The sequence below is a fragment of the Primulina huaijiensis genome, chromosome 2 (assembly GCF_012295235.1).
Source record: "Primulina huaijiensis isolate GDHJ02 chromosome 2, ASM1229523v2, whole genome shotgun sequence".
NCBI classification, from domain to species: Eukaryota; Viridiplantae; Streptophyta; class Magnoliopsida; order Lamiales; family Gesneriaceae; genus Primulina; species Primulina huaijiensis.
This window is the reverse complement of record NC_133307.1, coordinates 23,437,818-23,576,861: the sequence shown is the minus strand read 5'-3', so window position 1 is coordinate 23,576,861 and position 139,044 is coordinate 23,437,818. Positions and strand designations below refer to the sequence as shown.

At 34.7% G+C, this 139,044-nt stretch overlaps 20 protein-coding genes, 2 long non-coding RNA genes and 2 pseudogenes across 45 annotated transcripts in view; 11 read left to right on the top strand and 13 right to left on the bottom strand.

The window, feature by feature from the left end:
* LOC140970699 (homeobox-leucine zipper protein ANTHOCYANINLESS 2-like) overlaps positions 1-1,745 on the bottom strand; it is a 6,310-nt gene extending 4,565 nt beyond the window's left edge. Inside the window, exons 1-4 of the mRNA XM_073432561.1 lie at positions 874-1,745; positions 546-766; positions 298-415; positions 1-208 (exon numbers count right to left, since the gene is read on the bottom strand). The exon at positions 1-208 is cut by the window's left edge and continues 482 nt beyond it. Coding sequence (XP_073288662.1) covers positions 1-208; positions 298-415; positions 546-766; positions 874-1,086 — 760 coding nt within the window. The 5' untranslated portion in view covers positions 1,087-1,745. The remainder of the gene's footprint in view (positions 209-297; positions 416-545; positions 767-873) is intronic.
* A 14,715-nt stretch (positions 1,746-16,460) lies between these two features.
* LOC140970698 (peroxisomal membrane protein 11C-like) lies at positions 16,461-20,073 on the bottom strand. 4 transcript variants are annotated; one of them, XM_073432560.1, is made up of 8 exons: positions 19,848-19,998; positions 18,902-19,109; positions 18,689-18,763; positions 18,535-18,609; positions 18,375-18,455; positions 18,200-18,274; positions 17,923-18,096; positions 16,461-16,598 (listed from the first exon to the last, which is right to left on the bottom strand). In XM_073432560.1, the coding sequence occupies exons 2-8, from the start codon at positions 19,091-19,093 to the stop codon at positions 16,563-16,565; spliced, it is 708 nt and encodes a 235-aa protein (XP_073288661.1). In that variant the 5' UTR covers positions 19,094-19,109; positions 19,848-19,998; the 3' UTR covers positions 16,461-16,562. The 4 variants fall into 4 exon arrangements, with proteins under 4 accessions (XP_073288661.1, XP_073288659.1, XP_073288658.1 ...); XM_073432558.1 differs by lacking the exon at positions 16,461-16,598 and adding an exon at positions 17,039-17,238 and having other exon boundaries at positions 19,945-20,073; XM_073432557.1 differs by lacking the exon at positions 16,461-16,598 and adding an exon at positions 17,039-17,238 and having other exon boundaries at positions 19,848-19,997.
* A 3,131-nt stretch (positions 20,074-23,204) lies between these two features.
* LOC140970696 (uncharacterized) lies at positions 23,205-26,200 on the bottom strand. 6 transcript variants are annotated; one of them, XM_073432550.1, is made up of 2 exons: positions 26,110-26,200; positions 23,205-25,092 (listed from the first exon to the last, which is right to left on the bottom strand). In XM_073432550.1, the coding sequence occupies exon 2, from the start codon at positions 25,044-25,046 to the stop codon at positions 23,361-23,363; it is 1,686 nt and encodes a 561-aa protein (XP_073288651.1). In that variant the 5' UTR covers positions 25,047-25,092; positions 26,110-26,200; the 3' UTR covers positions 23,205-23,360. The 6 variants fall into 6 exon arrangements, with proteins under 6 accessions (XP_073288651.1, XP_073288652.1, XP_073288653.1 ...); XM_073432551.1 differs by lacking the exon at positions 26,110-26,200 and adding an exon at positions 25,738-26,043; XM_073432552.1 differs by lacking the exon at positions 26,110-26,200 and adding an exon at positions 25,826-26,043.
* A 7,220-nt stretch (positions 26,201-33,420) lies between these two features.
* LOC140970697 (uncharacterized) lies at positions 33,421-37,793 on the bottom strand. Of its 2 annotated transcripts, none has more exons than XR_012174172.1 (6): positions 37,312-37,793; positions 36,048-36,503; positions 35,624-35,718; positions 35,143-35,194; positions 34,119-34,228; positions 33,421-33,934 (listed from the first exon to the last, which is right to left on the bottom strand). It is a non-coding gene; the product is annotated as an uncharacterized lncRNA (long non-coding RNA). The 2 variants fall into 2 exon arrangements; XR_012174173.1 differs by having other exon boundaries at positions 33,421-33,826.
* A 1,907-nt stretch (positions 37,794-39,700) lies between these two features.
* LOC140960281 (uncharacterized) lies at positions 39,701-41,464 on the top strand. The gene is made up of 3 exons (XM_073418495.1): positions 39,701-40,329; positions 40,601-40,727; positions 40,831-41,464. The coding sequence occupies exons 1-3, from the start codon at positions 39,754-39,756 to the stop codon at positions 41,271-41,273; spliced, it is 1,146 nt and encodes a 381-aa protein (XP_073274596.1). The 5' UTR covers positions 39,701-39,753; the 3' UTR covers positions 41,274-41,464.
* A 463-nt stretch (positions 41,465-41,927) lies between these two features.
* LOC140970695 (uncharacterized) lies at positions 41,928-43,041 on the top strand. The gene is made up of 2 exons (XM_073432549.1): positions 41,928-42,282; positions 42,385-43,041. Exons 1-2 carry the CDS (start codon positions 42,096-42,098, stop codon positions 42,822-42,824), a joined length of 627 nt encoding a protein of 208 aa, XP_073288650.1. The 5' UTR covers positions 41,928-42,095; the 3' UTR covers positions 42,825-43,041.
* A 117-nt stretch (positions 43,042-43,158) lies between these two features.
* Positions 43,159-50,047, bottom strand: LOC140970693 (ribosomal lysine N-methyltransferase set10-like). Of its 5 annotated transcripts, none has more exons than XM_073432547.1 (16): positions 49,919-50,047; positions 49,714-49,804; positions 48,799-48,973; positions 48,572-48,677; positions 48,266-48,348; positions 47,571-47,606; positions 47,296-47,485; positions 47,093-47,195; positions 46,708-46,788; positions 46,288-46,352; positions 45,485-45,541; positions 45,289-45,360; positions 44,822-45,067; positions 44,234-44,349; positions 43,561-43,656; positions 43,159-43,431 (listed from the first exon to the last, which is right to left on the bottom strand). In XM_073432547.1, the coding sequence occupies exons 1-16, from the start codon at positions 49,982-49,984 to the stop codon at positions 43,293-43,295; spliced, it is 1,722 nt and encodes a 573-aa protein (XP_073288648.1). In that variant the 5' UTR covers positions 49,985-50,047; the 3' UTR covers positions 43,159-43,292. The 5 variants fall into 5 exon arrangements, 3 of the variants coding, with proteins under 3 accessions (XP_073288648.1, XP_073288647.1, XP_073288649.1); XM_073432546.1 differs by having other exon boundaries at positions 47,093-47,203; positions 47,301-47,485; XR_012174170.1 differs by having other exon boundaries at positions 43,288-43,431; positions 44,234-44,342; positions 47,093-47,203; positions 47,301-47,485.
* Positions 50,048-52,957: 2,910 nt separating this feature from the next.
* LOC140970692 (peroxisome biogenesis protein 16-like) lies at positions 52,958-57,016 on the top strand. 2 transcript variants are annotated; one of them, XM_073432544.1, is made up of 9 exons: positions 52,958-52,976; positions 53,059-53,323; positions 54,095-54,152; positions 54,921-55,137; positions 55,232-55,533; positions 55,624-55,883; positions 56,439-56,506; positions 56,604-56,665; positions 56,747-57,016. In XM_073432544.1, exons 2-9 carry the CDS (start codon positions 53,255-53,257, stop codon positions 56,806-56,808), a joined length of 1,098 nt encoding a protein of 365 aa, XP_073288645.1. In that variant the 5' UTR covers positions 52,958-52,976; positions 53,059-53,254; the 3' UTR covers positions 56,809-57,016. The 2 variants fall into 2 exon arrangements, with proteins under 2 accessions (XP_073288645.1, XP_073288646.1); XM_073432545.1 differs by lacking the exon at positions 52,958-52,976 and having other exon boundaries at positions 53,006-53,323; positions 54,095-54,168.
* Positions 57,017-59,051: 2,035 nt separating this feature from the next.
* Positions 59,052-62,612, bottom strand: LOC140970690 (UTP:RNA uridylyltransferase 1-like). 2 transcript variants are annotated; one of them, XM_073432539.1, is made up of 6 exons: positions 61,439-62,612; positions 60,702-61,070; positions 60,358-60,581; positions 60,204-60,267; positions 59,595-59,791; positions 59,052-59,352 (listed from the first exon to the last, which is right to left on the bottom strand). In XM_073432539.1, the coding sequence occupies exons 1-6, from the start codon at positions 62,567-62,569 to the stop codon at positions 59,142-59,144; spliced, it is 2,196 nt and encodes a 731-aa protein (XP_073288640.1). In that variant the 5' UTR covers positions 62,570-62,612; the 3' UTR covers positions 59,052-59,141. The 2 variants fall into 2 exon arrangements, with proteins under 2 accessions (XP_073288640.1, XP_073288642.1); XM_073432541.1 differs by having other exon boundaries at positions 59,159-59,352; positions 59,547-59,791.
* Positions 62,613-63,538: 926 nt separating this feature from the next.
* Positions 63,539-64,136, bottom strand: LOC140960273 (probable carboxylesterase 9; annotated as a pseudogene).
* Positions 64,137-64,997: 861 nt separating this feature from the next.
* LOC140970689 (receptor-like serine/threonine-protein kinase At2g45590) lies at positions 64,998-67,309 on the bottom strand. Its single transcript, XM_073432538.1, has one exon. The coding sequence runs from the start codon at positions 67,135-67,137 to the stop codon at positions 65,167-65,169; it is 1,971 nt and encodes a 656-aa protein (XP_073288639.1). The 5' UTR covers positions 67,138-67,309; the 3' UTR covers positions 64,998-65,166.
* Positions 67,310-67,949: 640 nt separating this feature from the next.
* Positions 67,950-71,441, top strand: LOC140970687 (uncharacterized). 3 transcript variants are annotated; one of them, XM_073432536.1, is made up of 8 exons: positions 67,950-68,088; positions 68,974-69,227; positions 69,549-69,643; positions 69,723-69,803; positions 70,026-70,101; positions 70,186-70,278; positions 70,533-70,610; positions 71,101-71,441. In XM_073432536.1, exons 2-8 carry the CDS (start codon positions 68,975-68,977, stop codon positions 71,247-71,249), a joined length of 825 nt encoding a protein of 274 aa, XP_073288637.1. In that variant the 5' UTR covers positions 67,950-68,088; position 68,974; the 3' UTR covers positions 71,250-71,441. The 3 variants fall into 3 exon arrangements, with proteins under 3 accessions (XP_073288637.1, XP_073288638.1, XP_073288636.1); XM_073432537.1 differs by lacking the exon at positions 67,950-68,088 and adding an exon at positions 68,115-68,260 and having other exon boundaries at positions 71,110-71,441; XM_073432535.1 differs by lacking the exon at positions 67,950-68,088 and adding an exon at positions 68,115-68,260.
* Positions 71,442-71,618: 177 nt separating this feature from the next.
* On the top strand, positions 71,619-72,166 carry LOC140960268 (uncharacterized). Its single transcript, XR_012172137.1, has 2 exons — positions 71,619-71,816; positions 71,895-72,166. It is a non-coding gene; the product is annotated as an uncharacterized lncRNA (long non-coding RNA).
* A 233-nt stretch (positions 72,167-72,399) lies between these two features.
* On the top strand, positions 72,400-75,731 carry LOC140970686 (uncharacterized). 2 transcript variants are annotated; one of them, XM_073432534.1, is made up of 7 exons: positions 72,400-72,792; positions 72,891-73,013; positions 73,480-73,649; positions 74,045-74,188; positions 74,473-74,690; positions 75,068-75,326; positions 75,452-75,731. In XM_073432534.1, exons 1-7 carry the CDS (start codon positions 72,708-72,710, stop codon positions 75,578-75,580), a joined length of 1,128 nt encoding a protein of 375 aa, XP_073288635.1. In that variant the 5' UTR covers positions 72,400-72,707; the 3' UTR covers positions 75,581-75,731. The 2 variants fall into 2 exon arrangements, with proteins under 2 accessions (XP_073288635.1, XP_073288634.1); XM_073432533.1 differs by having other exon boundaries at positions 72,408-72,792; positions 73,480-73,697.
* A 756-nt stretch (positions 75,732-76,487) lies between these two features.
* Positions 76,488-83,096, bottom strand: LOC140970685 (probable tRNA N6-adenosine threonylcarbamoyltransferase, mitochondrial). Its single transcript, XM_073432532.1, has 13 exons — positions 82,799-83,096; positions 82,554-82,598; positions 80,633-80,707; positions 80,321-80,417; positions 79,955-80,045; positions 79,160-79,209; positions 78,744-78,934; positions 78,566-78,651; positions 77,763-77,838; positions 77,575-77,658; positions 77,324-77,438; positions 77,085-77,173; positions 76,488-76,738 (listed from the first exon to the last, which is right to left on the bottom strand). Exons 1-13 carry the CDS (start codon positions 83,042-83,044, stop codon positions 76,607-76,609), a joined length of 1,377 nt encoding a protein of 458 aa, XP_073288633.1. The 5' UTR covers positions 83,045-83,096; the 3' UTR covers positions 76,488-76,606.
* Positions 83,097-84,173: 1,077 nt separating this feature from the next.
* On the top strand, positions 84,174-84,752 carry LOC140957671 (protein NRT1/ PTR FAMILY 7.3-like). Its single transcript, XM_073415011.1, has one exon. The coding sequence runs from the start codon at positions 84,174-84,176 to the stop codon at positions 84,750-84,752; it is 579 nt and encodes a 192-aa protein (XP_073271112.1).
* A 693-nt stretch (positions 84,753-85,445) lies between these two features.
* Positions 85,446-93,122, top strand: LOC140970684 (uncharacterized). Its single transcript, XM_073432531.1, has 3 exons — positions 85,446-87,135; positions 88,366-88,555; positions 92,736-93,122. Exons 1-3 carry the CDS (start codon positions 85,561-85,563, stop codon positions 92,861-92,863), a joined length of 1,893 nt encoding a protein of 630 aa, XP_073288632.1. The 5' UTR covers positions 85,446-85,560; the 3' UTR covers positions 92,864-93,122.
* A 1,746-nt stretch (positions 93,123-94,868) lies between these two features.
* LOC140970683 (plasmodesmata-located protein 8) lies at positions 94,869-96,829 on the bottom strand. 2 transcript variants are annotated; one of them, XM_073432530.1, is made up of 3 exons: positions 95,961-96,829; positions 95,199-95,306; positions 94,869-94,999 (listed from the first exon to the last, which is right to left on the bottom strand). In XM_073432530.1, the coding sequence occupies exons 1-3, from the start codon at positions 96,727-96,729 to the stop codon at positions 94,995-94,997; spliced, it is 882 nt and encodes a 293-aa protein (XP_073288631.1). In that variant the 5' UTR covers positions 96,730-96,829; the 3' UTR covers positions 94,869-94,994. The 2 variants fall into 2 exon arrangements, with proteins under 2 accessions (XP_073288631.1, XP_073288630.1); XM_073432529.1 differs by lacking the exon at positions 94,869-94,999 and having other exon boundaries at positions 95,016-95,306.
* Positions 96,830-101,875: 5,046 nt separating this feature from the next.
* Positions 101,876-102,340, bottom strand: LOC140957662 (auxin-responsive protein SAUR36-like). Its single transcript, XM_073414999.1, has one exon. It carries the CDS (start codon positions 102,338-102,340, stop codon positions 101,876-101,878), a length of 465 nt encoding a protein of 154 aa, XP_073271100.1.
* A 6,701-nt stretch (positions 102,341-109,041) lies between these two features.
* LOC140970682 (Golgi SNAP receptor complex member 1-2-like) lies at positions 109,042-111,970 on the top strand (annotated as a pseudogene).
* Positions 111,971-118,941: 6,971 nt separating this feature from the next.
* Positions 118,942-122,704, top strand: LOC140970681 (axial regulator YABBY 1-like). The gene is made up of 7 exons (XM_073432527.1): positions 118,942-119,205; positions 119,614-119,766; positions 120,003-120,117; positions 120,953-121,001; positions 121,843-121,918; positions 122,289-122,363; positions 122,465-122,704. The coding sequence occupies exons 1-6, from the start codon at positions 119,104-119,106 to the stop codon at positions 122,343-122,345; spliced, it is 552 nt and encodes a 183-aa protein (XP_073288628.1). The 5' UTR covers positions 118,942-119,103; the 3' UTR covers positions 122,346-122,363; positions 122,465-122,704.
* Positions 122,350-128,501, top strand: LOC140957654 (protein RGF1 INDUCIBLE TRANSCRIPTION FACTOR 1-like). The gene is made up of 6 exons (XM_073414989.1): positions 122,350-122,409; positions 122,465-122,512; positions 127,016-127,192; positions 127,478-127,552; positions 127,736-127,876; positions 128,046-128,501. The coding sequence occupies exons 1-6, from the start codon at positions 122,350-122,352 to the stop codon at positions 128,388-128,390; spliced, it is 846 nt and encodes a 281-aa protein (XP_073271090.1). The 3' UTR covers positions 128,391-128,501.
* Positions 128,502-130,614: 2,113 nt separating this feature from the next.
* On the bottom strand, positions 130,615-134,755 carry LOC140970680 (vesicle-associated protein 1-2-like). The gene is made up of 8 exons (XM_073432526.1): positions 134,548-134,755; positions 134,268-134,338; positions 134,042-134,123; positions 133,736-133,851; positions 133,489-133,656; positions 133,355-133,396; positions 132,065-132,142; positions 130,615-130,906 (listed from the first exon to the last, which is right to left on the bottom strand). The coding sequence occupies exons 1-8, from the start codon at positions 134,597-134,599 to the stop codon at positions 130,796-130,798; spliced, it is 720 nt and encodes a 239-aa protein (XP_073288627.1). The 5' UTR covers positions 134,600-134,755; the 3' UTR covers positions 130,615-130,795.
* A 2,357-nt stretch (positions 134,756-137,112) lies between these two features.
* The window catches only part of LOC140970678 (uncharacterized), a 4,668-nt gene continuing 2,736 nt past the window's right edge, over positions 137,113-139,044 (bottom strand). For 3 of the 5 annotated variants that reach the window (XM_073432523.1, XM_073432525.1, XM_073432524.1), the window contains one exon: positions 137,113-139,044. This exon is cut by the window's right edge. In XM_073432523.1, the coding sequence (XP_073288624.1) occupies positions 137,337-138,749 (1,413 nt within the window). In that variant the 5' untranslated portion in view covers positions 138,750-139,044 and the 3' untranslated portion in view covers positions 137,113-137,336. The other 2 variants (XM_073432522.1, XM_073432521.1) reach the window with 2 other exon arrangements.

Genomic DNA, 139,044 nt, shown 5'->3' with positions numbered 1-139,044 from the left:
GGGTGCAAACTCGGTCTAATTCGTCTTTCAATCGAGCATTCTCTATTCGTAGATGTTGCTCTTCAAGGGATATTTCCCCGATAATGGCCGGGCCGCCACAGTTGGTGCAGATGGGGTTCCTCATCATCTCCCTCATCGACATGTTTTCAGCTCGGAGCTTGTCATTTTCTTGCCTGAGTAACGAATTCTCATGGCGTTCGAGTTGCGTCTGGGGCAATATTCACATAATTTCCCCATCAAACACCGAAATAAATAAATAAACGCAGAAAGTTCAAAATTTCTCCGCTTTTCGTGTACCTTCATCTGAGTTCTTCGATTCTGAAACCAAAACTTGACTTGTCTAGTCTCCAAGCAAAGCCTTCTGCTAAGCTCCAATCTTTGCTTTTCATCAGGATGTGGACACTCCTTAAAAAGACTGAAAAAAGCATCCAGAGCAACAAAATTCGTCAAAAACCAACCAGAAAAGGGTAGAAATTGTTAAATTAATTTAACATAATTTAACAGAAATCGGAAAAGAATGGAAAAGTGTCTTGGAAAAAGCAAACGTTTCAAGTTCTTGGATTTGCTGGGGAGTGTGTCGGTGGTATCTTTTCTTCCTCGGTGGCTTGTCGGCAGCATCAAGATCATCTCCGGAGACACCATCCAGATTATCACTGCCAGATCTGCTCTCATGTTCTTCATCTCTACTCCTCCTTCCACCGACGATGGAAGACTCAAAATTCTCCCCTATTCTCCCCACCTCACCTTGACCCTCCATACTCGTTTGCTGCTCAAATGTAAGTGAAAATCCATCAATAAAATCATCCCACGCATACATACATACAAAGAAAGATATACATATACAGAAATATAGAAAGAGAGAATCGGCGTTACGAGGGCAAGAGAGAGGCCGGGGGAGTTGAACATGGCTTTGGCCGCGAGTGACTGAGAAACAAGTAGGGGCTGCGCCATTGCACCAGTGGGCATGCTGCTGTTACTCTTGCTTCTTAGAGTAGTTGTATTACTATTAAACTGTATATCAGAAACAATTCTTACACCTACACCGCCACCGCCGCCACTGCTATCAAGAAAATCCTCAAAATTCATGAAATATCGCCCAATGTTGAAATTGCAGAATCTCCAAGATCTTAACTTTTTACTAACATTCGAATCAACAGAATCACTCCATGCATATTTCAGCTGTAAATGAAACGCTTTGCACAGAAAAATATCCCAAACTTTCACACCAACCAAAAATTAAAAAAAAATTCCAAACTTATATAAAATGGAAGGAGATAGAAATGAGAGAGAAAGGAGAGAGAGGTAGCGGAGACACGAGGCCTGAATCCAAATGTCTCCAGCTTCCTCTCCAAAAGGCTAATGTTTATACAATAGAACAAAAGGAAGAAAAAGAAGGCAACCAAAAGAAAGACCCTAAGTTTCTATCCTTCTTCCTTTTCTAAACAGGCATTAAACTCCACAAAAGAAAGGCACAAAAAAGCTAAACTCAGAAAATGCTCCAAGTAAAAACCCTAGTTTAAAGGACTTTCCTTGCTATCTGGTATCTCGATATCTGCATGATTGACTTGCAAAAAGTTAGCTTTTTCATGTCCTACAAGACTAGGAGAAGGAAAGTAAAATAAATGGCTTGTTTTTTCCCTCGGAAGAGTCCGTAATTGTTGCAGAAAGAGAGAGAGAAGAGTTGATTGACAAGCGAAAGAAGAGAGGAGGTGAAGATAATACCCGCAATAATATGTGGAGTCATCGATGCCCACATATATATATATATATCGCCAAAAAACATGACAGGAAAAGATTGGTTGACTATTTAACACACAAAAAACACACTCAAAAGGTTGCTTTGCTTTTGAAATATTGCTTCTGTGACAACAGTAAAATATTGCAAGGTATAAATAAATAAATCGAATCCAATATTACCAAAATTTAAACACTCATATTCGGATCGAATTAGTTTTATTCGAGTTCGAGTTCGATTCGAAGTTTAAAATTTTTTTAAAAACTTTTCGAATAAAAATTTAAGTTTGGCTCGAAAGATTCGAATATGCTCGTAAACTATTCGAAATATTGCTCGAATATAAGTATCTGAAATATTCGAAATTTATTTATTTAATATATATTTATATCTAATTAATAAAATATTAAGACTCTCCAGCGGCTCGCAAACAAAATAATTTAGGCTCAAGTTTGACTCGAAAAAAGTTCGAACATTTCGAGTTCGACTCGAACTCAATAAAATCGAATACAAATCAAATATTTTTCTAGTCGGTACGAAAAGTTCGCGAATCGGTTCAATTTGTTTACATCATTAATATGAAGACTTGTTTTCTGGAAAATTATATTCACGTTTTGGATATGTTCAACTGGAGGATTGTATGGTCAGGCTGTGTATCTCATAATCTACATTTATTTAAATAAATAGCTCTCTTGTGAGACGGTCTCACGAACAAAAGACGAGTCAACCCTACCTATATTTACAATAAAAAATAATTAATATAATGTATGATGCCTCACAAAATTGACTTGTGAGACTGTTTTTTGAAGAATTTTTGTGTATTTAATATGGAGAGTCTATGATATGAATCAAGCCATTGATGCTTCAATTATATTCTAGGATAATGTCTTGACACTAACATCACATTAACTTCATTATAAATAAATTATAATGAATGAAAATGGGAATTTAATAAGTTACTTTTTAAATATTGTTAGTTTACTGATGAGACACTTAACTATGATGATGTCTTTCTCCTTATTTTTTTTTTTAAAAAATGAATAGGTTTACATGGAAAATAATATTAGTATATAATTGACTTCACAGTTTCAATTCAATTAACTAAATAGAGTTATAAAGGACATTAGTTTCCTGAAGTAGTCGCTAATTAGCCTGTTGAAAAATTGGATTTTATTTAATTAATGAGATTCAATAGTTTAAACATTCTAATTATAAAAATTCATGCAGGAAATCAAGTACAACTTTATGTCATTAATGTTAACATGCCGTGATTAATCTGTTTTAATTTTTTATGCTATTATTTTATTTCTTTATAATTATAATAATTAGGTTATGTTTGTTAAATATGTGTCTTTTTTTTTAAAAATAAACATAAAGTAATATGGACTCAATGGAGATAGGCAAAAACTTGTGTGAGACGGTCTCACGAGTCGTATTTTGTGAGACATATCTCTTATTTGAATCATCTATGAAAATTATTACTTTTTATACTAAAAGTATTACTTTTTATTATGAATATCGGTAGGGTTGACATATATCACAGATAAAGATCCGTGAGACGGTCTCACAAGAGACCTACTCATGGAGACGAGGAGAAATAATCAATTTCCGCGGATATGAAAAAATAAAAAAAATTATGTATATTTTTTTTAAAATATTCAAGTTTGTTCTATTATTTTTCGTAGTACAGTGATATAAATCTCTTTCGATAGAAAATATATATGAGTTTGAACATTGGTTAAATCATTTGAATTTGTTCATTACTTCTGATGGTGTAGAAATGTATATATAAGTTCGAACCGACGTTCGGATATTTCAAATATTGTCATTGGGAAATAATAGAAATTTGAAAATTGTTTGTCTTTAGAGAATGGGAGACTTTCTTCCTTTTACCTTTTGCCATTTACAAACAATTACAACAAGGGAAGATGAGAAGTGTGGGCAAAAGTGAACAATTGAATTGTTCGGTTGGATTTTTGGACAAAATTTTTAAGTAGTGTAATCCAATAAAAATATATCTAAATAGGAACTATCCAATTCAAATTTAATAGCACACCTATTAGTATTTTTCAATTTTTTTTTTCAATTTTCAAATCGTATTCCCTCTTTGTCTGGTGATGCATTTCATTTTCGTGGATGGCTTTGATAATATAGTTTTTGCAATTTCGAATTTTATATAGATGATATTTGATTTTATAGTTTTTTTTTAAAATCTTGAATGTGGTTAAATCGTTTCGTTTGAAGGAGGTTTTATTTTGGTGTGAACATTTATTATGAGATGAATGATTGAAAAATGCACGATAAAATATATACATTAACTTTTTTGTTAACTCTCGCAATTTGGAGGTCTCTGTATATTTTAAAGTTTTCACGTTGCTAAAATAGAACAATATAAATTTAGTGACATATGTGAACCCGCAGGAGTTGATTATTATATTTTTTTTCTCACTATTTCTCATTTTTATAGCAATCATAAAACCATTTTTTAAAGAACATACATTGTGAAGACAAAATTTGTCCACTACGCCCCTGATCACAACCTTATTATTTGGCCCACAGGCCACAACCTGTTTACACACAATTAACTCCTTCGGACATGCGTGAACCCACAGGAGTTGTTCATAAATACAAATTTTTTTTAAAAAATTTTTTGTAAGAGGATCTCATGGATCTATATTTATAGATTGTCGATATAGTCCACGCATACGATAAAAATTAATATCTTGACATAGAGAATTAATACTTTTCTTATGTTGAGTCTAGTCGAGGAACCGTCTCACAAAATTAACCAGTGAGATTATCTCACAAGCTAGATCCATGAAATTGGTCGATCTCGTCCATACATGCAATGATAAATAATATTCATAGAAATCAATATTTTTCATAAGTTGGATCGGGTCGCAGACTCGTCTCACCAGGGGCGTAGCCAGAAGTTTTTTTTATCATGTGGGAAAATTTTGTCTCGAGGAAACGTCTTGCAGAGTTATATCCTTAAAAAGACTTGTTTTGTGGTTGCTGTAAAGTGAGAATGGTAGGAAAAAATATCATAATCAAGATACAAATAAAACTAAGCACATGTAAAAAAATATAAAGAATTTTGTGAAATTAAAAAGAAAACTTATATTCAATCTACTATCAATGGTTATTTTACTTTTGGTTTATTAATCATGTACAAACTAAAACATATTTTTTAATCAAACTTATAAAAAAAGTATAAACTTTTTTCTTTATCAAAAAACTTGGAAACATATAATAGATTCACAAAATAAAATCTCAAACTTAGAAATATTATTTTTTGATTACTCCAATCATCAGCTCATGTGATCATTGTTACAAATTCGTAAAATTATATTATTTTATTTTATCAACATGAAAAATTTAAGTTGAATAAAAACGTCCAAATTACAATAGCTTAGAACAAAAATCCATGTAAACATTTTTATGGTGTACTTTCAATCATTGATCACACAACAAATGTTAATAAAACTCACTTTAAAACAACTGATTTAATCACATTCAAGATAAAGAAAAGTTATAAAATCAAATATCGTTTATGAAGATCAAATTTAAAATTTCAAAAAATATATTATTAAAAGCATCCGTGAAAATGAAATGCATCACCAAACAAAGGAGTAAAACAGCTTTGAAAATTGAAAAATAATTTAAAAAACTAACATGTTTGCTATTAAATTAGGATTTGATAGTTCCTACTTTGATATATTTTTGTTGGACTAGACTACCTAAACATTTTGACAAAAAAATCATATCGGGCAATTGCCCACCTTTGCCCTTACTTCTCCTCCATCTCGACTCACAAAATTAAAACGTAAGTCAATTTCACATGAGTTTTTATTTTTGAAAATAAAATAAAATTAAAATGAATGGTTAATTGACTAGTGTTATATGTTGAAAATGATGTTTTTGATACGTTAATAATTTTACTTATTTGAAATATTTTTATAATATAAATATAAATATAAATATAACTGTTGAATTAAATACAACATCGTGTATTTGTATTCAAGCAATATCGATCAAGATTATACAAATTTAATTATGAAATTTTAGAAGTAGAAATAATGAATTCTAAAATTAATAATAATACTAGGACTAAGCACACATATTATTTTGTGTGCAAAGAAATAAATATTATTTTAAATATTTTTAGAAAAACTATTTTAGAAAAAAAAAATCCAAAAATCGATTCTACCAATAAAGTTATACAATAGAAGATAAGTCTAATTTTGAATGAGGTTTCACCGAATATATTAAAAGTTAGATACTTTTATATTTTAATAATATATTATAATATAAACTATATCAATAAAGACTGACCTTTTTAAATTTTGTGATGCTAAACTTTTCAATTAATTAAGTAATTAAAAACGTAATATATATTGAGCACTCGAGATTAGTAGACCAGGGACGAAACTAATTAAGAGCTGAGAAATTAAATCAGATACTTTTAATTAATTCCTACATTAATTCAGTCAAATTAAATTGGATTATGCTTTACTAAATTAAGACATCAGTAAAAAAAAAAAAAAAAAAANCGTAGCTTAATTAAGCTACGGTTTTCCGTAAAAAAAATTAAAAGTCATCAAAATACTACGTAAAATTTCATAAATACGATACACCACAAATATTAAATTTTCGATAAAAAAAACTTTAAAAATCTTACTTGCGCGAAGATATGCAGATCCACGTAACGCTGAAAGATTACACCGACGATCAAATCTACGAAATTAATACAAAAAATGTTAGTACAAGTAAAAAAAACAGAAAATACGAAAAAATTGATAGAGTCCAGTTAAAAAGAAAAAATTAAATGACAAATATACTGTAAGGTCAAAATGCGGTAACGTAATCCAACTACATGCAAATCTAAGAATAATGAAAAATATCTAATTAAATTATTTTAATTGTATTTATTGAAGGTGGTAGGCATGTTTACATGTTTAAAATAGTGTTTTATATTAGAATGCATAAAATTGTGTTTTAAAAGTTATTCGAGACGCGATCGAAGGACGAAGGCCAAGGACCGTAATGGAAAATATTTTTATTAAATGATTATTTTTAATTATTTAATATATTGTATAATTGATATGAGATTTTCGAAAATGTTGTATTTTGAGGTGTTTTTACATGTCGAGTCGTATTTTAAACCGGTAATCGATTTTTGACGAAAATAAGGACTTTTTGGAAATTCGGCTAATATTTTCGAAAACTTTCCTCAACGCAATATTTTAATTTTATACTATAATGGGCCTGTTCCCATTATACCTATGTTATAATTGGGCCTAAACCCTTACCCAACTATTTATATCAAAAGATTGAATTCTAAAACCCTAAATTTCGATCAAATCACACTCCTAACACTAGGATTCCTAGGGCAGCCGAGTGCACACACACACACATACACACACGTTTTTTTAGGCAAATTCACGTGAACTTTGAGGAAAAATGCAGTAAGGTTTCTTCCCCATCTCTCCGCCAACGTTCCTCGCATATCAAATTGTTTTTCGTACGTGAAACACGCACAAGGACGCCTTAATCTTCCTTCACTCATCGTTCATATCATATTCTGTGTATTTAACATGATTTCATGAAAAATATGATACACTTTCTTATATTTTCGTTTTTATGACAACATATAATCAAAACTTGAGTTTTCATACTTTTGAATCCATGTTTATGTTGTACAAAGGGGCTGCCATGGTAGGGCTATGGAAAAGGACGTTTTTCAGCATAATTAAGGGTTCATAGAGGCTTGGCTAAGGGCTGGACAAGCAAGAAAATAAGCAGAACGAAAATTTGGGTTTTAACAAGCTAGGGTTTCGGTTTTGAGGGCTAGGAAGGAGCGGACTGCCTACTGCTATTTGGGCACGTCCAGGGGTCCAAAGGGGGTCTATTCATGGTCCTAGATGGCTTGAGGGAAGGCCGCAAGGAGGAAGGCCGTAAGTTGAAGCTAGGGTCGCGCGGGTCTTGTGGAGTGATGGGTTGAGGGCTGTGCAAGCTAGGTTCGTTAGATCTGGTCCAATAGCTTGTCAAGGGCTCGAGTATGGTCCTAGGATGGTTGGTTAGGGTCTGGACATGGTGGTTAGGGTTTAGGCTAGAAGGAACTCATGGTTTGTCAAGTTAGGATTTTCGAAACTAGGGAAAAAAATTCAGCTGGCTTTCTAGGCTTGTTAAAGGGTTTTAATGGCTTGATTTGGGTTGCGTAGGGTATGACTAGGTGTTAATAAGCTATGGTTCAAGTTTGGTAAGTTTTGGTTAAGTTTTGAGTTGATTCGGGTTAAAACCGAGACGTAGGTTCAAGTTTTAAAACGAATTGAAAAATTAGTCGAGAAGTTTAAGTTTACGCCTAAAAAATATTTATGGGTGTATTTTAAGGTGTTATGTTAAGTTTGGATGTATATTGGTCGTCGTTTTAAGGTCCAAGTGTAAATTAAGAAAGTTGGGGTTACAGGGTTAAAACGGTCATTATACACCTGAAAATTGTTAGACGTCCTCGAAATACCTTAAATGCTAGCTGTAATGAATGTTAAAATGTCTATTTTGAAAGATTATGAAATTTTATGATGGAAAACTATAAATGCTAAAAGATGTGTTGCATGCTTGATTTAAAAAAATTGATATTATTGCATGTATTTTTATAAAGTGATGAAAACGAAGAAAAATGTTTTGAAAAAAGCGATTTAATTGTGACGGTAAGGAAATGGGGATTCGTGAGGTACGAAGCCCCAGTGAAACCCGTTTATGGGACAAAGCCCCGTGGGAACCCAATGACCGAATTTCCATCGAAAGGATATGATGATATGTAAGACCAAGACTCAGTTGACGGGTGAGAGTGTCATTGATGTCCCCGTTGACTATAAGCCAAGGCACAGAACGGAAAAGTGGTTAATGTTGCCTCGCCGCCTGGTACCATAGTTACAGTTGAGATTGATCTATCGACTGGAAGATGAAAGGATGATCACAATTAATGAACGAAATTCACCTTAAAGAGCATGTATATGTATATATTTATGGTGAAAGGAAAAAGATATGATGAAAAGGAAAATGTTTAAAGTATGTATATTCATGAAAATCTATTATTATTAAAAATATTTATACTGTTGCATGTGAATGTATATGCATTATTTGTTATAACGGTTAAGGTTTGCTGAGTCATTAGACTCACTAGATCTGATCGATGCAGGTGAGCAGGACTTTGATGATATTGGGGACTTGATAGTTGAACTTGCTAGGCTGATGTGCACATAACCCAAAGACCTTTGCAAGTTTTTCCGCTTTAGTATGATTTTAAAGATTTTGATGACCTTGATAACTTTTATGCTTTTGAGTATTTTTGAGAGGATTTAAGATACTTATACTTTATTTTGAAAAATACTAGTTTTAAGTATGGTTGACATCCTACGATTTTATGTTTTCCACTGCGTTTTAAATCTTCAAATAATTAGTCGGTGATTTTATTTTAAATAATTAGTCGGTGATTTTATTTTAAATGATGTAAATTATANGGATAGTGACATGCTTTAGGAATTAGGCCAAAATATTAAGATTATTTAAGAACTGACTAAGTTTATATCTCTACCCGATTAGTCGGTGTAAAAAAACGATTTATATATAATTTTGTAAAAAAAAAAAAGAATGAATTTCATTCCTCGTGCAACAATAATTTTGTAAATATTTAGTGCATTCTATTTTCAATTCTCGGAAAATTTGATCATCTCTTTGTTCAGTGCGCTTTTGTGCAGGAAATATGGAGTAAAATGCTTCCAGTGTTGCAAATTTCTCTACATCAACCCGTTAGTTTCGGACAGCTTTGCGTGGAAGCGATGTTAGACTTGAGTCCCCAGCTTAAGTCTCTTTGGTGGGCAGCTTTCGTGAAGACTATTTAGTTGACTTGGAACTCCCGAATTCTCTCATTTTTGACAATAAAACTCCATCTGTTAGTCACATAACAGCCACCTTATGGAAAATATTGAAAGAAAGAAACTAACTCCCTCTGTATTGGCACAATGCACAACAGTCAACATGACTTACTTCGTCTTTAAGCATTACAGGTAACCGGTTGTCCAGGCAAGGCTCCCAAAATTATCAAATTAAGTTAGATGGCACCCACCGCCCCTTCTGTTGGCTCAACTGTAATTACATGGATGACAGCTCCCTTTGTATCTTTGGTGAATGAGTTCGTTTAAGATGTTTTTGGGCATCCCTTGGGAAAGCGTTTGCTTTTGAAGCCGAACTCATTCCTATCAGGATTGTCATTGAGTCTGCGGTTAAGAGGAACTTGAATAGGCTTTGGGAATGTGACTCCAACTATGTTGTTGGGTTATTTAGAGAAAGATCAACCAAAGTTCCTCGTACTCGTAGAAATCGTTTGCTCAATGTCCTTAACCTCTCCAAAAACATGGACTTAGTGATCTCTCACATATTTCGGGAAGGCAACTATGTAGCAGACTCCCTTTCCAAATCGCAAATAAGCAACACTCGGTGGACTCACGCTCCGGATTTTATTCGTTTTCCTATTCGTAAGTTCTTACCTTAGGGTTTTTCTATGAAGAGGTTTTAACAAGACTCTTCAGAAATCTCATGATATTTCAGATTGTGGATTGCATTAATTATTTATCTTGTTGACTTTATATACTTTTTCAGTTTTTCTCTCTATTTTTATTACATTTATTCGTTAAAAAAAGTGTTAATAACTACCATGAAGATTTTAAAATGTCAAAATAAAATCAACATCAATAGCTTTTTTAAAAAACAAAAAATATTTATTTTTCAAGTAAAATAAATAGCTTTTTAAAATAATTTATTTTATTAAAATTTTATTTAACAATTTATTAAAAACCATGTGACAAAATAAAATTAATTTATTTTAAGGTAATGTAACTAATTTTTGTTTGTAAATCAATATTATGATTGTAATTTTTTTCATCAACATTGTTTTTTTTTAATTATTTCTGCATCAGTTAATTGTAAGCACCATCTGACAGACTGACACGTCGTGAGCCCACATATATATTAATGCGACTGCTCAATGAATTCATGTAGTAACTATTTCATATTCATCTTTATTTTATGAACTATAAGATACTCATTTAAATATTAAAAAACCCCTAGAGATGCCTTAGATTGATGGAAATGCTAAGAACTCGCGCAAGAAATTTGTAATTTGATCCCTCGAACACAAATCGTGTTGTTCGGTTGATCTGCATGCCAAGAACACAGAATCTCACTGTGGAATTGCATGAAGAGCCAGTTTCTTCACCTCCAAATTGTCTTACTTGGCAGAGTGTTTTTGGGGAATTCCTCAGACAATCTTACACACTCTTGGACGTTTTCTGGTGAGACTAAGCCATGGGCAACATTTATGCACGACTTTAAGTTCCTGCCTTGATATGGGCAGCCAGCGGGTATGAGAACTGCATCGCCTAATTTCTGAACAATTCTCTTCTGGTCTTTCCATCAGCGTGTTTCCCATTGCAAGATTAGAAACCTCCCAATTCATTAGCTTTATTCCTCAAATGAGAATCCTATAAAACCTGGGACCTGCAACTCGGATGATCTACCGTAACCGGTTTGTTGATTTTCGACCATTGTGTTCAATATCCAACTATCTGCATACAATTCATTTTTATATTCGGCAACATGCTTTTCTTGCAAATTTTTTATCTTCTTAAGCATGTAAGGTTATGTCGAATGAAGACTCAACATGTCAACTTGACTTGGTGAATTAGTCAAGCGCTTGGTTATCTTCTAGATGAGTGGTGGGTCATGGTAGTTTGGATTTTCTAATTGATGTAAAGATTTGCAACACAAAATATATAAGTGTGTGCAAGACGCGTGAAAGAAAGAGAATAATTTTCTTGTATACACCCTTTGTACGAAGCAATAGAAAGTGAAAGAAATTCAAGAGGAAAACTTCTGTGAGGAAAGAACATAGTGGCTCTTAAATCTCAATATTGTGTACCTTGTGTTTTGATTCTAGTGAAATTTTCTTGGTTGTGCTTCAAGTGGATGTAGGATTCAATTTGAATCTGAACCATTATAAATCCTTGTGTATTTGTTCTTATATTTGAGGTATCATCTCTGCGTGTAATCTTGTTATCTCGATGAATTCGTTATCATTTTCACCTTTCCAGTATATTCATCGGCTGAGCAACACAACAAACTGGTATCAGAGCCTGAATTCTTGGCAAGGATGGGAGTATCGAAAGTTGAGATTGAAAGATTCGATGGCAAAACTGACTTCTCGATCTGGAGAAAGAGGATGAAAGCTGTCTTGGTCTAGATGAAGTTGGATAAAGCCCTAGGAGGAGAAAGTAAATTGCCTACGACGATGAGCAACGATGAAAAAGCGGATATTCTTGAACAAGCCTACAACACGATAATCTTGTATCTCAGTGACAGAGTCATGCGAGAGCTTGACAAAGAATCAACGGCAGCAGGAGTTTGGCCAAAATTAGAGCATATGTACATGACCAACAATCTGTACAATCGTATTCACTTCAAGGGCAAGCTCTTTGGGTTTAAAATGTTGGAGGAAATGAGTTTAGAGGATAATCTTGATGACTTTAATCGTATTGTCATCAATCTTGAGAATCTTGGTATCAAAGTTGAAGATGAGGAGGCAATATTAATTCTGAATTCATTGCCTAGAACACACTCAAATTTTGTTGAAACGATGAAATACGCCAAGGCAACTCTGACATTGGAAGAAGTACTAACAACCCTTAAATCCAAAGAGGTCGAAGGAATGAATACCAAAGAAAATTACGATGGCATAGGACTGTCCGCTAGAGGCAGATCGGATAAGAAAGATACAAAAGTGCCAAGAAGAAGAAGTTGATCAAAGTCTAAAGGAAAATTAAAATGTTTCCACTGCCATAAAGAGGGCCACTTCAAGCGTGATTGCCCTGACAGAAAAAAGGCGGAAATGAGAGACACAAAGGCTATAACACTGAATCTGATGATGCGGCAATGATATCAGAAGGATATGAAACCTCAGACGTCTTAATTGTCACAATAAACCAAGAGGAAGATAAGTGGAAACTTGATTCTGGCTGCACCTTCCACATGACTCCAAACAGGGGTTGGTTCGAGGCTTATAATAGCTGCGATGGTGGAAATGTGATAATGGGGAATTATGCTCAATGTTTAGTGATAGGTGTTGAAACAATTAAAATCAAGATGCAAACAACACAATCAAAACCATTACCGATGTGAGACATGTTCTCGGGCTCAAGAAAAATTTAATCTCACTTGGTAGCTTAGACAGTAAAGGATGCACATTTAGAGCAATAGGCGGAGTCCTAAAAATCTTCTCAGGATCCTTACTTCTAATGAAGGGTATTAAAACACATGGACCATATGAGATTCAAGGAAAAACTTATGCGCCTGATGTTAACATTGCCATAAAAGAAAAAGTTGATATGACCAAGCTATGACATTTACGGCTAGGACACATTAGTCAAAGAGGTTTAAATGAGCTGAATAAACAAGGAGTATTTGGCGAAGATCTAGTTGGGAAATTAGAGTTTTGTGAAAATTATATATTTGGGAAACAAACTAGAGTGAAATTTTCAAGTGGATTGCACACGACAAAAAGGACAATTGACTATGTCCACAGTGATGTTTGGGGACCAAGCACAACAAAAACTCTAGGTGGAGCCAGATATTTCATTACCTTCATCGACGATTTCTCAAGGAAAGTTTGGATATATACACTGAAGCACAAGAACGAAGCCTTCATGACATTTAAACAATGGAAGACTTTAATCGAAAATCAAACAGGCAAGAGAATCAAAAGGCTGCGTACTGATAATGGTCTTGAGTATGTTGATGGGGAATTCACTGAGTTTTGCAAAGAACATGGCATAGCAAGACATAAAACTGTAATGAAGACTCCACAACAAAATGGAATCGCAGAAAGAATGAATAGGACCATCCTTGAGAAAGTGCTATGTATACTGACATTTGCAAACCTTGGTAAACAATTAAGGGGAGAGGCTGCAAACTTAGCAGTGTATTTGATAAATAGATGCCCATCAACAGCCTTAGATTTTAAAGCCCCAGAAGAATATGGACATGAAGGTCAGTAAGTTAAAGCAACTTGAGGATCTTTGGTTGCCCGATATATGTCCATGTAAATGAAGGCAAACTGGAACCAAGGTCCAAGAAATGTAAATTTCTTGGATATTCAGATGGTGTAAAGGGTTATAGATGTTGGATGACTGATGACAAAGGGTCCAAGGTAATTTCTAGCAGAGATGTGATCTTTCATGAGAAGGAAATGCTTGAACAAAGATCAGAAATCACAACTGAAATCACTCAAGAACCTGAGAATACATGTGATAAAACAACTCTTGAGGTGGAGTTAGAAGGTGAAGATCATCCAGATGTTTCTCAGATACAAACTAATAATGAAAACGATGAACTTAGAGGATACCAACTAGCTCGAGACAAAATAAAAAGAGACATAAGACCTCCTGACAGACTTGGATATGCTGAACTCACAGCATATGCACTTGCAGCAGCAGATGAAGTGGTTGGTGATGAACCAAGGACTTACCGAGCTGCCATGATCAGTAAAGAGAAAGCTGAATGGAAGAAAACTATGGATGATGAGATTAATTCCCTTTATCAAATACCAAACATGACAGCTAGTTGATGCATCTGAAAAACATAAGATAATAGGTTGTAAATGGGTATATAAACTCAAAGAAGGGATTCCAAGTGTTGAAAAACCAAAGTACAAGGCTAGGCTTGTAGCAAAGGGATTTGCACAAAAAGAAGGAATAGACTTCAACGAGATTTTTTTCACCTGTTGTGAAACATACCTCGATTAGGATACTTTTATCCTTGGTGGCCTACTATGATCTTGAATTTGAGTAAATGGATGTTAAAATTGCGTTTCTCCATGGTGACCTTGAAGAAACGATATACATGGTTCAACCGGAAAGGTATGTAAAAGCTGGAAGTGAGCAAAAGGTTTGTCTACGAAAGAAGTCAATTTATGGATTGAAACAAGCGTCGAGACAATTGTATCTAAAGTTTGATCAATATATGTCTAGTATGGAATTTATTATAAGCTCTTATGACAACTGCGTATACTTCAAGAAACCACTGAATGGTCATCTAGTTTTTGTTGCTATACGTAGATGATATGCTAATTGCAAGTAAGAGTAAAATGGAAATTGATAACTTGAAGAAGTTATTGAGATCGAACTTTGAAATTAAAGACTTGGGAAAAGCCTAAAAAATCTTGGGTATTCAAATTGTGAGGAATAGGCATAAGGGACAACTAATTCTGTTCCAAGAAGCCTATGTCAGAAAGGTTTTAAACAGATTCTCTATGGAAGAATCGAAACCAGTAATTATGCCATTAGGAGCTCATTTCAAACTGCTCAGATCAATCACCACAAAGTTAAGAAGAGATAAAACATATGGTGAAAATTCCTTATTCCATTGCAACATGTAGCTTGATGCATGCAATGGTCTGTACAAGACCAGATATTGCATAAGCAACAAGTATGATAAGCAGGTTCATGTCCAATCCAGGCCTTGAACGTTGGAGAAAAGTCAAGTGGGTATTGAGGTACTTGAAAAGGTCGCAAAGTTCTGGACTCAAGTACAACGATACATGGAAACTTGATGATGATATTACTGGCTATGTAGATTCGGATTTCGCCGGAGACAAAGATAAGAGAATATCACAAACCACTATCATTTTACTCTCTATGGCAACTTGATTAGTTGGAAAGCTACCTGACAACCAATTGTAGCCTTATCAACAACAGAAGCAGAGTATGTAGCGGCAACAGAAGCATTTAAAGAAGCTCTTTGGATCAAGGGACTTGTTGATGAACTATAATGGAAGGAAATGAAAGCAGCAGTGTGGTGCGACAGTCAAGGAGTTGTTCAACTTGTGAAGAACCCCGTTTATCACAAGAGAACAAAGCACATTAATGTTAGGCTACATTACATCTGAGATATTGAGGCTCAAGGAACAGTTAAAGTAATGAAAATTCGTACATAAGACAACCCAGCAGATATGCTTACCAAAGTTGTGCCGAGTCATAAATTCTTGCATTGCCTGAAACTGATCAAAGTCATCAAGACACCTTAGCTGGAGGTGGAGGAACAAGACGGCCAAAAAAAAATTGACATGATGAATCAGGTGGATAATTGTTGAATGAAGACTCAACATGTCAACTTGACTTTGTCAATTAGTCAAGCACTTGGTTATCTTCTAAAAGAGTGGTGGGTCATGGAAGTTCAAGAGAAAAACTTCTGTGATGAAGGAACAGAGTGACTCTTAAATCTCAATATTGTGTATCTTGTGTTTTGATTATAGTGAAATTTTCTTGGCCGTGCTTCAAGTGGATGTAGGATTCAATTTGAATCTGAACCAATATAAATCCTTGTGTATATGTTCTTATATTTGAGGCATCATCTCTGCGTGTAATCTTCTTATCTCGGTGAATTCGTTATCATTCTTGCCTTTCCAGTATATTCATCGGCTGCGCAACACAACAGGTTCAAGGATGACTGACTGGGTATGGCTCAGTACGTTCACAGTGTCAGAAAAACCACAATGCAGTTTGGTGAAAGAATCCCCACGTCCCAACTCCAGAGAAATCCATAAGCAATACATGTCTTTGGCCCCATATCTAGCTTCCGACAATCAAAGCAGGTGCCATCCCTTGCCCAATTACTTGGGAATACGCGCTGCAATTGAATCCCTTCCCCGTGGCCATCCTTCTCCTTGGGTGGGCAAGGGATGGCACCTGCTTCCATAGGTTTCCATTCATATTTGAACTCACCAACCCCCCTCCCTCGTATAAATAGTCAATTCCTGTAAATCTAAGGACAAAATCCCTCCCCATTCTACTTTTTGCGTACGCATTTGACATAGTAATATGTGTTGACACTTCTTTGCTACATAATAAGATTATTGAAAAGAAATCAACAATGTACTTGAATCTTTCAAGACAATTTAGAAAATGAATCGACTGCGGCATCTGGTTAATATCAAGAATATGCGAGTATGAATCCCATCACACAACTTATAGATATCAAGCATGGTTTTAAACTTCCTTTGAATAATCAAAATTGTCTTCTCCTGCCTCACGAAACAAAATTCAACTAGTTCTTTTCCTATTTTTTTTAAATCGAATTTTCGAACATTTTCCTAAATTTTCCTAGCACACAATAATTCATGTGCTAATGTGGAATGGCCCCTCCACAATATGTAGATAAGGTAGGTTTTCTTCAAAGAAGACCATATCTAAAAGATACACAAACAAGGCAAATGCATTATTATTATTGTTACAATCATATATTGCAACAATTCGTATAATGACTAACAGTTGGATTAAGGGGATACACCACGACCCACCAATCGACATATTGCTCAAGTTCATACCATGAAGATCTCTAACCAGCTAAATTACCCTTTTTCAGGTCGTCTTAGCTTTTTGTGACGGCGGAAGTAACTGCACAATACAATAAATGTGTTGCGTCGACAAAATTAATTCAGCATTAAATAAAAGAAACATATCACACGAGTCATGACGAAATGTTATACAGTTTTATAAACTTTCATAATGTGATATTTACCTATGCATGCAGTTGAATCTATTATTAATGATGGACAAAAATTCAAAAATTGCCGTTTGAGATCGTGGAAAGGGATGCAACTTAGAGTGGAAATGTACCTTCTTAGTTCTCTTCATATCATCCAACAAGGATCATTCAAATGGGAGCTACAACATGTAGTTTTTAAGATTCTCTCAATTGTTTTTGTGCGGCCAACAATGTTCTCATATATATTCGGAGAAGGTAAAGCAACGCCGATGTTTCGGCTAACTGGGAATGAGATTCCTCCCTCAGAGATTGGTGAGTGATCTACTCAAATTTGACAGGACTGGACTTCGGTTTCTTAAGATTTGTTAATTAGAGGTTGTGATTTGGTCAGTCGATGTCAGTAACTGTTATTTTTTGAGATGTTTAATCCGAAGTTGTGATCCACTCACATCATGTACTTTTTTGACTTTCGCTTTAATTTACTAGTACACGTTCGTGCCTAACCTCCACCTATATGCATATGGCATTCTCTCAGAAGCAAAACCATATGAAGCAGAAAATGCCTGCAAAAATGTCACTAAAAATAAATTCACCTGGTAGCAAGAGATGAGAGAGCTTGCAAATCCTAAAGCACCAGTTACGCGTGGAGAAATTTTCTTGGGTGCCAGTTGTAGCAAGCCAACCGCAACAACCAAGTCCATGACCGCTTTAACAAGGGCTAGTGACCTCTCATTAGTTTTTTTAATCTTACGTCGATATTCTTCATTCTGCAATTAAACAATCCAAGAAGATGCGCTAAAGAAGGTATTATCAACAAGAATTCAAGGTTCAAACATTCAAGTTATACTAACAGGTGTCCTAACAGCAAACCTTATATTTATTCGTATTCTTCAGTTCCTTCTCTAATTTCTTCATTAAAGAAGAAAGCCTCCTGATTTCAGCTATCTGAGTAAAAAAGAAAAAAATTATCAAATTTATTCATAGCTTCAAAAACCGAGTAACAGTAATAACAAATTACAAAACTACAGCAGAGTGAGCAACGAACCTCAACCAGGGACGTGCAGAAAGAAGCACCCAACCAAGAGAAAAGAGATATTCTTCCAATGAGTTCTACACGTTCTTTGTCCTACGTAACAAAACCTCTTGTTTACTCCTACTCAAAGTCCCCCATATATGAGAAAAACTAGAGAATTTTTAAGGCATACCTTGTATATTCCTGTCCTACCCAACCATACAATTTGATCCAGAAACAGGAAAGTGGACAAAAGCGCATTTTTGGACTGAAATAAACAGGAGAATGCAGTAAAACACCAACAAGGATTAAGTAAAAAAATCATAAAGTAGGGGTTACAACATTACCTTCCCTAGTAAAATTAGAGGAAGTGGAGTTCCTGGAGCACTTGGACTAATGAGAGCATGTAGATCATTAATAAACTACAAAAAAACAAAAACCAAAAAAAAAAAAAAAAGTCCTTAAGCCATGCATGCAATTAAGACATAAGATCAAAATAATATCTGCAATGGGAACGTTATATCCTACCCACATCCAAAGAAGGGAATGTTTATGCGGACCTTAAAAATACGAAATACTTTTCGAGCCAAGCTAGTTGATTTGTCAACATTTTGCGCAGGCCCAGGCTCCCCATTACTCAAGAATTTCGAACCATATTGTATTGCCCGGCATATCTTATCCCTAGCTTCGGCCTTGTTCAGATATAGTATAGCAAAAGCGAGCTCTGTTCTGGCAACATCTAAAGAACTCATGTTTTGTCTTGAGTAGCTGAGAAGGCAAAATCATAACCGACTCAATCACATTAAAGAAATAGCAGGCCAAGGGGTGGATCCAGCAGCGTCTGATGCATTACTCGCCACCACCAACCGACTAAATGGGTGGATCCAGCAGGTATAAGCATCAACCGTAAATAACATCTTGTCGAATTCAACAAATAGCATGATTAATCTTTCCCCCTTCTTTTAAGTAATGGATGACGCAACTTCAACCATTGGTCAATTCTTCACTTATCCATGTTTTAGAAGCTTGTTTCATATCCAATTATGTGTTTTAGAAGTATATAAAAAGTTTCCAAGAGCAAGAGCAAAAAGATGTCGATAGACCATACTTCACACGCACAAAAATTCAAATTTTATAAATACTTCTCTACAAAAATAAATTCCCCATTCTCCCCACTTTTGGTTGAAAGCGACAGATACTCCGTGATCGTGTACATGAAAATGAAACAAATCACAGCTGAATCAACAGAAAACCCGTTGACGCAACACAAATAATCGAACAGCAGCAATAACTAACGCAGCAACGATCCACTATTTGCCAAAGATCCAGCAAGAATCAGTAGCTCACTCGTAAATATTTAAGCCCACAAATTACTTTCGCATAGAATCAAACAAAAAACCTAACCAAACGCATACGCAGTACAAACATCCCATCCAACAAATTTCATATTTACAGGAACCAAACTGACCAAAACCCGTTAACGCAAAAGGGATTCAACAATCGTACCTGGAGTAAAGATTTGGTAATTATAACGCGGGAAAAATTCCTACGAATTTATCGTGCATACGGGTTATAAATATAGAAAGGGGATGGTGATCATTACCGGGGTTTGTGCCGAACCCTTTTCTTGAAATTCACAGTATAAAATAATTTATATTTTCAGTCTTGTTGTAAGAGCGGTGACGATTCTCGCGGCTACTGCATCATTTATCGTAAATCAACATTAAAATTGTTTCTAAAAAATTAAAATAAAATTCATACGTATGCACACACAATTTGATTTATATAATTTATATTTTACGATGATATAAACTGTATTTAACAACATTTTTTATTTTAAAAACTAAATATTTATGACAATTTGAAAAATAAATATAATTAATTTCAGGAAAGTTGTTTTTTAAATCATCACCAACGCAAGTAAATGTGTGTTCAGGTTCTCTCATAAAACTCTCTGTTCATCCTGATCCACACAAAATATTTATGCACTCTTAGGTCCACAATTATTTTTTTTGATGAAATTCGGTACAAAATATTGAAAATCTTGACATATATATTATATTGCAGAACTTTATTTGTCTGTAAAAATGTATAAGATTACTGCTCAGTATAGAGGTGTAAACTAATCGACTCGGTTCGAAAGTATTTGATTCGTTTTCGAAATTATCGAATTCGAACAAAAAAAGTTTTAATTTTCCAGCTTTGAATCAAACTCAAGCTCGAATATAAATATCTATTTCAAACCGAATTCAAGTCTTAAAATTTTTCTTATTAAGTTCTGTTAGACCCAAATTGTGACAACCCAAATAATTTGAAGGCCCATGAGATTAAAGTCCATCAAGTCAAAATAATTGAACGGTTGAGGGCTTGGTCCACGAATGATCGAGTAAGTTGAGGAAGATGAGCCACGACCCATGTCCAGTGATAATGGAAGATGGCAAAACTTCTCTGGAAAATTAAACAAAAAGAAGACAGAAACATCAGGAAACGACAACAAACACATCCAACAAAGCAACAACAAAGCTTTTTAAAAATTCCTCTCAATATTTCATCTGTAATTTTTCCAATTTCCAGTATTTTAGTTTCTTCATATTTGCATATTCCTCCAACTTTCCTGTAAAAATGTCGTTCAAATTCATAGCAGCATAATGAATGTTGATGTTGTTTATGAATTCCTCATTTAATTTCAGTATATTCTTCATTTCATGTTCTTATTTTTGGAGTCATTTCGAGAGAATTAGAACGAACGATCGAATCGAGATTCGCAACGTTTGATAAAGGTGTCAGATTATTCTACAATTTTGGCACGATCACGTGCCTGGCACGCCCCGCAATTTTCGTGATAAACAAGTTCATTTCGTTTAGGCCCTTATTAGAAACGATGATTTATATCATATTCTCATGTTAGAGCATGCAATTGTTTTGTTTGTTTTTAGGAAATTTGGTGGCATGTCCTTTTCAAGCTATATTCATCATTCGCTAACACATGCAAAACAAAATGAATTATATTTCTCTTTATAGTGAAATACAATATTAAGAAACTTCCCAAGTGGCCCATAATGCAGCTTAACAAACCTTGTCTTATTTGATGTTTTCCACTTTTCCTCCAAAACTTGCGTTGGTTAAAATTTAGTAATTGTCTTGGAAAACACAAGTGAACAAAATGGTTATGGAAAAAATAGTTAGGTAAGAGTTTGATTTTTTTCTTTAAACGGTTGTTGACAATTCGTTTATAAGACACAATAATTACCGACTTTAAAATAGTAACACTACAAATTTTTAAGTCACATTAATTTTGAAATGTTTAGAACGCTATCAAGATATTATACAAATTTTACAGTTTTGAATTCTAAACGTTAAACTTAAAAATCCAAATTTAAGAGTTTATATCTTGCAAACTTGGAAATAAGTTTAGAAAAACCAAACTCAAAATTTTATATCTTGTAAATTTAGATTTTAAGTTAAGCGCTGAGGCTTAAAATTGCATGTTAAACTAAATTATGGAAAAAGAAGAAGAAGAAGAATTGGTGTTTAGAACGCAAATAATGTGATCTATTTATAATTTTTGAAATGCCAAAATCGAAAGGATACAACTCTTCAATGAAATGGCGCAACAGTTGCACATTTACACACCCATTCGGCCGTGTCTTGGTTCAACGAAGCGCCATTTTACACGGCCACTTTGCCTCGTAAAATGTTTATGCATATACTAGTGATTTTTTATATGCGTTGTGTGCATGTATAGTGTTTTTTCTGTAATTGAATTGGTTTATATTGAAATGAGGGTTATATCGTAATTATAAAAAAAATAGTAAGAGATTAAAATGAAATTTGAAATAATGATTTTTTTAAAAAAAGAAAAAAGATGGCACCATTTGCACATTTACACAGCCATGCGGCCGTGACTTGGAAAAGATGTGGTGCCTCATTCATGCCTCGTGTATCAGAAGTGAGAATGCTGACGTGAGTAACGAGAAATTTTGGGAAAAAAACCATCGCATGCTCCACTTGGCTCGAAGGGATATAGCTCAGTTGGTAGATCTCTGTTCTTGCAATCATACGTATGATAGATTTTCACACACATGATGTATTTGTACGATATTTTCTTTGTAAATAAATTGATTTAGATGGAAATGGGGATCATATAATAATTATGAAAAACAATGAGTGACTAAATTGCAATTTAAAATAATGAATTTAAAAGAAAAGATATAAAATAAAATTAAAGGGGTGGTTATAATGAATAGAACCTATTATTGTTGTGAAAAAAAGTCATATTCACCGAACTACGGTCGCTTTGAATTAAAAACTTGACACTTTATTAATATATAGTAAAATAAAAACAGATCATGACACCAAATCTTTTGACTGTATTAAGAGCAAAGTTGATGTATACTAAGAGATATATATTTATATATATATTATAATATAATAGTAATATATATAAACATTTCGATTCAGTTTTTCCACTCGATAAAATTCGAAATAATATTTATGAAAACTCAATTAATTTCTCATTCATCTTAGTTATTAATCGAGAAATAATTTCGTTTCTTACACAACTTGTTCGAATTATTTTATTGATTCTAAATAGTTACGAATTCATTTTTTAACATATTGGCAGCACAAACACAACTTAAAACACGAGAACTAATTAGAGGGGGAAACTTTTCTGGTACTTGGTTGATATTGTGCATCTGTGCCATTCTTCTTCCAATATTGACCCCAACTGATCACTCATTTTGAGCTCATGGTCATATTTTTATGCGTAAGTTCGATGCTACAGCCCCAACGATAATTTCAAATTTACATGTCGAGTCTATAATAATTTCGAGGCAAAAAAAATAGATAACACACAAGAAGTAGAGTTAATTTAGCAGTAGAATATAACATCGATGAGAATATATGCTTCTCTGCTGATATTCAATTAACACTGATTCATTTCATTCAGAGAATGGAACATTAGCCAAAGACCAAAAAAATACATTTTTCATTTTACAACAAGAACTTCCCCTCCTACTACTTCCTGTTGAACAAGCTTTTCAGTTTACCTCGTTCTAAACGTTCGAGTAGCTTCTTTGCACCTGGGACTTCCATTTCCGTAAGTTTCTTGAGATAACCAATCGCTCCATACGAAACCATCAGTTTCTTACATTTCTTGCTTGAGGAGAGCAATGAAAGGCAAGATACGGCATATTTCTTGGCTGTGTTGTGAGGACTTGGATCAAGTAGTGCCACTAGATTTGGCACGCTTTTGTTGTTTTTCTTAACTTCTCGACAATTTTGTGAAATGGTCACCAAGCTCGAGATAGCTTGCGCTGCAACTTCCCTGGAATTATTCGCTTTAGCCTCCAGCATTTTCACGAGAAAAGGGATGCATCCAGCTTCACCTATCGATCTTTTCGTTTCGGTTGAACTGCAAATTCGACAAATTGCAGATGCTGCTGCTTGTTGAGCGCCCAGAGAACCAGATTTCAGCACGTGGACCAACCTCGGGAGAAGGCCTAAAGAAACCAAAACTTCCATGGAAACTGATCCGACCAAGTTTCTTAGAGCCCCAACTGCAGATTCTTGAGGCAGTGGGCCATCTAAATAAGCTAAAAGGCTCCTAAGCCCACCTTCTGAGACGACAGATCTTCTAAGATCATCATTGCCCGAAGTCATGTTTTGCAAGCATTCTGCTGCGTACTCCTTGGATCCAAGCAGAATCCCATGATCGAGAACATTGATCATCGCCTTTACGATCCCTTCTTCAGCGAGTACTTCCAATGTCTCTGGTACAGCCGAAATATTTTTCAAGGTACAAGATGCAGCAGCTTGCAAAACCGAATCGCCAGTTTGACAAATCTCAATCAAAGGCCTAACTCCACCATGCCCAACTATGGAACGAGCTGTTTCAGCTGACATGGACAACCTTTGGAGGGAAATTGTAGCCTTTTCTTTACCCACAGCACTACCGGATTCAACAAGCCTTATAATGGGCGGAAGAACACCTTCTGATACAAGCCAGTTCTCGCAAGCCCCGGCTTCTGCAAGTGAACAGACGACAGTTATAGTTTTTTCTCTGATTCTTGGAGAAGTGGCGGTGAGCAGTTGGACTAAAGCGGCAATATTACTTCGTCCAATGACGGACAATACGTTTTTTTGGTCATCTTTCATGCCTTCCACGAGACTATCAAGAGCTTTATGCTTCGCCTCTAAATGGCCAATCTGAAGCCGAGCAAGCAACTCTTGTATATTTCCGAAAGTTGCAGTGTCCAGTTCTGTTGAAGCACTTGCTGCCGCTGAAGATGAAAAAGTAACCTCGCCAAGTACTCCGGTTTTGATCAGTAGCCCACAATCACGTAAATTTAAATCGAGTTTCCCGGCCAATGCATCAAGATCACTTTGCATACGAAGCTTACCCTCGAATTTCTCTTTCACACACAACTCTGCCAATTCAATTGCTTCCTTCAATGTAACAGATATAGCCTGCAATTGCTCTTTACAAAGAGTATTCTTTGAGAAGCAAGGGTGACTAGATAAGTCCGATAATCGACCAGGAATTGATTCCAACTTCGTGATAATCATCTTCCACCTCCCAGTAAACCCTTTAACTTCCCTTGCCTTCTCTAACGCCCTCGGAACAAGTCCTTGTGCTTGTGATAGTGATTCTTCTGTTGAGAGGGTATCATCCCTATATTCTTTTCCTCCATGTTCAATCATGATTCTAGTATGATAAGGATCACACTTCTACAAGAGCACGGAAGAGCTGAAAAACCAAAAAGACAAACCTTAATAAAGATATCCCATATCAAAATATCGCAAAAAATCAACAGCAACAGCTTTATTAAAAACCATCAATCGTGTCCATGGATTAATATACTTTGCGGATGCAGAAAATTCAAATTTTAAAAGTGCAAAGATGAGTGAATCTTGCATATAATAAGTGAAAGAATTAGATTCCACAGATATGAAAAAACTTTTTGATCGGAGATGAAACCTATACTAAATACCATATTTTTCTCATAAAAAAATTAAAGTTGGGGAGTAGTTGTATCCACCAATTATTAAACAAAGGCTTAATCATTAAAAATGACAAATAAATATACAGGGGTGGGGCGGATTTAATAATTAGGGAGCTTCAAGAATCTTGCACCATAACAAAATGCTCGTTTACTGAAATGAGATCAGACAGAAAACGAGAAATACCAATGAAAACCCCCACAACTATCTCAATAAATTTTATAACATAATCAATGGCTAAAAAAAATTAGTGCAGTCGAATTACTTAGATTAGATAAAAACAGAAAACAATGATGAAGACGAAGAAGGGAGGCTGCAGGTGAAAAGAAAGAAGGAAACTTTACAACAGCGATAACTAGAAACACTGACAAATTCAATGTGTCGATATTACCCTTCGCCAAATACATGTAATTTAAAAAGAAAACACAGTATATCCACTGCTAAGGGTAGAATGGCAAAGCAAAAGCATGAAACTTTACTTCACAACATCAGAATCGGATCTTCTCACAGATAATTGCTTGCATTTTTCTCAAAATTTAATGTACATCCCAGCAAATTTAACTAAAAATCCATTTTATTTTCACATGATAGGGAAAAAGACTAAAAGACTTTGCTTTGAAGAGAAGGTAGGGGTCTCCGTCTCCAGTTGTAAATATACAAGAAGTGTATAAATAAATTTCTGATATGGGCCAACGCAAAAAGGTATGAATCATCAGAAATTTGAGCAATAAATACATAAGTGATTAAAATAACAGATAGCAACCTTAAATTGCTGTGTCTTTTGCCTACCATACAAGGCACTCAACACCTTTAATTTCCAGCCATCAAGTTAGTGCATCTCGACTTGTTCTGCAAGCAAAAATCACAGTCAAGAAATCAACCCATAAAATGATAGATCAATAAGTATCCAGCACTAATCTTGATAACAAATAAAAATAAAAACAAGAATTGGGGAAACATAAATATTTCACCCACAATCCACCCCCATCCCTCTTTCTTTCCTTATCTATCACTCTCTTGAAACAGGTTTTCTGAAAGAATAAATATGACAGGACGATTTAAAGATCAATCTTTAAGAGAAAGAAATTAGTAACAAGTGGCTACAACCTTTTCTTTACACAAAGGAACCTTAATAACTTGATCCTCACTTGTCTCCCTTCTGTGTTCAAAGAGAATCCTATACATATTTTTTCGGGACAGTTGTTTTTTCAAGACTTATCTTAAGATATCCGGATGAAAACTCCAGGTCAGAAATTTAACATTTTTCAATAACATTGTCTCCAATTTTCATGAAAAGGCACGAATTTTCCTTCAAGATTCGAACTTTTGAAATCCCCACAAAATCCCATGATCACTCAACCTTGAAACAAAAAAAAAAAAAAAATACACAGAGACACGCACTCTACCACTCTCACGGGGGTATCATAAAATGGCAAAAGAAAGGAAATGCCCGGAAAATTTTACCTTTCCAAACAGTAAAGTTGGAAATTTTAGAGCAAAAATATTTTCTTTCGTCGAACAAGGGTAAACCAAACCCAAGGAAATAGAATCACACAAGAATCTTGAACTGAGAAGCTCCTGCCAAGAGTTGATTCAGTTATTCATTCACCCAAATTTGAAAATGGCTGGCCACCCAATACCAAGTCGAACGAGAATAGTGAAAGCTTTAACACAAGCAGACAAAGTCCCTAGAAAGCGAACAAACGCTCGGATTCAAAACCCAAAAAAAATTCAAAATCAAAACCCATTCTCTCTCTTCTCATGTGGAAGACATTGTCAGAGCTGTATCCGGTAACACATATCTCTCTAGAATGTGCTGTATTTCAATGGCATTATAACCCAAGAATGCATTTGTTTATGCAGCATTTGGTAAACTGATGAGTGTACGTTGAGTTGTGGGGTACCGGGGGTTCGGATAAGGGACGATAAATGTCGAGCAGATTGATATATCGGACGGCCACGATCAAGTATTGGGACTGATGATCCGACCGTTGAGATTGGTTAAAATTTGAAAGTGCTTTGAGATTTACGAGGGGAGTGCAGGTCTATCCTGGCACGTGTACTATTTCTTCTAATATTTTTAAAAAAACATTTCTTTATTTATTAAGTGATAGAGCCCGCCACCTAAGGGCTAAGGCCATTTAGAGAAAATTTCATCTTCTAAACTTATAAAATATTTTTACGTGGTGAGATCATGTTACAGAAAAACGAAATTGAAATATAATTTTTTTAAATTTAATAATTTGATATTGAAAAAACTGAAAACATAATAAAAAAAAATATAATCATACATAATTAAATTTTAAAACATATTTAAAAAATACTTCAAATTAAAAAAAAAAAGATACATAATTTAAAATTTTATAAGCAATTAAAAAACACATGATTAAAAAATTTCAGAATTTTTTTTCGATTTTTTACTTTGATTTTATTTTTTTAAAGATGATATTGATCTGATCGTTGATCTGCAATAATCATTTTCTTTATTTTCATTTTTTAGACAATCAGATTAATCTGACCATTGATTTCATTACATAAAAAAAAATTTGGACTTCACAGCGTAGAAGCATCCCACGCAGATGCTTCTGCATGCTTCTTCCTCAACCAATGGATCGAGGCTGATAAAACCAGCGGACAAGGAAGCTGGCAGCTTCATCGCGCAACTTCCTCACCCGTTGCGTGTACTCTAAAACTGTTTTGGCCTCAATTAACCTTATGGCTCACAACTGTTGGTGCTGTGCCGTGGATGGGGTATGACATCCTTTTCTTGAACTTTTTTATACAGTCTGTTTGTGGTTTAATTTTGATTACTAGCTGGTATCGTTTTCTATTGAATATAAATATACATCAACAAATTTAGTTAGAATATTAAATACGATGGTTTGTGAAAGGAAGAAGGCACTGTAGAATTGTATTCCAATCTCTCTGATTTCAAAGAGTCAATACAAGTGTATTTATATTTACGACCACCAAGGATAAAAAAAGGAAAAGAAGAATATAGAGTTTGTTATATTGTTACAACAGCAAACTATAAGAGAGATCTAGGAGCTTCTAGATGGACAGCTTGTGATCTGCTACATATGTGAACATATGGCTTCTTGTGCACATGGTTTTGATTACATTACTTAACATCCCCCCGCAAGGTCAGCATCGATTTTTCCATAATGCTGAGCTTGGATTGAAACCGCTGGAAGTTGGGAGAAGATAACGATTTGGTGAAGACATCTGCAATTTGATCAGAGGAGGGAACAAATTGGACATCGAGTTGCTTAGCCAAAACTTTCTCTCGAACAAAGAAGAGATCTAACTCGAAATGCTTGGATTTAGAATGTAAGACAGGATTGGCACTCAACGAGATTGTACTGATATTGTCACACCACAGTATGGGTGAAGCACGACTGTTAACATGAAGTTCGGTGAGCAAAGACTGAAGCCAAAGTAATTCTGAAGTGGCATTAGCAAGACTACGATATTCTGCTTCAGTACTCGATCGAGAAACAACCGGTTGTTTCTTTGAACACCAAGTGATAGGTGAGTTACCTAAAAACCAGCAGAATCCAGAGGTGGAATGTCTGTCATCTGGATCATTGGCCCAATCTGCATTACAAAAACCATGCAGAGAAAGCCGAGAAGCAGCAGTAAGAAGAATTCCATGGTTTGACGTTCCATTGAGATAGCGAAGAATTCGCTTAACAGCCTTCCAATGTGAAAGACAAGGGCTTTGCATGAACTGACAAGCTTTATTCACACTATATGCAATATCTGGTCTTGTTATGGTGAGATACTGGAGGGCACCCACGGTGCTACGATACAAGGTTGCATCAGCAAAAAATTCTGCATCTTTGGAAGAAAGCTTCAGCCCAGAAACCATAGGAGTGGGTAATGGATTTGCTTTGTCCATATTTGTTCGTTTCAGCAGATCACGTATGTATTTGGTTTGAGATAGAAATAAACATGTGGGAGAAGGCCTTGATACTTCAATACCCAGAAAGAATGAAAGATCGCCCAAATGTTTCAAGGAGAACTTTGAGTTTAATTGGTAGATAAGATCCTTGACTTGATCAGCATTGTTACCTGTGATATTTATGTCATCGACATAGACCAAGATATAGATAATCAATTTCTTATCATGTTTAACAAATAGTGAAGCATCAGCCTTGGATTGGAGGAAACCGAGATGTATGAGAACCATTTTCAGTTTATCAAACCAAGCACGAGGTGCTTGTTTGAGTCCATAGATCGCCTTGTGTAGTTGACACACAAGTTGTTTGCCAGGGCAATGTTGTTCAAAGCCAGGAGGCTGCTGCATAAAAATAAGCTCATTAATAGTACCATTAAGGAATGCATTGTTAACGTCAAGTTGTTGAATAGACCAGCCATAAGAGAGAGCAATGGTAAGAACAACTCGAATTGTAGTAGGCTTTATAACTGGACTGAATGTCTCAGTGTAATCCAGCCCTGCAGTTTGAGAATACCCTTTCGCAACAAGACGAGCTTTGTACCGAGCCACAGTCCCATCTGGATGTGTTTTGATTTTAAAAACCCACTTACATCCAATAATTGGGGTATTGGTTGGTGTTGGAACTAAAACCCAGGTCTTATTCTAGATTAGAGCATTATATTCAGCCTTTATAGCATCACACCAGGCTGGATATGCTAGGGCATCATGAGCAGTGGCTGGTTCATGAGTGGTCGTGAGTTGAGAAGCAAACACCCTTGGTTTGTAGATACCTGCTTTGGACCGAGTAACCATGGAGTGATCATTCGTAGGAGGGGGAACAGGCTGCTCATTATTGGAAGGGTTAGGGACAGAAGATGATGAAGCGAAATCATGAGCTTGAGAAGAGGAAGAAATGTCCGAAGTATGAATGGGAGGTATAGGAGTTGGAGGGGGTGAGTGGGGTGAGTGGGATGATGGTTGGTTTGAAGAAGAGTCAGGAAGGATTGGGAGGAAAAAATTAGAAGACTCTGGGGATGCAGGAGGTGAAGTTTCGAAGTGATTATTGGAGAAAGGAAATGAACACTCATCAAACTTTACGTGCCGAGAAATGTAGATACGACCATCTTGACTTAAGCATTTATATCCTTTGTGTTTGTTGCTATAGCCAAGAAAAACACATGGTTTAGATCTAAACTCAAGTTTATGTGTGTTGTAAACCCGAAGATCGGGAAAGCATAAACACCCAAAGACACGAAGCAGAGAGTAATTGGGATCAAGATTGGATAATCTTTTTAAGGGGGCAGTACCTTGTATGGCAGAGTTAGGGAGACGATTAATGAGAAAAACAGCAGTGGAAAAAGCATCGTCCCAAAATTTTATTGGCATGTGAGCGTGAGCAAGGAGAGAAAGACCAACGTCAACGATATGCCGATGTTTTCTTTCTACCACACCATTTTGTTGTGAAGTGTGTGGGCAAGAGAGACGATGATGAATCCCATATTTCTGAAAGAAAGGAGTTAATGGTCGATACTCTCCANTCAGGTGTATCGGCTGTAGGCATCCACAAAACTGATATAATATTTAAAGCCATTAGTCGAAGCTTGGTAGGCAGGGCCCCATATATCAGAATATACTAATTGAAGTGGTTTGTCATAACAGGTTAAGGAGGAAGAAAATGGAAGACGATGACTCTTGCCCAGTTCACAAGATGAGCAGAAACTAATATTGTCATTCTTTGAAAAAGAGATATTACAACCAGATAAAATGTGCTTTACAGTGGAAATCATAGGATGGCCTAATCTATAATGCCATTGGTTGAGTATGGAAGATCCTACTCCAGTTAAGTTGTGAGACTGATTCACTTGATTGAAGAGAGAAACAGCTGGGAAAAGTTGAGTATGCAAGCATGTGGCAGAGTGTGTAGATGAAGGAGCTGGTTTGCCCAAGGAAAATTTATACAGACCTTCATGTAAAGTGCCTTTGAGGAGGGTGTTTTCCGTCGCTAGGTCCTTCACAACACAAAAAGATGGATGAAATTCAAAATAGACATTATTGTCTTGAGCAAATTTGCTCACACTAAGCAGATTTTTAGAAATATGAGGGACTCGAAGAAGGTGATTTAGAGATAATTTGCATTTCGAATCATGAGATAAGAAATATGAAGAACCAATATGAGTGATTGGCAAACCTGTTCCATTCCCCATCAGAACATTACCTCCACCGATATATTCAGTCCCAAGAGCAAGGTTGGCAAGATCATTAGTAACATGGTGAGAAGCTCCGGAATCTGGGAACCACCAGTCATCATTTAAACTTTCTGAATTTGCCACAGCTACTGCAGCAGATGGAGGTGCTTCAGGCTTGTTGCGATAATTGTTTGAGCGGTGATTTCCTGGAGTTCGTGGATGTGAAACAAATTCCTTGTCAAAGCGGTAATAACATTTTTCCGCAATGTGGCCAGAATACCCACAAATCTGGCAAATAGGGCGATTGTTGGTGTTTGACCAGCTTCGTCGACCACCCCGAGCAAATCGGCCACGACCTCTGCCACGCGGGGAAGAGCTCGGAGATGGCGATGATGGACAACCTTTGACTGAAGAAAAAGTAGAAATGTTGGCTGTAGGTACAGTGCCATCCACATTCACAGTGTATGATTCGATGCGTCCTTCGTGTGATAGAAGTAGAGAACCAACTTCCGAAGGCGAAATCGATTCAACTCGAGAGGTCACATGAACAACAACCGAGTCATACTCCATTCCAACACCACCCAGAATATAGAGAACCTGATCATCATCGGATATATAATGCCCACAAGCAGCAAGTGAATCAACATAACTTTTCATTTTACCAAGATAATCCTTCATGCTAAGACCACCTTTCTTGAGCGTCTGCAATTGAAGTCGGTACTGCATCATTCTCGCTTTTGAGCGAGTAGCAAATAAAGTAGAAACGCGGATCCAGATTTGAGCAGACGAAGAACACCCAATCATCTGACTTTGAATTCCTTCGGTCATGGAGGCCAGGAGAAATGAAAAAAGAAGTTGATCTTGCCTAGACCAAGCAATGTATAGAGGATTTGGAATATCAGTATCATTTTCACCAGGGATGGTGTTGGGTGGGATGATTGACTGAGGATCAATATAGATGTCAAGACCCAAGCCGCGAATTCCAGCTAATACTTGAAGCTGCCAGAGTTAAGTTCTCATCGGTGAGTTTGATAGTGTTGATTTGGTTGGAGGGATTTAGAATCATGAGGTTAGGGCTGAGATTGGACATTGTGGCTGAGCCGGATTCTCCAGGTGAGGTGGCTTCCGCCATAAGTGCTCTGATACCAAGTTAGAATATTAAATACGACGGTTTGTGAAAGGAAGAAGGCACTGTGGAATTGTATTCCAATCTCTCTGATTCAAAGAGTCAATACAAGTGTATTTATATTTACAACCACCAAGGATAAAAAAGGAAAAGAAGAATATAGAGTTTGTTATATTGTTACAACACCAAACTATAAGAGAGATCCAGGAGCTTCTAGATGGGCAGCTTGTGATCTGCTACATATGTGAACATATGGCTTTTTGTGCACATAGTTTTGATTACATTACTTAACAAATTTGATGATGGATGAATTTGGCCAATGACGATTCATGTATATGGAACTGGTTCTTTTGATTTTATCATAATATTTCGTATTACAGATGTAATCTGAAATATATTCTTTTTATTCAAAATGTCTTATCAAACATTTTTAGTCAGTCGTTCATTAGATTCAAACGTTTAATAGGGCTATGGTAGCAAAATTATATGTCTCTCATTTAACTTTCATTATTTACAAATTTATTGAGCAAATTATGGAAAACCAGAACGATAGCTTTTGTAAAGTGAAATTGGGCCAATCTGGCTTAGTTGTATGCCAACTCGGGTCCACGGGCACAATAACAGACCAAACCTTTTTTTTTATGGGCAGACAGAACTCATTTCACATTTGGACCAAGCCTTTCCATGTCAAATGCCACAAATATAATTATATAAACATAATATTGGTTATTATTTATTTATAGATTGAGCGACGGAAATCAGTGGACTAATTTTCTAATCTTTTTCACTCAACTTGAGTTTTGCAAGTTCGATGGACAGAGGTTTTATTACAGCTATTGCTTTCACCATAACCAAAATAATAAGACTGGTACAAAATGTCCCAGAAACACTTTCGTGGCATTCACTGATTATTTCCTAGTCTATATTTGCAAGTCTATACAGTGTAACCACGGTAGTGTAGCCAAACAATAAAGTTCTACACCAAACATCAGCTACCGAATCGACAGGAACCACAACTCATCCGCTCGTGTTCCAAATTTCCTATTTTCCCAGTTGGAGGCCTAGAGAACCAACACATCCCACCATCCCTTGCGTTAAAACTAGACCAAAAGAATGTTTCATTTGTAGATATTTGATATGGTCGACGATGAGATGAAAGGCCGAGAAATGCAGAAATCGATTATCATGTAGCACTTGTGGCGCACTCAGGTTGATTATCCACCTATGCCTAAAGATTTTCAGATTTAAACAACTTGCCAAATGAAGCCAGTATCATTTATGTCTTCACTATAAGGTTATGCAGCTTGACGAAATTTCTAATGTGAGCTCTTCTGGTCTTGACCGTGGAGACGAGAAAAATCAAAATGGGTAATGATATATTAGAAATGCATTTCAAATCATTCCTTACATTTCGTATTTATACAAATGTCGATATTTAGTTAATGCAGCTGATAATAGATTTGTACTAAAGACAACTGGTGTCGAAGTTTAAATGTTACAAATAGAGAATTTAAACTTACAGCAGCTGGAAGACTGGCATTACACAAAGCAACTTCAATATCAGGAGGCGAGCATATGTGCTGAAGTGATTTTCTCAGCATTTTTCCTTACCGTTGAATGCAGAATTCACCTAATACCATTAATATACACAGTATGTAAATGCAAAAATTTGATCCTCAGGATGCGGAAGCAACATCTAGTAAATAGAAATAATAGCAACAAATCTTCAGGGTAGCAATGACAGGGAAAACATAATGTAAAGTCAGGTTTTAAGAGGATATAACCATTGAAAAGAAGCTTCTGATTGAGTACACACGAGGATAATCTACCATTTGCTTTATTTTAAATGAAATAACAGCTGCATCAAAGAAACTTAAGCCAAACTTAAGCCATGATTATCATAGCTAAAGCCAAGGATACACTTACAAAGAAACTTGATTACTACTGCCTTAATCTATCGGAGTCATTTTTGTTGAATACTAGGGAACGTGTTAGGATACAGTAGTTTTTCAATCAAAAGTGTCTTTTTTATAAAGCATTTAGGAAAAAAACTGAAGTGCATAGAGGATCCCTTTTTCAAAAATTGTCAATGGCAAGTACACTTTTCCTTGAGTAAGAAAATGTGACTTGGGCTTTGCATCAACTTTTTCTTAAAGTAAAAGAGTACCTGTTTTTCACTGCTATATCCTAACAGGCTAACATTCGTTCCTTTTCAATAAAGCACTTGAAAAACTGAGCTTAATAAAATGTTTTCTAAATCATGGCTTCTGTAATCAAACTGAACAAGCAAGCACTTATAAGCAGTTTTTTTAGTGAATTTTATTTAGTGGATAAAGTAGTATAAAAAATATTACATAATTTTTAACAGAAATACCCACGTGGAAAACCATCCAAACATACTTTACTTAAAAAAACAGCGTTTTTGCTCCGAAAGCTTTCGTAAAATTGATCTATGAATACAAAAGAATTTCTCAAACAGGTAGAGAACAGCTGGAGACACAAATTTTTGGTAGGCCCAGCATTTATTCAAGAAAAAAGACTTACTTTAGGTTGGGGAAGAAACATGTTCTTGAGACCTTTGCTATGTATTATGGATCTACAAATGACATGTAATGTTAGATAAGATCTGATTAACAAAAATAAGAGCACCAAGAAAATATGGATTATTATGTGCTCAATTGGGATCCAATCTTCTAATCCATGCTATATTAATAAATATTGTAATACAAATAGGTCTGCCCTCGGGTCAAGAGGTATAAATCAAGGTCAGGGATACAAGTGTTAAAATTCATAGCATGAGGGGATTGTTTTTATATTTTTGGAGTATTCTGCAAGCATCTAGATCGTTGACACAATACAGATCCATCAACTTTTTCCTTAGTATGTCACTTCCAAAAGTGAGATAATGGTCTTTCTACTTAAAAAATCAAGATTCAGAGTGTAGTTACTACTTTAGCAAAGATGATGGCACTGGAATAGTACAACTCTGAGTCATTACTTTCTCTCAAGGGAGTGCCTGAATCACCTGAATAGAAGTCGACAAAGATATTAATTGGCTTATAGTCTGGAGAATTGGTTGAAGAACCCAACAAACACAAGGCCGCTTCATACCGAAAAATTCTGGAAAAAAATAAATATAATCGATCACTTTGCAAATCAAAGAGCAGAACTTTTCCGAACAGGCATACATCATACATACAAGTTAATAAGCACATAAACACGCAGACCTATATATACATATGCTGCTAAACAGATATAAAATCAACACAATAATGGTGAAAGTTAAATGGCAGCAACCTTGAAAAAGGAAAATTTTAAAAAATGAAATATAAACACATATCTATTTTAAACTCCACGTGGCTAACCTTTCAAGCAGTTTTCTGCGCATATGATAGCAATAATTTGTGCGTGAAATGGTTTCAAATAATCTGTTGACCAATGTTCAATACCTGAAGCAAAAGAATAACTTCTGAGAAAATGTCACCCATTAATGGAAGAGGTTTTTTCACCACATCAGTACTAATAAATGGTATATTGGCAGGCACCCGCGCGGTAAATATTTGGATAGATAAATCGCTTAACATTCCAATCTTAACAGGAAAAGATTATACCATAGATACTATGGGTTTGAGCATTTGATGATGTCATAACTGGTGACAATAGTGTGATTAATAGTTTAACAAAGCAAACACAGCATTCCAATCATTGTTCATGGGTTAATTGTTGATCCCCAATAAATATGCACACCTAATGCACTGGAACAGACAGTTATTCATGCAATTCCTGTAAACAGGTAGACTTCCTACCTTGGCGAAAAATGATTCTGCATCCGAAGGACTTTAACTTGGCAATAACAAGGACATATCAGACTGTATATGAGATCTTACAAAATCCTCCTCCACAACCTGCAAATTAAATACATCAGTTTTACAGCTACCGAGTTTATGTACTAGTAACATGAGAAAATGTTATTTCATTTCATGAGTTTAAAAGTAACTTTTTCTAGCACGAGAAGAGGTTTTATTAACAACTGGATATGTTGGCAGTATCTCATCAACTAGTTTAGGTCCACTGAGTTTGTGATTTCGAGAGAGTTCATGAGAGTAGTGCATTTAGGTGGAAGTCCAAGTGATTATAAAGATGAAATCATTTCCTAAGCGAATAACTTAAAAGAAATCGTTGTTTCCCTCACCAGCACCGCCATATGTGGATCCTAAAAACTCAACAAATCAAGAAATCATACGGCAAAAACCAAAACCAGAAAACAAAATAGAGTTTACAATTCATTAAACTTCCAATGTATGGATGCTAATCACATGTTGATTGGTAACCAAATTGGTTTGTCCCAAAGCACACATTGTCTACTCCACATTTCCAACTTCAAAATTCTTCGTTTCTCCATCAAGGCCAAACAGATTACACAACCATCTTTATAATTATAACACTGTAGTAATGTGACTAATGTCCAACCAATACAATAAAAGTCCTCTCGAAATCTAAAATCACTATTCCATTATATCCCTAGGCAGGTTCAGCAAACTCAGCCAATAAATGAACGCAAAAGACATGCATGCCAAAATCAGTACCTCCAATGCGAACTGAGTAACTTACCAAATTATCATATTTCGGACAATCAAGCACGTTTCCAGCGTAAATGTGGCGTTTTAATGAAGAAATAGAGTAACTATGAGTCAAAGACCCCAAAATTCAAACCTTTTCAATAGCAAGAACAGTTGCACCAGCATTCACAAGTACATTAGTCAAGGAACAGTCCCTGAACCGATTTCCAGCACTATATCCCCTTCTTTCACATTGGCCGGCGCGGCCAGCTCCTCGTTTATCGAAGCATTCAACATATAGTGCTATAAAACAATAACGACGACATTTTCCAAAAGGAAACCCAGATTAATGGAATTTAAAAAAAAAAAAAAGCAATACAAATTCTTTAAGTTTTAACACGGGCACCAGGCCAAGGGATTTTCTGGGGAAGCGGCCTTGGAGTTGAGTGCAACTTCCTTTTGGCTTTCCTTTCGAGGGTAGTGCAAGCTAGTGGGGTTACTTTTGCAGTGGAGGTGGAGGTGGAGGTGGAGGCGGCGGCGGTGCGGCAATCGTGCAAAGGTGGAGAAGGTGAAGCTTTAAAGTGAGCGAATGAAGGCGTTGAAGGGACAGAAGACGAGCGCAGACATGCTTCTTCCTTGTGATTGATAAAAGGTTGAATCTTGATGAATTTTTGATAAAAGGCGTTCAAATCAAATTCATGTTAATAAATGTCGATGGTTAATAATATTTAATTTTTAAATTCAAAATTTTTTTTTTATGACTATCAATATCTCAACAATTATTTTTTTCTCTTATCGATAAAACATGCGACCATTATTTTTTGATGTTCTCTTCTAAGTAAACCCTCGGACTAACTTTGTGGCTTACAACCGTACTTGACATACTTTATGCGACGACATGTTCGTCCGAGAAAATGTTAATGAGAAGAAGCGAATTCTTAAATATTGATCGAACGTCACCTACTGCATCCACTAATAATTGAGAAAATTGGATGAAAATTATTTCTAGTGAAAATTAAAATTAAATTATAATACGTGATTTACCTATATAAGCAAATTTGGTGATAGATAAAAATGTCTCAAATTAATTACGAAATCACATCTATACTATTTATTCTACATTCATCGGAGTTTACGCAACCATTTTAGTGCAGATTATCGTATCATAAAGTATTTAGTTTTACCCAACATTATTTCGTGTATTTATTATTAATAAATTAAATATTGCGTATTGTCATTTTTATGCCTCAACTCCCACACATCACATGTAATTCTTATTTATTTATCTGTACTCGTAGATATGAAAAAATAAATAAAATTAAATTTTTAACAAATAAAAATATATTTCTATAAATAATTATATATACTATTAAAGAAAGTAAGCCTGTCCGAGCGCCATTGCATATGGGCTTACTTGTTTTACGGGCCAATATAAAATGGGCTCCCCCAAAAATGAAATAGGAAAATTATTTGAGTTCATTGGTTTGGAAATTGTACACTGCCATCCAGATTCATTAGAATCTCAAATTCTTCGATACATCTAGGACTAGAAGAGGATATACTATCAAAATTTTGATGAGTTTTCTATCAATCATGTCCATCATTGACGTGACACTTACTTAATAAATGCATGATTTTGTATATATAGATTTAGACACGGTCGGTGAGATCAGTTGATGAACAAGATATCAAAATTATATATATATATATATAAAAGAAAAAATAATAAGAAAAGAAACATTGGATCCCCTTTGTCACCATGTACCGAACTAGCAGCTCATTGTACACACACGTGCCATCATCATGTCACCGACGAGCGCCATTAATGCAATTTGGTAGGAAATCAACCAGACAAACACAAACATAAAATATTCATATTACCCTCTCTGTGTGTGTGTTTTTTTTGTACCAATCAATTTTAAAATGTATATAGTGATAAAATTTCATTTCGTACATTGCACCACAGCACTGCCATATTCTTAATTCCATCCACCGTATTTTTTTGTTTTCTCTATTGAATTTGTACCAAAATATCGTAATCAAAATGATTTAGACTAGTCAAAGACACCCAGGGACTGATGTTGCCATATCATTATGATGTCGTCTGATCTCTAATATAACGAATTAAATTTGAATCCTTATTACATCCACCCTCTCCAAATCACATANAAGACAATATCTCGAATTTGAGATCTTAGAATTGTAATTTCCCAAATATATGACATAAAATTTGCTGATATGTCAACTATAGATTAGCTTGAGAAATAATATAGTTATGTCCCCTAAATCTTGCACTAATTAAACACACCGACAGCATAATCTTACAATAATAATGTTCTTCCCTAACAACCTTCAACACAAAAGCATCCTTTTACATTTTGCTTTTTTTTTTTTGAAAAAAAACTTACATATCTTTAATTTATTCGAGACATCCATGCCTCTACGTGCAATTTGTCATTTTCTTCCACATTCGTTGTTTCTTTTCAACTATTTATATACATATACGTAACACTACAGCATTTCATAAATCTCGAGATCCCACAAATATTTCTCCACGTATTTCTTGGAAAACATATACTTTTTCCTTGGAAAAACAATGGGTCTATCGCATAATCCACGCACAATTTTTTCCAGCCTTCAAGAAGATTTGGATCAAAGGCCATTAATGCTGAAAGATTTTCTCAAAGATGATCACAGCCATTCTTGTTCTTCTTCATCCTCACCAATTGGCTCTGATTGGTGGTACCCAATAAAAGTTTCTGGAAAGTCAAATAACCCGTTAAACGCACAACTCTTAAGCCGATCCAAATCTGCTGCCATGCATACCATCTCCGCCTTGCATAAGGTGGTTAACTTGGTCAAGATTATATCTTTCGCCTCCGGAGGGAAGGGTAAAAACGATATTTCAGGAGATTCCCCAAAAGTCAAGGTCAAGGACATTTTGCGATGGACTTCCTTTAAGAACTTGGACGTGGAAAAATCCACGCCGTTGGATAATTTGACCTCGATCACCGTGGACTCAGCTAGTCGTAGCAGTAGTACCATTAGTTCGTGGTCGAGTTCTAGCTGGAGTCAAAGTGACTTGACAGCAGACGATTTACCATGTTGCTGCAGTGAAAATAACGACTACTTCAATAATATTAGTGATGCTATGTTGAGGAAGATTCCCAAGGTAATGTTTATTTTATTTTTATTTAGTCAAAAATTTGGAGGGTTGGAATATTAATCATGCACACCGTTGGTTGATTTTTTACAACTTTATGTTTGTTGGTAGTCTTTCAAAGAATATTCAAGGTCGTTAGCTGACTAAATTTTATTTGCAAGAATATTTAGGAGAAAATGGTAACATTTTAATTAGTTTGACTTCTAATTTCGAGCTGAGATTTCATAAATCGAAGTTTTATATTATTTTCCCTATTTGTTAATTTAATTTGTGCGTGTAGGAAGAATGGCCATTTGAAGAGTCTGATCAGCAAAGCCCAACTTCAGTGCTTCATGATTCTCTATTTCTTGAAAGTGAAAGACCTGTTAGTCCTTGTCATACTAGCGTTTCCAACAACGTTGCTGAAGGTACTATATATGCTTCAAGCTAAGCTCTATTATTTTTCTTGGGTTAAATAACAACAATTTGAAACCAAGTTCCATGAACTCAAACATGATCACAAATTTGCAGGGAGAAAACATGTGCTGATGCGTAGAATTCAAGAACACGAGGTTGGAAAAAGTGGGAGCTTGGAAGGAGAAAGGGTAGCGGATGAAGTTGAAGAGAAAGCTAAGAGGTTATTGAGTCAAGTAAGGAAAACAGATGGCGAAGCCCATGATGATCATTTGATACTAGATTTCTTCGAACACGAGCTTTCTACGTTCGGAAAGTTGGACGATTTAGGGTTCAATGGCAAGATTCTGGAGGTTGCAAAGTCTTGGAAGAATGGAGAGTGTGAGGAGTTGTTTGAGTGGGAATTGCAGGACAAAAGAGATGCTTTTGTTAGAGATATGGAGAGGGAAGTGGGGTGGACGAAGTTCGGTTGTGAGGTAGAAGAGATGTGTAAGGAGTTGCAAATAGAGGTGTGGAGTGAGCTATTATGTGAGGTTTTGAATGATTTTCAGGCAAAATGACTTCATCTATGGAAAACCTGTAGCTCTATAAGTTTCTATTGGATATATCGGGTGTATGTAGAGTCAGTAGAGATCTTTTATGTACAAAATTCGTATAAATATCGAAGAAAATCTAATAATGCAAGGGTTTCACCTTTAAATTTAGAAGTATATCGAGTTTTAATTAGTTCATTCATTTTTGTAAATTTTAAAATTCAAGACAGATAGTATATATCTGCTGTATTTACACTTCTAAAGGAAAGATAGTAAGTCTAGCTTACCTACATACGATGAGGATGGAACTTGCAAACCACGTTAATCGGTAAACTGTATTTGAAAAGTTATGCCTGTGTCTGAAAAAAATATCGATAGACAGTCCAACTCATGAACATTGAATAAATTAAACAATCACTTAGTACATCAATTTGAACAGCTAGAAAATATCATGTTCATCTTACACCTACAAGATAATCAACTGAACATTAACACTGCCAAGTTTATTTTGGGAGATTTTATGGTTAAAAAGCGTTCCAATATTTTCCAGAAAAAAATTCAATAAAATATATTTCGAAAAGTTAAATGGAAAAGCATGGCATATTTAAGTGCTACTATATATGTGCCATGTACGTAATAAAGATGGGAACCTCACACGTGTAGATTAGTACATCTTTGACCCACGTGCAGCCAACTTGGGTATCGACACTTGGCCTGCATGCTGGCATGGCTTTTTTTCCTCTATCAATCCACACAAATCTTTATATTCCATCTCCAGTCCGCTGACAAAAGAAGCAGATTAAAGTTAACAAGCACACTCTTAGCACCGAAGACTTTCGAGAACAGTCGATGGCTGATCCTGAAAGCAGCGCCCCATTTCTGGGAGGGAAAATGAGTGATCGTAAGACGAGGAATGAGCGGCCAAAAGAGCCGTGGAAAGGAGAGTTTGCCAACAGTATTGTGTACGCGGGGCTCGATGCCATTGTTACGTCGTTCTCTCTCATCTCTTCCATCTCCGCCGGCCGCCTATCTTCTGGTAGTATTTTACGTACTTAAAGCTTAATTCCAGCTTACCCTTTTGACAATTCCTCTCGATGAATCTGGAGTTTGCCATGTAATTGTTGAACGAATATTGCAGTTGATGTATTGGTTCTGGGAATTGCGAATCTGGTGGCAGATGGGATCGGATATCGATGGGATTTGGAGATATATATGTCGACCAGTACTGAGAGAGATCTCGCCTCGAACGAGAGGTCCCTCACAGAGTGGGATGTGGAAAACCACCGGAGGCTTCAGCAGCAAGAATTGCTCCACCGCTATCAGGAACTTGGTATGGATCATATATACGTAACAATCCCCTCTTGGAGTAACAATCCCCTCTTGGTGTGTCAAGGTTGTCAACATATTCGGCAAATACAGAGACATGCTCGTGGGCGAAAAGATGGCGACGGAGAAAGGGATGCTGCCGCCGGACCAAACAGAGAAACCATGGAAGAACGGCCTCGTAACATTCATGGCGTTTCTGATATTCGGGTCTGCTCCAATCTTATCATTCATAATCCTCATCCCATTCACTGACAACCATAACATTAAGTTCATTGGAGCCTGCATTCTTTCGGCTGTAGCCCTCGCTCTTTTAGGCATTGCAAAGGCGAAGATCGCTGGCCAGAATTACTGGGTCTCGACTGTTTTCAACGGGGCGATTGCTGGTGCCGCCGCTTGTGCAATCGGGTGGACACTTAGGAATGTGGCTGGATTGGAAAATTGAACATGTTTTCAGAGTATCATTTTTTTTCTTGAGGCTAATCCTTGAGATATTCTGAAGAATATCAACAACATATATTATGGCTTACACTACAATATTCAATTTTTGAGGTTGTACGATCTTTCTTTCATAAGATTTACTGTCGGATATCATCGTTAAATAAAATAATATAAAAATATGTAGTAATGAACAAAAAGAGACGACGACCTCTCGTTCGATCCTATCAAATTGCCATCTTTAAGCGATACAAAGGAACAAAAATTGATTCAATGCACAGAAATCTAGTTGCCTTCGTTTAATGCCAACTCCAATGCATGCTCCGCCTCTTTCAAAAATCTACGAGTCAGTTGCTTCTGCCCTCGTCTATACACGATGCTACACCATCTGTTTCTGCTCATCGAATGGCAATCAACAGGGCCACTGGTACCACAATAGCCACAGAAAACCAAAACAAAACGGTGTCATCAACTTTGCCAGCCGTACGAACGAGTTTAAGGGACTTGCGCTAAATACACAAGCGTATTATCAACTTCAATTTGTTAATTATACCTTTTCTGGCTTTCGGATATTTTTTGTATGCTGTCTTCCTTGAGCAACTTGGTGTCGTTTTCTTCCGTACCTGAACCCTCTTCAAGTTCGAGCATCCTTCACATACAAAAAACATAAGTAAATGCCATGATAATAGTGAAAAACTTGCACCATGCTGTGGTGTTTTTATGGGAGGATGAGTAGTCTTTGATTAATGGGGTTCTGCTTAAAGTTTAGTTTAGAAGTTTTGCTAAGCTAAATTTGAGTCCAATCTAATCATGTAATGGATATAGATGGAGTGAGTATAGACTTCAGAAGTAAGAGGGAAAAAAAGTACAAGGAATATTGCAGAAACATCGTTCAACTCAGTACATCTTAATTGGATCGTGGTCAGGTAATGTGTTTTATGAAAATTACTAATTTGCATTGCCTTTAGAGATGTTACATAACTGTGCCGAACAATTAAGGTGGCAACCGAGCTTTGAAGTTTCACAAAATACAGGAAATGATATCGACCCTAGAACATTTAGTTTATGAAAGAACTCAGCACCAACTCACGAGATTCAGTTGTATTGCTCGTAAGTTAGAATGATACCCATTCAACCTGATACCTAAAAAAATAGTTGTCACGAACTATATTGAACTATATTAAATTGGCACCAGGTTAGTCAATAGAGTAAAGGCAGAAACCTACTTCACGTTAAGAAGATCAACAAGTAACTGTAATGCCCTTGAATCCCCGCATGCTTCCCATATTGCTGCTCGAACATCCATTTCAGATGGCTGTTTCTCTTCTCTAGAAACTACAAGCTTTGGGAAAAATGTAGATTTCGGTAGGTCAATAAGATCGAATCCATGTAACCTAAGTCATGAAGATATAATGGCACATTTTTCTGAAGGCATATAGCCAAAATCATTCACAATCCAAGTACTTTTCTTTTTGTATGGATAGAACACAGATAGTGTTATTATATAAGCAGAAGGTATCAACTTCTAGTTGAACTATTCGATGATCTAGTAATTGATTGTGAGTTTAACCTTGCTTAACAAACGTATAAGAGAACAGAAAGTATAAAAATAAACATAACACAGCGAGAGAATGAAAATCATGGCAATAGATATAAAACTATTGCACGCACGACTACATGTATATGTGTGCATCATGCACGTTATTCAGATTAACACGAGAAATTACTGGAACGATGCAACTTTTTTCATTGAAGCTAACATCCAAATAGTTTCCAAAGCAAGACAAATAATGCAGCCAAAACTTAAAACATACTTCTTCAAGTAATGATGAAGCCTCGTAAAGCTCGTTCTCTCTCATCCCTATTGTCCTCAAGGCACTCAAAAACTCTTCAGGAAAAATAAGTTTACTGGCATAAGAGGGCATGCTGCGGTCGCCAGTCCAACTATAATTGAAACCTCGACCATTTGTCTCCTTGCTATTAGCTTCTCCAGATGAACTTTCAGGGAAAAAACCACTGTTTAGCAAACTCCTAGGTAAGAGGCACCTCAACTCGCATTTCTATACAAAGAAGAAAAATGAGAAACCTATTACGTTTAACGAAGTAAAATCTTAGAACATCAATTCGATTTGATTACTTCTAGAATTCGGTATTTGTGCGCTTAATTCATTCTTTTATAATTAAAATCTTTAATAGTTAGCAACTTTCTTATACATATAAAAATTTGTTCAGCGCTGAGCTTGTCAATATGAGATGAAAAAAACTGGTACACTATCTTGACCTGTGCTTCAAGAAGCTGCCCTTTGGCCTCAGAAAAAGGAACATCAGAGATAGCTTCCAGAGGATAATGAATCTGCATCATAGAAAATATAGGTTTTTATCAAGCATTCATAACAATTACTATCGGTAAAAACTTATATTTTATATGGAGCAGAGAACAGAAAAAAATTAAAGAACAAATTCAGGAGATAAATTACCATAAGATAGTCATCTGGATTATCCTCCATAACAAATCCATACAAGTACAGCAACTCCTGCATCAAACTCTAATTGATCGTGGAATTTTGAAAAAGAAACAGAAAATTCCTGATTTCTCTAGTCGTCATCTGTATTTCTGATGATTCACCTTGAAATATGTAATTTCACAACAAACTATCGCATGCTTGGATTTTGTTTCACCTTTATCAATATTACTACCCTCCTACAGAAGAAATCTACAAATTCTTGAATACAAAATGTGATAAGAAAAAGAAAAGTTGTTTAAATAGAAAGAATTAGACACATGTAAGCATGGTCTGCATAAGGATTTTATGAACAAAAGAAAATTTTCTTTTCGATCATTTTTGAAAGCATCAGAAATACTAAACAAATTATTGCCTCTCCGATGAACAAGATACCTCACAAATTAACAGAGTTGGTTAGATTACAGGTCCAATTGAGAACAAATACAGCAAAACTCTCTATTCAAGTCTTATAAGAGAAAAGAAAGGAACATCATGTACATTAATACAGTTAAATTCAAGTCGTTATTTCCCTCCATGAAGTGAATAGCAAATCTGGTTTTTCAAAAGTAACTACGCTGTCTTTCCCTAACTAGATAACATTTCTTGTTGGAATGCATTGTTTACTAAATTTCCATAAAAAAGAGAATAAATTTGTATTCACCACTTGAAGAAGAAATCAAGCAAGTGTTGTAGATTGTATGCAGTTCTCATAAAACAATTCAAATAAACCTCCACAAACAAAGTTAGTGAAAATTCTTCACAGAAGTGTAATATACCTCATTTCCCTTGCTACCATAACTGATAGAAATCTCATTCTCGACTTGGAAATGATTTTTCCCAACTGAAAAACAGTCATTTTATCAGCTACACAGAAATCAGGAGAAGAAAACAGTCGAAATAAATTACAAAAAGGCAGCACAATTAAAAAAGCTCCATATGTCAACGATATAAAAATTGGTCGTGAGTCGTGACAATCTGCGTTAATAATTTGTAAAATGAATAATAAAATCATAATTGACAGAATTTTGCAATTTGCACATAGCAATTCAAATAATCCATCGATTTGGTAAAAAAAAAGACTTTACAACAAATTTGAAGTGATTTAGTGGACTTTTCCAATTTTATTAGATTGAGAAAAGATGCAAATTACACCACCACTAGCCTAAAAATCAATCCTCGTTTTCATTGATTCTTACCTGAAAGTAGGTACATGGAAAAAGGAATTCCGGTTGTTGATCCAGTTCCATCAACTTCCCAAGTTGCTGCAGCTTTTAAGTCTTCAGAGCCAAGCACGCAGAAATAAGAAAGAACAGCAGCAATCAAGATCAGAAATTTCCAAATTATACCACCTTGATGTATAAAGTGAGGAGGAACAAGAAATTTACACTTAATATGACATTCAATTATGAAAGTAAAATTAATATAAACAAATGATAAAATTTTCAAGAAATAGCTAAGAAAGCTAAAAAAAAGTAGTCAGAGGTGGAAGAAATGTGAAATTTATTGAATGAAATTTAAAAGACACGTGTCTCAATTAGCCGTATGCGAATTATGGAAAAATCATTGAAGCACTCATATTACCATGATTGCAAAAATCAATGCCGGGGACAAGACCCTCAACCCATATATTCTCAACTTCTAAAGTGGAAGCAACTGCGGAAACTTGGGTAGCAGAGTCATTTACCTGGAAATCTGATTTAATTACGAGAAGGCCAACTCTGATATATTTTCATTATGAATGAGAAGAAAATTTACAAAGATCGTATACAGTTGGAAAGAGCAACCTCACTTTTTCCACTTTCTATATGAACCAACTTTTCAACAGAAACATAATCAGAAGGTTTAGCAGGTCTCATGCTGCTTGTTTTTTCTTGCTCTTCGCTTGTTTTTTCTTGCTCTTCTGAAACTCTTGGAAACACATATGAACGTGGAAAGGGAATATTTAATGCCCTAGCCCAAAATATAGAATTTGCCCTGCAAAGACATCTAGTGTGCAATATCAGTAGCCTATAACAGGAATTTTGATCGTGTTGTTACAAGCAAGCTGAGGGAATAGTACCAAAGGAAGTCTTCAAATATCACTTCACTGCCTAAACTGCAAAAAAGATAGAAATTTGTGAGCAATGTTTGACAAATCTAACAGCTTAGTACACACTACACAACTTGAAAAAACATAAATACTTCATTAGTACAAAACTGTAGAACACACTAGTATAATTCAAGCACCACGGTTAAAGAACCATCATATAGCAAAAAATTCCATTTCCCCAATATCCAATTGATTTTTTCCCCACATTCCAATTACGATCACCTTGTCCTTCAATAACTCACGCAGTTAAGAAGCTTAACAAATTCGCCTCATCAACACCATTGGTTTTTTAACCCTCTTTAAAATCGACATAGGATCACTAACATTTGATTCGTGTTTAGATAATTTTAAACGGGTTATTCAAGTTGGTATTTGGGCTCATGTGGTTTGTTTCTCTCTCACATTCATTAACTTAATGTCGAATTTATGCTTATATTTCTGACCCTTAAGGTTTCTTATTTACAAAGGTGATGTATTCCTTCACTTTCCATAGGTGCCAAGGGTTATCCAACAAATGCTTATTTGGTTTACTAGTAAGTGAGTTTTACCTCTAATTTGCTAACAGAACAAGCTATTTTGAATCATAATCCTTTGTTATTCCATTTTATATGCTAAAATGGTGTTTCCTCGTAATTCTTTTTATAAGTTATAGAGTTTTAATGCACCTTCCTGAATTGCCATCATGAGCCAACAGCTTCTCCACCAATTTCTTCACTTTTTCTTCAAATAGAGACGTTAATTTTTTCTTCTGCAATACAAAACTATCTTCAGTCTCTTATCCCAAATCGTATATAATATAGAACATCAAAAGATTTTTTTTTTTAAACAAAACAGACCATGTGGAGAGAGGTTTAAAAAGTAATTTTTTGAACTTGAGAATGTTCTCAGTATCATTATGGTGGGAAAGTATACTTGAAAATCCGAGTAATTAAAGCCAGACAGTTGCATGACTTGCATGAATAAGATGAAACCTGCATTTCAGTAGCACGATGTAATGTGGTTCCCTTCAGCTCCAAAAGGTCATCTTCAGAAAACCAAAGCGGATTTCCAAATGTATTAGGAAGCATATCAAGATACCTAAAATAAGGATCACAGTCGATATCACCATTCAAATTAAATACACGCCATAAAAGACTTTTTTCAGCAGCTTTCAACTTCTTGAAGAAGAAAGGAGAGAATAACAAAATTTCCTACGTACGGATTCCAATAAGAGTTCTTTCGTAAACGCTCCACCATTAGAAACAGCATGATCAACAATCGATCATCTACCTCTCCTTCATCAAGCATTGCCCTGCATTCAGGTCCAAGCAAAGGATCTTGTAGTACCCTCATAGGAGTAATTGCTAAATCAAGTGGAACCGCCAGCAAAATTCCTGAATTCAGGGCAAGAAAGATCACACAAGTACCTCATCTTGACTTTCAACGAAATGAAAAAATAAGCATGAAAAGATTAGTCCGGTATTGCCTTCTGTCTTAGCATGCCGAACACTCAGCAACTAGATCCGAATTTTTTTTAACACACTATATATCTTATCCATAAAGATGATTTTATATATTTCACCAAATTCTATGCATTCAACTACAAACATTATGATATCTGTTCATTACACGCTCACGCCGAAATCGACAATGCAAGATCATAATTACCATCTGCCTGCCATTTGATTTATGAACTACATGTTTCGTGTGAGAGGGAACAATGCTTCCTCTTTTACACTGATTGGTTTTCATTTAGAGTTCGGTATTATTAGTACAACATTCAATATTTCCACTCGAAGTACAAATAATCGACTCCAGAAAACTGGAAAACTGCCAGTTCCCCAAAAGATTGGATCTTTCATGTTTTTAATCAGTTGTAATGATGGATTCCAAGATTTGAATCTTTTTTATCCATGATTCTTCGAAACTCAAAGAAAAAAGGTAAATACTCAAAATTATCACCCCGGATGGCCAATAATTTTATCCCATGATGCATTCGTGCGTTTTGTCCAGTCGGAAATTATAATTTTCGAATGTAAGAGATTTTCTGCGTGCCTCAGTCCTTGACCAAGTGTTAAGTGCACCACAATGAATTGGATTCAAATTAATTAAAATTCGCTAAAACCCAAATTACCATCAGGAGCAACATCAGATGAGAAAACGCCAAAACCTTTGTCCGAGCCACAATATTTGATATCACAACCCCGTAGCTCCACTCCATTCACCTGAATTCAAATGCCAAGTGACATGTTTCTTCAATTAATAATAATTACGAATAAAATGCACAAAATTAAATATAAGAATATAAAAATTTAACGCTTGAAGAGATGTCAGGGGACCTTTAGCCACTGAAGAAAAAGCTCGAGCTTTGCCGCTTCTGAACTCGTCTCCATTGTTGAGTACATGCGACTCTGGACTGAGGAAAACAAATAATTAAACAATTTTAAATAAATGTATGCTTTCTCAAAAATTGCACTTGGGCACTCCAGGTTTTAGAAATACCAGGTACTCGGAAAAATCTAGGGCAGGGTTATGCAACATATCAATTTCAATAATTTTTATTTGTTTGACGGATTAACTTTATCGATATTAATAATAAAAATTAATAATTTTAACATAAAAAATAATATATTTTCATGAATGACCAAAATAAGATATATGTCTCACAAAATACGATCCGTGAGACCGTTCACACAAGTTTTTGCCTAAAATTATACGTCCAATCCATTTAATTAGTTCAATTATTTACATAAAAAATCAACATTTTTAAAAAAATTATTTGATATTATAATTTTTTTTAGATGAACGATCAATTTATTATAACTGAGTCTCAAACACGAGATCACATCCAAATTCTAAAATTGGTGATATATGCGTCACAAACTACTGAGTCATCGACATTGTAATTTGATACATTATTTTTCATCATCATGGAACAAATATATTTTAGGGCATTTTTTGGCTAGGGTTGAGTTCAGTCATCGCATTATTTCCATTAGGCTAATACTTTTCATATAAGTCAGTTTACGCAGTTCGTTATAGCGTAAAATTCAATGGAACTAATTAAGTCGAATCTACATTGGATTACTTCCAAGGAAGGCTAAATTAATTTAGGTAATAAATGCTTCTACGATGGAGTCAATTTGGAGAAAGCTATAGATTACAAAATATTTTATTAAATTTTGTATTTTTAAATAATCCTAAGAAATAAAAGAAGCCATTCTATTATTCGAAAATAATAGTGAATTTACTTCTATTTTCCAAAAGAAGTGTAGAAGTCAAGTTTTAGTTGGCATGAATTTTGATTATAGTTTTATTGTTGTTAACAATAAAACAATATAATATAAATCAAATATTAAATTTATATCTTATTTATTCACACATTAGTTATACGTTTTTGTTCATTATATTTACATGGATAGTGTTCTTATCAACTCAGCACATGACAGATGTTATGAGTGGATAAATCATTGTCACTCATTTTAACCCTGATTTATGGATGAAATATTATATAAATATAAACATGTAATTGAAATTTATTGCCTTACTTTTCTAAACAATAAAAATACATTTAAAATCTATATTTTTGAAATTCATACCGGTATTTTAACAAAATAAAAATTATTCCGATTTGGAAACATCGCTGCAATTCCCACGATTCCGAGTCGTTTTTGGCATAATGCAGTCAAAAAGGGGAGTTGAGTCACGTAATACCATAGTGGTCATCCCTTCCGTGCTACCCCCTAAGACCAATAAACCTCCCACTCCTCCAACTTCCGGCCTCCACCTCCTCATGGCGGCAGACACAACGTCCCGGCTGCGGTTCCCATCAACCGTGCTCTTTATTCTCACCCTCCTGCTGATACTAACCTCGTCCATCCAGGGAGATGGCGATCATCGTGTCTATATCAGAGGAAACCAGCTGACGAGTCGAGCTTGCGAAGAAATCTATGTCGTCGGAGAAGGAGAAACGCTGCACACCATCAGTGACAAGTGCGGCGACCCTTTCATCCTGGAGCGGAATCCTCAAATCCATGATCCCGACGACGTTTTTCCGGGGCTTGTAATCAAGATCATCCCGTTTAAGCTGTAATATTGATCTTCTGGTGAATATTGAATTTTATAGGTTCGTTTACTTTGCATTTGAATATGGGAAAATTAACTGAGTGGCCTGTGAAGAACTGTTGCACACTTTCTTCCGGTCTTTCTACAAGTCATCGTGCATGAAAGTTTCCTCGATCTTTTTTGTTTTGAATTTACTTGCTTTTTGAATACCAGTTTAATTTCTTGTATTTATTATATAAAAAGTACAACAAAATTAAAGTCATTGTTCAAAATTTATCCCACTGTTGATTAAATGTATACCAAAATTAAGAAATTGAAACATACATATACGGAATACGGTGATTATGCGAGTATTAAACTTTTAACAGGGCCCGACATGTAACTGTTGGGGCCTCCTAAAGTTAACCGATGAGTTTATGTTGTAGTGTTAATTTATTATTTTTACATAAAAAATAACTAATCGCTTGAGTCATTTGTATATCTGTATAATTTTTTATATAGATTTATTTATTATTGCAAATAATCCTGTGAGACAAGATGATATTGAATGAAATAAATATTTATAATCAATTAATGACACAAATATTTGTGTCAAACGAAGGGTTACAAATATCTCACATTTAACAATAAAACTAATAAAGACTAGTTTATAACTCAAAAAAGTTGTGCCACTCATTAGATAAGTCTTTTGAGATGATACCACTGTTAGGTTTATAACATAACATTGGTGGCACAGAGGAAGGGCGATATAGAAAATAGCTATCGTCATATTAGGGTTGATTTTATTCTACATGTAGGGGCACTACCCATGATAGAATCAAGAGCCCAAATTTAGCAACACATACATAGGGTTCACTAATTTTTTTAAAATCACATATGTGCGTGGATCTTGTATATCCAAACCATGTGAGGGCAGTGCCCCACATGTAGCATCGAAGCTACCTCATATTAGTATCGATAAAAAATTATAGATTGAGTTAAGGTGTATGATAGATCCACTTAATACTAAAAAAAAGTACGTGAAAGCTTTCTAAAATAGACTGTCGTGAACGTCCCAAAGAGTCGACGATATTACAAATGTATCATATTAAATCTTAAAACTTATAAATGGTAGTTTATAAAATCAAGAATGGTATAATACGCAATAATCTAGCTTTTGTGATGAGACATTTGTAACATAACATTTGCTTCAAATTATAACCAAATGATAACTAGAATCCAAAACCACCAGGAATTGGAATCAAAACCACAAATAAATGGTTTACGAGAACTGAAATTGCCAATTTTAGAAACAAAAAATAAATTATTGAGCCATATATAGTTGTTTACCTGGTGTGATTTAGATAGAAGATAATTTTGAATTTTATTTTATAGCGAGTAAAATTCCAGGAGTGATAATATCTGCACATCACAGATTTCTTACAAGTTCATCGCGCACACATGTCAACGAAGAAAACCCACTAATGGATTCTCTTGTAGCACTGTTCTCATCTGGGTTTCAGAGTCAACCGCAATCAGGCGGTGTCTAGGGTTGCCATTGTATTAGCATAAAATCAGGTGGGACAGAGCTTAAATTGCTTGTTCTTGGTGGAGATCAATCTTTTAATCAAATGGATTCTTACAAGAGATGGGTTAGGAGGAATCGAGATTACGTGCATTCCTTGGAGTCATTAGCTAATGTAAGCCTGCTGAACTTGTCCTCTTGTTCATTAACCACCCGAGTATCTTTGCTTATGATGGTTTAGTTGTTTTTCTTTGGAATACATGTGTAGTCATTTGAATTTGGAGGGGCGGAAACCTCGCTGGATTATCCCTTTTGTTACGAGCATATGATGATTGCTTAATGCATAAATTTTTCTGAAGATTATGCTCTGTGGTAGGTCCTGATGTCTCTGAAGTTAATAACAAAACTTGTTGGTTGCGATATAATGATTTAAAGAATAATTTGTCAAATGATCAGATGCATTTCTCGGTGGATGCATGAGTAGTTGCATGCCTGCCCGCAAACACATTTCTGGTTTAAGGGGTAAAATGACAATTTGAAGCAAAATGAGTCACTATTTAAGTTTGACTTATAGCTATGAGTCTATGACCTTCATGAGAAGATGTGGCGAACTTCGCGAGAAGTAATCACATATACCTGTTGAACTCAATCCTTTTGAAGACTTACGCTCATTAGTGGAATTCTTTTTCTGTGTTGCGTCTCAGGATTGAAGTCTCTTTCCATGAATCTTTAGTTTTTTGCAGTATGTTTATAATGTATTGAGGAAGCTGATCAGGGCTTTTGATTTGATTTCCCGTATGCAATTTATTTTCTTATCTGGGATGTATTCTACTGCTTTCTTTTTCTATTCATATCATTCATGTTAATTGGAAACGTTCTATTTTAGCTGATCTGTTGAAGATTGTTGAAAATCCACTCTCTTGTGCTTGTTTGAATGGTATTTCAGGGTTTAACCTGGCTTCTTCCTGAGAGGTTTTCGGATTCAGAAATTGGACCAGAAGCAGGTTTTGTAAAATTTTGGTAACAGGGGCTTTCTTGTTGCTACTTAAAGAATTGTTTTTTATGCATTTAATTTTATTATTTTTCCTGCCCTTCAAAAGTTATTTTCGAGTTTACAACTTTTCATTATCTGTTGATAATTCCTCTTTCAGTTTCAGGATACTATATAGCCTCAGTGTTTTGAATTTAGTATATATACTTCATTACAATACATTGTTTGCAATTTTTTTTTGGAAAATCATGCGCTTCTGTGAATATTTGATAGCATGATCCCGATATTCCTTGGTTCATTTTGTTGCTTGGCATACCTATGGAGTCGATTTGCATATCATCAATGTTATCATTAAGTTTATTTATTCTCATCCCTATATAAAAAAAATTGCAAACAATGTATTGTAATGAAGTATATATACTAAATTCAAAACACTGAGGCTATATAGTATCCTGAAACTGAAAGAGGAATTATCATGCGCTTCTGTGAATATTTGATAGCACGATCCCGATATTCCTTGGTTCGTTTTGTTGCTTGGCATACCTATGGAGTCGATTTGCATATCATCAATGTTATCATTAAGTTTATTTGTTCTCATCCCTATATGTCATCTGACTTTATTCCCATACTCCCATCATAAAAAAATCCAAGATTTTTATGGATAGTCTTTGCAGCATATGACAGTTGAGTTCTTGATTTCATAATTGGTCTGTTTTGGTTGCTATTATTTTCTACCGGACTTTGATGTTTTCTGTCACATCTTTTGTAATTTTCCCTGCAGTGACATCAATTCTGGGTATGATTACTGCTCTCAATGAACATATAATTGATACAACCCCAGTGCGGACTCGTACGAGGTGTGGAGAGCCTTCATCTTTCCCATTTTCATTATGCATAACTTTGCTCAAGGACTTGGAAACTCTTGTTGAAGTTGTGGCGCAACGATTATATGGCGAAGAAAAAAAATGGAATTTCATTGCCATAACCGAAGCTACCAAGTACGGGCCTCATATTTATTGCTCTTTCTTCTAGCTAACATTTATGAGTTATGACCATTGATAGACTGTTCTTGATTAATAACATCACTTACAGGGTATTGCTTAGATTGGCTAAATTGCAAAAGAGCGGATATAAAATGCTTTTGCATGGTGGGGAGAGTACGAATGACGGTAGGGATTCTGATGATCTTGATGCCCGCAGAAATAAGTTTGCATCCAAGCCTGGCCAGCACGGGGTTTCTGGTATTTTAAGCAATAATCAGGGGCAGAATCCATATAACCTTGAAGGGAGGGCTTTGTTTGCATTAAATAGATTCGGTGAAAATGCCCGTACGGTTACTGGCCCCTCGTGGTTGCACAGGGTTCCGCACCAGCAGCAGATGTCGGAGCCTCCGAGTAATTTTTTCCCTATACCCCTTGTTTGCGAGATGCAGGCTTAATTTTTTGCTACTTTTAAGCTAGATTTGTGTTTTTATTTCATCTCAGCAACAGTGCCAGAGACTACTTTCTACACGACCTTGTCCGATAAGGGTGCTCCTGGGGGCTTGTTTTTTATGGGAGAAGTATTGTTTATCTTAAGACCTCTCATTTATGTACTGTTAATAAGAAAATATGGGGTGCGATCATGGCTCCCTTGGCTTGCTTCGTTGGTAGTGGACGTCATTGGAAATGGCAGTAGTTCATTGGTATCAGTTTTGTGGGACAATAGCAAGGGTTTTCATTTTTCCAACCTCGAAAATAATGAGGTTAGATTTTCATTTTTGTTGATGTGTTTTTTCTTTTTTCTCCAGTCTCTAGTTTGTCTATCTGTATTATGTGTACAAGTGACCTCATAGGAAAAAGCTTTCCTTGTTTTTCTTTTCTTTTTCTTATCAATCTAAATGGAAAAGTGAAGAATTAATGTGCGACTCTAGCGCACAAGTGAGATTCTTTGGTTGATAAATTTATATAAATTGTTATGTGTCCCACGCTTTAGCATTCAAGATACATATCTAGTAGTCCCCTTCTACTATAAACTGGTTTCACATTTCTTTCCAATATGCTATGGTTCCAAGCAGACTCTATGGAGCAACTTGTTAGTTTGATGGCTCTCCAAATTGATAGACTAATCTTTTGGATTTGACTCTTCTCTTGCGTTCAGTTTGGGTTTGTATAAACTAATGCAATTTACATCATATTGAGATTAAATGTGATGTGATTTTCCAATGTTTTGAAAATGCTATCGAGTGGCTAGAGATGAAATGTACTGCAACCTTTGTAACGAAAAGTGCTAAATTTACTATTTCTGAAAATGGGTGCAGTTGAAAAGAAGGAGGCTGCTATGGGCGCTCTATCTCATGAGAGATCCTTTTTTCACAAAATATACCAGGTAACACCGCAATCCATGGAATATTTCTTCGTATTTTCTTTTTCGCTCCGTCTCATTCACCCCCAAAAATTACATTAATGCTCTTTAAATCCTTCAGCCAAAGACTCGCTGGCGCTCAAAAGCTACTAGAACCGGTTCCCATCATTGGCTTTCTTACTGGTATGCTTGGTGATTACAGTTTCTGCAAATGCTGAATTTTTTTTAAAAAAAACATGGTTTAAATATTTCCTTAACATGCAGAGAAACTTGTTGAACTTCTTGTCGGAGCCCAGACACGATACACTTACATGTCTGGATCATGAGATCAATTTTTCCCCAGAGTTCTTTTCATTTATATACTAGCTGGTTATTATAAGCGTAGGTTAGTGTCTCATCTATCTGTCTGAGGATCCTTTTCGCTATTGATATTCACCATAAATAGTGTATTCGAGCAATGTCTAAACTCATTGCGCTGTATCATCATAAGCTTACAATGTAGATTAGTTGAATGTTAAATTCTCTGTCTGTTCTTGGGGATCGCGTCGTTCTTCTGTCACTACACCTGCATGCAGCAAAGATTGGAGTAAAATAAAAATCTGATTGGGTGACATGATATACATGACAACACTATGTTTAGTGACATAAGATGATGAATATTTATATCTATAATCTCCGTAAAATTTGAGTAAACGTTGAGGGAACAAATATATATAATCATCTTATATATTTACACTATTATATTATATTATATAAAGAATTTGATAACTAGAAGACATCATCTTTTATTTTCAAAATCGTCCTCAAACCAAATATTGTCGGTGCAACTTATTTTCAATATTAACCTTTTAAATTGCACTATCATCCTTTATCTACATTATTATATAAAGAATTTGGCACTTAGATGACAATATATTTTGTTAAAATTTTTCTCATATCAACTTATTTTCAATATTGTCATTGCAACTTATTTTCAATATTATCCTTTTAAATTGCATTATGACATCTCATTCATTTCTGTCAATTATTATTAAATTAAAGATAAAACTAAACATTTAATAAAATCTAAAAAATATTATATAAATACGATTATAATTTTATACATACAACCGTGTGTATAATTTATTTGTTATTATAGACTTTCTATAATGAGATAGTTGAGCGATTATTTAATAATTGTATTATTTTATTTAATACATAAATAATTAGGTTTTATGTTTTTATAATAGTCGTTATTTCTTCATAACAAAGTACCAAGTAAAGAAATAATTTTAGTTATTATGACTTACATATTTCTTTATTATTTTATAGGGATGTCAATGGGTCCGGGTAAAAGTAAAGAAATAATTTTAGTTATTATGACTTACATATTTCTTTATTATTTTATAGGGATGTCAATGGGTCCGGGTTTTACCCAGACCCGCAATGGACCCACCCCATCTGGGGCAGGTTTGGACATGCTAAATGGGTCATGGGACGGGTCTCGGGTCCAATTTTTGAGACCCGTCTGGGTATGGGGCGGGTCATGGGTCCTATAATACCCAACCCATACCCGCCCCATATATGTGGATATAAATTGATGTGCTCGCAAAGATGGTTGTGAGGTGACGTGGAAGGTAAATAAATCACATTTTTATTTTGTCATTGTAATTTCATTTTAATTTTGTTATTATACTTTCTCTCTTTAAATTACATTTTTTTTACGGTTTTAAATTACAGTTTTATTTTTTCAATGTACTTTCTCTCTTTAATTTTGTAAGTAATTCTTCAAGTAATTTACCAACTTGTCCCACCATTCTTGATGAAGAGGAAGATGATCCTGAATAATGTGTCTGAAAGATTGCTTACTCGCTGATTTTACATTGATCTGTTTAAGTTATGTTATAACTTATTTTTGAGGATGTCAAGACTTTTTATTGGAGAGCTAGTAACTCTTTTTTTTATGTAATTCATTATGTCGTGAAAATAATTTGTTTGTTATTATTAAGTGTGGTCGAAGACATGAATTTGTTTTCTATTGTGTTGTATTTAGAAGATTGTTTGTTTCATAATTCAGTCATGTGATAAGAAGATTATTGTTTTCATTTAAAAAAAATTCGGGTCTCACGGGTCTACCCGGCCCCATTTCGTTTTCGGGGTGGGGTGGGTCCGAAAAATATTTAACCGGGATGAGACGGGTAATGGGTCCAAGTTTTCTTCATGGGACGGGTCTTGGGTTTAGCCATACCCGCCCCATACCCGTCCCATTGACATCTTTATTATTTTAGTTATAAGTTAATATGACTTTATCTAGAAATCAGGAAGAAGCAGTGTTACACGATTTTCTCTTGAAATCGTGATCGATTGTTAAAAAACACACATTGAGAGAAAATCATGTCCCAAGGAATGATTCCTTGCTGGTCAAGTTATCTCTTGATCTTTCATATTATTACTATTTAGTGGAAGATTCATCATATTTTTATTACGATGTTCTCAACACAAATCACAAAATCCACTAAATAATTGTACTATAGTGGCTAAAACTTCCAAATAATCATTACTTTTCGAGAAACAAGAAAACCAAACGACGTAGAGAAACTTTGATACATCATGAGCGAGGAATTTACAAGCTGCGGACGGTTACTAAGTAATAATCTAGTACAAACCACATTAGGGAACATTAATTAGGAACATAAGGCTCAAACAAAGTCACGCATGGATTGGAGTCATACTGCATTATTTGTGCAGCTCGTTCGAACTCTTCCCGCAGTACTCTAATGCTGTACTTGTCCACAACTCTACCAAGATCATGGGATACCTCGAAAGGATCCTCGATACATATCAGGTGACGGTCATTGCCGACCCTTCTAGTCCAGTCTTTAGCTCTCTTGCTGGAAGGTAAAAACACAAATCATGATCAGTTGTTACAACAGACAGCGGGCAGGGTTTCAAATGCACAACATTAAGAGTCTGGCCAGATCCGATATCCTCTATTTATCACATATTGAACCAACATATAGCTTGGTGAGGAAATTATATTAAGAGGTAATATGTTGCCAAGCAATCAATTCTGCAAGTAAATTACCTCTTTTAACTAAATGGAGTATGTGTAGGTCTAAAAAGTGCTTCTCACCTCAGAGTGCATCCCATGCGGATCGATATAACATCATTTGCATAATCATGGCAATAAGCCCAATAAACAAAAAAGGCCCACACCAACTGCGCGATACTTTCTCCATTCAGGGCCCCGAAATTGGAAAGGTTTTCCACTTTATCAAAGTAAGTATATTCAACATTGTTTACAGTAGCAGAATAAGTAAAATCCATCGCCTGTCAAATTGGAAGAGACGAGAGTTGAGTAAAAAAGGCATATTATGTGCAAGCCATCATCAACACATTGCAGACCAAAAGTCACGGCATATTTTCAAGCTAAAAGATATGCCATTCACACCTCATGACCAGAATGGCACCAGTCTGTCAAAATCATACGAGAGAAAAGAACATGCAGATATGTAGCTGCACAAGTACTAACGACAAAATGATTATCTAGAAATTTTCAGATTGCAACTGCATAAATTTGTACAAACAAATATTATAGACTACCTTAACAAAATATCAAACATCACGAAAAACCAAATCATACAGTCACATACAAATGGATATCGGAAATTCAAAGGCACGAATAGAAACAAATCACTTCTGAAGGTACAGAGGGATACAACGGTAATGAAAAATCACACACCTGCAAGCACGGGAGGATGGCAGGCCTTCTCTGTTGTAAGAAATGAATGCACATCAATACATACCTGAAAAAATATACTCAGGGAATTAGTCAAACACTAAAGGAAGGTGAAGGCAGAAAATGAAGGTTATTGAGGTAGTCAAAGGTGACTCACGCATAACTCGACAGCGTTCCTTGGTATGTTTCATTGACTGCACGTGATTTAGCCCAATGTTTCACAATGAAAGCCAGCTGTCGGAGTCTACCATCTATGTGAGCATAATCTCGAAGCAGCTTCGTGTTAACAACTGCCAGAACGTTGTTCACACAAATGTCACATGAAATACCAGTGTCTGGATCCATCAGCTTAACTATAGGGACTCTGGCACGGGTAAGTGCCTGGATACAACACACTGATCACAAAACTAAGACACTTATACAAGGATAAGACCCCCATTTACTAGAAAATAGCATCCATAACAAAATCTAAGTAAAAATAGAAGGGAGGAGATCATTGACCTGTACATTATGAAAATGGTCAGACTTCAAAATATCAGCCAATTTCAACAAGATCTCACATTTGTCAACATTCTCGTCTTCCATTGCAAGGCAAATATCAAGATCACTTTTTGAAAATCCAAATGAGTTGGCACATGATCCATAAAGATATAATCGAGCCTCTGGCCATTCCTTACTAACAAGGTACTCCAATACTGTCAGCAATTGCTTTTGCTTGACCTTTTCTTCCTCAGCTGGGATTAATGATTCATAAAGAGCTATAAGTGGAACATTCAGCCGGTTTATGTCATTTCGACATGCGGTCAGCCTTTTCTGATTTCTCATTCTCTGAGCCATTATCCACTGTCCTCTCTGGTCAGATCTATAATCCTGATCAAAGGGAGAAAAGGTGAGTTAGCAAGAAAGGGAAGTTTCAGCATCTGGGATAGTTCCCCATACTGGCCATACACAACTATAATCTTTGAAAGCTCTAGAAAAAATATCATAGAAACTTATTCCCGCAGTCTCATATAGTAATGAACCTGTTGGGGTTCTGACCAGAAGAAACATTATACACCTACCCAAAAAAAAAACTGGCAATAATTGAAATGTTATGGTATAACAAAATTTAATGACAAAGAAATATGTTTGCTTGTGTTTCAGTTATGAACACTAGAAAAAGCATTCAAAGAAAAGAAAGACAAACCATTGATATCCGTCCATACTCAAAACGTAAGCACAAGAAAATAAAACATTACCTTGTCACGGATGTAAGTTGTTTTATCACTCTTCTCATCAGATTCATCCCCAAGTCCAAGAGAACTTACAAGCTGATCCTCCAAATCATCCAACTCGCTCCTCCTCTGATCCTTACTCATCTTAATCCACGCACCGTTCCTCGATTCTTCCTGATTATTAGCATCATCTTCATGAAGCCCCGTCATTGACTCCTCAATATTAGAAACTGGAACAGAGCGAAAATTGCTTCCAGACGGCAATCCAGGGGAATCAAGTTGATGGCTAAATTTATCATTCTCATTTAAACCACCCAAACTGCCCTTACCCTTAACCCCATTATGGTCAAAAGTCCTATTTCCATACTCCCAGTTTCTCACATCCCGCATCTTACTCGAAAATCCTTGCGGCTGTGGCGCCGTTGCCCTACAATTTCCATTATAACTTTGCTTCCCCTTGTTATTACCATAATTTCTTCTTTCTTTCTCGAAATCTCTCCATCCATTAGAATTTGCATGTTGCTTCCCATTGGTTTCGACTGAATTTCCAATAAACTCATTCGATCTTCTATCCATCCCAAAACCCTCCATCGAATATGAGTTTCCAAGTTTTCCCCTTTGACCAAAGCTTTCATTCATAACATTCACTCCTAAACTGGCACCATTACGTAGGATATGGGGATTTACAGACCCAAAAATTAAATTTTGCTCTGGCTGATAAGCTGAGGCAGGTTTTGAATTGCCAACAGTAAACGCTAACCTACTCATATCCTCGCCGTGCGATGAACGATTCAACTGCACACCATGCTGATCCGTAGAGTGATTGTGTCTCCCAATTGGAGACATTAAATCAGGGTTTAAAACAGTGTCTGCGTTAGGGTTTTGTGGGAAGAAATTGTGTGGAGCAAAAGGTAGCGGTGGATTGTTACCCCATGGACGATAGGGGAAATCTCCGCCATACGGAGGCTGAGGTAACGCAAAGGCCGGTATTGTAGAACCCACAGACGCGACAGCCGGGTCAAGCGAGAAGGCTTGTGAAGACTGCGGAAGCACGTGAGTTGGCCCGTGAGAATTCGATGGCTTACGGAGGAGTTGGAGGAGAAACTCGCCGCCATTCACGGGCTGAGCCGGCGGCGGCGTATCGCCTCTGTTCATATGGAGAAATAGTATTTTGGGTTTAGGATTCGATCGTCAGCGTCTTTTTTAAATTTAGTGTCTTTTGACGACTATTATGGTGTTGACGAATGCTATATATCCAATCAAATTTATATAACAAGTTTTATGTTATTAAATTTTTTATGAAATCTTAAAATATTAGAATCCTAATTGTAATTGAACTAGTATTCTTAATCATGTAGATAATTGTAATTGATGCTATAGATTCTTTGATAAAAAACGTAATCTTTTTTCAACGAAATATATTTTTAACATTGTATATATGAACTGAAAAGACTTGACTTGTCTACAAGCGTATAGACGCGGCCTGATGCGTCGAATGTCAACATTTTCCTATTATTTTTTTTCGGAAGAGAAAACACATTACACAAAACTACTCATATCTCGTTCTTGCTTTCTTTCTTTTGCTCTCGCTCTACGCAAGCTGTTTGTGATTCTGTGATTAGCTAATAAAGTTCAAATACTAATTCAATTTGTCAGCGTACTGATTTGTGCTATTGTCGCTATTATATCTTGGAAAATAATTGTCATTTTGATTCTCAAAACACATACCGGATGTCGTTGATTGTTCTTACTTGTGATGCTTGAGACTTCAATTATCTACGGTAAATATTATTTTTGAGTTTTGGTTTTATTGATTATTGTTTTTTGTTCAATAAAATAATATAATCATTTAATCATTATTAGTGGGTGGTAGAATAGAAATGCGCATTTGATTATTATAACTAACATCAGCATACTGTCTGATGCAAGATATAACGACTAATCACGTATAAAAGGAATTTGGCTAAATATGGGCCGTCGATCAAATTAGGATAATCACATAAAAGATTGTTGTATTATATTTCCAAGAATGCATTTGAATAATCTTATTTCCAATAAATTAGTGAAATCAAACAAACNAAATTAACAATGGCATTAGCCCGGCGCGTGTCGATCATATCAATCCCATGGAATCCGACGTCGTCAGGACGCGCCTCCACCAGCATCTGCACAAATTTCTGCTTATCGACCGTAGAGGTAGCATCTCGAGGAGTCGCCATAGTCTCTTATCCACTGGTCGCCATTACTGTTCATCAGCTGGTTTCTCGTTGATCTCATCTTCGTACTGAGCAGGGAGGCGATGCTCCGACGCTAGATGAAAGCCCACGGCGACGAGGATGGCAGGGACGTCGCTTGAGATCTTGTTGCTCATCTCATGGAGCATGGTATTGGCGAGACTCGTCTGGATCCACCCGCCGACATGGAAGAACAAGATGATGGGGAGACAGACGACGGTGTTGTCGTCGGATGGGAGTTTGGAGGGCCGGTAGATTCGCATCTAGGTTATCTTGTAGGCGTCGAGGGTGACGTCTTTGCTCAGCACCACCGTGCTGGGTATTTGGGGTACTTCGCCGGTGGCGGGGGAGGTGGGGAGCTTCATGTAACTGGTGAGTGAGTCATTGGGATTGAGTGATACGTTTACATGTTCGTAGGGATCAAATTTGGATATTATTATTTGTTCGAAGTTGTGTTGAGATACGAAGACAAGTGTGATTTGATTTATGTTTTAATTTTTTGTTTGACGTTGAAATTTGAATTTGATCAATTTTGGGGAAAATAATTTGTGGGCATCCATAAATTTTGATTTTCGAATGTTTTAAAATAATTTGAGGAGTATTAGTTACTGCAGATTTTACCAATTGATACTTTTTTCTTGGTTGAAACACGTCTCCCATTAGCCAACAAGTATACATTATTTAGATGATTAGATGAGATAATGTAAATCATCTTAATAATATTCAGAATATTTAATATTAAAAAGTTTAGTTTGGGTTATTAGTAGATCATGGATTCATTTTGGGTTGCAACTTGATAAAATTGAAAATCTAAAGCCAAATAATTTTATGAGTCAAAAGAGTCGTAGCACCCATGTATCCGTAGAACATGTATATACTCATCTTTTTCAATGTTTGCTATTATTTTGAGTTGGATGTGTAGTTTATTATAATTGAATCTCGTATTCGATATCTCATCTTAAACTTGATATATTAATATCAGAAACTACGTATGAGTCATCCGTTTTCCCTGCATCATTTGATGCCGTTTTATAATTTTGATGGGCAGTTTAATATGTATATGATCTAATGATCACCAACATTTGCTAAACACACAAATATTAAGCAATGGCGGCGAATAAAAATGGTAGACAACACTAAATTTCTTGGTAAGATGAGACCTCAACTTTCTAAAAATGAGGGCAATGATCAAAGATACTGTGCTTACACTCATGCATGGGATTCCTAAATATCAAAAGCATGTGAGATCACATCATAATCCATTTGAAAAGTTGTGCATCCATCATCATTTCTCAAAAGTAAGTCTAAAGAGAATCAGATTTGAGTCAATAATGTATTGCCTAAGGAAATCATGTGAAACATTTGCCCGTCAATCAATTTCTTGAAGCAAATACTACACTAAACATGTATAGTATTCTTATGAAATTATACTACACAAGAGCTCCATTCTTCCAACATCAGGCGTGGAAGCTTCCTTTCATCTGGCAGGAGTGGGTACACCAAATAAAGAAACTGAGTTCACCTACTCCTTTTTTGGGACTTGAAAGGAAACTTGGATGGTGGAGATGGAGAAAACTCAAATGGCAAGTGTGGCGCCTCTGATCTACCGGATAGCATTTCGACAATCTCTGCCATCGAGGGGCGCTTATTAGGTGATCTTTGCAGGCATAGAAGGGCAACTGTGATGCATAACAATGCCTGTTCTCTATCCAGTGATTGAATACTTGAATCTACAAGATCCAATAGCCTCCCATTGAGGGCAAGCTGCCGAGCCCAAGATATCAGATTTGCTCTTTCGAACTCTGAGATTGGTGAGGCCATTACTTGCAACGGCCTCCGGCCTGAAACTAAAACTAACAACAAAACCCCAAAGCTATAAACGTCGCACTTGTCTGACACCTGTGCACCACAACTATACTCAGGAGCAGCATAACAAACAGTTCCCCTCATACTTGGAGTGCTACTAATACCTCCACTTTTAGGGATTTCTCCACTAGCATAATCTTGGCTATTTCTTCTTCTTCCAATCTTGAAATCTCCACTGAAACCATCAAGCCACCGATCAACACTGGACCGACTACTCCTACTCTTACTCCGTTTTCTGTCTTGCACAATTTCTTCATCCCCTTGCCACCACAAGCCCCCTTCATCACTGGATTCGAGCCCTCTTTTCTTCTTTTTCTTGGCCAATTCCTCACAAAACTCCTCCTTCCACCATTCTCTAGGTTTCTTATTCCTTCTATCCTTCCTCATCGTCTCTCTATCCAATGATCCCCACCATTCCAACTTCTTCCCCAGTTTCTTATGGTTGACTTCAGCGCTGTCTTTACACTTAATCTCCTTCGGCTTCTCCTTTCTAATCTCACTACCTATCCACTCCATTACATAGTCCTTCACCCGCCCGGACTCGGATAATCCACTCATATTATCTTGTTTCCACCACCAATCCCTCCCCGAATCACACTTTCCCCTAACCACAACCCCTTTTCTACTCCCACTATCAAAACTCATTCTTTCAAGAAACCCTTCAGAGAAACCAGACAAATGCTCAGATGGTGACGCGGCACTGGCCTCAGTCCCGCCATCTAAAATCATCACACAAAAACCTTCACGCGACTGATCCACATTCACAACCACGACATCTTCTGTCATCAAGCTCTCATTTTCCTCGACAATTGATCCACATTCATCGCCTTTCCCCTCGATTACTTTCTCCTCTTCTTCCACAAACATATCCAAAATCTCGTCCCCTCTGTTTAGCACCTGGGCCAACCCAAAATCAGATATTTTTGCATTGAAATCAAAATCTAACAATATATTCGATGGCTTAATGTCGCCATGAACAATAGCTGGATCGGAACAGTTATGCAGGTAATCTAGACCCTTTGCAATGGATATTACAATGGCAAACCTCTTACTCCAAAGCATCAACTCCGCACACTTTCGATCTAACAATGCATCTTGCAAACTACCATTTTGCATGTACTCGTAAACGAGAACCAGTCTTCTCCCTCTCCTCTTCCTCCTCCGACTATAATATCGCATTTTGCAGCTACTGTTAACATCAAACGTAGAAGAAAATCCGAGTATGCAAACAACATGGGGGCAACACGAGGAATCTATACGCGCAGCAACAGAGAGTTCATTTTGAAACTCACGTTCGCCTTGAATAGAAGCCTCACTGGTGAGCTTCACCGCGATTTCCTGGCCAGAAGGAAGGACCCCCTTATAAACCGATCCGAACCCACCTTGCCCAAGGCGATTGGCGGTAGAGAACGAATCAGTGGCACGGCGTAGGAGGGAAAAGGAGAACCGATGCGACGGCAACGGTGGCTTCAGATCTGCTGGTGCTGTTCTTTTGCGTGATATTTTGCGGTAAATGAAGGCGGAGAGCAGGATAAAGACCAACGCTATGACAGCTGCGAGGAGGAGTGGAAAGAGATAGATCAAACGGCGGTGCGACAGTGGCGGAGGTGGAGGCGGCGACATTTTAGCGGAAAAGAGTATGCTCAGATCATGGAAAGAGACTGGTGCGTGTTTATGTGTTATATTTATCTCTATTCTTCGTCGTCTTCTACAGCTGAGTTCTGCATCTCTCAGCTGTGTTTTGTCAACTGGTGAGTCAAATGCTACAGCTACCGCCTGTGATGCTCGTAAACCCGACAACAAGGAAATGTTTTAATGCAAATTAAATTCAAAGCTAGTTGAAATTATTATATTATTTATTATTGAGTAATTTAATTTGTTGTGCATTGATTCATTCAAACTCCAAAAAATATATGTAAAAATTTGCGTGAAACGATCTCACGGATCGTATTTTGTGATACAGATATCTTATTTGGGTCATTCATGAAAAAATATTACTTTTTATGCAAGAGTATTACTTTTTATTGTGAATATCGGTAGAGTTGACCCGTCTCACAGATAAAGATTCGTGAGATCGTCTGACAAGAGACATACTCAAAAATATATTGATTTGACATACTAGTATTTTAAATTATACCAATTTTTATTATACAACTGATATTATACTAAGACAAAAACTTGTGTGAGACGGTCTCACGGGTTGTATTTTGTGAGACAGATTTCTTATTTGGGTCATCCATGAAAAAGTATTACTTTTTATTATGAATATCGGTAGGATTGATCTATATGAGATTGTCTCACAAATACCTGCTAAAACAAAAAATAATGTTTTGAATAACTTCAGCTAGTTTGCGATTTTTTTTTAAAAAAAGTTTATGTCAAAATTATTACCCAAAATTTTGGTCTTTTGATTTTAAAAAATGGATTTCATATTTACGAGCCCAGATGTTGTTGGGCCCAACTAACACAAATAACAATATAACAATGTCGGTGCTCTTATCCTCGATACACGGTGGAGAATTGAGAAAGCACTGGCAGTGATCGGTTGATTGGTCTCCTTTTCAGTTTCAGCAGGTGATCGATTCATTATTGATTTCGTTAAATTTTCGTGGGTTTTGTCATATAAATTTACTTGTTTTGTCGATTGAATTTTTTTCATGACTTGCTCGAGTAACGAGGAGCAATCAAATGATTTTTATGGGCTTTCCTGACCAAATACTGAATAATCATACTATCTAATGAAATTGTACTGATTTTTTTGGTCCTCTGCATATTCTATGTTGTGTTTCTTTCTCGTGATAGTTTTGTGACAAGTAATCGGGATTTCTGTAGCACCTTCTATTATGTGTTTCTTTTCCCCCAATTGCTCGACCATTTGATACAATTCACCACAAATTTATTGGGTTCAATCCTCGTATTTGGAATGACTTTAGTATACGCGCGCACTCAAGAAAGAGAGCTTTTTGGTGGTTGATGCTTGAATTGTTGGATAATTTATGCTTTACTCTCTATTAGTTGGTTGAAAAGTATGATCTTTAGATATCTTACTTAACGCCCCACTTGATTATTTTTTCCAAAAGCTATATATGGCTTGCAAATAGATGTTTATGTGTAGTTACTCACATATCGGGGACACTGATATTTTCATTTAAAAAATATATATGAGATTTTATTTGAGTTTAATGAGATGCTACGGTGGGGGTGGTAATATCCCAATGCAGATCCAATGGTCATCATTGACCCAAACACGCGTGCTTTGCCAAACATTAGAAAAAAATTTAGGCAATGGTAGCATTGGATCCACCCTGAGGTTAATACCTTTAGGAAGGTTGAAATCAGCCTTTGGGGCCACTATCCCACTCAGTCGCTCCTGATAATGTGACATGTATGTGTGTGTGTGGCAGTATTACTTCGTGTTATTATTTGTTTCATTGTTTGGGATGTTACATAATTTTGTAGGATGTCCAAGTTCTTTGGAGGGAAAGATCCATTTGACCACCCATTTTTTGCTCAACCATTTGGTGGTTTATTTGGTGCGAGAAGCCCATTTGATGATCCGTTTTTCACTCGCCCATTTGATGTCCATACTGGTTCTAGGAAGCAAATCACCATTGAGGAGCTGAGCCCAGATGATCAAGATGGCAATAATGCTACGCAGAACCAAATGGCTAGTGAAGAACTTTCTGTTTGGAACCCGAATGAGTTTCAAACTGGTACATCTTTCACATTACCTCTATGTTTGTCACGCGCGTTCTATCCCCAATTAACTGGTTTATATGAGTATGGTATGTGTGAGGTTTTTTGTCAGTGCTTTAATTGACACAATGATGTCTACTCTGCAATTCATTAACTTATCAAACAGTAGCTCTTAAATGACTTGGTTTTACCATGATGTTACCATTCAGAATAGGTTACCAAAAGATTGCTTTACGGACAACATTTTGGGAAGATCATAGAAGTTGTCCATAGCACAGAGAGTGGAACTATATATCTTTCTTTTCATTTTATTATGCAAGAGTCGATATAAACTGCAGGGATCCAGAGCTTTAGCTTCCAGAAAATTGCATATGGTGGTCCAGATGGACCTTACTACACTTCTTCTGTTAGAAGAAGAACTGGGGGTGACGGGGTCAGTAACAATGCCTTCCCAAGAGGAATTAGCATTTTGTTTATAACATCTATAATTTTTATTTTTATAATTGTCAAAGGTGACTGTGATGGAGATGAAAGAAGAAGATCAATTGGCTGGTGAATCGCTGCATACAATTTCTAAAGGAATCCGTGATAAGGTAATATACTTGACGGAGTGCATGCCTGTTGCCGAAGTTTGAATTTAATATTTTCCATATTGATCGATTTTTTTAGTTAGTTACTTGACTTTCATAATTGGTTGAATCTTCATCATGATTGGTAAATTTCTGAAAAAAGTAGCGCTTTTTTTCGTAAATTAACTGAGACCGGCTAAAGCTTTTACTTCTTTTGTCTAATTGCTTTTACCTGTGATTACCAAGGGACACTCTGTTACGAAGAAGAAAACTTCTGATGGCCAAGTTGACTCCTTACAAACTCTACACAATTTAAATGAAGGTTTGGTTCCTTCGCACAATATGATAGGCTCTTTCTTTCAAACTGTCCGTACCTGATATTTAGATTCCTTATTATTGGTCTTAGGTGAGATTGCTGGTTTTGAAGAGAACTGGAAAACCCACGCTGATAAAGCTTTGCCTGGATGGAGCAATGGCTTCAATTCACTTGAGGATGCTGGTACATTACTTTAATGTCCAGTTTCAAAAGTGTTTTTATTTTTCTTTCTTTTTATTGGCTAGTTTTAGCGAGAATGCGTTTGTTTATCAATATTATCTTATTGTGTGATGAACTTGGTTTACGTATTCGAGAGTCTGAATTGTGAATCTAGACGCGTTAGAAAAATAGTAAAATAAAATAAAGTAAATTGTCACATTTATTCATCGATAATGCTTGCAATCATGTGGGGATATCACTTTTTATTTATTATGCAGGGACTTATGAAAGTGTGTGGAATAATCTAGCAAATTGGAGCGGTTGGCCTTTTCCTTCTCTGGAGCACTATGGAAGTGGTGGAAATTCTTCATTTCTCTATCGTTTCTCAAATTATGCATTCAATGTTTCATTGTTCTGTTGGATTTTCTACAATTTTTTACTCCCAATAAGGATTTTTGATGACGAAATTTTTTAACTATTGCCCTTATTTGACAATCGAAGATTAAAGATTGATCAAATGTCGTACAAGCCTTAGTTGTGAACTAGTTGGGGTTAGTAGAAACTTAAACATCATCAAACTGATACTGGGGAAAAAAAGATAACGAGCTTGTTTCCTTTAATGGCTGAAGTAAGTCGGCTCTAAATAATTTACATGTTCATCCCCAAATCCTACAAGTTTATATACAAGACCAGCGAAAAAAAAATGAAAATTTGAGCTTTGGTTTACTTTCGAGCGGTTGCTTTTAGATAGAAACTACAAATACTTTTAGAGTCGAATCCCTTTATGAGTGATCTTTACATATATCTCTAATGCTTTTATTCAGTTATGCATAACCTTCCTCTCAGATCATGCAGGGACTAGCCACTTAGCTAATTGGGGTGGTTGGCCATTTCCTTCTTTGGAGTTCGATGGATATGGTGGAGCTGAAACAAACAGTGAACCAACGGGGACCTCCACTCGTGGAACCTCAAGAAAAGTAATCCCAATAGAGTAGAGCCTGCTGTTTGGACTTGCTGGTAGCCGTGAGTCTGCAAGTGTTTGGATGTGTCTTTCGTATCTGGTTTTACTTCATGTTATGTGGTAGATGCCTATGTGATGATCTCAGTCCTGGACGGTTTGTCCGCAGTTAAATTTATATATGTATGATACTGAAAAGTTATGTATGAGTGGCAGATTATGGCTACAATTGGTATTGTTTTTGAACTTTTTTAAAAATGATTTTTGGAAAATATATGCATGGACATCGTAAATGACTTTTAAAATTTTTTTGGATAAGATAAAATAAGTTTGAGTTGGTGAATGGTGATACTGCATTTTTTTAAAAATGCTCTTTGGAAAATATATGCATGGATATCTTCTATTGTGTTGTCATATTATAAATATAATTGTACTATATCATCAAAAGATATTTGGAAATGTGATTACCGGTGTTGGAAAATTGTGTATATTCTGACCCACCGAGTAAAATGCCTACTTCGATAAAAGTTTGAGCTTTTTGAATTCAAGCAACTCGATGCACATTTGGGTTGAGCTCCAGTGTGATGATTGCTGCTACTATGAGGTTGAGATCAAGCAACGGTGATTTAGGTTCAACTGTCAGTAAAAGACTTGAAATTCGAAATCTTTATAAACGTTGCAGGATGCACCAGAGTTTTGGATCAACAGGCAAGATTATTTGGAAGGAGTGGCGGGGCATGAGAACGTGTCTCACCATTTCGTGAACTCGATGCTCGAATTCTTGGCTACCGAAAGAAAGCATTAAAGACGTCAAGCGTGCATGTGTAGTTAGATACAAATAATTCTACAGTGTTAAATAGTTTGATACTGAATCTTGTGGCCTGCGTAAAATGGATTTGTCATGTTGTAGCTATTATTTGTATGCTTTCAAGTAATCAAACAAAATAAGCTGTATTCCCCACTCTCTGCGTTTTTTGCTGGTACCAAATGTTTTGATTCATACTTCACAGATGCAACCATGGCAGACCTACGAAAGAAATCGAGGAAGTCATATTGTTTTGGGATTTTTTTTAAAAGGGAAAAAATGCAAAATAGGTGGAAAATAAAAAGTGCCCTTAAATCTGTAAACACCTCGGGCAAGTTTTAACCAAACCAGACAAATAAAAAGGAGAAGGCGTAATGGGCTCTTTATTTCTGAATGAATGGGCTTTCTTGTATTTTTCAGATCTGATGGCCCATCATATGTTATGGGCTACGGCCTACGAGGCTCATTAATGCTTATCGGTCTCCATCTATCTAAACAAACGGCCAATCAGCTTCGATCCCCCAATCATTACGATCAGTAATCCAAGATTTACCCGATAAATTTTGTGAAATCTCCAGTTGCATGGATCAAAGTGCAGGACATTTTGCGAATGAAATTGCAGTGATGGATTGAGATTCTCTCGTTGCTGGAGTTTTTGGAAGCTTCATTTGGTTTGAAGAGCGGGGTAATATGCAGTGGAAGACGATATGCGTCGGATGGAAGCGTTTGATTTTTTTGCTGCCTGCAGTTGTTATAATTCCTCATATGCTCTCAGGTTCCTAGTCTGATGCTTTCTGATTTCCTCAATCAATTTCTGATGTGTTGTTATTGTTATGTATGTACAACGAAATGAGAAATGTATGTTCCTTTCAGTTTTGGAGTTCCAGAAGCTAACAAATTCGGGGGATTTGCGCAGTGAAAAGCGTATGAAATTTGATCATCTTGTTCTTGGACCAGCGGCTGGTGAAGGCCTGCCTGATCGTCTCCATTGCCAAGGTATTTTTAGTCCCTTTACTTTATAAGAGAGGAAAAGGAATTACTATTTCATTGTTAGTTCTTAATTTCTCTACTCGCAAATGATTAATATCCATGAATTCTTTTTCGGAACCTTCTTGCTACACTCTTGATATTTTGCAATTATAGAATCAGATACCTGCCATAAGAAATCTCGCAATATCCACAGTATTTTTTCCCCCTTATTTATGATTCACTAGCTACATTTGAGATATAAGCACGTGCAAGTTCTTTTTATCCTATTTTGTTTACATCTTGATTACTTGTGGGAAAACATGTCGAATCATGCTATTAGCATGTATTTGTGGCACTGAACTATGTCATTACCTAGTCTATTCTCGATTTCATGAGTTTGGACATTTTGCGATCAAATCAAGGTGCCCATAAAAAAAAGTTCTTTGGGTATGGTTTGAACTGATTTGCCTAAATTGACAAAATTGTGAATCAGGAACCAAGGCTCTCAACAAGACAAGTTTTGGATTACTTCCTAACGATCCTAACTCTGGGGAACATGTTGCTTTTGTCTCGATGTTTGCTGCCTACGATTCTGCTGCTGATGGACTGGTCTCTGGTAGACCGTCTGACTATGTTACTGTAGGGAATACTTCATACAATAAGGTGGAGAGATCTATGGCAATCTTGAATGTGTTTATAAATTTCATCCAGGTGCATCTAAGTAATTTATTATCTTCTCTTTTTTTTTTTTGAAATTTTTTACCCATTCACATGATCCCCTAGTGTGACTTGCACTTGAGATTTCAAAAATGAAAAACTAACTGTTCCACAACTGAGATTGTTGGTTGGGATAAATAATATATTTTATGTTGTGCAATATAGGCTTCAATCCTCTAAAGAATATGTTTTTTTCCATTTTTATTTTCTAAACAAACTTATATGTTGAATCATGGGGCATGACACATTTTCCGACAATTCTGAATTTATATTTGATTCAGCTCGTAAGGATAAGAACGACTAATCTAAACAAGGATAATTCATGTCTTATCAATGTGTAGGTGACTATGCCCAAAAGCAACATCTTCATCCTTACTGATCCAGCGTCGGAGCTTCGTTTGCATCGAGACATGGTTACTATACAATCAATACAAGGTGAATATTCGCGAGACAAGTTGATGCTTCAAAGAATCAGGTCTTACATTGTAAGAGCATTAGGCATGCTTGAAAAATGGAGACAATTTCTATATATTTCTTATTTTACCTTAGTTTCAACGTATATGTTGATGCTTTTTTAATGTTTCCTGTGATACAAAATGCAATTGTTTTTATAAATATGTTATTTGACTTGAATTTGTTGGATTAGTACTATTTGGTGCATACTTTGTGTTATAGAGCAAGTCCTCTGAGATTTTATTTGTTAATAGTATGTCATGTTTTAATTTTTTAAGAATGTAATTGTTTCCTTTTTGCTATGTGTTTTCTCCAGGCTTTTCTAGAAATACAGCTTAAAAAGATGACTCAGAAGCGGGAACAAGTAAGTCATTTCATTTTTACTGACTCGGATATAGCAGTGGTGAATGACCTGGGACATATATTTACCGAATATCCAAATTTTGATCTGGCTCTTACCTTCCGGAACAACCACAATCAACCTTTGAATTCAGGATTTATAGCAGTAAGGGGCACTGCTGAGGGAATTCGAAGGTGCACTTTCTATCATTTGTCCTCTACAACCTAACTAGTAACTGGGAAAATATATTTAAGAAGTAACCAATCATCAAGGAGACACCTAGAAGAAACTTTTGTGGGCAGAAACTGCTCGATTGAGAGGCAATTTTTTTTTTGTTTTCGTGTGGTGATGAAGGGACACAATGCAAGCATGGCTTTAACTTGATAAGAAGCCCGAGAGTACTATAAAACTGCTCATTGAAAAAACTGACCGTGTTTTCTCCTTTTTTCTGCTGAATCTCTCAATTTGCGAATATTTTTGTTGTAGTTGGTGTTAATATGTTTGAACTTGGAATTTTCGTTACTAAATTGTACTTCCCCCCTTGTATTAAGATAATTGTATGTTATCACAGGGGAATGACTTTCTTACATGAAGTGCTGGAAGTTTACAGTTTAAAATTCATGAAAGCTTCCCGGATGCTTGGAGATCAATTAGCGCTTGCATGGATAGTAAAATCTGACCCTAATTTTAATGGAAGAAGGTTTTCTAGAAGAGAGGCTTTCCTAGACAAAATCAGTGGTGCTTCGGTCCTGTTCTTACCATGTTCTAGTTATAATTGGACACCACCTGAGGGTGCTGGTCAGTTTCATGGAATGCCCTTGGATGTGAAGGTAAGAACATTTATATCACTTCTCAATGAATAAACCACTGATTAAAAATCAATTTTTTCTTCCCTTCGAGACGGGCTTCTTGAATAAGATTTACTATAAAATTTGGTTTTGTTTTTGGGTTTCAGGTAGTTCATTTCAAGGGATCACGGAAACGACTTATGCTGGAGGCTTGGAACTTCTGGTCATCATATTCCGACATGTCGGATATGTTGTGCCTAATTTTGAAGAGCGGAAGGACAAAATACGATTTCTAATAATGTACATGCTGAGATTTTTGTTGGTTGTGTATCTAATTAGTTATATCATATAGTTTCTAGGACATGGATTAATCTGATGGAGTTATGGTAATTTGGATGACTAACTTATGGATTAATCTGGTGGAGTTATGGTAAATTGGATGCCAAACTTAGTTGCCCGCGAAACCATATGGTGGTGCATTTCTGAGTCACTGAGGAACCAAGTCTATCCCTGAGCGGTCAACTCTGTTGTTTACTTTCATTGCCAATGTAGAGTAGGTATGGTACTTCCCGACCCTGTGTCCGAAGGACAGTTGAACGAGCGATGAAGGTTACCGACTTTCGATGGACGCGGAGCCTTTTTCAAGTGCTCCGAGTTAGTTCTCCATTTTACATTATTTTCCTTGGTTTAATAATTCCGTTAACTCTATGGTTCAAAAATATGGAAAATAAGCATGTGACACAACTAACATTTTTCATCCGATCAAAAGCACATTTATTTCTCCTAAAATGAAAATACAACCTTGACATTACATACAATTGATTGTTCATTATATGGTTAAAAAAGCATAATATTAAATTTAATATATCTAATTAGTTACATAATGAGCATAACTATTTTAGAAAGCAAAACAATATTTATGTAATTTTGAAGAATTGAGAAAAAAAAAAAGGTGCTTTTGACTTGTTGAAATAGTTAATTATAGGTTAAATGCTTTTTTTTTGTCCTTGTTATAGTTAAATAGCACTATAACTATCAAACTGAACGGAGAAAATTGTTTAAAATGAAAGACTAATTCGAGACATTTGAAACAAATAGACATTAAATTGAGAAAATATGATAAAGTAGAAGACTAAATAGGGAATTATTTGTGGGTTATATGCTTACTTTTCGTTATATTTAATTTTATAATTAACGAGAGGATTAAATCGGGAAAAATTACGAAATGAAGAAGTAAGTTGGGACAATTGAAAAACGAGGGAATTTGACTATGTTTCGCTAGCTAATTTTTCCCATCTCGTAAAAGCCCATGACCGAGACTACTATTGTCGTTCCATAGATGCCTGGATTAAAGAGGTGAGGGATGGATGAATCCTCGCGGTCCTTAACGAACGAGCTTCGCTCCTTCCTTCGACAAATTCCTCCCCCAGCGGCCACCTCGGTCGAAGATCAAGCTGTTTCATTAAACACACACTTTTCAGAAGTTCCAGATAGACAAAACTCAAGTGAATATTCTAGTCGTGAACAGAGAATATACACCGTGATTACCAAAAAAACATAATACAGTCTTTGCAGAAACATAACATCTCATTAATCCAATGCCTATATTCAACAGAAATTGCAAACTTATAGCTGGGTTTAAAACATTCAGACTTCGGTTGACGTTTGAAAGGGTGGAGGAGACAGACAACATGAAAATTGTGCCGTTTGAGCGTGAGAGAGCTGGACATGTGAAAAGCGTTCGCAAACCAAATGCAGTCACATTATAAACTTCCAACAACCAAAAAAGAAGTGACAAACCAAGGCATCCGCAGGTTCGCAGGCAGGTGGTGGAGGATCGTATCTTCCCATTTGAAAATGCTCGATTCCAGTCCAAGCAATCATTACACCTACCAAACATGACAGGTGTAGCAACAATTTCGTAAATTTTGAATTTTACATCATAATGTCATATGTCTACTTTTAATCGGGACTATAATTGGCACAACTTAATATTGACATGGCTTACAAAGCGACAAATGCAAACAAGAATTTCTCACCATTGTCTGTGCAAAGACTAGGAGGTGGGCAGACAAGTTGCAGACCAGTCCTTCCCACAACCTCGTTGAGCCGAGCTCGAACATGTTGGTTGGATGCAACACCACCAGAGACTACCTATTCAACGCAAAATAGAGCATGGAGATCACAAACCAGAAAATTTAAGAATAACTGAATTACAAAACAAAAGAAAAATAGCTGCATTTTATGTAATGTGGTGGATAAAGAGCAGTTAAAACATATTTTGACAAACCAGATGCTTTATAGAAGGCTCGATCTTCAATGCCCATTCAATTGCTCGTTCACACTTTTCTTCTAAATGCAATACTGCAACTCTCTTCACGAGGCATATTTAGGAGGTAAACAATTCGAGAAATCCAGCTATGACGATAGACATGATAAAGATGTTATAAAGCAAGAAAAAATCACAGACTTAATTACCTGGAAAGAGGCAGCAATATTGGCCCTGGCCAATTTGTCTTCAGTACTGGCTGAAGAGATTGGGATTCCAGAATCACTGCAGAACATCAATGATATACGAATTATGTGAAAGCTTGTAGACTAATACATGTATACTATCTGCATGAATTCGAGCACAAAATGTAACACGTAGAAAACTTTCATAATACACCACCTCACATATGCCATATGCAGAATTGAGCATTTCCTGTTGTACCAAAAGTAGAACCCAAATTTTTTTAAATCATATATTAGTCCAAACACTACATTTTGACTGTTATGCCATGTAAACAGCCACATCTATCAGTAAGAGCAATTGCTACTTCCATACATTTCCTTCCTAATAATTGTGCCAATTTGCAATCCATGATAACCTAATAATATAATTTTGACTGAAATTCTAAGTGTAGAGCCGAACATCCACCACTATACCATTATTAGTGGTGATAATGCAATCAAAATTTTTCCGACTGCACAAGTGCTTAAGTACATATTTTAATTGCTATACCACATAGACAACCGCAAAAGACATGGATCCGATCCATAATTCCCAACACCATAAGTATGACGGCTACTACAATGTGTTAGCTTTTTGCTCACTAGGGGGACAAATTCTGAAGTGCTAGATACACCATTTATTCTCAATTATGGATAAAACGAGGACATAGATAGATATACATCATATTTTTGGCAATTAACCCTGGTCTCAATATATAAAAAAAAAAGATAAGAATATATGGTGATAAATGATGTCCAGAGTAAAATTAATGACAAGGAAATACTACATGCTTTTGGATTCAATTGCCAGCCTCACTTGAGTCTTTAGACCTGCGTAGGAGAAGTTGCAGTCTTTATGCTGTTTCATAGGGACCTGTGGCAGAACAAACTATTATCTTGTTAAAAAAAATAACAAGCACAACATAATAAAAAAAAATTAAGATTGCTTTTAGGAAGATATCTTGCCTTGAATTTAACGGAATTGGGATCACCCTCTCGAGCTAGCTCCTCTAGTGCAGGGCCCCCACTCTTCCTCAGATCGAGACCAAGCCATTTGGCTGTCTTGTCATATGCCTCACCAATTGCGTCATCAATCGTGGTTCCAAGTTGTATATAATGGCCAAGATCACGAGCAAGAATTAGAAGATTGTGGCCTCCTAAGAAAACACAGACCATACATATATGGTAAACTTCGTAAGCTGATGCATACCAAAAGATAGGTGAAAGAGACTAAATGGCTGTTGTTGTAAGTAGTGTCCCATTTGCAGTAATCACCAACAATTTTTTTCGAAATTTGTACGAGTAGTAATGTACGAGAACTAAAGTAATTGAAAAATGGAAAGGAAAAAAGAAAAAGAATCTTAGGGATTTAATTATCATACCTGAGATAAGCAAGGCCATGAAAGGAAATTTTAATTCTCTTTCCACCAACCTAGAAGTGAGCAATATGTAAGTTTTCAAATGTTCATCACCTTTTGTTATATTATAAAAACTTATCTCTTACCTATATAATTCATCCAGAATACGGATATTATTCAACAAAAGATCAAGTTCAGTTTGTTTCGGTGCTTAAGAGCACACAAACATAATGTACATTTAGAAATCATATCATATGACTTATCATTATTATCAAGGTACATTTACGTAAAGACAAGGAACGAAGCATGTTGTTGTTAAGCCTGTAGCATAAGAGATTTTGGAAATAGTTAGCAAAATAACACTGGTCAAACTTTTTTTAAAAAAAAAAAAAAAGCTAACCCACTCTCAAGAGTATTTGAATAAACTCAAATACAATTGAGGAGAGTTATTTTTAAAAACTTAGTTTGACTAATGTTATTTTTAAAAATTTTCCATCAAACAAGTTTGAGTTTGTGGCATTTGTTAGATAACAGCACGAGGTTTGTACATAAAAGAAATATATCTTGTCATCAAAAGTGAGTCAAACTGAAACAATAACGAGATCACACTATAACCTTCACTAATAGAATCTTACCAAGCAATTTTAAAACTAACTGTTCCTTGGTCAATTGATTTAAGATGGAATAACTGACAAAACACTGATAAAAAGTAAGCATTAGGATTTAAAATAGAATAAGCAAGAGTTCGAACGATGCAATTGATGCATTTATGTTATTCCTCCAGTGATGATGTACAACTTTCACACAATCCACCGTTACCTAGCCACCAAAGCATGTGCTTCCATGTGATGGACACCAATGATTGGTAAAACATTAGTGCCAGCAAGTTTCCGAGCTTTCCTCACACCAACTACATGAAAATCCAGTAAACTCAGGTGCTTCTCTCACCCATATCATTAAACAACCAGATATAATCTTATAAAACCAAATGAAACAATAATGTTTTGACTCTTTTGTTTATAAATGCAATTATTTTGAACAATTTTGAATGTAAAATGAACGAAACACAATGCCATATTATACATTTAAAGAGTCACATTTCTTAAATGTGTATCCAGAAGGAGAAACAGGGACAGTGTTCAAGATAGGCAGACAAAAGAGACTGAAGGCTTATCATGAAATTACCACGCAGACAAAGGCTTAAACCAGGACCAATAGTCACAGCAACTGCAGAAAGATCTTCCTCATTTAGTTTAGCAAGGTCAAGAGCCTCTTGCACCACCTGAAGTTAAGAAAGAATCATACCAGTCTGGGTGAATTTTATATTATATATATAGATATATAGATAGACAAAGAGAGAGAGAGAGAGAGAGCAATAAAATTCCACAATAACGACTTCCGTTACAGGCGTTGTGCTCAGTGCTCGGAAGGCTTTCTCTGGGTTGAGTATTTTGCGACAGATTATGAAAGCAATTATCTAGTAACTAAGTTCTATACCTGATCAATCACTTGAGCATGTGCTTCTTCTGCCATTTTAGGAGCAACTCCTCCAAATCGGGCAAGCAGATCTGCCTTGATGAAGTTAAAAGAGGACAAAATTAGCCTGATTGGTAATTAAATTTTTGAAAAAGTAAAATAGGATAAATTTGTGAGATTGATCATCGTATATAGAGTACATTGCAGAAAGTGAATACAGTATAGTAGTACACAACCAGATTTTCCATAGATGCTGACAATGCAGAGGACTTTTAAGATTGCTTAAAAAGATAGAATAAAAAATGTAAGCTCCAAGTAAACGAAATACACGAACCCAAAGTCAAGATTGTTACGCAATTCAAGTATATCCATAGCACCAACAGGAGAAAAATAGAGCAAGCACTTAATGGCTCCTCGAGACTGCGAATGCATGAATTATTGTGAAATCATTTGTTTCTTCTTGACAAGTTAGACAAGATAATTTTGTGCCCACACAACCAGCACAGTGAGTGATATTAAATGATTAAATCAAACACAAGCAACCTTATATTGAGATTCAAACACCCATGTCAGACACTGGAAACTGGGACAAAGGTGTGTCACATGGCCCATAATTTTAAGTTTAATGTTTTGGTCATGTGCATCAAGAATGTCAATCTGTCGGTAGCCTAAAAAAGTCTTAATTGAAAACAAGGTCAAAGCTCACACCAAGTAAACTAATTTCTCCCAATGGTAATGCTTCATCTAGTATCTTCATTTGACCACCAGTTCATAAAAAGCAAATAGTTCTCTGATGAGAAATACTTAGGTCAATTTTTTCAATAAACTTGAAGGAACTGTCTGTCACAGAATAAACAATGCAGAAGTTTAAATTCACTCAATTCAAGTTTATGAATTTCAGAAGTACATATTTTACTCGTACCTAAAGTGTGTTTCATAGATAAAATTTTGGTATATGCATGAAAAAACTAAACTCCATAATATTAAAGAATTATTCGCCCTTGAAGAAAACTCACACATAATATGTACCAAGAATGGATGACAGCAATGGGGAATTAATTTATTATTATTATTTTAATCTGTAAATGTTCTCATCACTTCATTGTTCTCCCAGGAAGAAGAATTGACGTCGCACCGAGGATATGGATCTATAGAGATGGAATTAATCATGCCATGAGTCAAATACTTTTGGTCAAAAATCAATCAGATTGATCTGACACCCTTCCTTCAATGGTCAAATTTTACAAGGTCTGATTCTGATACATGGGATTTAAGGAACGATATTAAAAAAAAGGAAAAAAGAAAATCCTTACATCAAATAAAAATAAAACAATGGTTTTTGTGTTGCTAAAGATTTGAACAACGAAATTAGAAGATGAGCTTTGAGTGTCTGATCCAAGTGGCCAAGTCATATATGAATAAGGTTCAATAATCAGAATTATTATTGAATAAAAAAAACTTTTCTTACATTTAATTAAAATGGTAATGAACAACTAAATGAAGGCAGGATAAGCATTCCACCAAGCTAGGTCACACCACATAATAAGTTTCACTTATCATGTATGGATTATGTGCAACAAGATAACACTTTAAAACAAGCTACTTACACTATCAGAATAATTGCAAGATCTTAATTCTCCAACGAGTGAAAGGTTGGAGTTTTTATATATTCTAAGTTTGTGAACGATGCATCACTTTGACTGTCTGTTGAGCATCTAAAAAGGCAAAGCACAAGCAATCATAACCACCACGCTAGAAAGGCTAAATTAAAATAATGCCAATACCTCTATAAACCATGCCGAAAAGCACAAACAAAATATCATCAAAGATTATCTTTACTCAAGAAAAATATAATTGATTCCCAATATCACTCTTTCCACCTCAAAAGAAAATGCCAGAGTCCACGCAGATATGCAAGAAAATAATAATAATAAATGCATACCTGAGAAGACACAACTTGGCTGAGAATTTCACCATTGCTTCGAACCTATCATCTCACAAAAGTTCAAAAGAACCAAACTTTAATAATTTTTTCATAAATAACCAATACCCAGAAACAAATTACACAATATATCCAATACGAATAAAAGAATCATTAGAAAAAAAACACACACACAATGAATATCAACCAAATTATGGGGTGCACTGTTAGTTGACTGCACTCTAATAGCATTAACGTCGTCTTACTATAGCTGCAGCAGTGTCGTCACAGCTAGTTTCAATGCCCAGAACAACTAAATCTTCATCTAGGCCTGATGAGTTTATTGCTCGAGCTTTTGAGAAAGAAGATAAATGGGCCGAAATTGGATTGAAAGAAGTGCGGAGAAATGGGTATACGAGTCTGCTACAGTTTGAGTGGGCATAAAGTGAGGGCTTGCGAAAAAGAGGTAAGCCGGAAACAATGGCAGATAGAGTGGAGACCATTGACGCCATTTTGTGCAGCTATGGATTAAATTATCAATGTTGGAGTGATGGACAATCTGAATCTGGCCCCCAAACCATATTCAAATATTATTTTTTAAATCAATAACTTATTTCACATATTTAAAAAAAATGAAAATTGAATCAACAATCATATTAAGCTAATATAAAAAATTAGTGTACATTATATCCGAATATTAAAGTGGAGAAAATTTAATAATATAAAAAACAAAATAATTCATTTACTTGTATGCATGATTATCTGATCAAAAAATTAATATCGTCAAAAGAGCAATATTCTGACCAATATTTTCATAAACGATCGGGGATCGAAGCAATCTATCTATTATATATATTCAAAATATCAATTATAATTATATATATTTTTAAATCAAGAACAATAAATTAGTACTATTAAAATAATATTTTTAACGAAGTTCAAATAATAATTTATATATAACCAAATATCATATTTAAGATTTAAAAAATAAGAAAATTATTTTTTCGAAAAAAAAACGAAAACAGGTTGACCAGTTCATTGTCGATCCGACCGATTTTTTTATTGATTTTTATTGGTTTGACCGTTAAAATGGTTTTTTAGAGTGTTTCGGATCGGACTCGTAATCGGTTCCCTGATCGAATCGACCAATAGAATCCGGTTTTGAAAACACTTAGAATCATATCCGATTTTAAAAACACTACTTCAAACTCATTTATCTACATATATTGTTATCAGATAAAACACTGCTTCAGAATCGTTTACCTACCTATATTGTTTTTTTTAATCTAATAACTGATCTCATGATTTAATTAATTATAATTTTATTGTATATTCTTGAACATGTAAAAACCCGAGAGGGATAAAAATATTTATTAGAGAATTTGAGTGTGTGTATTTATTGAGAATGTGAAGGTGTTATCCAAAAGTGTCGCAAATTTAGTGAAATATATATATTATGATTATTTTGATCGAAGAAATGGAGACGTTTTTTTTCATCAACATAAATTTAAATAACCAAAGGTGATATCTCTGATATAATGAACTCGTAATCTACTAATCTCCAAAATATAATTTTATTTTATATAACTGTATTATTTTATTTATATGCAATATTTTATGCGTAAATATTAAATAATAAGAATGTGTCCATCAGATAAGATGTTGCTGCAAAGTAAAGGCCAAACTCCCAATCCATGGCATCTTTGTACCGTGACACAAGTAAAATGCGTCCTAAGGCTTCTCCCAATATGGTTCTGCACCATTGTAGCATCAATAGTATTTGTACAAGTCCTCTCTCTCTTCGTCGAGCAAGGGGCAGCAATGAACACACAGATTTTCAATTTCAACATCGCCCCGGCCAGTATGACTGCTTTTGACATTATAAGCACATCGACTTTCATAATCTGCTACGAGAAGGTCATTGCACCATTATACGTCAAGATAACAAAGAAAGATCCAAACCCTCCAAGCGAGCTGCAAAGAATTGGTATAGGAATGATAATCTCCATCATAGCCATGACATTTTCTGGACTCGTAGAGCAATATAGACTGAAATACGCTAACGAAGGAGAAACAAGTTCTTTGAGAATCTTCTGGCAGATTCCACAGTATGTGCTCGTGGGAGTCTCCGAGGCATTCATTTACGTGGCACAATGGGAATTCTTCGCATCTCAAATACCGGACGGGCTGAAGAGCTTAGGACTCGGCTTGTCCATGTAGTTTCTTGTGCAGCATAATAGTGACTCTAGTAATTAAGATCACATCAAAGAACGGGAAACCAGGTTGGATCCCCCCAAATTTGAACGAAGGCCATATGGATCGGTTCTTTTTCTTGTCGGCAGCTTTGATAGCCTTAGATCTTGTGCTGTTCGTGGCATGTGCCAACCGGTTCAAGTGTATCATAGTGGAGAAAAGAGAGGGAGCAAAGGAAACAACAGCTCTACCATGACTCGAGGAAGGGCGAAAAAACCATCTACTTTTAAGTACAGCAAGAGCAGAGATCTTGAAATAAAAAAATCTTCTTTTTCTCTGAGTCATTGAACAGGTTGTAACCGAGAGAATGCTTTAGCAGATACTAAGATTACAGAATTTAAAGGCCAAATCTCCGCAGTTCTTTTCTTTCTGGACTGCTTGTTTTCAAGATTCTTGCAATTCTGGGACTTGACACATCAGTCAAAACTAGTGGATCATTGAATTCTACAACTGCATTAATATCCGAATGCTACGGAATAAGAAACAAGTGACACATCGAAATGAGATGAATCTCTTAACGAGTAGCAAAATATAAATATAATTTTATTACATTCAAAAGATCCTTGGTTTTTGGCGTTGATATTTATTTTTTTCTTTACTGAAAAAATATTTATTTTTCTCTATGTGCCTATATACTTCAGATTTTTTAGTTTTTAGTAAATAAATAAATCTGTATGGTCATTTCTTTAAGAAAAATCTGGAACCCCGAAGGAACAATCGGGACGGGGGGAGGTAGAAAGAATCGATTCCAATTTCCACTGCAACAATCCATCCCATGCCTCTCACACATCACAGTCACAGACTCCCTGTTTGTCTCCGCCACCGCCAATCTACCACCCTTCTCTCCTCCGCTGCCGCTGCGAAGAAGCTTGTTCCATTTCTCAGCATGTCCACGTCATCCCAGCAAACTCCCGCTGCTACGTCACCTTTGCAGGACAGAAACGAAAAAAAAGAGCAAGTTACCCAAGTTTTGAAATACCATAATCAAACAAAGCATTCTTTCAACAACTATGCGCGTGGCCCTCACGGTCTCGACTGGGCTAACCAGCCTAATCCCTTCCGTCGGTACCTTTCCGGTGATCTACTACCCCTGCTGCACCCCCCTGAGAATGAGGTGAATTCCCCTTCTTATTTGTCTGTGTTTAGTTCGTTTCCGAAACCGGTGCCTATCTCGAAAGCTTCCATTTCCCAACTGTTCTATAATTCCCTAGCATTATCTGCGTGGAAAACCACTGGGTTTTCAACCTGGTCGCTGCGCGTGAATCCTAGCAGCGGGAATTTACATCCTACGGAGGCTTATATCATTTCGCCTCCCGTCAATGCTTTATCCGATCACTCTTTCGTGGCGCATTACGCGCCAAAGGAACATGCTTTGGAATTTAGAGCTCAAATCCCATCTGGTTTTTTCGCCGGTTTTTTTCCTGAAGGTTCCTTTTTGATTGGGTTTTCGTCTATTTTTTGGCGGGAGGCTTGGAAGTACGGAGAGAGGGCGTTTAGATATTGTAATCACGATGTTGGGCATGCCGTAGCTGCCGTTTCTATGGCGGCAGCTGGGCTTGGGTGGGATGCAAGGATATTAGATGGGTTAGGCTGTGAGGAATTGAAGAAGTTGATGGGGCTCACAAATTTGTCCGATTTTAGTATTCCCGGAAGGCCCGTTAGAGGGAAGATGCCAGCTATTGAGTTCGAGCATCCTGATTGCGTTCTGTTGGTTTTTCCCAGCGGTAGAGGTGAGTTCGAGGTGGATTATGAGAAGTTAAGCATGGCTTTGTCTAGATTTGCGAACCTTGATTGGAAGGGGAAGCCAAATGCTCTTAGTAAAGAGCACTTGTGTTGGGACATTATTTATAGAACGGCCAAGGCCACGGAGAAGGCATTAATTACCTGTAAAAGGCAGGTTGCTGAGCCTTTCAGGAGTAGTAGGACAATTAGTGAGAACTCATATGAAGGGTTTAGCTTAACTGAGGTTGTGAGGAAGCGAAGGAGCGCAGTTGATATGGATGGTGTTACTTCCATGGCAAGAGAAACATTCTATCAGATTTTGTTACATTGCATGCCTTCAGGTTTGGTAGAAGGTGGATCGAAGCAAAGAAGGCAGCTAGCATTGCCATTTCGGGTACTTCCTTGGGATTCTGAGGTTCATGCTATTTTGTTTGTCCACAGGGTTGTGGGCTTGCCCAATGGTTTATATTTCTTGGTGAGGAATGAGGACCATTTGGATGAGCTTAGGATGGTTACAAGATCAGAGTTTTCGTGGGTGAAGCCAGATGGCTGCCCCAATGATCTTCCTCTCTTTGAACTCTTACAAGGTGATTGTAGGGAAGTTTCAAGAAGGCTTTCGTGCCACCAGGTGTGCATGTAATGATTTTTTGTTATCTATGTCAAGTATAAATTTTCTTTTACTAGTTTTTGAGTTGCGTCTTAATCTATCTTTTATCCTTCTTTAATGCCAAGAGTAGTTTCTGCCGTTGGTAACATGTTAATGAGCAGACTAATTTGATTCTCAATTTTTATTAGATCATTTATCATTTTATCATTCATTGTGCATTGTTTAACATTTGGGTGTAATGTGGTCATATTTTTCATCATTTCTCATATCCACGATAACTTCTTTGCATGAATGTTATGAGAAAGCTAAATTTAAATTTGATAAAATGATGAAAATGTCATTGTAAATTTCTGTCTTTTAAGATTAGGTGATGAATATGGATATGAGAAGTGAGGATTTCAGACAAGATTGACTCACCTCAATTCGTTTTTTAGGATACGTTTTGGTCTGTGATCCTTTACTACGGGCTTGCTTTTATATTGACATTGGAATATTAGCTCTTTAAAACTAAAAAATGTTGCATGTATGATGTTAGGATCTAAATCTCCTAACACCACTAATTCTGCAAGGAAATATTGACTAATAGAAAAGGAAGACAGATTTTATTTAATATGAAATATCTCAGCTAAGGATAGAATTCTTTTACAAGAAGACTACACTCACTCTCCTTGCCTCTAGCACAAGCTAGTAAATATTCAAAATGACAAATTATCAGAATGCCTCTAACAAGCTATGACTCCCCATTTTATCTACTTCTCTAACACATCTAGATTCTTCCATGGGCTTGAGACTCTTGGGCCTATGTCCAGTATATTAGGGTCCATAATAATATAGTCCCTAACATATATGTAGTCTTCAAGATTCGTATTCCAACTTTTAATTATGTCCATGCTCTTCGCTGATAGTTGCCGTATATTATCACTTTCACATTGAGCATTGGAATTGTAAATGTACATTTATTGTTTGAACTAAATCCTACTCGACTTGTGTGTGGCAGTTTATGCTGCATATGTACATGACTGTTTTATCTGTGAGCTAACCTAAAACTACTAGGGCAATACTGTTCATCGCAGTCCATTTTTTCCTCCAAATTTCTAGTTGAGTTATGAGAAAGATGACTGAATCTTTCCGCCATGTCTTTTAGAAATTGCTGCTAAGAATCTATAAGGTATATATTTTATGTAAAGCATTGTTACATTGCACATGAGTTGTTTTCAAATTTCATCTGAAAGATATAGAAACTCTGCGTAGGACATTGCTAGTGATGGCTGCTTCAGCCTGGGTATGGTGGCTTGTCTTGAACCCAATCTACGTGATATTGGGGCTTGGATGTATCCACGGCTTTTCTGGGAAACTGGAGTTCTTGGTCAAGTCCTGTATCTTGAAGCACATGCAGTTGGCGTTTCTGCTACTGGTATAGGTTGCTTCTTTGATGATCCTGGTATGCAGTCCTCTCCTCAGTGTCACTGTCCAATTTCACATCTTGCCGGAACCGGATGCTTTAGTTATGTTTTTTATTTGCAATATTTGTTTCTAATTTAAGATGATATCACCATGAAAGTTGATTTCTCCTTTTTTCGTTTTAAGTACCTTTTATGTTTCCTTGTCTAATCAAAGCTTAAAAGAGGGACTAACGACGTGTAGGCATTAGAGGACATCTCACATCTATATTTATAGAAAAGAAATGCAAAGTAGATTTAGGCAGTATTAAGCAGTGTTATAAAATGGGCAAAAAAGCACGGATTAAGAGAAAGTGTGAAGAAAAAGTTTTGATTCGGGTAAAAGTGTTAGGTCAACCTTAGGTTGACCATATTAAGTGTGAAAAGGCATGATTAAGCATTAGCTTTTTACATAAAATTTTAGGTTAAATTTTATTTATTTTTTTGAATTTTAAATGAACTTTTATTATTTTTTGATAAAGTTAATTAACAAAAAAAAACCCTAAAGACACCTAGATATCTTTAATAGTAATTTTTTAAAAAAATTTATACATTCATTCTTAAATTTGCATGTTTATATGTTCTTTGATCTATTGATTGACTTGATATAATTAAATTATACTAGAAACTATAAACTCTTTTTCATGTATTTTATTTACTAAACCCACTTAAACTTGTAAAGCTTGAAGCTTGACCTTACCGCTTCACACTTTTTAAAACATTTGTATTGGTATTGGTATTGAGGCAAATCTATGCATATCCGGTGAAAACTATATGGTTTTGGGTACCATTTTCAACCCGTCAGTGTTGTTCAGGGAGTGATACCTCCAAATTTTGATCTTATAAGAATGAGTATTTCTATGTCTGGCATGGGGCAAAAGTTATCACACTTGAGAAAAGTATCCATAGTAAAAGCAATGGCTTAAATTGGATTATTTAGACTTGGATCACTTTGATGAAATAAATCATTGACACTGCAGTAAATATGAAAATTAATTCATTCTGGTTTGACACCCCAACATCGCATGATTCTGGGACTTGTTAAAGTAGCATGAACAAACAATATGTTACAACTTGCCAACATTTTCTGCTCGAAGTAGATCAGTTATTAATTAAATATTAACCAGAATTAATCGTTCAAGGTTCTCAATATTGATAATTTTTTTCTCATACAGATAATGGTCTAATTTTCGGGTTCAGAGATGTTCACCTGTTCTCATTTCATTTTTTTATTATTCAATTCATTACGCTTTTCTCAAGTATAGCACCCTGAACGAACTCATTTAATTGGAAAAATTTTAAAATTTTCATCTGTTTTTATTTTCATTCATCAATTAGTTAAAAAAAACTATAGATTTTCTAATTTTAATTAGTATCTCATAGAAATAACATCTGCAGAACGAGAAAGACGCTACATGACAAACAATAGTTTTCCCAAGTTTGCCAGATCGAGAGTCTCTAAGCCATTTATTTTTTTCTTTATATTGCTAGAAGGCAGGTTGGTAACAGCTGCATACGCCTGAAACATACCATCGAATTCAAGGGAAATAAATTGGTGGCCATACTTGGTTGAGGTCATCAGGAAGTTCACCCTCGTTCTCCACAAAGGAGTGAGTAACTTCAGTTGGTTTAGGCTCTGTATCCATGACAAAACCTTTGCTTTCACCTTCAATAAAGAGTTGCCCTTGCTGTTTCTCTGGATCATCTTTCCTGTTTTCAAGTGTTTTTATCTTCTCATCGGCCAACAAAAGCAGACCATTCAACTGTCTTTCATCAAGTTCGTCGATACTTGCACCATTCATGAGTTCATTCATAAGGATTTCCATTTCCTTTTCTTCATTCTCTTTCCGAAGTTTCATTAAACTTTTAATCTCCTCGGCTACTCTCCGCTTTAAGAAATTTTCACGCAAGACCATTTTCTTGAGTCTTTCCTGTTCAGGGAACCTCAAAAACTTTGCAAGCCCTTTTTGAGTTTCGTCCTTGGATGACCACATGATTAAATTTCCATCTGAAGGATTCAGAATCATTATACAGATGTATACTCCACACAGTATTGATAGTTCTCTGGCTTTTTTAAATAAACTCGCAACCTTTTTTTCGAAAGTGGATACTCTCTCACGCTCATTGGATATTTTTGCATATTTGGTGCTCTTTCTTGGCATTTTTGTGTTGGTGATTTTTACTGGCACAAACTGCTGGTATTTATAGGAGTGAACAGAAAATTGGGTGAATTCTGTCATGGCCAAAGTTAATTTGGTTAAGCAATATTAAGTAACCAAGATAGTACGAATTTGGGTTGGATTGTCCAAGATTTATCTATATTGTGAGGTGACTCGTGAATATGTAATTACATTTTTTAAAATGGTCGGGCATGGACAAATATTAATAATATATTCGTTCAATGTGAAAGTTTGTATTAGGAATCAAAACTGAATGTTTGCTATCAGATTCAAAATAGCATACATCTAGTGTGATATATGTTATTTATCATTATATGGTAAGACGACTTTTGAGCGTTTTAAATATTCATGGTGAGACGATTGATCGGTTATATGGTAGTACAACTAATTTTTTTTATATGGTAATGCAACTAATTTACTTACTTTTTTTCATTTAGTATGGATAAATGCAATCCAAATGTCAGTTACTGGCCCTCCATAATTTATTTACATGGATCGATGAATGATTTTTAGAGTTATCATTGACACTGGATTTCTTTATCATGTGTTTACAGAACTGTAGATTTTTTATGTTGTAGAAGCAAATGACACGAGGCTTTGTTGTTAATAATCCGTCTTGCTGTTTCCTAAAAAAAGATGATGATAAAATAAAAATGAAAATGAAAACAATGGCGATATGTAAAGATTAGCTGAGAGTGACAGAGTAATTATTCTTGATTATCTTGCCAAAAGGTCAAATATTACTTACTTATAAGAATGAATTTTATTTAATATAAGGCATTGGAATAAATAAACTAATTAAACAATTTCCTTTGTTTCAAATTTAATGCCAAGTCTTTTGGTCATGGTTTAGTTATTTGATATTCGACCATACAAACTAGTTGGTGGAGCCCAGGGCAAATGGTAAACCTTAGTGGTGATGTAGCGATCGGCTTTAGTCCTTCCTGACTTCAAGATAATCGCCACATTGCTGGGAACATCTTTTCATGGATTGGCACATTTCATCACCAATAATGTTCATGTAATTGGTCAATACTGGCAGCTCATCCCACATATGTAGAATGTATTGGTAACTAGTTAAATTTCCCTACTTGCTTCCAATTCTGGTACCTTCGTTGTTTGTGTAAAACTAGCGTGAAAGAGATTGCTTTTGTTCTTCTCGGAATTGTTGTCCCTATTCCCCTTGGTTCGTGGTGGTTCTTGTTTCCCGATTTTTGTTTTTCACAGAAATAGCCTGCATTTTGTATGATGAGTATTGTACTTTTTAGGAATGGCTTGATGTTCTTCTATGTACAAGTTATGGTTGCCGGTTAGGGTCTTCCTTGATCCCCCATACTGTGTTGTTTTTCTTAAAGAAAAGAAAAAACTAGCATAAAAGAGTTCTTATACTTCAACCTGTATTTTGTTGCACTGGTTTTCCTTCACCTATTTTCATGCTTATTTTCAATAAACTTGAAATGAGGAAGATCAATTGATATTTGTTGCCATTTTATCAATCAATTCCGAAATATTTATTTAATATTCGTGCAATCCTATCTTGTTGGTGATTGATTGCCTGGTATTCTAATTTCGATTGTTTGCATACGGAGTTCACAATACAATCCCTTGTTTTGGGATCATACCCATTTTCGAACAGCAATCTTTTAAGCTTTACGTGCTATGAGAACTTCGGGGTCTTTGCAACTTTTCTTCCTTGAGATCTTCAGAACAAGGAAGTTCAACTTCTCTAATTTGTTATTAATTCTGAATTGGTTTATGTATTGGGATTGAGCAGTAGCGTGACATTTGTCACTCGTATGTGCCACTGAATTTCTGTCTGCTATAAAGCATACGAAATTTGTTCTTTATTATCTTGTGTGGTGGCAAGAATCTGAGTGTTGCTAATTTCTTGATTGGATAGAAAAGGAAGAACAAAATGAATGAGATCTTCCTATTCTTGTTTTGTGAGTTTCAGCGATTCTGATTCCAGTTACTAATCCTACTCGTTGGGAATTGTTGACAGTGCATGAGATTCTTGGATTAAAGGGATTGAAGTATCAAAGCCTCTATCATTTCACAGTTGGGAGCCCTGTGCTTGATAAACGTATCATGAGCTTGCCCGCGTACCCTGGACCAGATGTCGAAGCTTGATTTTTGAAGAATAAGCAAAAAAATCAACATGGAGAGATAGGTATATACAGGTGACGATAAAAGAATGGTGAGCAGAATTTGTTGGATGTTACTGCAAATCTATTTGTGTAAATATATAGGCAGACAAATATTGAATGTAACTATCATGGGAAAATATCCATCAAAGACGCACATCAAATTCAGCTAAAGTTGTTAAAAGTCGCACTTTACATTGTTTAACATTTCAAACTATTATACATGTTGAAGTATCTTTCATCAATTTAGTACTTTTTTTAATGTTTAGTTGGATTTTAGCAATGAATTCGTTGGTACGTGATAAATACAAGCATTTTGAACGTCAAAATATTAAATTAAAATTCAATGTTTATATGTTCTTATTTATATCAAATCAAACAAATTCTTAAAACCTTGATCAAGTTTATTTAGATTTTTTAAAAGATAATATCTACAACTAATTAAATTTATTAAAGAACTCTACTTCGGAACTTCGTATATATGATTAAATGTTAATTTTTTGATTGACCAAAATTATATTGTCGTTTTATTTCTCATTGAACTCCAAGCTTTTTTTAAGGTTTATATTTAGAGTTTGAAATTGCTTTCATAATGACTCCTAAAAAAAATTGGTTTTCATCTCACTTTGTTTTGAATTACAGTTAANAAAATAAGTTTTTAAAGGATGTTACTATTTTTTTCGTAAACAAAAACGTTTATGATATCGTCTCACATGTTAATATAATATAAAAATAATGGCGGTTTTGTTTTTGTTTTTTTTCGCTGGCAATTGAAATCAATGTGGAGTCGTGTCATCACTCGAGAAGATAGTTCATGATAGTCGGCTACTGGCAGTAAACGATATCTTCCCAGCCAACAGCAAAGCAGCTTGAGGCAACGGATCGGCGTAAAACCAAGTCTATCTTGAAGATTGTTTAGACGGACTTAGACTTCTCCAAGAGATGCATCAATCAGAGTATGTGCGCATGAAATTCTGCACATTTTCTAATTTCTATTATTATTGAAATGAGTGGTTTTCAGATTATATGTTGCAAGTTTCAATTTTTTTTACCAAGTATGTCCCCTACTTATAAGATATATTAGTGATGGGAGGGTGTAATCTCACTTTGTGTATGTGGATTCTGTAGCATGGTATATGTAACTGATCTTTAGAAATATTCAACTTTATTTTCCTGCAGGTATCTTCTTAAACTCTGTGGTCGGTATATTGATTTTAGGATCCTTAAGGTACCATCTGGCTCAAAATTATGTAATTTCAATTGGAAATAATGTCTGAGTTGAGCTTAGAAACATATTGCTTAAGCAAAATTTATAATTGTCTTTTTTATTTAAGGCTGAGCTTATATTTTGACTACTTGAGTGTCTACCAAGTCAATCTCGAACAAGTTCTAATACCATGAAACCGGAGCTGTGCTTGGGTTGGTCTCAGTGTAGTTTGATTTATTTCTTTAATCCTGTATGCCGTTCTCAAGTCGAGCTTTAAAAACCAGCGAACTATATGAAGTTACCAAACCGAGCTTAAATAAGATTTTATTTAACTTAAAGAAGAAGAAAATACATACAAGGCGTCTCTATTTTGTGTTCTGTATACAATATATGACATATTGAAGCGGTAACATTTACGTTCAATGGAATTTGCATGTCTTACGGTTTTTTCTGTGTCATAACTTTTCTCTTTCTTTTTTAAATGATTCGAACGTACAAGTCATGACTCATGAAAATTCTCAGTGGTTTGCCTTTTGCTTAGTATGTTATTGTTACAGTGTATAACACTGTGTGTTCATTGTTCTAATGTCCCAGTAGTCATGAAAATTCTTATAACCAGTCGTCACACTTGTTTCTTTATTTTATCCTACGATTTTGTACGGTTAGGTGAATCGCGTACTGATATCTACACTTTGCTGTTTCAGTGCAATTCATATACGACATCATATTTGCTGAGGAAATCTCTTGAGATGATCAATAACAGTTGTCTCTGGGCAGATCGATCAATATTCAAGATATGGAACTTGGCTGCATATATATTGTTACATTTAGCACTTTCCAATAGAAAACGAAAAACGAAAAAGAACATCCAAGATACAAGAATCTCCAATTCAACCAGATGCTTGGTATATCAACCTGCATTTTCCATCACCAATTAATCAATCAATCAGGAGGGATGGTTGCTATTTATCAAGAAAATAACGATTTAGAAAGATTTACCTGTCTACACAAGGACATTGCTCTAAATATTTATTACGTATCACTTTCATGTTGTTCAATGTATCATCCAACATGAAAAATTATACAATTAAAAGGGAGGAATTTAGTTGTTTACCAAGGGCTTTTTTGCAAAATGACAAAAGAACGATGAAAACCGCAACACCAGCCGATACTCCTACAATTATCGCCACTGTTTTTCCAACATCATCCTCGTTGGAAGAATCTACACGTACATATTGTCACAAAACAAAAACAAAATTTAAGGAAATAACCACTCACTTAATAATTATCAATTTTAGCTAAACTGCATGAAGTATACCAGAAAACATAACTCAAGAATCAAGATGTATATTTATTTACAATGCATCTCTTGTTACACAGTTTATATTTGTGATAGATGTTTCATATAAAGATGATGATAATTTTTTTTTAAAACATTATGATACGCATATCATAAATCTAAACCGTATAACAGGAAATATACGTTACAGGCTTGTTACATAAAGAAAATTTTCCAAATGAGAGGGTACAAATTAAAAGGAAGATATTCTTAATAGATTTGAAATAAATAGAATAATGACGGAACAGTTATAATTGCATTTCATTCCTACTTTATTTTCTAACTTTATAAAAGGATTGGCTGTGGATCCTTTAGGATCATAGAATAATTTTCCTAGTGGGTTCTCTACTTTCCAAGAGAGAAATTGGACCAGTTCAATTCAATGTCTACCCTCCTATCAGTTATACAAGTTTTATANATACGCCCCGAGCATATATATCTATTTCAAGAACTCGTGCATGTTCCTTTTCAAAAGGAACGTTAAGATCAAATACGTTCTGCAAAAAGTAATTATTTCACAGAATTAAGTAAACAAACCTGAAGAATTATCATAATAACCAGACTCCCAATATCGGACATAACACTGAGCCAAGAACATGTCCGCCGCGGCCGCCGACCCACATAGGCTCCTTACTTTCCCCACTGCATTCCCCAAGCAAGAACTACAGTCTTCGTCAGTCAAATCCCCCAAACACTGCGCGTAACCTTCCACAGACCCCACAGAACTCACCCTAAACCCTACTGCTCCCCTCAGATCATCAAGAATATCATCCCTCCTACGTAAAAACTCAGCATCATTAAGTAACCTCTCACTACACTTCTTGTGCACAAGGTTCGTGTCGGGTTTTCCCAAGAAATCGACGTGCTCGTATCGAACGAAGCATCCGTCAAGCTGTAGTGTTGCTCCATACGTATACGGACAGAGTAAGACTATCTGGTTTATCGAACTAGCTATACATGTGGAGCAGTCCTTCAAGTTCAAGTCACCTCTACATTGGTACAGGCCATAAACTGAGCCCTCAGGCGAGGCAGTCGAGGGGTCCGTGCCGAGAGTGAAAGAGTTGTAAAGGGTGGTGTAAGAGGAGCTGGTTATGGAGGAGAGCATGGAGTTGAGGTTTGTTTGGTATGGTGAGTTCGCCTGATACTTTTCTTGAGAGCAACCCGGGTATATCAAGGCGTAGGATTTGGTGAAACGGATGTTATTTGTGAAGAAGATGATGAAGAAGAACGATATGGTTATGGAGAAGAGATTCAGAGGTTGAATTGGCGTTTTAATGGAGTATTTTTGAAGGGTTTGATCAAGCATTGTTCGGGTTTTCTTTCTTATTTTGTCTGTGTAGCTACCACAAGGGTGGAGACAAGTTTACATTACAATAAAGGGGTCACTTTATCTCCGCTAGCTTTAGAATAAATTTTATATCTTATACTAAAATTCTCAAACTTTTTTTTTCAAAAAAAAAAATTCAATTAAATTTAATTTTAACATTGTTAGAGCTAAGAAGGTTTGGTTATGATTTTTAGTAAGCCAATTGGTGGTGTTCTTAAGCCTAATTGACTTCTTAATTCCCTTTTATTTTGTCCTCACGTTTTGAGTATTATGCTCCTTATTCTACCTAAAATTGAATAGTCCATGAAAAGTTTAGTAACTTTAGTTGAAAATATTTAATATGGATAACTTTGCAATAAAATATTACAATTGACATGATGTGGTGGAATTCATACGATGGTGTCCACTACATATTCTTCTTCTTTTTTTTTTTCTTTTTTTTTTTATCAAAAGACATTTTTTATGAAAAGATGTTCATAAAAGCATACCAAAGTTTATTTATTGATGGATTCGGAAATTTTTATAATACATATAATGACTCAAAAAGTAAAACAATAACAATTTCGCAACAATTATGCATCAAAGTTTAGAGTTATTTCAGTTTGAGAAGAAAAAAATACCTTTGGGGACTTCAGATTCTCTATATATGTTTTGAATATGAAAGTTGAATATATTCCAACGTGATTAGGTTCAATGGATTTGTTCTTTGTCAAATTCCCTTGCCCGTTGAATTGCTTACCAAGTAGAATTTCTTTTTTTTCCCACTTTCTTAGAAATATTTGTTCTCCTTTGATCGCAAATGTAAAAAAGGTGGATCTTAATGTGTGCGAGTAGTGCGTGTGTGAGAGAGGCCTCGGACCATTAAAGCCCACAAGGTGAAATTTGAATCCGGCCCATTTGATGAAATGAAAACAAGGAAACGGGTTTCAATTGAGAAGCTAATTGGTTGGGTCTTGGCACGGTTAAAAAGTTAAAACTGGTAAGTGGGGTGCTCCAGTTCGTATTTTGGGGTCACGAAATTGCCAACTCTATTTTGTATTGACTTTGGCTAGGTGGGACGGCTTACAACCTACGATTAGATGGGATCGGGCAGGTTGATCAACGTTTTAGCATATTGAAATATTAACCAAACTCAATTACCTATTTTATATGGTGGGATTGTACTAGGATCGGGTTTAGCGTTTAGATGAGCTGAATAAACTATTTTAAATTTTCTTTAATAGATCGGTTTTTTAAATATTGAACATCGATACATTAAATACAGTTTGGTTTTACAATCAAGCGGTTTTACAATCAAATGGAAGAAATTCAAAATGATTTCTCTACAAACCGATTAAATATTTTTAAAATATTTAAAAGATATGAAAATTGAATGTGTAAAAACGGTTTGTTGAATCATTTTATCAAACACTTTGTATGCAATATTTTGGTATTTTAAAGATACGTAAAATTTTTCAACTATGCCTACCAAAAACAGTAGTAAAAGTAAATAAATATGCTCGAACTTGTTTATGGATGTTCATATATTGACAACTCATATGTCACATCTTCTTCACCTTAGAAAGATTCACAATAATATTTTGATTTATGCAACAATATGTACAAACTCATTTCGACTCAAGACTTATCCCTTGCTTAATCGAAACTCCTAGCACACTCTCGACTATTGGTCGTAACCTCACAATCCGTATAATTTTTAACGTCTTTTATGTCAATATTACAAACAAAATTTTTAATGTCTTTGTGTGAAAATTATCACTCATATAAATTTTGACGTTCATATCTCTTATATATGTGAGTGATTGTGTGTGTGATAAAATTAATCCATTTAGGCATAGTTTGGTACACTGGATAAGAGAGAGATTGATTAATAATCCTTCTTATCCCATGTTTGTTATCTTTTTAGAAAGCCCATGACCCGTGATAAATAATTTTATACAAAGATAAAATATCCCTTCTATTATGTGTGATAATTTTAATTTAATGATAAAATACACTACAAATGACTTAATTGCCCTCAATTTATAAAAATCCTAAACCCTATCTTCTCTCATTTCACTAGTAAGCTTGCATCGATCCTTCACAGTCGACGGTTGGAGAAGTATAAATTAAATTTTTGTCACAGTTTAAAAATTAATTTATACTTATCCATCATTTAAATTTTTTTAAAAATGCATTTAAATTTTGTTTATATATTATATAATTATCATATTATATAATATATATAAAATTAGGTAAAAATAAATAAATCATGTAAGCACTGTCGGCACATGAACATATAAGAAATATGAACTCAAGCAACAACTTTGAAATTATAAAATTTATTATGATAAGGTTAATTTTGTCATTACAATATAATATATAAATTTAATCACTCGTATTAAAATCATACCAAACATTAAATATAATATCATACATCTTATTTATCCTTAACTTATCTTTATATTATATATCACATGTTTATCCTATCATGTGTACCAAACTATGACTTAATTTATATACTCTCAAATGCATCCTCACATACAAGGAGAAAAGCTCCCACTAAGATAATATATCTATTTAGACTCTCCTTCTTGAGTTTGCTATCATTTTAGCTAATTTCGTCATGTAGGTTGAACATACTTTGAATCACCTTCAAAAGCTTGTATTTGATCTTCTATATATTGTATATATAGTTTCCAAAAGTGATATATATGTTATACACAAAAATATGACCATTGGAAAAAGTTCTGCATGATTTCTGACATAAAATAATTATATTCGTGTTTTTGGCAGGTTGCTGGTCAGGTCCTGCTCTAAGAGCTAAACGGTTGAATGAATGAGACGGTTGGATGAGCAAAATGGTTGGATTGATGAAACGGTTGGATAAGCAATATGGTTGAATCGATGAAACAATTGGATGAGCAAAATGGTTGAATGAGTGTGGTCTTGTGCGGTGCTTATAGCTTTTGATCATTGATTTCTAAGCAAAATGTGAACATGTTAATTGCAATCCTTTCTCTTAACATTTCCATATAATCAAGAATCACTCGATTTCGAATTCATGTAAGAGATATATGCTCGATATACTGAAAATGCTCAAGTCTATTTGGAAGCTATATTCGTGTAGCAGACCAACAATTCCATTGCTATTTATAAGCTTTTTAAGCTCTGATACAGACTATGACTTTGGAAGATGATTTGTAGATATTTGTCTTACCCTTGCAAAACATGTTGGATTGTTCCATTTCAATAATAGAGATGAGAGATAAGACCAAAATAAAAGATATGGTCTATCGAGCTGTCTTGCTCGAGGATGTTGGCCGGTTTGATTTTGTGACCACTATTTTGCCTCGATTACATCCGAACTCACCTGACCGTCCTGAATATGATTTCTAGATAATTGAGTTGGCTTTCCAGCTATTTTGACCACTAATCATTTGGATCACTGGCTTTGTGAGATATTATCAAAAACTTCATTTCGTCAGATTTTCAGCTTGATTTTATTTGAATTACATTTTGTCAAATCTCTCAACTTGACATCTTGCAACTACATACTCGAATAAATATGTTAGAAATTAAAAACAAATTTTTCTATTATTAAAATCAAACAGATTTGTCTATTCTGTTTTGACAGCTATATGGTATCATTGATTTGGAGAAGTCCACTTTTTCCTTTTATTTTGTTTTTTGCTTTGATCAAACCAGAAGTCGAGTGGCGCCAAAATATTAATGTAAGTGAATCTGGCGAAATCTAGTGGGGGAAATATCGGATGATTTATTCCTTCATTAATTTGTATTTATTTAATGAATTGTGATTGTTTGCTCGTTAAATTTCATGGGCTCGACCATCTATAGTTAATATTTTTTAGAAAATATACAAAATGATCAGACATATTACATCAATATCAATGGTGAGTCTTTAAAAAAAAATTTTAATTTTTAGCAACCCCCTGGCATCAAATCTTTGATTTTGAAATGGTATAATATCCTTGATTACTCAAGGCACAATTTCGGATTCTTGTTTTTTACTCAAATTATTCATTAATCGAAATTAAAAATAATTATATTATTCACGTAATATTATCCTAATATTATTATCTCAACCTTCCGAGTCAAAATTACCAAACACACAAAGACAAATAAGTGAAGTATTTCTGATAAAGAGGAATAAACAAAAGTATACAAGAGGGCCACACCCTTCGTTTCTTTCAACTACAACTAGTGCATCAAGAATAAGAAAATGAAGAAATTCTAAGTTAATGCCAATCACTCTCACACATGACAAAGGGATAAACATGGCTACCGCTACATGGAGCTGAATTGTTGTGGAATTCAATTCCAAAATTTAATATCATTTTAGTGGAATTACAACACTTTTTTCCATATGTGGCGATTATATTTTAAATTTTATATATTTTTTGGAATATTATCTTTTCCCGTATGAAGTTAACCTCGCCCAGTGGAATAATGAATTAAATAATTTAAAATTTTAAAATCATTATTATCTTACAAGTAATTTCACTTTTTGTGAAGCTTTTTGGATTTAGAATGCAAATTCGAATAACCTTTAAAAATACATTTGTAATATAATTATGTAAAAAATACATTTATAATGTAATCATGTAGAAAATATAATTTCAACATATCAATATATACAACATAATTAATCCATGTAATTAAAACATTTAATTAAAATAAAAAAGAATTTAATAACTTGTAACGTTACAAGATCACTTTCATCTATGTATCAGCGGGTGTCCATGTCTTTCAAGTAATACATAACATGAGCATGTGTTATATCGGCATATAGTCGATATTTGCTATTTCTAAAAAAAATGATTATTTTTTATGCAAAAAATGCATAACTTTTTTTAAAAGAGGAAAAAAAGAATAAATCGAAAAATAATCCTACAAACCCATTAAGTTACTTCATAATATCTCGAACAATATGCTATTTATTATAAAGTTAGTCTATGCTTGCGGATGGAAAAACATTTGTATAGTGTACCGAAAACAAAATACAAGATCCCTCTGAACTACGCACAAAAATTAAAATAAATAGATATAATTTACAAGAAGCTAAATATTGTTTTATCATCTGCATCATGTGGTTGGCAGCAAGGTAAGAAGAAGCCAACGACTTTTATCGGATACTCTTCCGGGTACACTGAACCGTCTTGATTCGGGTCTGAATCTGCTCAAACTCCGACAACCGACAGGGTATGGTAATCCCACCCGGGTGATCGAACCCGTATTCTTTCTCTGATTCTCTCAACAGATCACCGAATAAAGGGTGATTGAAATACACAACAGGCACCAGAATCCTCTGAAATTCCCCATCTTTTTGACCCACGTACACCGCCAGATGCCCTTTCGGGGCGGGAACCGGGTCTTGTTGAACTCGGGCATAACCTCGACCCCGATCGAGTTTCTTGGTGGCTTTGGATAATTTACGCCCGAGGCGATGTGTCCAGCTGATGAGCCTCGAGATGGGTTCCTTGACCCGACAGGCTTCCTGATGGTCCACCCGGCAACGGTGATGCCGGCAAACTCGCCGGAGAATTGTGACCACCCTGTGCTTGAACAAGAAACCTCGGATCCTGCCCATGTACAAAAAATGAATTCAGAGATAGGTTCTTGAGTTTGGATTTCGAGAATCGCTTGGTAGATTTAATTGGCTCCGCAGCAGTTACTATTCCACCAGAAATTTTCAACCACGGTGGAGCCTCCAAGGCCAAGATTTTGTGGCGGCGGAAGAGTTAGCTGGTGGCAGAGGACGGGGAGAAGTGAGTAGGTAGTAGCTCAAAACTGCAGGAACAGAAGAGGTTGTTGGTGGCAGAGGAGGGAGGAGAAGCGAGTGAGTAGTAACTTTAAACTGCAGGAGGATTCGATAAAGGTGCGAAACATTTATACGAGAGAGAGGCGTGAAAAGGTCAAACGGACCGGACTGACCGGACCGGGTCATGAATGAAAATGGAGTGGAAATTGTAACGAAGTTTCTTAGCATAAAAAATATCGTCATGAATTTATTGTTTTTGAGTGACTCATGTCATCTTATGTGTGAGTATTTTCGACAATCAACACTTAGATATATAATGTTTATGTGTAAGTAATTATAAAATGTTGAGTATTATTGAAATAAGATGTCTAATTTTGTTTATTGATTTTCTATTTAATTACATCATATTAGGGATGACAATGAGGCGAGATGCGGATTTGTCATCCACATCTCTAAATTTCATCCTCGTCCTGAGTTCGAGTTTGTGAAATCCCTGAATCCGAAACTGTGGGATCAAATCTCCATCCTCGTTTGAAAAATATTAATGGGATAAAACGAGGACGGTTTCGGAGATTTTCTCGAACTCGAAAAAATCGGTGATCCTTTTCTCCGTTTCGGGTTTTTTCCCACAGAGTCCCGAACCCATAGAGAAAATTGACATCCCTACATCATACAAGCATTAATAACGAACTCACCGTATCCTTGAAATATTCTAGTAGAGAAAATAAGTTTTAACCCATAACTTTCTGGAATTAAGGAAAAAAGAATATAAAATTTACAAGTAAGAACTCTTTTTAGTACAAGTATGATATTGTTTCATACTATAAAGATATAATATAAATTACAGGATTTGAGCGTAGACCCGTAACTTATTTATTTTTGACAATTAATTTCAAAAAACAACTAAATTCATATAAACAAATTAATTTCAAAAAACAACTAAATTTATCTAAACAAAAAAAAAATACCCACAATATGTGATACTCAAACATAAAACCAACAAACCTTGCTATCTCAAGCCGATGCCTCATCCACACAAACGGGACTCTTTTATTGGAGTATTTTATTGATTTTTCTTCATATAATAAATAAACTAATATTGCGTCGTTTGTGTATTCAACATCGTGGGCTGAATGGTCAACTTTAAAACTGCCACGTATACCGATTTATTGTGCGCCAATCCAATTTTCAACCCTTAGTATAATTTTTTCTTTTGTTTCGTTATTAATATTTTTGGATCCATTAATCCTATGTCTTGAGAAACGCCACGCCTTCAATATCTAAGTATGTGTTTTTTATTCGGAAAAAGTGTTAATGGAGTACATAATTGTTTGATAAATAATCAAAATTTCAATTTTTTATCAATATTTTATCGAATAAACTCTTCGTAAATAATTTGTCCATTGTCATTTACTTTGCTAACTTGATTTTCGTGTTATTATATTAGTTCAATGCTTTACTTATTACACATAAAATGTAGCGGTTGAAGGTTCACGTCATTAAAAATATGTGTTTTTTCCCCTAAATAATAAAATAAATATGTAATTTCCAAAGGTAATGTGTGCATGTACACTCGAGTGTATAGATAAACTTTAAAGTATATTGTAAACATAATATTATCCACATTTATTATATATTAATTTCTAACTATAAAAGAATTACCAGAGTTTGCAAACACCAAGATGTTTAAAAAGTAAGAATTTTTCCCCATATTTCTACATTTAATTTAGTATTGATAACTTTATTTTTTCTGATATATCAATCGATTAACTTGCAGTATCCAGTGATGCATATTGAAATTTCAAGCATCTTTACCTTGAATAAATTTGCCCCATTATATAAGGTTCACTTATCCATGAGACTATAAAACAACATGTGATGGATAAGATGAAGCGAATACTCGAAGAAGGATATTTATTTGCTATAAAAGATGTAATAGTTGCAAAAAACATAATGCAGAAATTATGTTGATGCGTTAATGATTTATTTGGATAAATCAACTTTTCAAGAACTGATAATTGTAATTCTTCAAATATGTCGTGCAAAAAGATTCAAAGGTTAAGTACGAGTGTCTAACACATATCATGTCATAAAATTAACTTTGAATGATATGATTTTTCTTAAGTATCCATGTAATGTATTAAATATTTAATAATAAATATATAATGCATAATTTATTGTATCAACATATAATGAACATCATGTTATTGTATTATGTCTATTCAAATTACTTTTACATGTATAGTACTGCCTATTAATACACACATTATGTCTTTATTTTTCTAATATAAACATGATATCATTTTTCAATCAGAAAATACAAAAATTACTCATTTATTCAGTATTTTATGTTAGGTTAATCCTTAAAAATTGCATTGGGCTAAAAAACTACAGCAGATTCATTGTTATAATCTACCTGGATTTAAAAAAATAAAAATTTCATTTTGAAATGCATATTCATGATCGAGAGATGTATAATTATTCTAATATATATTATTCTTTTTCGAATGTAAAAAAATATGATGATTTTTTTTATATCTATTTTTTGAGATTAATTAATTCATACATAAAATGCTGTAGATATTTATTAATTTTAATAATTAATTATAAAAAAAAAACTTCCCGTGCTAATTTAATGTATATGATGATTGTTGTAATGTCGTCATGTTCTGCTTGGCTTGTTATAACCAAAATATTCGAGCCGTCCGATGTACAAATGGCACGATCACTCGTACACGATTGTACTTATCTATTTCTTATGCTAATAATGGGCCCAAGTTTGGGCTATCTTTGACGATGGTGAAGATATAAAGGTTTATTGTGGGCCAAACTTCTTTCAGCCTGATTGGGGCAGAGGCCCACATGCACCTCAACATGTCAATGCAGTCGCTCTCAAACAAAGCAATTATTGGAGCAATCAGCAATGGGTGGATTCACTTCAACTCTGTGCATTTCCCACCATTTTTACTCTATTTGAAAGTGAGACGTGTCATTTCAGCGATGAAAATTCAATACGAGCGTTTATCTGACAATGATGTAACTAAATGTTTTTTTATAAATTTCATGTTACTCTTAGAATAATACATCTAAAAGTGAATATTTCCCATAAATCTGGGTATTATAACATATCTATATGAAAATAATTTAGTGTAAATATTCACATATTATATATATATTGACGTTTAATTAAATAATAATGGAGTTTATGTTTCCTTCTCCGTCAACACACACACACACACACACACACACACACATATATATATATATATATATATATATTATTATATATATTAAGACCGCTAGCGTACGGAGACCCTTAGTACGACTTGAACAGTCAGATTCAGATGTATGTAAGTAGGACTAGTTCTTGGACTCACACGGCTGTGAATTAAAAACTAAGCTGTTTTGAAAAATATAGAAAATAAAATTCAATATTAAAGTTTTGATATTTTCAAAATGTACGGCCTCCAATTAAATTTTAATTTTATTATAACACCAAAGTCAATAGTGGCAGACCCATATAGGGCAAGTGGGCATGGGCCCTCTTCTTTATTAAATGCCCCTATTTTTATTTTAAACTAGTTATTATACACACCCGATGAGTATGTGTATAGTTTTTTATCATTATCGATGGATTAAAATGAAATTTGACAAATCATGGAGAGACTAAATTGATATTTGAATTGTTGAAATAAAAAAATAAAATAAAAGTGTGTGTTGAAATTTTAAAAAAACAAACAAAAAAACAAAAGTTTAATATTAGTATCATATAAGGGTAAAGTTGGAAGAAAAAATTAGTGTCCTTCCAAAGTAGTTAGTATCATGTTCTCAACTTTAATAAAATAGTATAGAATACTATTATGCCTTTAATAATTTAATTTAATAAAATTAATTAATGGAATAAATAATATTCAAGCAATCAAGTTGGTTTCAACTCCACAGCAGAGATGATACTTTCAGCTCTGAAGATCGTGAAGAATCAATTTCGCTACAGAATTAATATCGATTTTTAAATAACTATTTGAAAATATATATTGAAAAAATTATATTTAATAACTTATCAAACGATCATATCATAAATTGTTATCAAAAAAATGAACGTAACTTATCAAACGATCATATCATAAATTGTTATAAAAAAAATGAACGAGAGTGGATATTAAATGTAAGTCGCATTTGAATTAATGAATATTTTAACTTTTATGTCCGTTTTCTAGTTGACATAAATCATACTCCTGTGATTAGTTTTATATGAATTGTACCTCTTAATAAAATACCTTGGTCCGCCCCTAACAGTCGGTGCATGATATTATCACCTGAGTGCCTAATCGCTGCGAGTAATAATATTTATTGATATTCACTAGAAATATAAGGTTTGGTTTCAATAAGTAATACTAATCTGAATGCAGATCTCGAAATTATTTTAAGCTTGAAATCACAAAGAATACCATTAAAAGGGGTCGGAAAGATGTTCCGGCATAGTCCCTCCGACGTCCAAGTCAGGTATTTAGAATAGAATGAGAGAGCAGTTAGAAATGCCGCTAAAAATCAATATATTTAATGAATAATTAGACTGTCAAACTTGGTATTTATAGGAGAATACCTGAGATCTACCATAGGTCTTCTACTTTGACTAAGGATGGGTCGGGGGTCCAAAATCTTGTTTGGGCCTGATCTTGATTGGACTTTTCATGAAGTATAAGTTATGTTATTTTTTGGGTAAGTTAGTTAAAAAGAAAAGATGTACTGAGAAAAAAATTATTTTTACTTTTTTGCAGTAGTGTATCTTATATTGGTAGTTGAAAAAACGATGGGTCTCTTGCTCGAACAAAAAACATTGACGGGTTTTAACACCAAAATTGTTTATTACTTTAGACTTCGAACTTAATATTATAACATATTAATTATTTTAAATTTTTTATTTTACTTTCTTGTAGCCTCTTGTCATACATAATTCAGAAATAGGGTTGGTAATGGTGGATTACGATTTTTAACTAACATACCAAAAAGCCCCAGGTATTATTATCGCTAGAGATTAGACACTTATGCCTGTTAAATGAAAATATTTCTCATTTGAGAGAATACTATGTATTTGAGCTTCATTGAGTAATTCGGTATCCATGTCAAAGAAAAAAAAAGAAAAAAAAAGAAAAAAGAAAGCCTATACAAGGCATGTTAGTTAATTTTTTAGCGTACAAATACGATATTGTTCTAAACTACAAAAATATAATGTAACAGTCTGTGCGACTGACGAGACTTGAGCGTGGATCTGAGACTTGCTTATCTTGGACAAAGAAAGTATAAAGAACAACTAAATCTGTCTAAATAAATTTAAAAAACTACCCGCAATCAACGAGACTAGAATCTGGGTCCAACAAATCTGAGAATCTCAAATTTAACAAATGGACCAAAACATCATCGATATACATTTAAATTAATTATTACTCAACTAATAAATAATTTTCTAAAAATTATTGAATAACAAATATTATTTTCAAATTCAACATGATGCTAGTTTAACTCTTTCGACTCGATGGCGCCCTCTAGAACTTCATAAATGTTGCTAGCCGCCTCAAATAGCCACCTAGTTCAATAAATTTATATAATCTGTCTATATTGGTTTATGTTATATGAAAAAATAAATATTAAAAGCGAAATTGATAGTTTTTTTTCCAAAAAAAGAAATATATTATGTATTACGATCAACAACTTTGTTTAGCACTTGTCCGAACAAGAGCATAATTTTTTTTTGTGATGAGAAGATACGAAAATGTAGAGAATTGACGTTGCACAGTTGGGACCCACTTGAATAGGCGGAACGATTATATATTATTGACTTTAATTTTCCAAGGAAGGACCAACTGATTAAATTAGACTGGCCGACGAATTCCCCACATCTTTGAATTCAGGAAAAAATAACATGTGAAAATATTAAATATTATAATCAATTTTTCGTACAAATTTATATACGTGGATTCATGTAAAAACTCTATAACTCAAAAAAAATAAAACATTAAAGACTCAAATCATATTTTGTAAATATCTAAGATAATAATCTCTTCTTCTTGGAATTATCTGTGTTTGGACACATTTAAAAAATGTTGAAAAAACGAGCTTTACAGAAAATTTGTGATTTATCTTGTTGAAAATAATTAATGCATTTATTGAATATGAGTATATTGATAAAAAAAATCGATACTAAATATAGATATTGAATTATGTATTTTAGTGNGCCAAACTCGAGATTCGTCCGACAAAGAAAACACCCGAACCCTTCCTGTCCTGCCCAAACCGTTTGACTGGGTTTTAACCGGTCTAAATGGGACTGGTAGTTGTCTGGATGATAAATTTGGGGAAAGAAAAAAGTAGCAATTGGAGAAAGAAGGTAAATGGAAAATGGATTTTTGGGCCCACTATGTAATGAGATGTTTAAATGTAAGCCAAAATAGCAAGGCTTTCTTTATTCAGCTCATCAGCCCACAATTAGAAATAAAACTTTATATTTCTGGGCCTAACCCGTTTTCATTTCACCCTTTCAGCATTTCTGAGAAAAAGTTACAGTGTATCGGTAATTGCCCATTGTCGAGTGGATCGATTTCGCAACACGCCCCATTTCAGCTACACTGGACCATACACTCGGAGCTTAACCCGAGTTCGTGACTACATGAAAAAGGGTCGGATCTCGTTGATCCGGAATGGATGCGTTGCAGGAGTCGGGATGGGAGGAACTCCGGAAAGAGGCTCGGGGAATTGAAAGCGATCTCGATGTAAAACTCTCCTCGTATGCGAAGCTCGGTGCTCGCTTCACCCAGGGAGGTATGCTTTTTATTCCCATCCCCTCTCCTGGATTGTCGATTTGCTTTTGTTCTTTGAATTTTGCGTTGGTTGTATTTGGACGATGATTTTGAAGTGCTTTTTGTTTTTTGATTGTTGTGTGATCTCTGGTGACGTTGATTTATTTGAAATTTCATGGTTTGAGTCTTGGAACTTACTGTGACCTGCTACAAGTGTGTTGATTATCGGTCAAGGAAAACGGGCCTTGGTAGCAGCGAGTCGGCAGGTCCTTTGTTGCATGGATGGAACAACTGAACGTGGGATTTAAATGTCTCTCATTGGCACGATCTTGCGTCCTCCCCCGGAGTTGGGGCCGCGAGAAATGCAGATTTCGAGGCACAAGCGGAAAATTGGCCCATGTTTAGAAAATTTTTCTTGATTTTTTTATTAACTGAATAACTGTCCAATTTTAGCCTGACATTATATTATATACCTGCACTCTGTAAAAAATTATAAATTTTGCAACTTTAGTGTCCCAACCCCCAACTCCACTGCAAGAGAAATGTATCGTGACCAGGTAGTGTTGTGGGAATAAAGTGAGCATAAACTTGAGCTAATTTGATATGTTTGAAAATCATTGTTTTCTAGTCTGAAGCAAGTTAGTGGTAGTAGATGCATACTGATTCTGAGAAAAGAAATGATGTGCCAGAAACTTCATGTCCCCTTCTTGGTTGTGACTAGATTTTTAGGAAGTTCTACTCCTGAAATGTCTTGGACTTGCCAAAGTTAGATGTGGTTGATGCCTATTTTATCAATCTAATGCTCTTTTTTTCCATTATCCTAATTGAAATTAGAATCTTTGAATTCTAAAGATTTCAGTGTACTACATAGTAAGTGATGACGGATAGGATGTCGTAAATTTTCATCTTCTCTGTTTAGCTTGGTGCTTGTGTTTCTGATGCTTGTGTTAGTTTTCAGGTTATGTAGATGCTAGTTCGCCTACTGTTGGGTCCAGCAGGTCTTGGAAGTCCACTGAAATGGAGATTCAGTCTTTGCTTGAGAAGCTGCTTGATATAAATGACTCCATGAGTAGATGTGCAGCATCAGCTGCTCCTACCACTTCAATCAATCAAAAGCTTGCCAGACATAGGGACATACTGCATGAGTTTACCCAGGTTATTACTCTCATGGGGCATCTTTTGACCATCGTATGATACTTGGTCTTTAACGATAGTCGATACACTAAGATAAAATTTTAGAAAAAAGGAATATTGTTTTGATCGTGTTTGAGCTTTCCTAAAGTTTGAAGTATATTTGAATGTTCGTCTCTGGTATTGTCCGTGAAAGGAAAATGAGTTACTTTATGGGCATAAATTTTTTTGCATTTGTGTGATGGAAGTAAAGAAACATACTCTGGCATCCATATTGTTATATTTGCCCTTGGATGCAGTTAAAGTTTATTCTTCCCTCGTGGTTGTAATTGTAATGACCTATCAGAGAATAATCTTCCCATCTCTGAATTTGTTAAAGATCGTCTAAATGTACTCTTTGACATACTGATTTAATCAAGCGCAACTCTCGCGTGGTTGAATGGTGCATAAACATTAATAACGGCGACCTAGTAATGTTGGTTTTTATGGATTCTCTTTATCCGAGAAACAATTTATGGTGTTGAAATTTCTCAAAACTAATCTTATTCTGGATGAATGATAATGTCTCATTATGCGCTTGAGATATGCATCTTCCGTCGAGATAGGCAGATATAAGGATTAGGATGCAGGGATGAGTCAGTTTTGTCAAGTAATGTCTCAGGCGATAACATGGCAACTGTAACGGTCAGTTTTGTAAGCTGGTTTAGTAGTGCGTTATTAAATATTAGGATGAATTTGTTGCATCCATTATCTGTCAAGTGGAATTTATTTGATAGATGAAGCTTTCATGCTTCCCACAAGGCACTACTCATAGATCTACCTGTGTTTGCACATGCTTTTGTCATAGTTTTTTCACTCAGTTACAAATGATGGCTACGTCTCTGAATCACTGCCACTATTCCTATTCATGTTGTCATTTTTGTTCATCTTCTTTCCCAATTATGACTTTCACTGCTCGTGTTCTATGGCCGATTTTTGTTGTCCTTGACTTTGTTATTGTTGTCCAGGTTGTTGTTTTATATAGTAGTTTAGGTTTGTTAAAGATCAGGCATGCTTTTATCCCCTTAAAACATTTTTGTCATATTCTTACAGATTGATGATGTGATAAGTCAAGCTCAAGCAACTAGGACCGCGTTGGGTTCTCAAAGGACCTTGTCTGGTGATGTTCAAGGAAAAGTCAAACTACTTGGTGACAAATTTCCCGTCATACGTGGCCTACTTGGTAATTTTATTTTATTTTTGGAAGAAGACTACATGGTAATTTTCAAAGATTTTTTTTTTTTGGCTTTTGAGTATCCATCCATTCTTGATTTTCTATCACACCATCTCAGGTTCAATCAGGAGAAAACGATCAAAGGACACTCTTATCCTCTCCGCGGTTATCGCTGCTTGTAACACTATTTCTTATCATTTATTGGCTTTCAAAGTAAAGATCTATTTATTTTTTTGTCCAAAGAAAAAGAAAGAAGAGAGGCTTTTTGAAGGAATTTTCCATGTGCTATTTTTCACCGAGTAATTGGTATATTGTTTCTCATGTGCCCTTTTTACTGTGCCTCCACTAAACTTGCATTGACACAATCTGTGGAAATATTGGCTTAAGAGAATACTCTATTTAGGCATAGTATAGTATACATGATAGGATAAACATATGATATATAATATAAAGATAAGTTAAGGATATATAAGATGTAGGATATTATATTTAACGTTTGGTATGATTTAAATAAGAGTGATTAAATTTATATATTAGATTGTAATGTCAAAATTAACCTTATCATAATAAATTTTATAATTTCAATATTGTTGCTTGAGTTCATATTTCTTATCTGTTAATGCGCCGACAATGCTTGCATGATTTATTTTTTTTACCTAATTTTAAATATTATATAATATGATAATTGAGCCTTTGATTTTGTGAGTAAAGTCAAATATCAATTTTTAAGGTTAATCGAGTGATACTGATAATTTTAATGAGATTTATAAAAATCATTTATATAATTATCTCGAGTTCATTTATATAATTAACATATTATATAATATATAAAAATAAATTCAAAATATTTATTTGATGGGACGGTGAAATGAGATAACGATATGGTTTAAGATTTTTATATATTGAGGGCAATTAAGTCATTTGTGGTGTTTTTTATCATTAAATTAAAATTATCACATGTCATAAAAAGGATACATTATCCTTGTATAAAACTATTTATCACGGGCCCATGATAATATCATGTGCTTTCTAAAAAAGTATCAAACGTGGGATAAGGATGATTATTTATCAATCACTCTCTTATCTCGTGTACCAAACTATATCTCAGATTTTAAATTCTGGGACTCTTGGCAATCCCTTCACTTTTGTTATAGAAAAATCTAATAGCGATGTACCTAACTCATTGAATTTCATCTGGTTTTGTCTGTGTGAACTAAGGTGGATACCAGTGATGGAACTTGTAAACGAGAAATTGGTAGGCTGATGTGTCACCTGATTTACATAATGCTGCGTCAAAATCTGTGTGTATCTGTGGTTCTTGAAACATATCAAGTTAACGAACCTAGCCATTTTACCATTAAACAAAAACCACGGCTAGCCGATCAAAATTAAGTGGTAGAGAAGAGAATCTTACTATGAGGTTAATGTTTTATGCATGGTGTTGGCAGTGAGGGAGATGAGGGCTGAGAAAGGGTTATGTAGGATATTCGAGGACTAACTTCTGCTTGTGCATTCACTCATATGTTCGTTCATTGACAAAGCGCACATGTTAACCAAAATCTGCATTTTCACCTCATGCTAAGTTGGCTGTACCTTTATTTCCACCAAAAAAAAGGGTCGTCTGTACCTGTGATCTCTATATTCCTCTACAATGCTTCATTTTCTATTACGTTATAACAAATGTTTCGAGCATTCCCCATTTATATTCTTGAAAGTAATATGTATGATATGCATGTTGGGTTGGTGTTAAGCAGCAAAAGCCTCTTGAACAATTTAATAAAATATATAGTGTTTTGTGCACCATTGGTTTTGAATCTTTGACCAATTGAAATCAACTTTTTTAAAAACAAAATACACACACAATAGAAAATCACTTTTCCCAAAACTTAAGTTAATACGAGGCGATCCAACAATATAATTTATACTTTGATAGTGACGATGGAGTGGATTTTGATCAGTAGAGGTTTTATAAAAAAAATGTTACTTATTTACACATTAGTTACACAAAGTAAAATAAATGAAAATATCTCCGTTATCGAGTGAAGTTAAAATTCATCATATTAACATAAACATATAAGGAATGTGTTTTTGAAATTTATGATCTTGTTTCTCTAAACTATAAAAATGTATTTAAATATATTTAAAATTCATCAATCTAATCGTAACATGTCTTTGTAAGGTTTCTGTTAAAAGTTGAAGGAGTTAGATTCAAAATCTCCTCGATCCATCTAATGTCCAAACTTTTGTGGTCTAAGGTCAGTTGGGTTTGACATCTATTTTCGTGTACAAAAGCCAAGCAATACACAGTCCTTGTCTAAACTTTTGGCACTTACACTGAAAATGGGCTCTTATTTTCCCCTGTTTTTGCAACTTGAAAAACATCAATGGCAAGGTATGGTAATGCACATAGCTTAGCTCCAACTTTTTTCGTGGAGCCTTGCTACAAATTCTCATTTGATTCGTTAAACATAGATTTGAATATAAATTATAAATTAATATTTGCTTAAATATGAGATTATTTCATTTATAAAACTTGAAGGTGAAACATACTACCTGTCTACCACTGTAGCTCTGTGGCTACCCATACACATACATGAACATAGCTCTCTCTCTCTCTCTCTCTATATATATATATATATACGTAGTGTGTGTGTGTGTATAGAGAGAGAGGCATAGGTAGGTAGGTAGGTAGGTATAGAGGGGGAGTAGGGGGGAAATGTTTGGGTGAAGATGCCAAAAACATGTTTCAGAGTCCTCAGATCATTAATTACGAGTATTGCCTTTCCATCTTTATCGGTTTTTACACTCTCATGTGTGTGTGATTGTGCTTTGAAAACGATGGCACATTTTGCTACACAATAAAAAGCTGAACCCTCAAAATTCTATTTCATGAAGGATACAATTGAGGTGCAAACCAGTTTCTTATGTTACTTTCAGTAATATTTGTTTTATTATTTTTAGTTTTAACTTGTTTCTTCATATGTATTATAAAATAACTAAAGAAACTGTGAAGATCCAAACATGAAATGACGAGGCTTGAGCCTGAATTTTGACTTGAAAGAAGGTTTGCGTTGACAGTGTTAATAATTTGGAAACTTTTAGTCATGTATATTTGTTTATTTGCGATTTTCAAATTTTAATATGTTATATTTGTTTTTTTGACATTTTAGTCATTTTTTTTTATTGTGATAGCGATGTTAAAAATCGAAAGACACGGACTGAAATTTGATAACATATAGGACCAACATAATAAAAATGATATCACAAAGAAATAATTATATAATTTTCCCTAATAATTTTGAAGGAAATCGACTAACCATTAGTGAACGAATATAGATAATAATAATAATAATAATAATAATAATAATAATAATAATTTATCAAATAAAAAATTTAAACTACATTTCTAATTATTATAAATTATAATTCCTTAAGACATACTAAAATTTATATATATTTAGAAAAATTCTTAAATCATCAGCTTGATGCCAATCTCAGAGCTCACCTAGAAAATAGTAAGTACTGTATAGGCAGCAATAGGCCTTTCTTTTTATTTAATTTACGTTAGTACAAATGTACTACGTTGGCTTAATAAAATGCAAACAGTGTTGTGATTCGAGCATGATATTTTGCGAACCCCAAAAAGTAAAAACAAAATAGTTTCGTCTCAGCTGACACATAATTAATCTGAAAGGCAAAATAATTGAAATATATGCGACGCAATAATGGTATGATTAGTTAATGAGTGCCCTTTTTTTCTCTGTTAATTAATATATATGGAATATCCGTAAAATGGATTTTTCTTAGATGAGATTTTACTATCATATGCAAGTTGTGTTCAACATTATAATCGATCGATTAGTTATGCTGATATCTCAATTTAATATGTGTTATCATTTAATGACTAACGAAACGAAACTAATATGGGATAATTTATGCTACACTGGAGTGTTTCTCCTCATATTACAATATTATTACTGCGGATCCTTCACATTTTTATGGAAGTTGACATATATGTTGAGGATCCAAAAGTTAAATTTTTTTCCATGTGACGAGTATTTGGTTAATTTAATATGAAATTATATGTAGAATAAAACATGTATTAACCTTTGGTAATTGGATATAAATAATTTTAAATTATATATCATTCGTAAATTAAGTTGACCATATTATATTACACTGATATATCAAGTCACGTTCATGTAAGGTTCCACTAGTACACTCCCTTTTCCATGATGTCCGTAAGTCGATAACTTTTTAGAAGCGACAAATACAAAGCACCAGCAAAAATCCATTGGATAATTTCCTCCTCACAAATTTAATCAAGAAATTTATTATATTTTGTGTGTTTCTTTATCTTGAAAAGAAAGTAGTCCATTTTCCATTCACGCATACTACCATATATCTTTCAAGATGCCAACTTATAATTTTTTAAAAAACTAGAAAATCTTGGCGCAAGATACATGAGCATAATTAAGTCGTAATAAGAAGTTCTAAAATCCATATAGTGTACAAACGGATTATTCGATTTCGATCCTATATGTGGAAGCTCCTTCTCATGTTGCGTTTATTTGGTTTGGAAGTTCAAGAATGTTGTCTTTGGATTGGATTTATAACAAAGGATTTCTCACCCAAAAATCGAAGGATTCCTAAGATTCATATATCATACTTTTTTGGTTCGGTGACATGGAATCTCTCGTTATATAATGTAGTTAATGGAAGTATCCTTAATTATTCAAATTAAATCATGCCAAGTAATTTCATTTCAAATTATATTTTCTTTTTTTCCCCCAAAAGATGAACTAACTCACAAATATAATATACTAACATCAACTACGAATCTTGGGGCAAGAAATTGAGTTAGCTAGATTGAAACCCTTTTCCCCTTTATTAACAAATACACACAGAAGGTCTTGAATTTGATGTGATAGTTTCGGTTGTATATGTTAGTAAGAAACGACAGATCATGTCCATCTTTTTCAGCCAACTCTAGGGTTCGTGTCTCTCCTCTAATGTTTCTTTCTATTGTTTCCGGAAAATAAACCCAAATATATATTGATGAGATTGGAAGCTTACAGGAACNGGCTGAGTGTTAAAAGTGGTCCGTGCAATGCTTAGCTAAATATGTAAAATAGACAGTCATCAACTTTTGGGGAACATGTCATGGAAGACATAATAAATATGGATCTCTAATTCATTTGAGTTTCTTATTTTTCTGCCCCACAAAGCATTTGAGTCAAAAGCTTGTAAAAGACCGAAAATTTTGAATTTGAAACGCGAGAAAATTTAGTAACAGATCACGAACAAAGATTGATCTAGCACATTTAGCTATTATTAATACATGAAATTAAATAAATTAGCACTTTCAAATTGTGATATGATTAAAACAATCGAACTCAATTTGGGCTTAGAATTCATCACGATTTCGAGTTAGAGCTAGCTTGGACAGAAGAAGATTGACCTAGAGCTCGGACGAGCAAGTTCGTAAGCTTAAACTGCGCTCACGATTATATAAATTGAGCTAGAGCTCGCACAACAAATTGCATACTTAAAAAACATAGGTATTAAATTAGAAAATTTGTGTGCAAGTGAAATTGATTAAGTAAAAACAGTAAGTTCAATAATATCCGATTTAATAACAAAAGAAAAGAAACAGTTAAAAGAAATAAAGAAAGTCAAAACAAAGAAATTATAATCCAAACAATACCTCCAAAACAAGTGGTCTATGTTTCTGTCTCAAGACCCTTTTTATCCATAATCTTATGTTTCCGAGTCAAAACTATTATCTGATTTACCAAATAGTCAAAAATAAATTCCAACGTAAAAAAAAACTACAAATATACGTACTTCATCGATGATCGAAAAATTTTCGATCTTAAATCCATCGATCCAAATATTTTTTACGACAAGATAAATTTAAAACACAACCTAATTGTGTATGTATTGCAATGAAGCAAATAAAAAGGAGAGGAAATTAAGTTTGAAAACAACAGATGAATGAAAAAAATTAATAAGGTCGTCCATGCACACGTCCTTTTCTGAGTCTCCCTCCCTCACTCGCCCCGATCCCCCACCTCTGCCGCCACTCTCTCTCCCTCACACACACTCACATTCCATTGGGAATGCCAACGCAACCTTACATTTTCCCATTCTCTTTCCCAACTACTCGCAAGTACCACCACCTATACACATTAAATACCACTCACCAAGCATGTTGCCAATGCCACATACATTCATGCATGTAACGCTGACGTGGACGGCTCGGTTCGGTTCGGCTCGGCTCTCGAATGAGAAACATTATGTAATTTTTGTTGCATTAATATAATTAGACGCCTCGTTAGTAGTGAATGTATCTTGCATTCCTTGGCGAAAACGCTGGGACCATCGATGCACCTATGGCGAAAACTCGCTAACGGAATCGTCGCGGAGTTTTGCATGATACGTGGGATGTAGAATAAGAGTTATAAGAATGCTGCAATCTATGTGTATACTAGGATATGATCTTCGAATTTATGGGCTCACCATCTATTCATCTTTCATTGCTTGCTTTCTTAATTAGTCCAAGATTGCCTATCAATTTGAGTGAATGATGTAAGATGTGAACTTCAAATGATTCCATTATTAAGTTGATGATTTCAATTTTACCAAGATGGCAGAAGTACATATTCAAATCACGTTATTGGAATTATTTGAAACTCATGTTAGCTCGTTGATGAGAGTTGAACCCGATAAACTTGTAATCAATTTTTAACAAGACACAAATTAGTGTTGACAAGGTGAGCATCATTCATCAAGGCGAGATACAACTAATGATGATTTTCAAACGTAAAATCACATACTCGTTCAAAACTCGTAATTTTGAACTTATAAAATTTAGTGTTGACAGATTTGGAATAGAAAACTAATCAAAATCAGACATAAGTATTGCATCAGTAATCAAAGATAAATTCAATCAAAAGACTAAATTCATGATCACTCACAGGATAGAATGGATTTCTCACACATTTATCAATCAGTTACATAACTAATATGTGATTGTATTATATAGACTTGTTAGGGCCACACATGAATACCATTCACTCATTCACCTCAAGCTCTTTGACAACTCAAACCTACATTCCACAAATACTAATGATCACAATAAGAATAATTGTTAAAAAACAACAATAATAATGACGATTATTTATAAAATATTTGACATCAAGTTGCCAAATTTGGTACGATATATCGAGTTCGAGATCTTGATATAAATAATAAAGAGAAAATATGTATTGAGAGGATCAGATCCAAGGCAGTTAATGTGTCAAGGCCCAAACCCTCAAATCATATCATATATACACAGAAACCTCGAACTATCCAATCAATCAATCAAATCACCTCTGCGGATCATCAGAGAGCTAGCTTGGAAGCTTACCACAGCACAAGAAAAGCAGGAATAATTAGGGAAAAAAACCATGTCCTCTTCATCTCCTTTCGCGCCGGACCACCACCACCACCTCTCCCCCTCCGACCAGCTCTGCTACGTCCACTGCAACTATTGTGACACTGTACTCGCGGTATACACATATAATCAGCCATCCATCACTGTGATCTTTTTAAGTTATGTATACCCTTTTTGTTTCCCTTGTCCTACATGAGCACGAGATCTCACAAACCCTTCAGTCTCTTGACTCGTTTTCATGGAATAAGTGTTTGGTTTTGATCCTTGTACTAGCTGCCTGTGTTCTTGAAAAATGGTTCCTTTTGTAGAATTTTGGGTTCGACCGGAAAATTTTTTGTTGCTGCAAGTATCCCTTCGAGAAATAGACATTTTGTGCAAATCCCATGTTTAGATCCACCCTAGCTAGTTGTATTCTTAATTAGTTAATTTAAGGGAAATCTTAATCTCTTGCTTATTTCATGATAGCGTGTTGTCAGAAAGATTTTATACATTTTTTTTCTTGAATTTGGTCGAATTAATTCAGGTGAGTGTTCCTTGCTCAAGCTTGTTCAAGACTGTTACTGTGCGATGTGGGCATTGCACCAATCTTCTCTCAGTCAACATGCGTGGATTGCTCCTTCAAGCTTCCAATCAGCTTCATCTCGGCCATTCTTTCTTCTCCTCTCAGAATCTTCTGGTATCATAATCTATGGTCTGATATTTTAGTGTTTAGGGTTTCTAAATGTACGCGACAGAAAAATTTGATATTTATAATTTAAATCGTTTGATCTAAGCAAATATACCATGATTCTCTATTTTTCTTCCGATTTCATATTTAAAAAGTTAGAATGAGGAAAAGTCTCTTTCCTTTGTGCGCGTGTGTGTTTTTTTCTGTAACTTACTAACCAAGTATGAGTGCTTTACTACACTCAGGACGAGATTCGGAATTCGCCATCAAGCTTACTCATGAATCAGCCAAATCCAAACGAGTCACTGGTACCAGTTCGAGGACTCGAAGATCTTCCTAGACCTCCAGTAGCTAACAGACGTGAGATTTTGCAAATTTCCCGTTTCCTCAGCTAATCTTAACTGCATTCTTCATTTACCAAATAACCATGCATATATATGTTCCATTTAAAAATTATTTAGTTTTTCGTCTATTTACCCTTTTTAAAATCGAATTGAAGTTCTTTTCTTTAATGTGAAAGAGTGATTATCCCAACTCGAGCTTCCTCCCTTTACGGCCTTGAATGTTTGAAATGGCTTCACTTACTCCTGAAAAACAACCTTTTTCATGTACAGTAGTTTGTTAACCAAATAAGACCATCTTAGACCCTATAATAGCAACTGAATTATTTATGCAGATATCATCACATTTCTACCAGTTTCCTTCATGATTTTCTAATTTTATCTCGTGCTAGCTATATATATATTTCAGAAGTGATCAACTATTGCCTCACTTCTACTGCAGTTAATACTATATATATTTTCTGCTATACTAACTCATGTTCACCGTGTATCGTCGTCGATTTACCGTGTCTTTTAATTTTTCCCAATCTCATCTGGGTTTTTGTTATTTATTGTTCCGGATTCACCATTTTAGTTTTTGGCCAACTTTCTAGTTGGTTTACGCATAAAAACTATAGAAACAATTTCTCCCCCGGGAATCTTGATAAAGTAAGAATTGTATAGCCGAAAAAAAAAATAAAAAATACTTGAAATCAAAGTCATTATTAGATAATGATAAAAGTAGTGATGAAAGAAAAGAAAGTGACAGTGAAGAAAGTGAATGAATGCTGCAGAAAATTTAAATAAAGTCAGCCAACTGAACAACAACAGTGTCCACTTTTTTTGTGAGCCTTGTGTTTGTTTGTTTTTCTCAGCTCCGGAGAAAAGACAGAGAGTCCCTTCTGCTTACAATCGCTTCATCAAGTAAGTATATTTACAAGTAATAATTACGGTATATACATACAAACATATGGATTGGTATTTATATGACCTCGAAATACATAATTTACAACTGAAAAATATTTAAATTATGTCACTCTCTTGTAAAATATAAACTTTATATATTTCAAAAAAATTGTAACTCAATAATGAAGAAGATATAACGCTGCCCATTGGACAGTATCACATGCAGTTGTATCAAATAACTAAGGGAGAACAACATTTTTTGTCATTTATCAATTATTTAACGATTTTAGTCCATTAATTTGTACATTTTTCCGTTTTAGTCATTTTTAATCGGAGTGGACGTGAATCCCATTATCACGTAAATTTTTTTTCGGTGTCATGTTAATATTCTGATAGAAGATGACTAAAATTGAAAAATGAATACATGTTAATTAGTGTATATATTAAGACTGTGAATTGTTGATAAGATGATAAAAAAAATGTATAAGTTAATAGAACCGAAATGTCATTTTCTCAGGTTTTATTTTTCAACGAGGAGACAAACCATGCATTTATTTCCCTTGAAATTTATTTACAAAAATGTGTATTTGCAAAACATTTTTAATTTTAATTAATGTGGGAATATTGTGTACGTGGCTAGATATTTAGCCTTATTATTCATTTACTTTCTGCAAAACCCTGTTTCCCCCTCTTTAATATTCAGGTGCATGCATGTGTTTACATAGACGTGCGTTCTCTCTTCTTTTTGGCCTGCTTTTCCAGAATTACAAATACTAATTATAAATTCATGTATATATGAATTGAAAATCATGAATCATATAATTAAAATGAAAATGACATATGCTTGTGAAATTTTCAGGGACGAGATTCAACGTATTAAAGCTGGAAACCCTGATATAAGTCACAGGGAAGCCTTCAGTGCTGCAGCAAAAAATGTAAGATCCAAGAAAATAATATATAGCAAAATTAGTATTCACTCACACCTATCTTTCATGAGCTCATGGACACATAGGGACGTGCAACGATATTCGCGGCTTCAATATTCGAACGTTAAAAATATATAAGATTTTATTGCAAAAAATTCGAAGTTTTTGGCCAATTGTTTGGTTTCTATGTTTTGCATGTGAGTTGCGATGTTATGCCTACATTGAATAAAATTTTTGAATTTTCATGCATGTGTCAATGCGAGGTCTTAGAGAGTTTTCAATATAGAAACTACATGTAAAGAAAATATCGTATTTTTCGTCCAAAAGTACATACATTTTCCCTAATTAATTAATTGTATCCTTTATATTTTTTCAATAGTGGGCTCATTTCCCACACATTCACTTCGGGCTCATGCCTGATCAACCAGTGAAGTAACCAAATGTTTGCCAACAGGTACCTCAAAACCCTAATTTTTCACGATCTTTCGTTGCAAGCTAAGGTTTGTGTATTGAGTAAGATTTAATTTCTTGGGTTTCCCTTTTCCATATTTGTAGGAAGGAGATGATGTTCTAATGAAGGATGGCTTTCTTGCTCATGCTAATGTTGGGCTTTCTCCGTATTAATAAGTTAAGTAGCATTAATTATTGGTGTTTGTATGTGAATCTGTCTTCTCCTTAATCTGAGAAATTCTCAATTAGGGTTCTTAGTTTGATGTCATGTTGTGTTCTAAACAGATGTTTTCATAATTAATTGATTAAGTTTCAAATTGGCTGAATTTAGGAAAGGATTTTGATGGGTGAATTTGTTAATGCTAATCACTTTAATTATCTTAATTTCTTGAAACCCATGTGATATAGTATATACTAATTTGAAGCTGATAAAATAACTACGTTATTGTGCTTCTTAGTTCTTTCATATTTATATTGTTTTGATGCATACTCGTTCTCTCGTTTGTTTTACATATCATCATTTTTGGGTTAGACGAGCGAGTCGTTAATTACTTCGAAAAACGAATAATTTTCAAATTATTTATCTAACATCAATCAAATCTATTCTATTTTTTTCATTCGAAATGAAGAAAAAGGAAAGAAGGAAAAAAGAGAAGTTACTTACTTGAAATCCAATACTAAAAGATAAAAATAAATTCAATTTAAGTAATGATAAATCAAAGTAAAGTTGTAATAAAAAGAAGTAAGACCATGTGAAACTATATTTCAATCTCAACACGGTATTGCAGTTAAAGATCGTGTATTCTTATCCTAGACCCGCATTTTCTACTCTACCCCACCCACGTTCCTCTATTGATTTATTTAATTCGAACCTAAACCCGAGTCTCGCAAACGTTGAATACACATTTATTCTCTCTTTCGTCTCTTATTCTAAAAATAAGAAATAAATGGAAAAAAAAAAAGAAAAAAGTAAGAAAACATATTACCCTTAATATATATAACCTTATTGATATTTATTAATTATTAAAATGCTAAAATTATAGTTTATCATCTTATCCGTAATTCAATCAATCAAAATAAATATATTATTATATATCCATTATTATTCCCCGTCCAACTCAAATATTTTAATCATCAGTACAACACTATTTATCCTATCAAATCCCATCAACCGAAATAAATGCCACCTAAATATTTAAATTTTTATTTGGGTAATTTTATAATATGTGAACTAAAATTTATATAACTTAATTTTCATATTTTAAAACACAAATCTCTCCTAAAAAAATCAGTCATTAATTGTGATGAATGTTTATTTTAATATTTAGTATATTTTGAAAATGAATTAATAGTCAAAATTATGACCACGATTATATTATGAGCGTATATAGCACGTGTTCCATACCTTGACCAGTAAATTAATGTTTAACTTGATTTTTATTTATTTTAAAATGAATTAATAGCCAAAAGATATTCCATTATTAAGTACGTATCTTGCATTTAGTGAAGCAGGCCCATAAATATCTAACATTTAAGAGGAAGCAAGTTTGTCAAATCAAGTGGCCCAGGAATTCTTCATTATCGTGTTCCTGAATTGGGCCCTAGCCCATATTATAGTTCGACCCAAATGTATATGGACTAACATCAAGCGTTTATATATTTAGCTAAGGCCCAAAATGAATGCTAAACTGGAAACCATTTTTTAGACAAGCTTAAAGATGTTCGGTTGATTGTTTTCGTTTTTTGTTTGTACAATTATATTGAACTTTATGCAGTACTTATTTACTTTCTCAAATATCACACCAAAGATATCCTTAAACTAAAAATATATGTGAGAATAATTAAAAAAATAGGTCTCTTGTCATACGATCTCACGGATTTATTTCCGTATGACGGTCACCTCGATTCATACTTAAAGTGAAAATTAACATTTTTGCATGAATCGGACTATGTTAGAGATATGTCTTATAAAATTGAATTGTGAGACCATCTCAAAATTGGATGACAATGTTATTATTTCTACGGTCTAATATTAATTAGTTTATTTATAACAACCGTTACGCTGGGTATGAAAGGGTGTATCACCAAATTCATCAAAATGTAATTAATTTTAGTTACATCGATAATTTTCACTACAATTGTTGAATTTATTTACTAAGACGAATAAAATGAATCGCGAGTGCGAAAAATCCTTTTTCATGTTGTTATAATCACACAAAATTCTATGTTACACCTAGGATAATATCATAATGATACGATTAAAGACGGACATTCCTCCTCATATATAAGGTCCAATGGAAAAATGTGGACTCACATGTATTGATAAATATCTACTAAGGGTAGTATCTCATTTCCAATAATCACAAGAACATCAATTATTTTAATAATCAGGTAGACGAAGAATGAGTTTGATGGATCTATAGAAATTATATGTTCATTTACAATTATTGTATCACATAAAATATGTTAATATTTGATACAATTATTGTAAATGATAGATATATATACATATACACACGATTTTGATATATTGTTCACATGTTGTGGCACTCCAAAGACCTTGCGAAATTTTCGTGAAAACATCTCGTTGAATGTCGTATCGGTCGTCCTCTCACATAGTGTTGGATTAAATGTTTCGACGACGTTTGTGTGAACAACTTCTGGAACGTATAAAAACAAATATGACAAGATGTGCACGAAAACGTCGTCAAAACATTTAATACAGCAGTGTATGAGGAGAGAATTGATATGATGTTCCAAATATGTTCGTTTGAACATCTTGCGACACCTATTGAGACGGCGTACACATATTTTGTCAAACGTTATAGACAATGATCATCGTCATTTCATACATGTTTATTTTTTTTCACAGGAGAAAGCTATTGAATGCATACAATGTGTTGTACCACCATATCTTGACAAACTCCCATTTGACTCCTCAATTTTTATGATAAACAGTACACAAATTCTGTTGCCTCTGTTTCCTTATTCGTGAATCGATTGTATTTTCTTGCCTTTTCTGTACAAAGCTAACATTTATATTCTTTTTATCACAACAAGACAAAAGCCCATTACTGGTCTGTGCAACTCGTTAGTTTTGCTCTGCTAGCTAAGGTTGTGTCGAGGAAAAATGAATACAAATCATAGCATGGAAAAATGAATTAAGTTATAGTGTAAATTAATTTTCTAAAATTCGTGCAAAATAAATGTTGGTTTTAATTAATTTTGGATTGTTACCTTCCAGAAATACATAGATAAAAGAATTTCGTTTCCATTTATCTCGACTGACAATTTTTCTTTACTGGAAAAAAAAAGTAATAAGAATTATCGGGTGTCGGACCCAAAGAGATTTGGGATCAACATTGAACTTTATGTGTGGATTTTGACTTTTCGTTTCATTGCCATTTTCGTGTCTCGTACACAAAATGACCATTAATGTACATGTTAAACAGAAAGGAAATCGAAATAAAGAATGAATTCGACATAACACTTCTTTTGAGTGTATTTTTAAATATATTTTATATACAAAATAATGTATTTGAAATTCACTTCAAATTAATTATTTTAAACAATCAAATACATTTGAAATTCATGTTTTTAAGTACGTGGGTTCCAATTCAAATGCACTCATATTATACATAATTCATCTACGAAAAAATAAATTTTATGTTTTAAAATAAATACGTTTTGTGTTATTGTGTTTAGTAGATAGAAACTTGACACGGTTTAAAACATATGATAGATTTTATTGATGACGATGATTTTACTCGTCAAATCCCTTTATATATTTTTATGTAAAGTTTAAAAAATATTTTATTTTAATTAATTCCTTGTTATTCAATTTCCAATGTAAGATAACAAAAAAAATAAATAATCACCAATCTATTAGTGAATGTTTTAAGTGACTTTAATCGTTTAAAAAAAAAACCATTCTTGAACATTTATGGCACACAAACATGAATCTTTATATTTTTAATTAATCAAAAACCATGGATAATTATACCTTTTGTGTTTTGGTTATAGTTAGATTTCGAACTCGTGATCATTTTTCACATTTCAGATTTTGACATTGAACTCAAGATCTTTTATCAATTTTGGCACAAGATGAGTATAAGTAATTGACATGGATAATTATATTATTTCTTTATCCAAAATAATGCTGAAGAAAAATGTAAATAAAAAAGACAAAATACAGTCCAAAAAAATTACTAGAAATACACAAAACAGCACTAGAAAGAACACACGCCACAACCTGCAACCATCCCCCAATTAATAATAAAAACTTTAAATGAAGCCAACATCTCCGCTCTTGTTCCTCCATCGGTAACACCAACACCCACTACCATTTCTTTGCAGGCGCCGTTCTATTTTCTTACTTCCCAATCTCTATATATACTATTCCTGGTTGGTGGGGTGGGAGTGTTCTGCATTTATACCATTAGATACTGCTGAGATTTCAAATCAAATCTTATTAAACATGGTGGGGTCTCTCTCTTCTCGATCTCCCTCTCTTTTGTTTCTTTATTTATTTATTTATTTATTTATTTATTTGTTTTTCAATGCATTTCATATCAACTTCAGTTGCAGCGTTCGGAGAATCATGTGTTTTATATATATATTTATATATAACTGGTTCTTGAATTTTTATTTTTGCAGCTGGATACTTCGGAAGTTCCTCGGTGGCTTTTGGCCCTTTTGACGGAGAAATTCTTCAATGCCTGCATAATTCACGAGGAAGCGAAGAGGAACGAAAAGAACGTGTTTTGTTTGGATTGCTGTGATGGGATTTGCCCTCACTGTTTGATTCATCATCGCTCTCACAGACTGTTACAGGTCGGTCTGTTTTTTTCACTGCAATTGTTGTGATCTTGTACGTTGAACCTTGTTTTCTTAGACATAAGAATTCAACCGATGTAATATGATTCATATTTTTCCTATGATTTTGGTGAATTTTTTTTTTTTATCATGGAACCCTATTTTTCGTTGTTGATGATGATTGCTTGCTACAACTATCGTTGAAATCTTCGTCTACTTTCGAGTTTTTCGTAGTATTTTGCAATATTTATAATTTTGATTACCTAAATAAGTTATAAATTGAATGTGTTTGAATCTTTTCAGATTAGAAGGTATGTGTATCATGATGTTATAAGGCTAGCGGATGCAGATAAACTCATGGACTGTGGAAAAGTTCAGGTAATTGGGTCATCAAAAGGAGCTTCAAATTAATACTTTTAACGCTGTGTGACGAAAATGGAAATTTTTTGTCCAATTTCCTTTTTCCAAACTGAAATTCTTCATATTTTATTATGCAATTTTTTGACGATAACGATCAATTTCTTGAAAAGGGATTGGTTTAACTCTCTCTTTTCACTGCAGTCTTACACAACCAACAGTGCAAAAGTGGTGTTTTTAAATCACAGGCCACAGACAAGACCATGCAGGGTTTCGGGCAGCCTCTGCATCACCTGCGACAGAAATCTGCAAGAATCATATCTCTTCTGCTCCGTCTCTTGCAAGGTTTTTCTTCCTTTTGTTTTAGTTATTTTTCTGGAGAATTTATCGGTAAAAAATGCTCAGAATTTCTTGAAATTCACAAACCTGGTCCGTTTGCTTACTTTTTCCTCTTCTTTATTTTTTTTTTGTTTCTTCCATTCATCCGGGTGGTTGATTTTTCGTTTTGCTTCAGCTGAAACATATTCTCGAATCTGGTTGCAAGCTTTCCACGTATCTCCGCAAATGTGAGTTTCTTGCGTTGCCTGAAATGGGTTTAGACGACGGTGGAATGACACCTGAATCAGTCCTCGAACCGGACGGCTCGGTGAAGACGGATTCCGGTTCCAGTAGCGGCTGCGCTGCCGGGACTGCGAGCTGCCTGAATCTGTCCAGCAGCGGCACTACAGAAATCGTGAGGAAGAAACGGAGCAATCCAATCCGGTCCGGTCTCAGACCGGGTTGTGGTCCGGTTTCGGAGATGTCGGATGCCATGATAAACCGTAGGAAGGGTACCCCTCACAGGTCTCCACTCTATTAGTGGGGGGTGTATCGAAAACTTTTGATGTCTGGCCCTCTCTTGTCCTTTTGTGGGCCTCTCTGTGATCCAATTAATGCAAAAGGAGTGGATAGGGACAAATAGAGTCGTACCCTTTTCTTTAATTACCACTTCACCCTCGCTAAAAAAAGATTTCATAGGAGATTTGGATTTTTTCTACTGATCTAAACGGCTCAACAACCATTGTATTGTTTCGTTGTTCTAACACTAAAAAAAAATTAAAAATCGTGCAGATGATTATTTTTGGTAAAATTATTAATTAATTACCAAATTTATATATGAACTATTGTAAATAAATAATAGTCTATGGATTATAATCTGATTTAGAGAGTAATATTCATTTTGTTACGCAGACTATTATTAATTAACAAATTTATATATGAAATATTGTAAATAGTTTACTCGGTACATTACTAAGTTAAAAAGTCAATTTTAATCTTAATGTATATTTCTTTTGAATACAATTATCGTTTATAAATTCAATGAAATAATAAAAAAAATTAATTATTCTAGGGATTTAGTGTGTAGGTATATATTGTTTGCCACGTGTTGATTTGCGGTATCATAGCTGTTTGTGGACAGGCATTCTGGCGTGGAACGGGCAGCAATGGCGGGTGTACGTAGCGGCATAGTACGATACATACTTGGTATTGCCTAGAGGATCACCATCAATTGGCGGGTGTACGTTGCGGCAGAGTACGATACACACATTGTAGGATATTTGAATTCGACGTTTCTTTCTATTTTTTTTTTGTTTGCTATATAAGTAATTAATCTCGAGTTTATACTCAAATCACGTTAATACTATAGATAATTACATTATATTATATATTTGTAGTTTTGAATAATATCATACTTGTGTTTTAAAAAAAATTATTTACCATATTACTTATATACTCAAAAATAATAATAAACTTAATTTACTAATGGTTCCAATTCCAAAACACATTCAAAATTTCAGTACCCAACGCTTTGTATTTATGAACCCTCGAATTAAATTGTTCCGCGAATTTAAGTTTCGTAATCTTAAAACTTTGAGTCCCAGTTTTTATGACTATTAAATTAAAATATTGGAGCTATTTGTTTTAAACTATGATCTTAATAACTAATCAACTTCGGAAGAAGTACACCACTCATAATTAGACCACTCGTTATGTTCATATAATTAGGACACTTGTAAAATTTACGTTCTAGATAGTAATTTATTGACGCGAGTGGGTGTATTAGTTATGTCATATCGATTGAACAAAATTCAAAAACATTGTGTATATAGCTTTAAACAATCATCTTTTTTGAATTAACTTTTGAAATAAAATTAAATCTAAATTTCAATTTTAACATAAATAGATATAAAATCACTAATTTACTACTAAAATTAACCAATGACCGAGACTATTTACTAGCGCGCAGTAAATGCCAAAATGTGGTATGACGATTATGCCCTTCTCAACTAACTAAACAAGGATATTCAACCGGTTCAATTGGCCAAAAAGCCCTTTTGTAAATGGGAGAATCCGCGGCACCGCTCGTAACAGAAAGGGGTTACAAATATCCACTGGTCCTTTAAGCATTTTCTTGTTTGATGGACGTGTACACTAATATATCTCTTAAATTTTTAATTTTTTTGGATATTGTTGTTAAAAGATTCAACGTTCTTTATGTAAAATTATTTGGATAATAAAAATAAAATATGCTGTTTTTTTTTTAAAAAAAATATAATAAATAGCGAGTGCAATGATATATTAGATAATGTGTATGGAATTAGCGAAAGTTTAAAAAATATATATCATAAATATTATATTTCTCCTAGTACTTTGTATCCATTTGTTAACGTGATCATAAGACTTTGACATTTTCTAATCATTAGTAGAGCTAATTCGACAAATGACGTAATTAGTTATTTGCTGCAGAGACCATTTTTTTAATGACATTTTAGGGTCTAAAATTTGATCGATTATAAAACGTAAAAATCATACATAAATTTAACATATATTATTGTATGATTTTTATTTTTCGAAGCCTGAATCCTAGGCGTGGAAAAAATATAGGCAATTTTAAATCGGCAAAAATGTCCCAGACAAGTAAATAAAAAGAAGAAACAAAGGCAAACGGAAGGTATTCCAAGATGTTGAATAATCTCACTCTCTTAAATTACAGGGAAAAAAAAACCATGTTGAAGCGCAATTAGTCACATAATGAATGCATTCCCAAAAAATATAAATAAAACCCAATTTAGGTATAATTTTTACAGTCACACTAGACTACAACAGCAAAACAGAATACAAAGGTTCCTTAGTAACAACTTTGTCTTCAATGTTCTGAACTTGTGAACAAGCAAACAAGTGAAAACAATCTAAACGAGACATACAGCGCGGAGGTGCCATTACTCAAGTTCTCTTCAAAAGATACCCCAGGAAGATGCCAATCAAACCAACTATGGCAACATACATCAAAGGAATACCACCATGGGATCGTTTACCTTGACGTCTCAACAGCTCCTGCGTAAAAAACAATTCGATACGAATTCATAAATGAATGAGTTGAAGTATGGGTAAATTTCATTGTTCCAACCATGTGTGGTTTAAATGGGGACACGTCATAATAAGATTTTGCAGTATCTGGGAATTCGCCTCAAGCCCATTTGGTGGTTGTTGCCTCTAGAACTTCTAGTTTAAATCAACCATTAAAAACTGCCTGCCAACATCCCCACCCAACCACCAACAAACACACAAAAGTGCCTAGAAGGAGACGGAAAGGATGAGAAAAGTTGTAAACCTCCTTGATAGTTTATGTACACCACAGAGAGGAACGTCATAACACTACCAACTATAGCACATCCAGGAGGAAATCTTAGCATTACTACTATAAATAATGCATCAAATCACATCAATAAATTTATTTACTAAGAAATCTGAGTTGTGAAACCAAAAATTCAATAAGCCTTGAATCACATCTAGTGTTGTGCCAAAGTACATCATCATTAGTCATTACTGGCTGTACTTTGAGTTAATTGTTATACAGATGAAAATGTGAAAACAAGAATCCATACGTGTTGAATGTTCAATCATCATGACTCCATAGGGACAGAAATTTTCATATTCTTATCCTACCTACTTCAATTGAAGGAGACATATAATAGAATAGAAGGTCACACGCTAGAGTTTTGCATTGAGCTGTATCTAGTGCAGCATTTCACTATTTAAGCTTTGGTTGGAAGGACTATAGTGCGTCACTTTATTTAATGAGAACAGTCATTGGAGAGTATTGATGGATATGCACTTGGCAAAAAGCTCAATAAAAGATAAGTGCTTGATGTTCAGCTTTTGACAGCAGGAGATCCAAACAAATTAGTACTTTTCCAGGGATGAGGGGGATATGAAACCTAGTTTACCTAGCAAAAGAATGTTGTCATACCTGAATGAATAAAAACATGTAGGACCCTTGAAAGGCCATTAAATTATATTATGCTTTATGAGTGGTAGTTTTCAGTTTCACAAAATGTAGTCCACACATGGAAAAATAAATACAAGCTGATTTTCCTTTCATCGCTTGGTTTTAGATGAGACCATGAGATTAATTTAAAGTAAATGGCAACTCTAAGAAGAAGCGACTAAGTGAGGTGCCCAGGAATCACAAAGAGGATAGTAAGGGCTTACCAATTCTTGCTGAAGCTTGTTATTTTGCAGAATAGCTGAACTTTTCTCCTCTGTCAATTTATTTATCAGGGACTTTACCTGCAGCCGAAGCAAAAAACTAATCACCAACAACAGGCATTATTTTTTTATAATTATCACAATGATCTGTCAATTGTCACGTGAGCTGCTCCAGAACAAGGAAAGTGAAATGAATGAAAATATAATAGTCCCCACACTGCTTCAAGGCTCATCAAGATTGATTCAAACCAGCAAATGAGCATAAAGACATTATTCTCCCATCTCAAGTTTCTATGCTTGACCTTTTATATAACCTCGGTGAATTTTTCTTCACATATCTGTTTACTTAATGATGATATTAAAGTGGGCACTGGATATAGTTTAAAGAATGGCCAATCTATAATCATGTTAAACCATAGATTGGTCCTTCTTCTATAAAAAAATGGCCCCATTCGTCAATCCATCAACAGTTAAGTATCTTGCAACAAATCTAACCACCTTTGAACAGTCAATCATTAAAAAGGCCTTTTTTTATGTTTGAGAGAATGATTCCATGGTTTGGTCCTGTCAAATAACCAATAAGTTTTAGGCCATGTCCGCGTCCTTGCACGGCAAACTTATCCATATCTTTTTCATCCAAGACATCAAGTGCATACCGTCTTTACTCAGAACAGATAGCATATCAATAACAATCATTCACAACTAAGGACGAGCTCAGATATAAAAGCATTTTGCTTAAAAACTGATTTTATTATGCAGAACATTTTTCAGGTGGTCTATTTTTTAAATATATATATATATATATATAAGCAATTTCATGTTTGAATAAAATTGGGAAAAATAATTTTTTTAAAAAAAGAAGCCGTTGCACACACTCTAAAAGCCATATTTTCTAGCTTTTTAAAGCATTCTTTAAAGAGTAAAAGTTCAACCAACCTTTTCTAAAATAAAAAATTGATTTTCACAGAAAAAATTATCGATCCTATTGGACTTTAAACCCGGCATAAGGACAACTGACATCTGAATCGAGTAGATTAAAGAGATTAATGTAGTAAACACATTTTCATAATGAACAAATGAGTTGTATAGAGGAAATTCTCAAAAACCAAACCTCAAAAATGTATTAAAATGTCCAATTCTGGACAACTAAATACCATAGTTTAAAAAATGGGCGGGCCAAATTCATTGGAACACACTTGAACAAATGTAAAAATCTTGTCTACATGCAAAACCACTCCAACTATTCGAAAAGTATATGGAAAACTTAAAAACAGAAAGTTATAGGGTATAAACCTCAGACGCGCCGTCCTGAGACTGAACAAACGCTTTTGACCCCTGCAAGATATTAATAAACGTCTGTCAATACCTTAACAAAATTTCTAGTGATCGAAAGTGCATAACATGCTGCGTAGGAATCAAGGACTCACAGCATTGAATTCCGGAGTCTGGTTTACAGTCACATTATCTGATACTGACGCCCTAGGTGAGGAGCCTTCCTCTGATCCCTCTCGAACGGGTGAAGGTGGCTGCGGTGGTGGAACATAGGAAACCCTCAACTTGCATTCATCAACCTGATTCCCTGATTCTTTGTTGAACTATCATGCACACAAATAAAAACATTATCAAACGTCCACAACTTTAAGCATGTGGAAAGCAAAATTGACAAAATGTTACCATTTCAGGAGTAATATCCTTTGCTGTGACTCCAGGGTTCACCACTACACTTTGGAGGAGAAATTTGTCCCTGCACTGGAGATCCGGGGGAGCCTCCTTCTGGACTTGCATAGTAACTGAATGGCAAAACAATAATCGCTGTAATACTCTAACAATCATTAATTTCTCACGCTCTCACTAAATTAAAATAATGCCTCTTACTTTCAATTTCCCGGCATCCAATTTAGTAAATTAGTAAAAACTTAAAATAAAAGGATTTCCACGTGCACAAAGTTGAATTGAAATATACAAGTGAGCGAGGGAGACCTATAACATCACAAGAAGAATGTGGCACCACCGTTCCAGTATTCGGCCTCACGCAATACTTCTTTGGATTTGTGGTCTTAACCTGAATATCCAGATAAATAACAGAACGAAACATGAAAGATAAAAAAAATCATAGATTTCCTCCACCGGAGACAAAATATCTCCACTACATTTCCATTTCCTATAACGAACACATTATACCCAGTAGAATAAACAAATATTATACCTTGAAGGCAACATGATTATCGGATTTGTTCGATAACTGCAAGGAACATGAGATCTGCTTCTTCAATTCGACTGTCACGAACCACAGAAGTTAAAAATACAAATATTAACCAACGACATCAAGATTAACAAAAACGGGGAAAAAAATCTAACGCACAGATCTAAAACAACATAATCAAATCAACCTACTTTCCACCGACCCCAAAAGAAAACATTCCCCTAGAATTTACAAGACAAACAAAAAACAGAAACACACTGAGCGATAAATAATCGTTAATTACAAGGGAATTGAAGTTCGAGTGGTTCGATTTGGAGGAGCTCGCCGTTACTCATTTCTCAGTGGAGAAGTGATCTATCAGCCCGATTATTGAGCCGATTCACAGAGGCGGAAAGGCGGTTTCCGCGGCAGAGATTGGATTAAGGAAGGTATCGCCACCGGAGACGATAGAATGAAGAATAGAGATCTGAGTCCGATTGTTAAAAAAAAAAAAAAAAAAAAAAAAAAAAAAAAAAAGGCAAATCTCCAACGTACACATAATTAAATTGGCAAAATTTATAGATTTTATTAATTTATTTCAAATAATTACGTAATTAATAATTTACTATTTTAGTTCATAATAATTTAGAAAAAATACAATTGTCGTAAAAAAATTATACTAAATAAAATCCATATAATTTAGAATAATTGATTTTTTTTATTAATGGCTTTTGACCACAGTCATTATTCCACAAATTAGTTATATCACATTTTCCATCCAATTTTAAATTTCATACTTTTTATGTTAAACCATTAACTTGAGTATCTTCAATCTTCATTATGTCATAAAAATTGAGATTTATTCTAAAAATATTTTTAAAATAACGAATTTGTGTTACAAAATGTTATAGATTTTTTTTTATATGTACAACATATTTCATTAAATAATGAATAGGTGTGGATAATTAAAAAAAATGGAACAAATTGATAATATATCTTATTAACTGCAAAAATTATTTCGAATAAGACCAACCAACTTTATTTTTCATTTATTATGATTTTGATGCACAACTTTTAATGACTTTAATGATTTATGATATGTGATTGATAAATTGAAAGATATGGTTAATAAAAATATTTTTCAACTAAATTATTGTGAAATTCGAGACAAATAAGATATGAAAAATATATATATAATTTTATCCTTCGCTCCGATTTCTAAATTAAGTGTATAAATTTATCGTGTATACTGTTGAAATCTTCTTCAAATTAAAAAAAAATCTTTAAATTAATTATGGGACATATGTTTTTTATTTTTTTTAATGTGTGCATTTATATTCGCATGAAAAAATTAATTTAACGGAATTTTTAAAATTTCCTAACCAAAAATTCGATAAGGAACTATACACTTGTAATTCAAATGTATTTAGATGAAATAACTGATTTGTTACTTACAATAAAGATAAATAACTGATCGGTCAGCATTCACTATAAGAAAAAATATTAAGACAAAAAATACGCAAAAATGAAGATTTTGCCATTTTAAAATCATCATGGAATTTGTATGGGTGAAAGTACTATTAAAGACTGAATTATCTTGGAAAGAAGATATAAATGTTTGTAAGTGGAGCTGCTTCTTCTGATCTCCTGCATGGTCAGAAGGGCCACAACTGTGTGCCGGAATACATCATCTCCGGCCACAAGAACAGCCATGTTTCCTGCTTGAGAGTGGAATATTCCGGTGGTGTTGGACGAAGGGAATACGATATCGATGGTGGTTTCACATTCCTTAATTAGGGGTAATATAGCGTACCGTATCGTACTGAAAATTATATATCGTATATCGTACCGAAATTACGGTATAAAAAAATTCATACTTATACACAACCGAAAATTTTGGTATACGTATAACTAGCGTACCGATTATACCGAAATTATACGGTACACCGAAAATTTCGGTACGATATCGATATATATCTTTTTATACCGAAAAAACCTTATATGTTGAAAATTTTATAAATTTATTGTTTTAAAATATTATATATTTTTAAAAAAATATTTTTTCGGTATTTCGATATTGCGATATATACCGAAATTCAAATTGCATATCATTATCGTACCGAAAAATTCGATATTTTTTTCGGTACAGTAATCTCGATACCGAAAATTCGATATTTTTTTCTCATTCGTATCCTTAACAAGCTTCGAGATGGAATCAGAAGTGAAAACTGGACGAGAGAATTAGCTTGTTTTGTGTTTTGGTTTTAACTAGTTAAATTTAGATTTTGATCACCCGGATAGATGTTTTGCTANTATCACTTCAATATTTTACAACATCATGTCAATATTCCGTTAAAAAATGATCAAAAGTTTTTTTAAAAAAAAGACATAATTTACATCTCCAAATTTTTTTTTTTAAAAAAAGAAGCAAATTTAGACGATAATTTTGTTTATTTTCCCAATACGGATTAATTGTCTTGGCTCGATAGACGATATATCAACACATATATAACACTTGTAGACACGATTCCGAAAAGAAATATGAAATTTATTTTTACCAAGTGTAATTAATGTTGCTGTAATTGAGAAGGAGAACCATTTCACCATGGAGGTTTACCATGAAAAAGCTATTGAACTTCTCGATCTCATAATTTAACAAGTGCGAGAACTCGGCTTCAATCTTTCCACACTCCGACGATTTTATAAAATCTTCCTTCATATTAGCTTAAAATATTTCTTATTCACACCATATTATATTTAAAATCTATACATATTTTTATTATTCACTCTGTCTAATACATATAAATATGTAGCTGACGTTCAGCACATAAATAATGGGATCCACGGAATCAAAATTCTGGAAAATGGAAGTATATAAAGTAGCAGGCATTATCTATTTATAATAAATGTGTGAACATAAGAGAACAAGCCTGCATGTTTAAGAAGTTTCCAGGTCCAGCCTAGTAAACATAACATTTAAAGGCAAGGAAACTATCCAAATAAGCACATTCTGCTAGTTCAAAACAAGTTAATCCCAGATATGTGACAAAAGAGAAATATCTTCACTAACAATCAGCAGCAGAACCTTGCTCACTAGGCCGACTCCTCGCCTTTTGATTGAACCTGCCCTGCTAAAGCATCTGATCCAGGATGTGCGTTCTGATCTGAGGGTGGACCATCTGCACGATGTGCAAAAATAAAACCAACATCCATGGCTGGACCCGAAGTAGCAAATGCAGTACAAGCAGCCACACGTTCAGCTTGTTCCACAGCCAAATTAACTGGAGCAGGGTTTGCATTTTCTGCACCAGATTCTGAGTGTCCCTCGTTTTTATTTCCATCCGTATGCACAAGATTTCCGCTTCCAGAGTTAGTTGAGAAGGATAGGGGTTGATTCATTGCTTCGGAATCAGCGCTCTCTGGGTTAATTCCTGATGTTGGAGCATAAAAATTACAGCCATTTGCATCCAGTCCAGAAGCACCCTGAAATGGAACAAAACCCTGGTGATGAAGTTGAGGAGCAATGGAAGTTGAAGCAGTTGCTGCATTCTGGAGGAGGGCAAGAATTGCTGGGCTTAGCGCTTTAAGGACTTCCTGTCCGAGAATTTTGTTCTGTCTGAGGAAGGACTTAGCTTTTGAAAGGTGCTTCTTTCCCGTCAGATGACATTGAAAGACGGCTGCAGTGTCGCATTTGATGTTACACAGTTCGCATATCAAGGGAATAACTTCTTTTGGCTTTCGAGGTTCTGTGGGGATTCCTGATTCATGGTGAGATCTCATTCTGTCACCACCTTTTCCGCCGCGAATCTTATTCCTCAATCCACGTCCTCGACCTGCAGAGCGATCCATCCTCAGTTTTTTTGCAGCTCCTACACTGGGTTCTATGTCTTCAACCTTTCGTTTCCCAGATTCTTCGTCAACTGGTCGATCAGATAAAATCTCTGGGTGAAGTTTCATCTCTCCATACCCCAGAAATGGGTTGGACCGTGGAGGAACTTCTGGCCCTAATTCAGAACCAGATGCTTGTGGCATTTGCTCTTGAATCAATCTTTTGTTGCGATCCTGTAATTCTTCGTGAACTTTAACATTCTTTAAATGTTTTTTTCCTTGCCTGTGCGTTTCAAGAATTTCGGGAGTGTTGCAGTCAACTTTACAGAGTTCACACCATGCAACTTTTGGAGATGGCAAAACAGGAGCCGCAGTAATCTGGTTGTGAACATGTGCAGGTGCATTCTTAGGCGGTACATGGGGAGTACGGCCTCTGTCACGTCCCCGACCACGAAAAGGGCGACGCATTACACTTGGTGTACGGCCAGAATGACCTCGAGTACCTCCATGGCGTGGTCTGCCATCAATTCCACCAATATCTCCATATGAAGGTTGGGCAATCTGTAGAATTACAAGAAAAGATACACAAGAATGTAGCTTTATCACAAAAATTTTCATGAAGTAAAAGATGAGGTAGCAATGTGCAGCACCATCATGGAAAGCTGATTGTTGGCGCATTATGAAATTGAATTAAGGTTGAAAGCGAACTTGAAAATGGCAAGATTAACTGTGAAGCGGAATCACAAACAAGTGGACTAGAAGTAAAGCTTAATCTTTCAAAGAAGCCCACAGTGTCGAACCAAATAAATACAAATCAATAGCATTCCAGGAAAATATACAAGGATAACACAAAATATAATTCAAATAACCAGTCATCAATAAAGAACAATTGATCTTCAAAAGTGAAGGAAAACAGGTGTTAGATAAAATTATGTTAAAAAAATTCAAATGAAAGAATTCTTGTCTGAAAGAG

Excerpts from the sequence above, each read along its gene's own strand:
- LOC140970698 (XM_073432558.1), bottom strand. The coding sequence starts at position 19,093 with ATGAGTTCTTTAGATGTTGCCAGAACAGAGCTCGCTTTTGCTATACTA. Across the intron at positions 18,764-18,901 it reads AAGTATTTCGTATTTTTAAG|TTTATTAATGATCTACATGC; the intron begins GTCCGCATAAAC and ends GTTTTTTTGTAG. Across the intron at positions 17,239-17,922 it reads CTCTCATCTCTTGCTACCAG|TTACTTCCGCCGTCACAAAA; the intron begins GTGAATTTATTT and ends TGTATTGTGCAG.
- LOC140970696 (XM_073432550.1), bottom strand. The coding sequence starts at position 25,046 with ATGATTGAACATGGAGGAAAAGAATATAGGGATGATACCCTCTCAACA.
- LOC140960281 (XM_073418495.1), top strand. The coding sequence starts at position 39,754 with ATGGGTCTATCGCATAATCCACGCACAATTTTTTCCAGCCTTCAAGAA. Across the intron at positions 40,330-40,600 it reads TGTTGAGGAAGATTCCCAAG|GAAGAATGGCCATTTGAAGA; the intron begins GTAATGTTTATT and ends TTGTGCGTGTAG. Across the intron at positions 40,728-40,830 it reads TTCCAACAACGTTGCTGAAG|GGAGAAAACATGTGCTGATG; the intron begins GTACTATATATG and ends ACAAATTTGCAG.
- LOC140970695 (XM_073432549.1), top strand. The coding sequence starts at position 42,096 with ATGGCTGATCCTGAAAGCAGCGCCCCATTTCTGGGAGGGAAAATGAGT. Across the intron at positions 42,283-42,384 it reads CGCCGGCCGCCTATCTTCTG|TTGATGTATTGGTTCTGGGA; the intron begins GTAGTATTTTAC and ends CGAATATTGCAG.
- LOC140970693 (XM_073432546.1), bottom strand. The coding sequence starts at position 49,984 with ATGTACTCAACAATGGAGACGAGTTCAGAAGCGGCAAAGCTCGAGCTT. Across the intron at positions 46,353-46,707 it reads TTCCATGTACCTACTTTCAG|TTGGGAAAAATCATTTCCAA; the intron begins GTAAGAATCAAT and ends ACTGTTTTTCAG. Across the intron at positions 45,068-45,288 it reads GGCAGCTTCTTGAAGCACAG|AAATGCGAGTTGAGGTGCCT; the intron begins GTCAAGATAGTG and ends TTCTTTGTATAG.
- LOC140970692 (XM_073432544.1), top strand. The coding sequence starts at position 53,255 with ATGGATTCTTACAAGAGATGGGTTAGGAGGAATCGAGATTACGTGCAT. Across the intron at positions 55,884-56,438 it reads CCAACCTCGAAAATAATGAG|TTGAAAAGAAGGAGGCTGCT; the intron begins GTTAGATTTTCA and ends AAATGGGTGCAG. Across the intron at positions 56,666-56,746 it reads CATCATTGGCTTTCTTACTG|AGAAACTTGTTGAACTTCTT; the intron begins GTATGCTTGGTG and ends CTTAACATGCAG.
- LOC140970690 (XM_073432539.1), bottom strand. The coding sequence starts at position 62,569 with ATGAACAGAGGCGATACGCCGCCGCCGGCTCAGCCCGTGAATGGCGGC. Across the intron at positions 60,582-60,701 it reads ACCATTTTCATAATGTACAG|GCACTTACCCGTGCCAGAGT; the intron begins GTCAATGATCTC and ends TGTTGTATCCAG. Across the intron at positions 60,268-60,357 it reads GGAACGCTGTCGAGTTATGC|GTATGTATTGATGTGCATTC; the intron begins GTGAGTCACCTT and ends ATATTTTTTCAG.
- LOC140970689 (XM_073432538.1), bottom strand. The coding sequence starts at position 67,137 with ATGTCGCCGCCTCCACCTCCGCCACTGTCGCACCGCCGTTTGATCTAT.
- LOC140970687 (XM_073432535.1), top strand. Across the intron at positions 69,644-69,722 it reads GAAGAACTGGGGGTGACGGG|GTGACTGTGATGGAGATGAA; the intron begins GTCAGTAACAAT and ends TAATTGTCAAAG. Across the intron at positions 70,102-70,185 it reads TCTACACAATTTAAATGAAG|GTGAGATTGCTGGTTTTGAA; the intron begins GTTTGGTTCCTT and ends TATTGGTCTTAG.
- LOC140970686 (XM_073432533.1), top strand. The coding sequence starts at position 72,708 with ATGCAGTGGAAGACGATATGCGTCGGATGGAAGCGTTTGATTTTTTTG. Across the intron at positions 73,014-73,479 it reads TGATCGTCTCCATTGCCAAG|GAACCAAGGCTCTCAACAAG; the intron begins GTATTTTTAGTC and ends ATTGTGAATCAG. Across the intron at positions 75,327-75,451 it reads GAATGCCCTTGGATGTGAAG|GTAGTTCATTTCAAGGGATC; the intron begins GTAAGAACATTT and ends TTTGGGTTTCAG.
- LOC140970685 (XM_073432532.1), bottom strand. The coding sequence starts at position 83,044 with ATGGCGTCAATGGTCTCCACTCTATCTGCCATTGTTTCCGGCTTACCT. Across the intron at positions 80,418-80,632 it reads ATGCTCAAGTGATTGATCAG|GTGGTGCAAGAGGCTCTTGA; the intron begins GTATAGAACTTA and ends TCTTAACTTCAG. Across the intron at positions 78,652-78,743 it reads CCAATTCCGTTAAATTCAAG|GTCCCTATGAAACAGCATAA; the intron begins GCAAGATATCTT and ends GTTCTGCCACAG.
- LOC140957671 (XM_073415011.1), top strand. The coding sequence starts at position 84,174 with ATGTGTCCATCAGATAAGATGTTGCTGCAAAGTAAAGGCCAAACTCCC.
- LOC140970684 (XM_073432531.1), top strand. The coding sequence starts at position 85,561 with ATGCCTCTCACACATCACAGTCACAGACTCCCTGTTTGTCTCCGCCAC. Across the intron at positions 87,136-88,365 it reads GAAGGCTTTCGTGCCACCAG|GACATTGCTAGTGATGGCTG; the intron begins GTGTGCATGTAA and ends AACTCTGCGTAG. Across the intron at positions 88,556-92,735 it reads TTGCTTCTTTGATGATCCTG|TGCATGAGATTCTTGGATTA; the intron begins GTATGCAGTCCT and ends AATTGTTGACAG.
- LOC140970683 (XM_073432529.1), bottom strand. The coding sequence starts at position 96,729 with ATGCTTGATCAAACCCTTCAAAAATACTCCATTAAAACGCCAATTCAA. Across the intron at positions 95,307-95,960 it reads TTATTATGATAATTCTTCAG|ATTCTTCCAACGAGGATGAT; the intron begins GTTTGTTTACTT and ends ATGTACGTGTAG.
- LOC140957662 (XM_073414999.1), bottom strand. The coding sequence starts at position 102,340 with ATGGGCAGGATCCGAGGTTTCTTGTTCAAGCACAGGGTGGTCACAATT.
- LOC140970681 (XM_073432527.1), top strand. The coding sequence starts at position 119,104 with ATGTCCTCTTCATCTCCTTTCGCGCCGGACCACCACCACCACCTCTCC. Across the intron at positions 120,118-120,952 it reads ACCTCCAGTAGCTAACAGAC|CTCCGGAGAAAAGACAGAGA; the intron begins GTGAGATTTTGC and ends TGTTTTTCTCAG. Across the intron at positions 121,002-121,842 it reads GCTTACAATCGCTTCATCAA|GGACGAGATTCAACGTATTA; the intron begins GTAAGTATATTT and ends TGAAATTTTCAG.
- LOC140957654 (XM_073414989.1), top strand. The coding sequence starts at position 122,350 with ATGTTTGCCAACAGGTACCTCAAAACCCTAATTTTTCACGATCTTTCG. Across the intron at positions 122,513-127,015 it reads GCTTTCTTGCTCATGCTAAT|CTGGATACTTCGGAAGTTCC; the intron begins GTTGGGCTTTCT and ends TTATTTTTGCAG. Across the intron at positions 127,193-127,477 it reads GCTCTCACAGACTGTTACAG|ATTAGAAGGTATGTGTATCA; the intron begins GTCGGTCTGTTT and ends GAATCTTTTCAG.
- LOC140970680 (XM_073432526.1), bottom strand. The coding sequence starts at position 134,599 with ATGAGTAACGGCGAGCTCCTCCAAATCGAACCACTCGAACTTCAATTC. Across the intron at positions 134,124-134,267 it reads ATAATCATGTTGCCTTCAAG|GTTAAGACCACAAATCCAAA; the intron begins GTATAATATTTG and ends CTGGATATTCAG. Across the intron at positions 132,143-133,354 it reads CTCAGGACGGCGCGTCTGAG|GTAAAGTCCCTGATAAATAA; the intron begins GTTTATACCCTA and ends CTTCGGCTGCAG.